Source organism: Eleutherodactylus coqui, chromosome 10, assembly GCF_035609145.1.
Source record: "Eleutherodactylus coqui strain aEleCoq1 chromosome 10, aEleCoq1.hap1, whole genome shotgun sequence".
NCBI classification, from domain to species: Eukaryota; Metazoa; Chordata; class Amphibia; order Anura; family Eleutherodactylidae; genus Eleutherodactylus; species Eleutherodactylus coqui.
This window is the reverse complement of record NC_089846.1, coordinates 132,701,669-132,845,847: the sequence shown is the minus strand read 5'-3', so window position 1 is coordinate 132,845,847 and position 144,179 is coordinate 132,701,669. Positions and strand designations below refer to the sequence as shown.

The 144,179-nt window shown below is 44.8% G+C and overlaps 1 protein-coding gene across 3 annotated transcripts; it reads right to left on the bottom strand.

The window, feature by feature from the left end:
* Nucleotides 1-24,199: 24,199 nt before the first annotated feature.
* On the bottom strand, nt 24,200-110,696 carry KLHL13 (kelch like family member 13). Of its 3 annotated transcripts, none has more exons than XM_066581867.1 (8): nt 110,484-110,696; nt 110,335-110,407; nt 65,851-65,992; nt 61,432-61,564; nt 59,123-59,319; nt 52,924-53,719; nt 35,324-35,437; nt 24,200-30,152 (listed from the first exon to the last, which is right to left on the bottom strand). In XM_066581867.1, exons 2-8 carry the CDS (start codon nt 110,385-110,387, stop codon nt 29,665-29,667), a joined length of 1,923 nt encoding a protein of 640 aa, XP_066437964.1. In that variant the 5' UTR covers nt 110,388-110,407; nt 110,484-110,696; the 3' UTR covers nt 24,200-29,664. The 3 variants fall into 3 exon arrangements, with proteins under 3 accessions (XP_066437964.1, XP_066437963.1, XP_066437965.1); XM_066581866.1 differs by lacking the exon at nt 110,484-110,696 and adding an exon at nt 80,070-80,182 and having other exon boundaries at nt 110,335-110,346; XM_066581868.1 differs by lacking the exons at nt 110,335-110,407; nt 110,484-110,696 and adding an exon at nt 69,638-69,711.
* Between the last annotated feature and the right edge of the window lie 33,483 nt (nt 110,697-144,179).

Genomic DNA, 144,179 nt, shown 5'->3' with positions numbered 1-144,179 from the left:
ATCTGCCAAGCACTCGCTGCATCCTCTGGTGAAAGTGGAGGACAAGTCCATCTACATCCGGACCTTGTCAAAGGCTGCATAAAATCCCATGGCATAGTGGATTTGGGTCATGGGCCTTGGATTTGACACGCGGCATTGGAATTTTCAACCTACGATCTGCACTCTGGATCATTCTCAAGTCCTGGAATTGTGCTGTGGTTGGATCAGGAAGGATCTGTGTATGCCGCATCAGGCAGGTATTTTCTTGGCCCCTGGAAGCTGGTTTCTTTCCCCTCTTAGTATTAACCCCAATAGAAACCATGATGGATGTGGCACTAGAGTTACACGGCTCAGCTTATCCTCTTTCCATCTACTCTTTTGAAATTCCGTTACACCCTTAATGCATTATTGGGTGTGGATTAATAGAATTTATCATCTAGCCTCATGCACGGTTAAACATTTCTGATCACCAGAAACACCCTTCTTTCCATCTTCTGACCGTCTCCACCATAGAGATGACTATTAGCTAGTATTAGGCATCCACTCAGTCTATGAAGGCTTCAGACTACCACTTCTTTAGTTATCGGCAGGATATTATAATTCCAGGTACACCAAGATGTTATGTCAAGCAGAAGAATATATTCTTCTATTTGCATAATAGCTACTTTGAAAGCGTATATGCAACGTTATCGCTAACAATTATCCAATCCTCTCCTTTAAGATGCAAATTAATCCTCTTCAACCTTAACGTTTTCTTGGTCTAGAAATTCAAGATAAAAAAAGCAGAAGGGGTAAAATAAGGAGTAACACGAAGCTGGATGACAGGGGTTGGAGGAGAAAGCAAGAGCTGCCAGGCATCATCCTTACAAAGCCCTATAAGAAATGAAGAGGTAGGTACTGTCTATGACAAAAACCGTAAGAGGTTGCCCATTCAGGGCACATTGAGCTAATTAACGGGTTTCCTGCTCTGACCCTTTCTCTATTTGTACAGCTAGCCAACAGTTCATGCATAACTTACGTACTGCCTGTGTCCAATAAAGTCAATGGATGCTAATACAGATGCAGCTATTTTTACCTTGATTGCAATACCATAGTGCAGAAAGTTATCTTAACACATTAACGGGGTTTTCCAGGAAAAATACTTGTTGTTGTATCTGCAGGATCAGTCATCAATAGTTGTTTGGTGGGGTCTGTTGCTCAGGACCCCGACCGATCAGCTCAGTCGGCGCATGCTGTCAGCGCCACAAATACACAGAGGTCAGAGCTGAAACACCAGAAGTCTCTGTACCGACCCCTGTAGTGGCCGGCGCTTGTAACTGCAGGCACAGCTCTCACTGAAATCAACGCAAGGCATGCCTGCAGTTACAAGCGCCGGCCACTACACAGATGTCTGCACGGAAACCTTCGCTGCTTCCTTTACAAGCTCTGTGTATTTGCAGAGCTGACAGCATGCGGCCACGGTTGGGGTCCCGATCGACAGATCCCAGCTGATCAACTATTGATGACCTATGCTAAGGATGATGCTCGCTCGAGTAATTGCCCTTAGCGAGTACGCTCGCTCATCTCTACTCTCTATGCCTCCTTTTGAAGTTGGTAGCATACTGCGTTCCTGTAGGGCTCTATAGACTCATGTGGGTGCTCTGCCATACAACTAGTGGGTGAAGTTACCGCCATCTCCCTGAGCAGGAGGCTTTAAACTGGTTTAAGTGGGGGAACAAAAACATAAGATGTAACCGTTCTCTCTCCGAGGGTTTATGTGAGGTGCCGGACTGTTTTTCCAGTGTTTTCTATATGGAGCTCTCGGTGTTCTCGCCAGTAATTAATTGCATTGAATTTCTTTCCAAATTACATGCTTTTTATCTAGCTTAAAATCAGTTTATTTTCAGCCCATGAGCCGGTTGCCATGGTAAAAAATTAGCACAGGTAGATGAATAATTGTTCCACTAACAACTTCATTTCTTCCGGATGCATCACAAGCGCAGAGAAATGTTTGTTTCGGTGTGGACGGAGCTTCGGCTGGCATTCTGCGTGCAAACCCAAAAGTTTTCTTTTTGGTAAGATCCTTTTTGTTTTTGGCTGTCTTTTCTTGGAGTTTTTGTTAATACAACTCGACTAGAACTGTACAATTTGTAAAGTTAGATTTTTGTCCTTTATTACAAAAGAAGATGACATTTAAGAAAAAAAATTGCATTCAAGAAAATTGTAAAAATTCACTACAAAGAGACAAAAACGAACAAAAGATGCTGAACTTAAAGTTTCAGATCGGCCTTCCCCTGATAGAAGTCGATGTAGGATCTATCATCGATCAGCTGTTGCAGTCAGTTCAGCCCCATACGTTTTTTTTTGTTTGTATTTTTGCTTCTCTTCATACTGACAGCTATTTTTTTTTCATTTTCCCATCAATGTAACTACATAAAATCAGCTTTTTTACAGGATGATCAGGCTGCAAAACATCTCGTGTGAAAGAACCCGTTGGAAACCCTGGGCTTCACATACATGCGTTTTGTAGCCCGTGTGGATGCAGCTTGAGTTGTAGCTTTTTTAGGCACCCTTTTGGGGTGCATTCTGTATTTTCCGGCGTATAAGACAACTTTTTAACCCCAGAAAATCTTCTCCAAAGTCGGGGGTCGTCTTATACGCTGGAAATACGCTGTAGAAAAAAAAATCAACACTCACCTCCCGCGGCGTCACTGCCGGCTGTCGCTCCCTCCTCCACACCGACGGAGCATTGCTTTCTGGATGTGGGGCTTGAATGCCCCGCCTCCAGAAAGCTAATGCTCTGATTGGCTAACTCAGCGTGGCGTCATTGAATGGCTGTGATTGGTTAACCCAGCACTGGCTCTCATTGGCCGATGCCGTGCTGATTTAGCCAATCAGAGCATTAGCTTTCTGGAGGCGGGAGCGACAACGCCGCGGTATGTGAGAGTTGATTTTTTTTCTACAGCGTATTCCCGGCGTATAAGTCAACAGTTGGGGATCGTCTTACACGCCGGAAAATACGGTATATGTTACCATTTATATATTTTTTTTATTCAGAAGAAATGCTAAGAAGGAGATTCAGTCGTTGTTTTGTTTTGCTTTTTCACTTTTGTTATGGATTTTTAATTTTAACTGCTTTCTGTAAATGGACATTTTAGCAGTTACCACCTTACCCCTCAGATAAAGGTACAGTTACAACAAGTGGATGAGCACAATCATCTGCAGTGGGTGCCAGCTCAGATTTCAGCTGTATAACCCCCTACGTGCCACGGCCAATACTGACCGTGACATCAAGTTGGTTAGATAGAGGAAGTAGGCTCCCTCTGCCACCTATTAACACTCCCAGCCACGATTGCAGGATGTCGATGGGTTATCATGGTAGCCAGGGGGCTGTAACAAACAAAAGGATTTAAGGTATTGCAACTTAATCTTATTCACTTCAATGGACTTGAGTTGTGATACTGAATAAAACCTGTGGACAGATGAGTGTTTTTTTCCCAGAAGAGATGTGTTTCTAATCCCCTACAACCCATTTAAGAAATACTTTGCTTCAGTATAGTCTTGCTAAACTCTACAATGGAGCTTCACAACAGATTGCACCATTTTTTAGTAGCCGGCACGTCTTGGCACCTGATTGTTCTGTTGACATAGTGCTAGTTTATTGCAGAACTGGTCCGAGTTAGTGTTCAGTGAACTTTTGAAAATATCGGTGGTTCAGTGAATTTTGGCAAAAAGTTTAAACTGAACCAAACCTTCACCAATATCCCTAAAACTAGGATATGAAGCGACGAGCCATGAAACAACTCTTTCTACCTTTTATTTTTGGAGACCAAATGTCACAGTAAAAACATTTTTTCAAACCTCTTATCAGTTCTGGTGAATACTGATGAGATCCTATTACAATGGCTGAAGGACCCGACTTGGGATTTTTTTTTATTTTTGGCCTTCACTATTACCTACTTAACTTCCGGATCACAAGGTCCAAGTGCCACTTTTACTGTACAAAATAATAAAACAAAAAGATTATCACAATTTCACAAAATCTACTATAGAAAGAGCTGATTTATTGTGATAGAAGATGGTCATCATACACAGACCAAACCATTGAACACATCTTCCCACAAGGCTTAGAAGACAAAGAGCCGGGATTGTCTGTCATACACAGATAGAGCTTCTTTCATATTCACAACAGATCCTCCGCCAGTCATCTCAGACATAAAATACATGCAATGTATCCCACAGCACTGGGAGAATGCAAATGATTCTGTATGTATTCCCTTCTCGGAGCTCGGTGCTGACTTGGGCGATGCCTCAGGAAATAACGTGAACAGCCGAGATGGAATATTGAGTAAAGGAAGAGGCAACTGATGAAATCTTACATTGTTACTCTGCGCTAATGGGTGCGCAGGAATATATTCGAATTTTGGACCATAATAAATTTTTATTCCCTTCGAGCTACAATTTACATGTTTTATATCATGGCTGCAAGTGTAAATGGTGACTAAAACAGAAGGTAAACCCTGCCTTGAAGGTATTTTTTCCCCTTAAGTCTGTACTAATACACATGGGACTTATATAAATAGCAATTTCTTAATTATAAAGAAGAAATTACCTCTTTACAGCTAGGAGCATTCCAGCAAAAACATATAGGGCAAGGTAAAGAGTTGCCTAAGGTTCGTCACAGCCAATCAGTGGTGGCATGGCTAAATTTTCTATAAGGCTGGATTCAGACGACCGTATATTGGCTCGGTTTTCACGCCCAGCCGATATACGTCGTCTCTCTCTTCAGGAGGGGGAACCTGGAAGAGCCAGGAGCAGGAACTGAGCTCCCGCCCCCTCTCTGCCTCCTCTCCGCCCCTCTGCAATATTTGTAATGGGGAGAGGCGAAACAGGGGCGGGGCTAATTCTCAGAACTTAGCCCTGCCCCCGTCTCGCCTCCTTTCATTGCAAATAGTGCAGACAGGCGGAGAGGGGGTGGAAAGGAGGCAGACAGGGGGCGGGAGCTCAGATCCTGCTCCTGGCTCTTCCATCCTCCCCCCCCCTGCAGATGAGGACGCCGTATATCGGCTCGGCGTGAAAACCGAACCGATATACGGCCATCTGAATCCAGCCTAAGTCTGTCTCACGAAGAGAATGCAGCCGATAGCAGCGGCACTGACTGTATCACTCCACAGTTTGTGGTGGGGAATTGGCCACCTATGACAAACAGCACTGGTGCTGATCATATGACTCTCTGTTGACCGAAGGAGAAGCGAGGAGTCAATAGGTGGCCAATCCTAACCATAAATGGTGGAGTGATACTCTCAATACCAATGCTATCGGTTGCATTCTCTTCGTGAGACAGACTATAGTATAAATATTTAGATGCAGACTCTGTGAGGATCTGAAAGTTACCCATGATTTCCAGATTTTCTTTTTTAACAATGGTGAATGCATTTCTTCTAGGCCAATAGTTCCTCCATATGGTAAATCTGGTCTACCATAGGAAGCCAATGAGCAACTGATGGTGGTAAGATTTGGATCAGGGTTTTGACAGCTGATGACTGCATAATGTATGAAATGATTTGGGGTATGATTTCACATGGGTTGGAGGCATATATTAACTCTTTCCAATCCACTGTCTGACGTCTAAAGACATTCTGATTGAAGGCCGTACAGCTCCGATGTCGGAAGACGTCCAACAGGCTAATCTTACTGTATATTACTGCCCACTCTGCTGTCAGGGGCCTCTCCAGCATGTCACATACTGCAGTACTGGCTCTAGCCAACAGATGGCATCATTGTATAATGACAAAAAGAGAAATCCCCCCTAGGAAACCCTGAATCCAAAATTCGATTGCAAAGGGTTAAGAAGTCTCATCAATATGCGAACTGCATTTATGGAACAAGTTTTCTCCTATTTCCAGATAAGATGCTGTCCCAGGACAAGAGGGGGAGGTGAGAATATTATGGGCAGTTGTTATTCTTTGCCATCCCTCTGATCTGCCGGCATCAGGTCCTGTTTTTTGGCCTTCCAAGATGATCACAGCAATTTTCTATCTATCTAAGACACAACGTGCATTGATGATTGGCCAACTCTGGCCAATCAAAAAAGCAGGGGTAATGCATTAATAGTCTAACATTACAAATGCATTGTGGAGATTAGGTAGTATAATGATTGTGTCAGTCATGTTGGATAGTTGAAAACAGGACCTGGAAGTGGCAGAATGGAGGGATAGTAAAGAAGAACAACTGCAGGTAAAATACCCCCTCAGTACTGGTAAAAGACCTGCTTGAAGTCTAGAGGAGTGACGTAACACCTTTTGTATGACATTTCAGTATGATATACTGTGAAGCGGAGTAAATTTGTAAAGTTTCTTTATCATTGAAAGTGGTATACAATTCAGATTCCCAAGAAGAGATAAAGCGTCTTAAAGGTAAGTTCAAAGATTGGAAGTGACCATAGACTGTGGATTAGAGGTATTTTGGTAGGATAGTCCTAGAAGCTCTGGTTGCCTACGGTGTGTAAGATAACTCTGGGAAGGAGACACTAGTGTCTAGGAACAAATGTATTAAAACAAAATGGTGCATGGGGTACAATATATTAAGAATAATTCACTATGTCGAAACACATTTCCTTATGATACCTAATGGCTGGTGTATATTTGCACCAAAAGTGGTGCATAATATTAACCCGGCTAGGACCAGGCACTGTAAATTTAGGGCGCCTGGTCACGGGCTTAAAGCTTAGCTATATGTAAAGTTACAGCGGTGCTTTAAACCTCCTGGCTCTGCAATCAGAGCAGGAACAGGTTATCAGCTGTTAGTGACAGCTGATAACCTGGAGGAGAAGGCAGAACGGGTATTCAACCCTTTCTGCCTTCTGCTTCCCCAAGTACACAGTGCTCAATGAGCACTGTGTACTAGAAAGTGAAAGTAAAGTGTAACTTTCACTCCGGGAGTCGGGGAGTCATGTGACCGCCGGGGTTCCCTGCTACAGCAGAGCTGGAGGGTCATACTAGATCCTCGCCAGCTCTGCCAGTGACTAATGTCACTACAAGGTTTGTTTTCCCCTGTAACTGGGGCTCCTATGGACACCCCAGCCACAGTGGGAAAGTGTTAAATAAATAAAAAAACTAAAATATGTGAATGTTCCCTAGAGGTCTTACATGATGTCATGGGGGACATAGATAGTAAAAAACACAATTACATACTTAAAGGGGTGGTCTCGCGAAACCAAGTGGGGTTATACACTTCCGTATGGCCATATTAATGCACTTTGTAATGTACATTGTGCATTAAATATGAGCCATACAGAAGTTATTCACTTACCTGCTCCGTTGCTAGCGTCCTCGTCTCCATGGTTCCGTCTAAATTCGCTGGCAGCTTGCTTTTTTAGACGCGCTTGCGCAGTCCGGTCTTCTCCATTCAGCACGAGCCGCTTCAGTGTGCTCCCCGCTACAGCTCTTCTGCGCATGCGCAGACGAGCTGTCACTGCTCAGGAGCGCGCTGCAGCGGCCATTCTGTACCTTCCTCTGTTAGAGGAAGGTGCAGAAACTGGAGCTGCCCAGCGGAGAAGCCCAGCCCAGCCCAGCAGCCCCGAGAAGCCTCCCAGGTAAGTGATTTGTGGGGGGGGGGCTGCCGCTGCGCCGGGGGGGGCTGTCGCTGCGCCGGGCTGCCGCTGCGCCGGGGGGGCTGTCGCTGCGCCGGGGGGGGGGGGCTGCCGCTGTGATGGGGGAACTAGCGCTAGGCCGGGGGGGCTGTCGCTGCGATGGGGGGGCTGTCGCTAGGCCGGGGGGGGGCTGCCGCTGCGATGGGGGGGCTGTCGCTAGGCCGGGGGGGGGGCTGCCGCTGCGATAGGGGGGCTGTCGCTAGGCCGGAGGGGGCTGCCGCTGCGATGGGGGGGCTGTCGCTAGGCCGGGGGGGGCTGCCGCTGCGATGGGGGGGCTGTCGCTAGGCCGGGGGGGGCTGTCGCTGCGATGGGGGGGCTGTCGCTAGGCCGGGGGGGGCTGCCGCTAGGCCGGGGGGGGGCTGCCGCTAGGCCGGGGGAACTAGCGCTGGGCTCCGGAACCTAGCGCTGGGCTCCGGGGCCTTCACCTGGGCTGAGGGTCTAGCGCTGGGGAGCCGGGGGCTAGCGCCTTACCTGCTGCCTGGCGGTGGGCGTCTGGTCGGCGGCTGCGGGGCGTCTGGTCGGCGGCTGCGATGCGTCCGGTTGCCATGGAGACACAGCTGGCGGCGTCTCGGGAGCGCGCACGTCGGGCTGCAGCGAGCGACGGGGAAAGAGCCGGCGGCCATCTTGAGGAAATTTTTATAAGTTGCTGAAACGCTGGAACGGTAAGTACGAACCAACTAGAAATGTCATTTACAGGGGTAATTAGTAATGTGTACTTAATGGGGGGGACTGGGCAAAAAAAAAATTTAACTGCTTCCTCGAGACATCTCCTTTAAGTAAAACAAAATTCCAGAATAAAACAACAATATATACATAAGAAAGAAAATAACCCAAAACCGTCGCTGCATGCGCCCTGTAAACCAAAACCATACATATTATATATCAAAACGTCCGAAACAACATGAGGAATCTATTCACATATTTTTTATTTAGTATATTTATGCTAAAATAAAGTAACTATAAATGTTTAAAAAAATCATTTTTTTTAGCTTTTTACCCCCAATAAAACTAAAAAACGAAAAAACGGGGGGGGGAAAAGCAGCAAAAATAATTTTGGTAGCTAAAAGGAAAGAAAAAAAAGGGCAGTAAAACCTCCACATGGGTAAAATCCCTAAAAAGTGTCTGGTCCTTAAGGTACAAAACAGCCTGGACCTTAAGGGGTTAATCAATGTGCCCCGTTTTCTGACTACTCTTAGCCACCCCCTTTCATTTTCAAAACTTTTGTGGAAGGAGGTGAACAATCTCAATCATCGTGATTCATTATGTGAGTTCTATTAGGTAAACCTATTCAGGGCTGCCATAGGGTGTGTATGACCTGTGCAGAGTCACAGGGTGCGTTACTTTTAAACAGTCAAGGGGTTATGCCTTCCTTACAGCTCCTGCCTATTTTCTTTCTTCCTTCACACAGGAAGTACCCAAACTTGCCACAAAGTCCCCCTGCTTAGAAAGCACTGCTGACAACTTCCTCTACTTTTCCTCCCCTGGCAGTGCAGAGGAAGTAGAGGATTCCTGGTGTACCTCCCCCCTGCCATCCAGCACCACGGGGAGCCATCAGCAGATAACTCCCAAAAACATCAAAGTTTTGACCAAGTGTGGGCATCCTCACCTAGTAGTTAGATGGTGTAGCTGTAGTATAAAGGCCCCTTCCATACAGCAGTATATTAGGCCTCCTGCACACGGGCGGATTTGCATTGCTAAATCCGGAGCGGGATTCTGCCTCCGGATTCCAAAGCAAAAAAAGTCCGTAGCATGCTATGGCAAAATGCTATTTCCTGCCTACGAGCTGAAGTCGATTGCGATTTTCCGCTTGCAGGTGAAAAATCACAGCATGCTGTGATTTTGTGCAAGCTACGCACGGCAGGCTTACATTGAAGTCAATAGAAGCTGTCTGTCCCGCGGCACTTCCTCAACGCGTTGTGTCATTCCAGAGCGCCAGCGCCTACTGCACATGTGCAACAGTGTGCCAGAGGGCACATCCGCAGCGATCACAGAAGCTGCCGTACAGGCACGCAGGGGTTACCGGCCAGACACTGGGTCGAACTCCACTCCAGGAATCCCCCACGTGGGGTCCGACCCGCCCGAGTGGAGGAGGCCTGAGTCAGTATTTTGCATCAGTACTTATGACCGAAAAGCAGGAGTGCTTCCAAAACACAGAAGAGGTGCAGATCTTTCCATTATTATTTCCCTTTGTTTATGACCCACTCCTTTGGCTTACAAATACTGAACTACATACTATTGTGTTAAAGATGCCAAACTGTGCTGTTATATTGTGCTTCTGTAAAGAAGCTATAAAGAAAAGAAATGCACAACTAGACAACATGTGAACACTCAGAGACAAGCGCTAACAAATACAAGATCCTGCTGCTCCCTCTCTCATATATTTGTGTTATTTATATGAACACACACACTATATATATATATATATATATATATATATATATATATATATATATATATATATACATACATACATACACACATTTACATACACACATTTACATACACACACTTTTATATATACATACACAAATTATATATATATATATATATATATATATATATATATATATATATATATATATATATATATATATATATATATATATCTATAGATATATAGGATAGATAGATATATAGGATAGATAGATGGATAGATGGATAGTAGTAGTGCAGTACACAGAAGGGCCTGTAGAGGGCCAGAGACAGGACTTCTGTTGCGAGGGTTAACCAAGGGGTGGAGCAGGAACCACATAAAAGCCAGTTCCTACCAAAGAGAGGGGAAGAACCAGCGCAGCAGAGTGAGGTGCTGCAGGCTGGTGGCCTGGAAAGGCAAAGAGTCCGACAGGGATGACGCTCCTGGACTCCCACCCAAGTTGGGGTGCTAATGGACATTAACGTGATTTACTGTGCTGTGACGTGTGCTGAAATAAACGCTGGCCGGAGCCAAATAAAGATAAACGCTGTTCCTGAGCCGTGTTTTCCCGTGGGGTGCGCGATTCCTGGTACTAGAGGTCAGCGATCCCAAGGCAAGAGAACCCCCCATGCTACAATAATATATATATACACACACACAATTTACATACACACACTTTTATATATACAAGTTCTGCTCGTCACATTTAATTACATTTTACATAACAGTATATTATAAACACCTTTTTGAATATATGTATTTTATGTTACTTTGTTGCTGTCTACAGCATCACTAATACAGCATTCCATATTATTTGGTTATGGTGTATTTTAGGCAATGCTACAATCATCATTGTAAATCACCCTTTATTACAGTGAACCTGTCATCAATCTGCAGGCATCGTGTTCTGGAGCAGGAGGAGCTGAGGGGGTTAATATATAGTTTTATAGAAATTCAGTATAACTTATATTTTATTCCTTTTAATTCCTTCTTGTTCGAGGCTTGGAGGTCCGGTGGGCGGTTCTATCTGTCACTAATGGCTATCTGTCAATGACTGTAAATTCAGAAATAGCTGCCAATCACTGATAGAGGTCCAGTGGGCGGTCCTAACACCAGAATGAGGAGGAATTAAAATGAATATAAGTTATACTGAATCTTTCCCCATAATCTATATATCAATCTGATCGGCTCCTCCTGTTCTATAACATGCTGCCTGCAGACTGGACACTATTCTTTTAATGGTGAGATGTTCCCTTTAATATATACAAATAACAAAAAAGCCCGGCGCTCCAAGGGTACAAAGCAGCACTAACCTTGTATAGAGCGCTCTATGGGAATCTTCATTGCAACACATTTCGGCACTATCAAAACGAGCCTTTTTCAAACATACATCATAAAATGTTACAAACATTGCATACATATATAGGAACTTACAATGTGGCGTCCGTCATCTGCCCAGGCGGGTGTATTGTGACGTCATTATTGGGGGAGGAGAAACAATCTCCATCTGTGCCGTCAAATCATCATGTGACCTGGCCATGGAACGTACGTTCCAAAATTTCATTCCTATATATGTATACGTTAAGGGGTTAAGAGAAGTTGGGGGGCCCCAAGATAAGCTTTAGCACACGGGCCCGTGAGCCTTAAGCTATGCCCCTGGTTCTATAGATATAAATGTATTGTTCACTAGTCCCTTTATCTAGAACTTCCATATGAGGCAGTTGTGTGGTGCATATAGATCCATCACATCAGCCGTATGGCCAACATCTAGGTTTGCACTAACCCCCTCATGTTGGTTAGGTATGACTGGTTTTTCATGAATCCATACTGGTTATTAGATTATTCACAGCTTTAAACTCTTACAGGTCATCTCTTGAGCCTTATTAACATGACCGTATATTCCATCCATGTGCCTTCCATGTATTTCACAGATAGCACATGGACACATTACAGCCTAAGGCCGCAGCGAAAAACTGCAAGATTTCCGCTGGAAGAGCCGCCGCTGCAAAACCCGCGGCGCCTTTGAAGCGGCCTGGCCGCTCGCTCTTCCGCTGCAGCCGTTGCTCCCATAGAGGAGAGCCCGGCCGCAGCGTAAAAAAAAAAAAGGGCATGCTGCGGTTGGCAAATCCGCGCCGCAGCAGCGGCTTCTGTCGGCTTAGCCGCAGCAGATTTGCCGTCCCGTATGGATGAGATTTCTGAGAAATCCGGGGGATTAGCGGCCGCATGCGGATTTGCCGCGGCGAAATTCGGCACGGAATTTCCGCGGCAAATCCGCCCGGTGCGAACCCAGCCTAAGAGGCTATTCACACTTCCTAGTTCTCATACCAATCGAGGATCTATGTGAAAAGAATCTCTGGGTGTCCTATTCTGGTCCGTATCATAGATGAGAGTAGAATGTGTAATAATATCTACTGTCCCTGCATATCAGACAGAAGACGGCTGAATGCGTCCATAGAATGGCCTCAAATATTTTACTGGAAGGTTTTGACCCCGTTCCACTTTTTTACCTTCCTTAAATTTTGGTACATCAGCCATGCTCCAGTCCGATGGCACTATTACAAGAGAATCTAAGAAGATGAGATACAATGGTCGATCAATTACTAAGCTCAACTCCCTTAATACCCGTGGATGAATACTATCTGGACTGGGTGCTTTAACAAATACTTTGTGTGCTCAGGCATATATGTACCTCTTCTTTCGTCACATTAGTGATATAGGGTGGAGAACCCCGATTACCGTCCCCGTGTATATCTGGCACTCACGTTTTGGTATCCAACAAATATCTGAAAAAGAAGCCGTTTTTCACAGCATTTATTTGGGTTACAGACAAAGCACCTCACCACATTTTTTCCAGGGGTGATGGTGTCACTAAAATTTGCAGACTGGTAACCATTTAGGCTCAGGTCGGCCTCATCCACGTTCCTGCTGTGAGGTGCCCCACTTTCTGGAACATCTGCTAATGCCGTACAAAGCAAACAGAATGGCTTTGATTTCACTTCTGGATACACCGCAGATGTAGATGGGTTAACGATTACGGGAAATCAAAACTCTTCAAGTTCCATTTTTCATGTTGACTCCAAAGGCTTTCCCTGATTGATATAATCAAAACGTGAAAGATCCGAGTCAAATTTGGCAGTAACTTAATAATCTCATTGAACGTTTGATACGGCTGTAGGAGGACAGATGGATTTTCTAAAGGAGTTGCTTATGCAAATGAGCCGATTTCTTTTTGTACGTTCATAAAGAGTAAACGAAATAAAATACAAAGAAGGCATCTCAATCCAGGTATAAACTTAGAAAAAAAAGTATGCACTTAATGCCTTGTTCTAAAAACTGAGGGTGTGTGGATATAGCAGAGCTGAGCTTAAAGGAACACTTCAGGCAACACTGACAAACTGCGTTGTGCCTATTTTAGGGCTTGAGGGGGCGGTACATGACTCAGAGATTCAAGGAACATGATATAAAGTCACGCACCGCCCCCGCACAGTGTACTAGTTTTGCCTGGAATGTTCACTTAACATTTAGCACGACTGTAGTAACATCACATGGTTGTTATTTGGGGTTTGGGATGTAGAAAGTCTTTCCAAAGATTTTCTGATCTAAAAGGATGCCATCCAACCCCATTATTCCCTTATGGCTTCTGCACAGTCGTAATATGGCCATATGCACAGGACACTAAGCTGATGGATATCTTAAAGAGGTAAATGGCTTCTTTATAATTAAAATATTAGATCTAATTCCCAGCACCACTACCCATTAACGGTTTAAAGGGGCCATGGCAGGAGAGCCGTGTTCATTATTAACTGGGCACAACTCTATAATGTTAGCAGCAGCAGCTGTGCAGCACAGGTATTGCGGCTCAATCTTATTTCCTCCAATTGGATGAAGCGTTAGTAAGCTGCAATACCGGGCACAGCTGCTACTAAAAGTAGCGAACTGCGTCTAGTAAACGATAACAAGGGCAGGGTGCTTGCCAGCAGCCCCTTCGAACAATTGATTGGTAGGGGGATGATGTAATATTGATGGCCTATCCAATGAGCAAGTCATCAATTTTAAAGAACCGCATAACCGCGTTAACTCAATGCACAAAAAAAAATTGTAAAAGTGTTATGCAAAACAAAGTTATCCCCTCTCACTGGAGGGGGGATAATTATCTGATCAATTTTCTGACAGTGAGGGTGATCAATGAGTGGAACAGGTTACCACGGGAGGTGGTGAGTTTTCTTTCAATGGAAGTCTTCAAACAAAGGCTGGGCAAATACCTGTCTGGGATGATTTAGTGAATCCTGCACTGAGCAGGGGGTTGGACCCGATGACCTTGGAGATCCCTTCCAACTCTAGCATTTTATGATTCTATGATCATGAGAACAGGGGTCATGAAAATCCTTGAATGCATGAAGCAGTGGTCATGCATATGCACCATCGCCCCATTGATTTCAATGGTAGTACCAGAGTTAGTAGAATTCAACTGCCCAGCTATCTGTAGCAATCACACTGGATTGAATGGAGCGGTAGTACAAATGCATGAGTAGCCAATTCATTCACTTGGGAACCTTTTGGACTCTTCTTTTCATAAGAGGTTGAACCCACAAGTCAGATAAAGTTATGCCATATTCTCAGGATAAGGAACAACTATTTTGTGGGATTTCCCTTCTAAACAACAGATTCAACTCTACTACATCTGTTCATCAATAAACAAGACAAAATGTCACCATGAATTAGTGATCTGTAATTGTTTGCACAAGCAGTTGAATGTTGCTCAAGACTAGTGTTGAGCTAACTGAGCCAGTAGAACCGTTCCAGGTTGGACTTTGCTAAGAGTTTGGTTCAGTATGATCCCAAACTGAGCTTTTAACAAAGTTCTACCTAGGACAGGGTTCTACTGTTTCAGTTTGCACAACACTATTTCTGAACACTTAAAATATAAGCCCTTCCCTGAAAATTCAGTAAAAGTACTATAAAAAGCAAAAAAAAAAAAAGATACTCACCTTGCTTCTGCTGCCGGAGCTCAGCCGCGTCATCTTCTGCTGTCCCCTGCTCTGTGGTGCTGATCTATAAAGGGACAGTAAAGCAAGATCCCCAGCACAGCACCCTTAGGGTGGCTTCAGCCAATCACAGGCAGCTCTCGCCAAATGAATGACAGGCAAGAGCTGCCTGTGATTGGCTGAAGCCACCCTAAGGGTGCTGTGCTGGGGATCTCGCTTTACTGTCCCATTCGGGAAGCAGAACAGAGGAATCTTCACGTCGAAACCAAACACTGCCTGGTGGACCTCATTGACTATGATAGGACACCCAGCTGCCTGGCTTTTGGATGGAAGAAAGTGCTGCATGCATCGCTTTTTCTTCCGGTATTTTCAGCTGTATCTGTGACAGAACCTCAGACTGGAGGTTCTCACTCAGCATTATACGGGGCTGTTATGGTTCTTAGACGGTCTTATACATCAGATTTAGGGGGTTTGTTAAACTTCTGGTTCGCTTTAAAGTAATTCGGACTGGACCAAACTTTTTGCAAAAGTTTATCAAATTAGCCAAACCAAACTTTTCCAAAGTCCGCTCATCACTACTCGAGACCACTACTTGGGGTTGAATGAGGAGCAAGTGAGAAAATACAGTTTCTCAATCACATTTCTACGATACAGGACCCATAATGGTTTAGTAACAGCAATAGGTTTCCTTTCCAGTATCCACTGCTACTGCTGATTTGCTTTGATGTTAAAAGAGCACAAGTCATTTAACTTAAAAGCAAAGTCTTGGCACAGCTAATCTAAACATGATATACTCTGGAGCACAGCTGCGGCGCCAATTCCAGGTAACGGTGGCTTATGATATACTTACATCTCAGTCGCAATTTAAGAAATAGGACATTTTATTTCATGTATCACAAGAGATGTGTTATTAACTGCAAATTAATAAACTATGAAGAAACTGAGACGTCTCATGCAGAGCCTAGCTTACTACCTCTAGGGGTAAGACCCCCAAGCATGAAACATTGAGGTTTCCTTGAGATCTTGTAGCATTTCAAAGCATAGCATAAAAGAGACTTTTTAAGTACGTACAGACCCATAAAAGCTGTATTATAAAGAATGGCTGGGATATTCAGAAAATTGCCACAAGTGAAAACACACTTGAAAGTAGATAGTTCATGACCCACTCCATGCATATTCATTATATGTTGTAAATCTATAAGTAGACTTGGCTACAATGAATACAATTACCTCCCATACTACAATATAAACTCATTTACTTATGCAGTGTGCTTAACAGATTCGCCACATTCTGCAAAACAGTTTAGAAAATGCCCCTCCATCAGTCCCTACTGGAGTTCAGAAGCCCAGCTCCCTCTGTCAGGTCACTGATGGATCTTATTATGGGTTTTTGTGTTATTCCAATTACACTGATCTGCATTGAAATCCTCCCCACAAAAATGTCCCTTCCTTATGAGGGTTGGGGTGCTGAATACAAATCTGGACTCCAAATTCCGCCAGCACCCATAGTTATAGAGAAAACATTTGCCAGTAGCAAAAATACATAAAACTTCTTCCACACAAGCTAAAAAATTTTTGAGGGCTTTCCCCTAAATTTCTTTGTAAATTTGAATGTGATATTAAGGGAGTTCTTAACTTATGCCTGTGGATTTGTATTGTATAATTATAATTTCAAAAGTTAATAAAAAAGGGTACTTCCATCTCAGAAATCCCTTTTCAAAGTGTTCTAAATAGAAAAACAATGCACTCACCCATAAGATATTTATTTCCAAAATGCTCCGTTCTCCATATTTTGCAGCTATTGATTCCTCTCTCCCTCTCTTGTTGTTTACAGCTTGCTGCCAGGGAAAGAAATAGCACAACACAATGGAGGCTGGTGGCTGGGCCGATAGCTAATATGTATGCGCTCCTGAGATCCTGGACATCAGATTGAGGGCTTATTCCCATGAGCATATATTGGCTGGCGTTTTCACGGCTGGCCAATATACGCTTTCATCTAAGCAACCCCCCTTCCCTCCCGCTCACTGACTCTCTGTCTCTCTCCTCCACTCCTGCGTTTGCAATGGGAGGGAGTGAGACAGGGGCAGAGCTAAGTTTCACTCTGACCCCCTCACTCCCATTGTTGGCTATAGACAAGGGGCGGGGAGGTGGTGGGAGCTTAGCTCCGCCCCCATTCCGCCCACTCCCATTGCAAGCTGATCAGAGGGGAGGAGAGAAGCAGAGAGCCGGTGAATGGGAGGGACAGCGTATATCGGCCGGGCGTGAAAACCCTGCCGATATACGCACGTCTGAATAAGCCCTGAGATGAAAGAAGTGCACAAGCCCTGGCCTCCTTCCTTAGCAGAGAAGAGGTGGTCTGTTTCTCCAGCAACAAGTAGTAAACAACCAGCAGAAAGAGGAATCAATATCTGCAATATCTGGAGAACGGAGCATTTTGGAAATTAACATCTTATGGGTGAGTGCATGGTTTGGCAATTTCAAAAACACATTGAAATAAGAATCCTGAGATGGGAATATCCCTTTAAATGTGATGTTCACACAATTAGGTGAGCAACAATCGGAATTAGAATACATCTTAATCTACAGGTTTCAATAACGTATAAGAAAAAAATAGGAATAGAGCGTCTTCTAAGCTTTATTTTCGTGTATTGAAAGTTAAGATTGTGCCAACCGAGGCAAAAAAAAACCAGTTACAAAAAGCACAACTTCATAATCTGTAGAAGTAGTGGAAGAGTTGCTATCTTCTAATCAGACATTCGGTTGAACAAGGGCTTTCAAAATCCAAAATCAAAATCAAGATCGCGTCCAAATAGAAAAAAGGTTACATTGGTGAACGGAATGATAATGTTTGTGCGGACGATTGTTGGACCCTTCAAGACGAGGCGATTGTTGAAGGATTTAATGACTAAAGGAGTTGCTGATTGGCCCAAACGTTGTGGAATACAAAAAATATTTGTGTTTAATTAATAATGCAAATAGCAAATTGATGTAAAATTGATTTTAGTTTAGTTTTTTTTCACAGAAGCCCAGTATCTCTCCAAAACGGTGAGTGAAGAGAGAGCAATTCCGCTGCAGATTCAGATTCAGAGTCCCCAAATCTGTAAAGTTAAGGCAGAATTTCACGAGGGCGCAACAGAAAGAACTTTTTTGCAGTGTGTTGTAGTTTGTGAGCGTCCAGGACAAAAAGTGAATCATTGAAGCCGCCTGCACGCGGGCATATTTGCATTGCGGAAACCGGGGCGGGCGTCCGCCCCCGGGTTCCACGGCAAATACCTTCCATAGCATACTATGGGAGAGCGCTTTTTTCCTGCCCACAAGCAAAAATCAATTGTGATTTTCAACTTGCGGCGGAAAAATCGCAGCATGCTCTATTTTAGTGCGTTGTCCGCACGAGCGGCTCCCATTGAAGTCAATGGAAGCCGTCCGCAATTCTGTGTCATCACCTAGCGACGGTGCGGGAAAATCTGTACTGCCCCTCTGTACTATTTGCAATGGGGAGAGGCGGGGTGGGGGCGGGGCTAATTCTCAGAACTTAGCCCCGCCCCACCTCCTTTCATTGCAAATAGTGCAGAGGGGTGGAGAGGAGGCAGAGAGGGGGCGGGAGCTCAGTTCCTGCTCCTAGCTCTTCCATCCCCCCCCCCCCTGCAGATGAGGGCGACGTATATCGGCTCGGCGTGAAAACCGAGCCGATATACCTTCGTGGGAATGCAGCCTAAGGTGTACCTCCAGCGAAAAATAAAAACTTCAGAGTGCCCTTATATGCAGTACCTTTTGTGAAGCCTTTTCATTCAAAGCTCAAACATTTGTACTGCAAACCTTTCCTTCCTAATTCATTAGCAGTTCATTGATTTCCGTCTGTCATGTCACAGATACAATGGAGCTACAGTCTGATCCTCGTCACAATTTCTGAAGCTACTAGCTTACATTAGATAAGATGCTCTTCCACCTCACACTGCAAAGAGAAACTGCCTGCTTGAACCACTGCTGATGCTGCTGTGATCACAGGGATTTATTATTTCAACAGACACATAGCTTGCAATTTTGTTTTGGTAATATATACAGTCTAGTCTACCTAAACAGACATTTCACAACAGGGAGGAAGCAAAGGCTGCGGTAACTAAAACAGTCACCAAAACCCCTCCACTACAGCTGATTCTGAAATGTCACCTGAAAAGTTGCACCTTAAGGCCCCCCTGTCCACGACTGAGGCAGAATATCGGTAGTAATAATCCACCGCGGGGTAGGAGGGGGGAGCGCTGACGGGTCTCCGAGGTTAGCCTATATGAGAGATAGGCTCACTGCGGCGAATCGCAGCTATCGCGTGCGGAGAATCACTAGGATTCTCAGCTTGTGGAGGCCGGCGCTGCGCTTTCCATAGCAACAGTGTGGAAAGCTTCGGAGAGCCCGCAAATCATCGCCCGTGGACAGCCAGCCAAAGTCTCCAACTATTCTGCCACATTTTACAATGCATGTGCCGTGCAGCCTGCAAGTAAGCAGGAATCATAATCAGCACAGAACACTCATTTTTTCGATCTTAGATTAGAAATGTTAATTTTCCCACTAAGGTGCAGATCTTAAAAGGTTTGAGGGGAACACTGGAGGTATGCTTTAGCATAGCAATATTCAATATGTGTTTTGGGTATTTATACGGTAATGAGCGGGACTGCAGGGCATATTAACGCATTAATTAGCCAATTAACAGCATTACAAGCAGTAGATAGATCACCTTCAGCTCAGTTTAAGTGGAAATGTGTTTAGAATAGAGTAAAAAAACTGAAATATACAGTAATGAAGATAATATTCTTTTCATTCATTCATTATATAGCTATCCCTCTTTATATATAAGTGAGGGCTCCTTCGTACGGGCGCTGTGATTTGTGGCCGCATTACGGCCTAAAATCGCATTTCTCTTTTTGTCGCCTGTTCAGACGGCCTGGGCTGCGGCGCATATACACCACAGCATGGGCGGGGGTGTATATCCCCCTCTCTGACGCTTGTCGGCTGCCGGCAAAAGGAGGAGCAGGAGCTAGTGTGCTAATCTCCCGCCCCGTCCCCTCGCTTTGCCGGCAGCGACGGGTGAGGGTGTTTAGTAGAGCCGCTGCTAAACTCCCTCCCACCTTCCTTTTCCGGCAGCTCCCATAGGAGTCTATAGGACCGGTCACCATATTCCAGCCAAAGATAGGTCCAGACCTTTTTTTTCCGGTTAGCGTAGACACGGCTGGCTGGAATGTGCACCATGTGCGCTATTTTTTCCAGCTGGCCGATTTTACGCTCCCCAAAAAATCACCGATCTTAACAAATACATTGGAATCCAATGCTTCACATGGTCACGATTTTCAGCCGGCAGTTCATCGCGCCCAAATCAGCGCCCTTGTGAATAAAGCCTGAGCTAGTGTTATCTTGGTTCATTATTGCTCTCGCTCTGAAGTTTCCAGCCCGTTTCTCCTCAGATGATCATGTGATCTCCGTTCTGATCAGCTCAGATCTATTTGGGGGTTATGGATTCATTTTGTAGTCACTTTCTCAGTCTGTGTGATGCTTATACAAAACGGACCTATCTGCAGAGGGGCACTGTCATTCCTGGCACAGTTACTGATGATCACATGGCTCTTGCCACACAGCTATGATAGAGGAGATTACAACTCATCCTCCTGACTATCTACTTAGGATCTTATTTAGAAGACGATAAATTGTCCCCTCCGACAAAAGCAATGGCATCGCTATGCTGATGCATCACGGGATAGATGTGAAAGGGAAACCAAAATCTTTCAGCAGCAAGATGGTGGCTAATAAGGTGGCTACACTGCCGGAAAGTGGCAGGAATACACAGATGAGACCTCCAGTGTGTGACAGGTAATCAAGTAAGGGGGCAGGGATGGAAAAATGTATTTTTGACAAAGCAGCCCTTTAAATTAGGGCATCTGCAATTCACGGGAACCAGGGGTATTCAGATTTGAAAATCCTATTTCAATGTGTTCTAAAACGCAAAATAATGCATTCCCCCATAGGATGTTTATTTTCAAAATGCTCCGTTCTCCAGATATTGCAGATCTAGATTCCGCTGTCCACTGGTTGTCAACTGCTTGTTGCCAGAGTAACAGACCACCTCTTCTGAAAGAAACTGCAGAGAAGGTTGGCGCTTGCACACTTCTTTCATCTAAATCTGATGGCCGGCATCTCAGGAACACATGCACACTTTCAGTCCGGCCACCAACTACCATTGTGCTCTGCCATTTTTTTTCCATAGACGAGATGGTCCGTTTCCCTGCCAACAAGCAGTAAACAAGCAGAGGGCAGATGAATCAATAACTTGAATTTCTCGAGAATGGAGCAATTTAGAAATAAACATCATATGGGTGAATGCAGTGTTTTGCAATATCAAAAACACACTGAAATAAGATTTTCAAGATGGGAGTACCCCCTTTAAGGAAATTACCTACTACCTCCAACCCTGATGGGCACTTCAAGAAAAGAAAACTGCAAGCTCCAGTGCTAAGTTGTCAGAAAATCCCTCTCATTTTAATAGGTTGTCCAGAATTTGCAGAAAAATCAACCTCTCCCCATCCCACTGAAATAGTTTCATACTTGTTCAGGACCTGCATCTGGTAATGCAATTCAGTTCCATTAAAGGGGTTGTCCCGCGAAACAAAGTGGGTCTATACACTTCTGTATGGCCATATTAATGCACTTTGTAATGTACATTGTGCATTAATTATGAGCCATACAGAAGTTATTCACTTACCTGTTGCGTTACTGGCGTCCTCGTCTCCATGGAGCCGTCTAATTTTCAGCGTCTAATCGCCCGATTAGACGCGCTTGCGCAGTCCGGTCTTCTCCGTGTTGAATGGGGCCGCTCGTGCCGGAGAGCTGCTCCTCGTAGCTCCGCCCCGTCACGTGTGCCGATTCCAGCCAATCAGGAGTCTGGAATCGGCAATGGACCGCACAGAAGATCTGCGGTTCACCGAGAGTGAAGATCCCGGCGGCCATCTTCGCAAGGTAAGAAAGAAGTCACCGGAGAGCGGGGATTCGGGTAAGTACTATCCGGGTTTTTTTTTTCAACACATGCATCGGGTTTGTCTCGCGCCGAACGGGGGGGCTATTGAAAAAAAAGAAAACCCGTTTCGGCGCAGGACAACCCCTTTAACTCGAATGAAGGTAAAAGTTTATAGACAGAGGCACGGTTTCTTGCAAAAATCCAAACTTTTCTATCTAATCCTGGCCAGCCCCTTTAATAGTAAAAGGAGGAGAGAAACTAGAATAGGTTTTCGTTTTAGGACCACTGATTTAACCTGTCTAGGACTTTTGGAAATTGAGCCAAGATCAGAAACAATCCCATTGATAACATTTAAGAATACATGGGGTTTATCAAAATAATGGAAACACCTAGATTTTTCATGAGATTTTTATTAAACATGTAGGACTGTCTTTGGTAGTTAACCGCCTAAATTCACTTTGGAATGGATTCCTACAAGTTCTGGTGTCTAACTGAATATTAAATCACTCATCAAGTAATAACTGTTCTGGTAGAAATGTTGGTGGGGAATAACGTTCTGAAAACCATTGAGACACTTTGGTCTGTTTTGGAAGTGACTGAGGTCTGATGACTGTGCTGGCCAGAGAAGATGCTGACCTCTTGCTACCATGCCTACGACATAGAAAGCTGCATGGATAGGGGCATCATCATCCTGGAAAATCACTTATCAGGGAAAAAAAGGTCTTTGGCGGGGACCCGATCGGCTAAAGGGTCAGTATAGTCCGTGGCAATCACTCTCACTTTTAAAGAGATGATGGGTCCTGCAGAAAACCCAGACAGATTCACCACCATGTTGGACTGTGGGAAGCAGACAGGGAGGATAATGGGCTTCCTTTGGCCTTCACCAGGCATAAAACATGTCCTGTGGTGGGAAATAACGGATTCATTGGACCAAACATTTTCAGTCAACAGATCAAGATTTGTGCTTGTGGCCCCATTATAGTCCTCTTCGCGCATTGGTTTGTGTAACCAGTGGGTTGAGAGTTACTACTCTACTGCGAAAATTAGTTTTCTGGCGTTCCCTTCTCACTGTCATCTTTGAGATAGAGGTTAGGAATTATATTTGAGCTTGGCAGTTACTTCGGCTGTAGTTGGCTTCCTATTAGGGGGTCACAATAGAATTTAACACTCTTCTGTGCAAGTTTACACTTTAGGCCACTCTTCCGTTTAGAAGACTGTTTTCCGTTGATGACTTTTGATACTCTACCTTTGGATACTCCGAGTAAATACACTGCTTTGCTGACAAATGCTCCAACTAGACGGCACTAACAATATGCTCCGATGGTCTGCAAGTCCTGACATCTCGCACAATCCAAAATACAAAAATGCTGTATGAGGAACTTCTGCTGTTTGACTGTTGAGTTTTATCATCAGGTTTGCTTTTTAAAAGGTGCTAAATAGGGTTCCATATTCGAGAACACACAAAAATGGCATATTTTCATATGATATACCCTCCAGTTGTTGGTGAGGAGCAACTGCTGAGAAACGTTTTGATAAGCAGTACAGTCCTTTACCCGGCTGTCACAATTTCTGATTTAACAATATAATTGACTATTTTTGTGCTTATTTGATTATAAATGGACATTTGCAATTCTGTCATGACCATGGGTAGTGGCTCAAGCATCACCATCTTTAGCCTGGCGAGGCCCGCACCTACCGCACCCCTCTACGGTATATACAATAGAAATCAAGTTGATGGATTGAAAATAACATCAAAAAGGAAAATAATTAGTTAAACAGAATCAATGTATCCCGAGTCTATCAGCCATATTCTCTTTGCAGTATTATATTTTTATGCCTCATCTTGATGGTTTAGATGTGAGGAGAACAAAGCCTTTGTGACTAATTTTTTTACTCGCTTCAGTTTTTTCCTAATGTTCCTTTTTTTTTATTACAAAGAATGCAGCATTATTTTTTTTTTGTATGACTTCTTAACAAAACGAAAGAGCCGGCTGCTGCTGTAACAATCTGCAGTGTTCTGCAAGCTCAACGCAGCGCGCACATAGAAAAAGGATCTGGAATGTAGGTCACTGTACCCATTTGGTTTCCTAGCAAATAGAGCTAGCTAACCCACAAACAGAGGGGAGAATGTATCCAGGCAACAGCGAAGCACAAGAATATATTAATTGTGTATTAATGAAGTAGCTCACGCTCAATGGTTGCAGTTAAAAGTTTTTTTTTTTTTTATTATTGAACAAATAAAGATAAAACATGAAAGTCAATTGGATAAGGAAACACAGCTGGTCTGAGCTGCATCTTGTGCTGAATAACCGTACAATGGAGTAATATGTAACGTATCCGTATGTGAGAGCAGAGGAGGTATCGACGAGGCAGAACCTCTTGGTCACATTAATTTGTACCGTATTGTATTAAGCCCTTAGCTCACTTTTTTCAGCACAGGCTTCCAAAACCTCCCAACCAACAGTAGGAATTTATTCTGGTTCCTGGTAATACAGTGAAAGGAACGGATAATGCATGCATTTCCGTCCAATCTTATATCAGTACCTGAAAAAAAACAAAAAAAAAAAAACGTGTCCAGTTCACTAAGAATCAAACCATTTTATGATGGAAGAGACGAATACGAGGGAGAATTGTTGTCAGTTTCCAATACTTCAAATTAGGACATAACATAATATTATATAATTCCTTATATAACATTTGATACCCATATAGCAATTCCTGATATAGTTTTTAAAGGGGGTCTAATGACAAAAAAAAAATTTTTTTTTTTCAGAAATAGCACCACGTTTGTCCACAGAATGTATCTAGTATTGCAACTTAGTCTCCTACATATGAATGAGGGGAAGAAAGCCACATTCCAATACCAAGACACATGCAATGGACAAGAGTGGAGCAGGTTTTGTTTTTTTTTCAATTCTGCTCAACCCAAAATTAACAGAAGGACTCTGAAACAAAACAGTTGGGGGATATTTTGCATTCGCTGGAGATCCATCAGCAGTCTGTTAGGCTGTTTTCCATCAGTCTACGATCAGCTTCCCAATTGCATATTGTAGACGGCCATAGATGGTGATCTGACCTCATGGCGACTGTGAGGTACAGGACATTGAAATGACCCGTCTCCATTGAATCGACGCCATCATCACACTATGATAGAAACGGCTTATTTAGGTTATTCTTTAGAATATTCTATAAAGCACATCCAAAAGTGGAAGTATCATTTAAAGAGCCAGTAGTAGTGCCAGGGAATGAAACAGGGCAGATTAATATTGGCTTACATAAACTTAGCCGAGACAGAGAGGAATTAACCTGAAGATGGATGGACCACATTTGTCACCGAGGTGCATACTGATAGATTTGGCACGTTAGACTCTTCACGTCTTTACGCTCTCCTGGGTGCTTTACTGAGCATGGCCTAGATAAATCTGGTGTATTATGACTCGAAAGAGTTACACCCCTTATCTAGACTTGAGAAGTGCCTAACAAAGCACAAAGTGCCTACAAGAGGCAGTAAATGTGGTGTACAGTATGGGCGCCAGGTTCTTCAGGAATTTTGAGCTAGAATTTTTGCACATTGGCCTTCGTAAAGCTGCCACAATGTTTCATTCGCTTTGGCAACAGACGAGGAAACCGCCATCACCCAAGTAACCTCTGGTTCATACTGCACGGTCCTTCAACAGGATGTAAGCAGATGACAAAGTGCTTGTCTGCTTTGGCGGCTTCATCGACAAGCAGATCAAAAGACCACTCCATAGCTGGAGTCCTAGCAATCCGCTTTATTTTGCGGGGGACCTTGCAGCAAGTGATCCTTTACACCACAGCACCACCAAGGGAGAAGCAAAGCATTACGAAGGGTCTATTGAAATCACTTTTTGAATCCACTTTGGCCAACCGATGGGAGGTGCAGATTGGAGGACCCAACTATTACTATACAATTCCTTAGTAGGGTATTTAAAAAATTAGTTTTCTAAACGGCAAACAAATTTAAAGTCAAATTCTAACACTTAAAGATTTTATATAATTAGAGCCAATGATGCTGATTGGTTAGAGTGTTTTTCCTGCCATAATTTGCCCAGTGTCCTGTATAAAAAGATACTGAGAAGTTATTTCTATAGAGGATAGACCATAAACATTTTTTGCACCACTCCAAGCAGAACGAGACAGGAAAAACTCCTGAGAACCCAGCAGCTCATTCCAAGTAATATTTGTAATGCAATTAGTCTCCGAAGCTGAATTTTCAGATTCTGCACTGAAGTGGACTTTGATCTTCCTTTTTTAGGTCATGCATGCCATCAAGAATCACAGATGTGCAGTTAAGGTTCAAGAGTGGAAACAAGTCCAAGTCAAAACTACCTATATCAGATCCATTAGAGTCTCTTGGTATTTTATTTGAGGTTTGGGAATTTGAGAAATGGGATCATAAAAATTACTAGTCAATATATATTCAATATAAGCCGCTGAGGTCACTTCCTTCAACATTGTTTTAAAAATTCGGTTAATTCTGTAAATTGTATTTGTTTTTCTCAAGTGGCAACAGAAAGTGGCAGGCATTACAGCTCTTATAGAAGGTCTCTCCTGATGCCGAGGAGGATACATCTGCTATGTTATGCATATATAGTTTGGCTCCATGTTGTTACTTAGCAGATTTTCCATTCAGGTGTGAAGAGAAAGAAGTGTCAAACCCTACACGAGTTGTGATGCCTGCATTATCCTGTTGCAATTTTTGGAAAACACAAGCAAAAACAACAGGGAAGGACTTCTATAGGACATTTTTGGCAATACTCTAGTAAGATTTGTAACTCTGCAATCTTAATGAATCCCAACATCGAAGGTTCCTAAGCACTATTGTAGCGGTGTCTCAACCCAAGCCTCCGCCCATTCTGCTTCAAGCATACCTGCCTTGTGCCTAATCAAGAGCTCCACTAAATTTAGCATAGCTGTCAATATGCTATTGGTGGCCGTACATATTAGATGAAGGTCTGCTGACCGTGTAATGTTTGTTGAGATGTCATGCATTCCGCCAATGATTATCCTCTTTAGTGTGTATAATTAGTTTTTTGTTCTCTAGTGCAGTGTTCCCCAACTCCAGTCCTCAGGGACCGCCAACAGGTCATGTTTTCAGGATTTCCTCAGTGTTGCACAGCTGATGTAATTATTGTCGGTGCCTCAGACATTGCCACAGGTGTTCTCAATATAGGAAATCCTGAAAACATGACCTGTTGGTGGTCCCTGAGGACTGGAGTTGGGGACTCCTGCTCTAGTGGATCATAAATTGTACCTATATAGAGGTCCGTAAGACGCACAACTTAAACGTACACTTGGGTACATGCCACTCCTCGTATACTAGAGCTACTGCATTACTTTAAGACGATCAGGATAGTCACATAGCAGGGCTCACACTTTTATTTTACTTAATTTGTTGTCCGACATCCAATATGGTGTCAAAAAAAGCAAGAGCCTATGACAGAGAAGGGGTGAAAGGTGAAAACAAGGGTGGTGGGAGCTATTTTTTTATTATTTACTTGTCACATGGAACAGGGGTGTAAGCATGCAGAGCGTCTTGCAAAAATATTCCGCTCGTCTGAAAACCCCCTTAGGCTGGATTCTCATATACAATCTTTGATGCATAAAGGAATGAACTGGATAAATACTACTTTTTTGGATGCCTATCTTTGGCTCAATAACAAAAAATAAATATATCAAAAACTACATGTATGGAGTCTGGTGATAGGTTCACACATGTCAGATGTGGCGGATCTCCTTAATTAGCAGCTAAACTGAATGGGATTTTGAGAAATCCAATTCAAGTTACTGAAAGAAAAAATCCATAAGGTAACCGGACCTGTAGGGCAGATTTGAAGTCTACAAAATGTAAGTTTTAGTTCTAATATCCCCTATTCAAACGAGAGGGTGAAATCCATGTCATAATCTGCGCATTACATCGTTGACACAAACTATCAGCTGCAAGAACCGCCATGTGTGAGCATACCCATAGCGTTGGGCGTATGCTTCAAGGATGAAGAGGGAGGTTCAGGGTTACCAATGTGCAGCATTAGTCGTTGCTTCTAAGTGGTACTGATGGAGGTAAGAGAATCTACAGCCCTCGAGAACCGCTAAAACGAACCTTTTAGTGTTGGATTTTAACAGAGTCTTATGGGAATAAAAGGAAGGATAATAGTAGTGGTTCCTAAGGAGTCCATTTTTACTTGTGCCTTTAAACACAAAGCTTTTCTAATAGCAGTTTCATATGTTTTGCATCCCCTCTTAAATCAGGTTCCGACACCGGATCACAAGGCATAGAGCCGACACAAAGAACGGGGCTGGCCTAGTCACTGAAATGGACAAGTTGTCCAGCCACTTGCAAGCACGTCACCGGAAGGGAACAAACAAGAGCTCTATACCACATGGCCTGGTGTTAGAAGCAGAGGTGCCAATAACACCGGAACACGATTGAATTTGGGTAAGTGTATTTACCTGGACGACCACTTTAAAACCAAGCTTATGGTTCCAACATCTACATATAACGAGTGAAGTCTTATGGCCCATTTACACGGGACGAGTTGTCGGGCAAACGATGCCCAACGCTTAGCATAGGAACCAGCATCACTGGGATGTCACATAGGAGCGAGTATCGTTGGCATCGCTCACAACACTGCCGGCATGGAGGTGGGGCGGGCCGGAGAGAGTTCTTCCCCCGCCTGCTCTATTCACAGTAAACAGACAGTCACTGAGAAGTGAACAACTGCTGTTTATAGACTAAAGGGCGCGTCGTTCAGTTCTTTGCATGGAGAAACTGAACAATCATCATTCAGTCACTGCGGTTACACGGGACGATGCCAGCAGGAGCGCGGGACTCTGAACCATTCTGAATAATATTGTCCCATGGAAAAGGACCAGTAGATGTGATATTATCTTGCTGGATATGGCCATTGAGATAAAATCCCAAACACCAGCTAACCCCAAGCCTGTATCTTCACTGAACTCCATGAAGTTTCCAATCTAGAGTGAAGATACATCACTTGCAGTTGGGTAGTATCTGGCATTTTTATAGTCCTTCATATTACATAGTCCACAAAATGAATATTTCACACCCTGTTGGTGATAAACCATTTTACAAAAACCAATCTTGATTGTTCAGCAAGCGCTAATGTAGAATAGACCGGGCTAGAGGTGGTGTCGGCAGAAACATTGCAGAATAACTAGAAACTGAAACACATTGGTCTCGTCCATTACAAGACACTACTGACTCTTTAAAAGGACACTTTAGAAGGTGCTTAAATAAATATTCCAAAAGTTACATTTAGAACAAAACCTTTTTATACTCATCTTTACATAGGGCCCCCCCCTATGTATCACTAAGGTAGATTCAAATGGACAGGGCTATTAAAGTCCACTTCCACCGCTTCTCAAGTTTATAAACCACAGAATCCCATAGCCGGCATCGCCTACGTACCTAATCAAACCTTCTGATTTTAAACATTTGGCCACTTTAAATAAAAGGTTTGATATTCTTATTATATAACCTATGCCAAATTAACAGTACAAAATTCTTTACAGAAGATCTGCCAAATCCGGTTGGCCAAACGTATTAGAAACGATCTCAAGGAAATGGAGAGAAAAAAAAAATCCATCTTGATGCAGTGCAAAGATATTACAATATCTGTCTTCAAGGTGCTGAGAGAGGAGATTCCCGAGATGGTGAACCACTGTTGTCGTCTGGTGGAAAAACTGTTAGTGTACAAGCTCGGATACCCCCGAGGGATTCTGGTAGATCAAAAACTTTGTGCCATTCGTCTTTTTCAGGGTCGTATTTCTGGACGATTTCTACCATACATCTATTGTTCCAAGAGTATCCACCAACCACGTAGATTTTATTTTCGAAAACAGCTACCCCAACGTCACTTTGTCCCCGTAGCATTGCGGCAATTGGAGTCCACTGGTCCAAAGATGGAGAGTAATATTCACAACTCAGGACATCATCATAGTCACTAGTTCCTCTGAAATGGTTCCCACCAATTACATAAAGTTTGTCTCCCACGGTGCACATGCAGTGAAGACCTCGGACTGTAGTCATGGGAGCTTTCTGAGTCCATTTGTCAGTATCTGGATCAAAACACATCAGTTCCTTTTGGAAGGTGTCATGGGTGATTCCACCTGTCGAAATGATTAATAGCATTAGTGGTCGTCAACACATTTGCTTTCTTACTATTCTTTTAAAAGGGAATTTCTGAATTCTGCCGGTTTCTTTCGAGCGGCAACCTCACATAATATTCAACATCCCCAAAGTAGCTCAGTTTATATTAAATATATGCATTGCCAATTTAGATTATGAGTATGTAAAGGGTTTTTCCAGGACTTTGATATTATTCATTCAATACCAGAACGGTGGACATCAGAATCAAGGCACCCCTACCAATCAACTGACTGAACGGGCTGCATCCCCTTTAGGGTTAACCAGCTCCGTAATTATATTAGCAACTGTGCCTGGTATTGCAGCGACGAACCATCAACCTGAATGGGATTGAGATGGCGTGAGCTGCAGAACAAGACAGATAAAATGGGCCACTGTTGCCCCTTCAGTCACGGATCAGTGGAAGGAGTAGATGCCCTATTGATCGGATGGACTATACTAAAGATCAATGTCAAAGTCCCAGAAAATCCCTTTAATCTAGGCACTGAACAGGATCAATTGGGTGACTTGCTAGATCTGCCAGGATGTAATGACGTCCAGTCCAGAGTACTGCAGTGTAGTATCTCCACTAATAGGTTGACTTTAAAAAGGGACTACTAATCCCAAAAATATAACTTTAATATCCTGTATGTCATTAGACTTCTACTAACACAACTGCAGACGATGGTTAGGATACTTTCAGCCGTTACGCAAATCTGCATATATTAACATGTCAGTAATGTTAAAGACTTCGCCTACTATATGCCAGTTGTCGTTTCCACAATATGACAACATCGCTGCTGACGTCTTTCTCTACACAATGTGAACAGAGCTGAGATGAGCACCATCATATTAGAACAGGTCATCTGAGGTGCAATCTATGCAAACTCAACATTCATGAAGCGCCAACCAAATGAACGTGAGGAGTTGTTAGGGGCCGTAGAGATTACATAGCCAGCAACCAGCGGCATATACTAGATTCACTCTTCTCATCAAACAAAATCCTTAATGAGTGGCTCTTAGAAATTAGTTAAGTACTAAAGTGCATCTCAACTTGTTGGGGTAGGTCCACATGACTGAATGCAGCGTGGGAGTTTCGTGCAGATTACACCTCTATAAGCCGTGCGTTTCTGCCATAGATTTGACCGCAGATTTAGACCAGTCAATGGGCAAAATCCACGCGCCGATTTAACAATGCGCTGCTATGCAATGGAGTTACATGACACTTTACGCAAATCAACGTGGAAACGTGTCAGAAATTCTGCATGCAGACCGTGCTAAATCTTGTGCGGATCGGTGGTAGATGTCTACCATGGTTTTAGATGGGAAAAAAAGTAGAAATACTTACCTCTCTGCTCTTCTTGGTAAGCAGTGCAACAGCTCCCACAGTCTGTGTTTACAATGGAAGTCAGGTGACCGCTGTAGCCAATCAGAGGCCACAGGTATACAGTCTGCTCTCCTGGCATCAGCGCTCACATACATGATGCCAGGAGTTCAGGAGGATGGCGCTGCAACCTCCGGTTGGCTGCAGGAGCCGTCCGGTCTTCCACTGTAAACACAACATTGGAGGGCGATGGGCTGAACTGGATGGAGAAGTGTTTTTTTTCGACCTTATATACTATGGTAGAGCCGCGGGAGCTATTGCTTGGCTTACCGGGGAAGAGAGGAGAGTATGGCTTTTCTGTTTTTAGTCATTGCTGGCTGTTTAAAATTCCTTTGAAGTGGGACAGCCCCTTAAATGATAAATGACAGCCCCTTAAATTAAATGCTTGCAGCCACCATACCGTGTTTCCCCGAAAATAGGTCCTACCCCGATAGTAGTACCCCGAAGTATCGGATTTTCGGGGGAGGCTTAAAATATAAGGCCTTCCCCCTGAAAATAGGACGTAGTTGAGGTGCCCCCAAAAAAAAAAAAAAAAGAAAAAAAATCAATACTCACCGGGTCCGATGGTCTCCAGCATCGCTGCAGCAAACGGCTGAGTCCTCCCCGTCTACCTGCTCAACTTCTGCTGGTGACAGGGCTTTGAATACCCCGCCTCCAGTAGAGCGAGTCCTGCGATTGGCTAATCTCAGCACCATCTGCCAATCACAGCCATGCAGTGAATGACATGATGTGATTGGCTGCTGGTGCTGTGATTAGCCAATCACCGCACTTGTTTTGCTGGAGTATTCTGCTTGGTATTCAAAGCCCCGTCGCCAGAAGTTGAGCAGGCAGACAGGAAGGACACTTGCCGCAGCACCGCCGGAGACCATTGGGACGCCGCGGACCACGTAAGTATAAGCCCCCGCCCCTAAATAAGACACTGTGCCCTGTTTGGGGCAAAAAATTATATAAGACAGTGTCTTATTTTCGGGGAAACAGTAGAATACGGTGCTATCAACATGCAAACAGTGTCCCGCTAGGTACTCCTTAGTGATGGTTGTAGGTAGGGAGGCAGAACAGCACGGCAAGTATAGAAATAGCATTTTACGGGAAAAAAAAACAACCCCAAACTGTTCTATATGTAAGGAAAAAAAAATCATCTTGTTATGTGAATGAATTGCCTTCTATATAATTATGTGTGCAGGTACTTAATGTGCACTTAGCTTTGCATTCTTTACATCCTCCAGTGAAGCTCAACCAAGTGTGTCACTTGAGCGTTGGAGTAACAATATCTCATTGTAAGCACTTGTTCCCGGTTCTATTCTACCGAGTCTACAGTTAAATATTTTACAGATAATTAAATGCTTTCATGTCGGTGATCTGCAACCAGTTTAGAATGGTCAGAACTGGAAGGGATTGGGAGGAAAGGGGGGTGCTTGGAGAAGAAGAAAAAAAAAATGGGGGAGGATGCGGGCACAATATTAATGAAATGCATGTGGCGAAAGAAGTGAGGCGCTGAAACTCCGACAAACAAAGGGAAAGTTATCCTGCTTTCAGCAAATGTATCGCTGCATAAAGGAAGTCATTCAGTGTGTCTGTTTTCCAGGGATGCAACAATTACCATGAGAATATGCGGCGTGCACTAAATGCAGAAGAGAAATCCTGTTCGCGCGCCTTCAGGAAGGGAACGCTGATCACAGGAAGGGCAGCCATCTCTCTGCAATGAGGCCAGTGTAACGAGGAGCGGTACAGCTGCAGCTGGGGTCTATTGACTTCTTCATTGTGAAATGAATATTCTTCCTGTGATAAGCCTCTCAGCGGGACATAAATAAGGACCACTTACACGGAGGCTTAGCAAAACGTATATTGGGAGACGCGAAAGCGACGCATCGGATTGTTTCAGGAAATGGATCGTCTACAGATTACTCGGCGTTGAAAGCTTTACCCAGAGGTTGTATGTGAAGAATAGACTTCTGTCAAAATAATAGGCATTGTTCCTCCCTGGATTTAGAGATAAATATCTGAATGCTGCGGCGGCAATATCAACATATTCTGATAAATGTTATACAATGCTGCAGTTTGTGAATGAGAAAAGGAAAAATGGGGCCATTAATACTCGGCTGGAGGGGCGTGGGCGGCGCCTGTTCTCCGTATCCTTAGGAGAGACATTATACAGGCAGTCGGGGCCAGATTAACTTTCCGAAGAGCAACTCCTCCAATATTTCTTTAATCTATTTCCTCTTATGTATTCATATTCCCTCGGCAGAAACCATTGCTTTTCGGAAAACAAACACTGATGCTTAGTGAGGAGAGCAATTTTGTTTGACAGGATAATTCGGTCTGATCTCAAGGAAATCAAAAAGCAAGCTGAATTATGATAGACAGAGTGGCTGTAATAAGACATCACACACTGGTCAAACCAAGGGGGCCGCAGGATACTAATAATCAGCTAGAAGGAACTATTGGGAGAATTACACAAGCTGCCGGCTCCTCTAACTAGACAGTCATTATGGCCCCCGGCAGAGGGGGTCCACTCACTATCCCGGCCCTCGGCTTATGAACGAGGGGGCATGCAGATGCTGGGTGGGATGTTACCGGCTGAGCGCCACGGCTCCATTCACTTGGACATTTTAATGTATAATTGCGAACATCAGGACAGCTTTGTGGCGCGTTCACATGGCAGAATTCACCGCGGATATTTCTGTGTACGATCCACCACAGAAAAAAAACAAAAAACACCTGTAAAATCTGTGGCTTCCTGCCACGTTTTTTGTTGCGGATCCACAAACAAAATTTCTTCCGTCAACGGAGAAAATTTGCATATAGAATTTCTGACGCATGAATAAAATAAATATTTAAAAAAAAACGCACTTCTGCATCAAGAGCGACATGACACGTCTCGATGTGGTGGGGCCCGTTTTCACGTTCTTGCCCGTTGACAGGGTCAACTCTGCATGTAGATCCGCGAAAGAAAACGTGGATTTTTGACGCGGTTCTACAGTGAATTCTGCCATGTGAACATATCCCACTTTCACTCCCCCCCCATTCTGCCACCAGAGGGAAGGTGGTGGCAAACTGCTGAAATGATCATAGTGAAGAAACAGGGTACATGAGGGGGGGTTTACAAGGGACAACTATCTCGTTATAGTCGCTACAGTGAGCTATTGGCATACCAAAGACTGTGTATGTGATTGTTCACGGCTCGGTCATTTTCCTGATCACTGAGGAGCATGCCTCCCTGCAGAGTTCTTGGTCAGTCCTCGAAAGACAATTACCCATTCTCACCAGATAAATCAATCAATGACTATTATTAGGGGAGCAGAAATGATTGGCAACAAGTGAATGAATTCTTGATAGCCATGTCTACACAGAACTGTTGCTTACATTCCAGCCTTATTCAGTGCTGGTATATATATATTAGAGCGCTAACCAATAGAAAAGGCACAGACTTTCACATTAAATCAAATGACAAAAAGGAGGACAGAGGTCCCTGCCTGGGCACACATCACATATAGACCAGCTGACTATCGTGTGTGTATGACGATCTTCCAACTCTCATCCAACAAATCATGTCAGCGAAGAGGTTGGGATTGGGCATGTTGAATGTTTACATGCCCGCTCTTGATGCTCACGAGAGTTTATCCACCAGAGCCGTTTGACAGCAGCTTTCTCTCATCTCCCCAATGACAACACATCCGTGGTCAGCTGAGTGTGCGTGTGTATGATGGAGTCGCGAAGAATAGCTGTCAGTGATTGAAGGTGTATGGGTAACCTTAAGAGTTGCTGAATTACCTGAAATGTACATGAGTCCTCCGAATACAGTCCCAGCATGACCATAGTGCGGCTCACTCATTTTTGCGACATAGCTCCATTCATTTGTTCTGGGATTATAACATTCTACGGTAGCTGAATGAAAAAGAGAAAAACACAAAAGCCCATTAATGCAGATTTACAAGACAAGGCCATTACTAATAAGTCACAGACTGCAGACTTCATCCAGCTCCTGAATGTCCAGTGTTGATCAAGAAATTAACCTGCCACCATTAATTACCATAGGCTCTAAATGTCCTTCCTATGTTGAGGCCCTTTTAGACACAACGATCGCTCAAGAGCCATCTTTTGAGCGATAATCCCTGCGTGTAAATGTGCGCCCATCATGCACTTACCACGCACTTTTCGTCGATCACAAAGTTCAGATCAGCTTAAAAACCAGTCATCCCTGATAAGACGGACCGCACGCCGAGTTATCTGTGGGCAGCGCTGATAACATTCTTTCAGCAACTGTCCCGCTGGAGAACAACAGTGATGTATTTAGAGAACAGACCACCCGCTGTTCTCTAAATACATGCAAATAAAGTTAGTTATCTTCTAATGGGCTGATTAGACCATTAGTAGCTAATGCAAAATGAACGCTCAAAACTGCCAGTTTGACGAATTTTGTGCGCTCATCTGTCTGTAAATGGGCAGGAGCGTAAACGTGCAATCTGAATTAGAAGAAGATCCATAGACACTACTTATTGGGCATTGTATGGTTGCTTTGTACCCGTTGCATTCAGTTGTCTCTCCACGTCAAATCGGGAATGAGAGTAAGGCCGCCCGCGCAAGACGTGTTTGGATTTTGGCCACGAAAGACCTGCAATTCACTGCGGAAATAAATATAAAAAGCTTGCGGACAATCCTGGATTCCAGAGTTTTTTGCGCAGATACATAGCGGATCCCCTGTGCGGGGAAAAAAAAAAAAATCACAAGCCCGATAGCGCCTTCCCCTACCTCCATGCCTGAGAATCCACAATTCAAATCTGCATGTGTGCACAGAGCAGCGGAAGCTCATGCTTTGCTATGGGGGACCTTAACAGTGGATGGTCTGTCAATTGCAGACTCCGCAATTCAAAATCGCCCATTTGCAGGGGACCTAACACTTGGTGGCACTTTAAAGACTGCTTTATCCAGTGCTTTTTTTTTTGTTCGAAGGGTTCCTGGAACGCCCCCCCCCCCCACCCCCAAAAAAAAAAAAAAACTGATCCAAGGAATTGCTAGCAATTAGCTCTAATCTGTGCATAATTTTCTTTCAGTGCCATCAACCATGGAACACTACATGGCGCCCATTCAAACCAATGATATGTTCTGCAAGGACATGTTGGGTCCTCTGGAGTGAGTGATATTCCTTTTTCCAGGTCTCGAATGTGCATTCTGAATTAATAGAGGAGGCAGCCCAATCTGAAAACCAGGCAACACTTCTAAGACTAAAGGGAACCCATCACCAGGTTCATGCTGCCTGAGCTCCAAATCACAGATGCGGCGGCGCCAACCTCTCCCCACTCACAACTTCTAGAGTGAGAGTCACTAGCATTACCAGGCGGGGAGAGGGCGGTGCAGCGCCACCTTCATGACTCCGTTTGGACTGCATCTTCAAAGTAGGTTTACTTGGAAATGCTGTGGCATTTCAGAATAAGACATATGGGCACACAGTACATACCTGTCCCGGGTTCATGCTGCCCGTGGTTTGTACAGCATGAAGCTGGTGGCAGGTTCCCTTTAATGGAAGGATGAAAAATGAATGCATACTTCAGAAGATCAAATTATTATTTTTTTTTTATACAACCAAGTAAGAAGCTTTACAGACATCCACAAAAGCGACCACTAATTAAAGCCGTATACTGGGACTTAGTTAACTTTTTCTATCGATAACCCCACCCACTACTAGAATCCCCGCTAATCAACTGATTACCAGCGTCACTATGACAATGTTTAGCGGAGGAAACAAATTCAATGACGGCTGCGCCTGCTACTCCAACACGGGCCGCTGCACTACGGTCAGCTCTTTCCGCTTACTCCGCTGACCATAACGAAGCAGCTGATTGGCAGAAATCTGTGCGGCAGGTCAACACCAATCCAACGATCACCTGCTGGTCATCAACAGAAAAAGTTACCAAGTGCCAGAATACCCCTTTAAGCACCAGCAGGAAACTGTTAACCATGTTGGCAACCTGGCCAGTGAGAATAGCCTAGCCTTCTAGAAGACATTGATAAGAAGAAGCGTTTAGGAATATTGGTTTCCATGGTAGTTTTACAAAAGAGAAAATTTGTATCAAATGTTTGCAAGAGGCGACGACTGAACAATATATTCTGCTGATCTGCATTTAACCTTTACAGACTCTTACTCAAGAATATAATTACTTTACATCTAATTTATCTATTCAGGATGAGATCAGCCCATAAAGACTTAGAGAAGCGTACAGTTAAAGGGGTTGTTCCAGGATATAGTTTAGTATAACGAATAACTCACTCAATTTTACTAAAAGGGATCCTATAACACGGTAGAGCAGGAGGGTCATAGTGCCAACACAAGACATATTCAGTCCATATTCAGACTGCAGACGGACCCACGGAATTAAATATGTGTATTTAGATGCGCATATTTTATGCGCAAAAAGACGACCGTGAAAGCCGTTTTTCATAGACCAAAATCGCACGCGCCCGTGTGAAGGCGGCCTTAGGAATACAGTCCAAGAGAAAAAAATGAAAAAAACGTAACCCTTTTCCTTGAGGGCGCACAAACCGATGCAATTATAAATCTGCCATCCCGAGTCCACGATTAGCTGTTCAGTAAGAGCTGAATGATTATTACGCCGCCTAATAGACGCGGTAAATATAAAGGACCATTTGCCAAACTACATACATTCATTCATCAGAGAACCAAAGCCAAATGATTATGACGACACTCTATTGACGCTCCGGCATGCAATCCGCTTCTTGCCATGCTGCATTGAAATGTGAACGCAATGACGCCACGAAAACGGTATTTTTATAGATCTCTACTGACAAGCGCACGTCTATAGTAATAGACATCTGCAGACTAAATTGTCACATTGTAGATGTTAAACGTAAGCAGAAGAAACAAAAAAACATAAATCTGTACATCTGAATTCACCGGCGTTGCAAAGAAAAAGATAATGATGTGTTACTGCAAAAAGATTGAGAAAATTCAGTAAAATGTTGGAAAAATGCTAATTTCTGATTTTTATGGCAAAATTACAAGATACACCACAGCCCACAATTCTATGACAAATAAGTTAAAATGAATACTTTTACACTGCTCTGTGCCACCCTCCCCCCCACTGTCACTGTTACTATGACATTAAGGAAAAAACTAAAAAAAATAATCCTGAAGTCTTGCAGTTTTCACTCCGGTCAATGAGCCCAATACTGACAATTCCTGTTCTGTAGAGTTCACTTCCCAGCAGTCATCACATTATCACATGCAGGATTACAATGCAAGATAACACACCATTCATAATTAGTGATGTGGACAACGATCCCTTCCCTGCACAGGTCACGGAGCGTGCCCACAACACTCACCTATAAGAGTGAATCGGTCACGACCGGACAGCGGTTTGGTCTGCGCATGTGCTCTCTGCAAAGCTAATCTCTGAACCCAAAAGCTTCCCTCCAGGCAGGGCATCCTTCACCCTGACGAAGGATGCCCTGCCTGCTGTGTAGTGTCAGCGTGAAGGCCGGATACATGGAGACCTGATGGAATGCATCTCAACAAGTGACACTGCAATAAAGGAGTCCCCAAGAAATAAAGTGACTGAAAGAGCTCACAAGCTATAAAGTAACTCCTCGTTTTATGAGCATGATTCAGAAGACGGCGAGCAAATCTGTCTGGCGTTTACTTTACGGACCTGTATGGCTTAGTTTTATTACCAGATTTGCAGGATCTCGGCAGCGACGGTCTAGAAGAGTCCGGTAGAGCGGATACCACTTGAAATAATAGTCAATAATAAGCCCAAACCCATTCTAAATTACATTAGGTTCAGTGTCCCTAATAAAAAAAATATATATATATATATATATATATATATATATATATATATATATATATATATATATATATATATATATATATATATATATATATATATATATATAGAAAACTAGGCACGCCATACGTTTAAAAAAAAAAAAAAGCACATAAAACGTTCCTTGATTATAGTCTCAACACCGATGACCATCTCAGGCCCTTTCTGATGTATGCGAATGCACTCCTCCTCCAGGCGCTCTATGGAAGTCTTCACAGACCTCTGTATTGTAAGGTGGCCATACCCATTAGACTAACACCGATATAAACAGGATTGTCGCTTAGTGAGCATTAAGCCCGTTTAAAAAGAATGATGCAGCGGCAGACCAACAACGACACTATGGTCTGCATGAAAGATCTGATTGCCGATTGGTCTTGGACGGCCTGCGTTCACACAGCACAATTATTGTGCAAACCACTAGATCTAATAAGCGGTTTGCATTGGTAATTGTCCTGTGTACACACCTATAAAAGTTCATGTTATTGGCCCGGATTCCTGCATGCGGCACCTACATGCATCACAGAGCTCAAAAGGAGAAAAGTTTACTGGTAGAGTATTAACCAGCTGAAAAAAAATAATATTATCAGAAACAAAATAGTCGTCTAAGGGTTAATTCACACAAACGTATAAAAACGCATTCATGTTGCATCTACAAAAATAGTTTTATTTTATCGATGTGCAGTTTTTTTATTTTTTTTTTTACTTCCATGTAATTATTTTTCGCATGGAGAAAAAAGAACCCTAAAACGGGCCCCAATTCTCTTTTCCCCACCCCAGGTCTCCTAACAATGGATCTGTAAAATACGGACGGCGCTTGGAAGGCATCCGGCTACGGTCCTTTTTTGTCTTGACTAGATGACCCTCATCTGTGAGGAGGAACCAGAATAGTGCAGTTTTTTTTCCCCAGAGGATTGTGTCTCCATGTGAAAAAACAGATGTGTGAATTAGCACATTGACTTCTATGGGTCCGTGTGCTGACAGGGGCCGAGTCTCTGGTGGACCGACCGCGCACGGCTGAAAATACACTTGTGTGAACTACCGCCAACGGAGAGCTGATGGAAATAAAAGAAATCCTGTTAAAGAGCACGCTTCTGCTAATACATAAGCCTCTTCATCAGGCAAGGCATAACCGCCAATATGCATAGTTTTTCCCATGGAGCATTACAGATAATTCTCCATACACCCAATGGGTTTCCTCATTGAGAACCAATATCCCACCTTGGGCTGTAGCTATGGCATCTCATCCAGCCAACCAGTACCAGGCTCGGTACTCATGAAGGGCAAGATCCCCCAAAACAGTGTCTAGAGATGCATTATGCTTCCTTTTGGAAAAGTCTGTGGTTTCGCCGATATGAGAGGATTAATTAGATGTTGAATCTTAAATCACCAATTTGTACATTATACTACCCTTGCTTCCTGCAGGCAGCATAAAGTAGTGGCAGACATGCCGATTCCAGTAGTGGTCACTAATAGGGCAGGATTTTTAAGAACTTACAAACCATCCTGCAGCTCCCAGCAAGAGAGGAGTCCCACTTATTCATAAGGCACTTATTCGGTACTGGTGTACCTTCACACCACCGCAAGCTAGGAATTTGACCGGGTTTGCATGAAAGAACGCCCCTAGCTCTCGATTGGCTGAAATCTTTATGGATTTTTGCCTGGGCAGGAGGGTTAGGGTTATCTTTCCTGTTAGGCTTACATTATATGCAAGCCTAACAGGAAAAGTAAGCCTAAGGCCTCATGTCCACGGGGAAAATCAGGCCCGCCGCGGATTCTTCATGCAGAATCCCGCAGCGGATCCCTCTTTTCCCACGGACATGAGACCTAAAAAGAAGAATTACTTACCTGTCCGGACGCTGCGGATCTGCCCTCAGTCACAGCTGGATCTTCTTTCTATGGCCCGGCGGATGTGCTCGGCACGCATGCGCCGTGCACTCCATTTTGTTTTTGAACTCCTGCTCTCCCGCGCCGGAGAGCAGAAATTCAGCTGCGGGTGTGCCATGGATACAGACGGCTTCCATAGGCTTCTATGGAAGTCTGCGAGAGACGCAGACTAAAATGGAACATGCTGCGGGTGTTTTACCGCACCTCAAGGGAAAATGACATCCGCAGGTATTTAATTACCTGCGGGTGTCCAAAGCATCCCTATGGGGCACGGATCACGCGTGTGGGTGATCCATTTGGGATTTTAAATGTTATTTTTGCCGTGGACATGAGGCCTAACCGTAACCCTCCAGCCCAGGCAAAAATCCACACCAACGCTGCTGCTACGATCTGGGGCTCTCGCTGTTGCCGGGTCTCCTGCTGCCGCCCTACCCGAAGGACAACGGCACTTGGGGGATGAAACACCCAAAAAGTGTGTGGACACACCTAGGTGAGGGAGGAGATTTAGGCCACTCTTCTCTTGCTTGGAGCTGCAGGAACAACCTATAAGTTCTTAAAAACAACCGCACGCTACCCCATAAGTGACCAACTGCTGGAGCACGTCTGTCACTACGCAACGTCGCCCACATTTAGAGCAGCATAACCGACATGACAGAACCCCCTTAAGTGTGTCAAACCCTTTTCTATTTGGGATTAGAGCTGCCATTTAATCTAACAATTAGTATATGGTTTTATGTTGTGCCATGGGATACAGATGTGTTTAGCCACAGGCAGAAGGCGTCTAATATTGTGACAATGTGGCCTCATGGTTGCTCTAGAACACAAGACCAAACTCATTCATTGGGTATTCCCGACTTGCCTAATGTTTATCACAGCCCCTGATTGGAGCACAATGGCTACCGGCTGATCTCTAAATGCCCAACATACAGTATGTTAAGACGTTTGACTGCATTTGACCAACATTCAGACATAATAGTGCATCATTTCGGAAATGGTTTAATACAAGCGTGGGCCAACAGCTGAGTGCTTCGCTGCGGCTAGCAATGTACAGCGTCAGTTATACCTTCAGGAAAGCGGATGACTGTATTAACCTGCGCTGCCAGTAGGTGGCAGTGGAGGGACCTGGAGCGTAGAAGCCTGGCAAGATGGGCTATCAGAAAATGCCAGATAAGAGCCTCAAATTAACTATATAATATATATAGCAATAAGGTAATTCAAATTTAATGTGTTCAATGCTGGCATACTTCTTGGCGCTTGTGGAGCGCGGTTACACCCTTTATGCAGGCTGACGTTTGCATTACAGCCAGAGTAATGAGCACCTACATACCTCCATTTCACTATGTGTGAGATGCGCTGCCCAAGGCCCAATGTGCACAGGCGGACTGTATTGCAGAATCCACTCCGGGCACCCACGCGGAAGATCCGCATTCAAGCTGCCCATAGGGAAGCACGGGCGTCCGCACCAGAATTAAAGCAGGCGGATTTGTTTTGTGGACCTTTTGGTCTGGAAAACAGATTGCACGGACAGCTTCTGTTGTAGTCAATGGAAGCCGTCTAATCCGCGGCCCGTCCACAATGCCGCGGGAAAGCAGTTTAAAAAAAAAACAAACCCCAAAACAAACTGAACTGCGCTTGTGCGCCGGCCGACACTTCCGCACACATCCGCAGTACAGAAAAAAGAAGACCTAGACAGGTACGCGTGGTCGTCGGCCGCGGGCTCCTGCATGCGGAATACGATCCACCCGTCGACATGAGGGGCTCTTTCGTGGAATGCAGTTCAAGCCGCCCATAGGGAAACATGGGAGTCTGCAGCTGAATTTTAAAGCATGTGGATTTGATTTGCGGAAATCAAAGTCGCTGCATGTTAACCCTTTCCAATCCACTGTCTGACGTCTGAAGACATTCTGATTGAAGGCTGTACAGCTCCGATGTCGGAAGACGTCCAACAGGGTATTCTTACTGTAGATTACTGGCCGCTCTGTTGTCGGGGGCCTCTCCAGTATGTCGCATACTGCAGTACTGGCTCTAGCCAGCAGATGGTGCCATTGTATAATGGCAGAAAGAGAAAGCCCCCTAGGAAACCCTGAATCCAAAATTGGATTGCAAAGGGTTACGTTTCAGTGCGGTTCCCTTCTATCACAAATAGGTTTCATACTATTAAAAAGAAGAAACTTCCCATTCCAAATGGGTAGTCTGTAGGCCCATAAATAATAGTTCACGGTGCATTCATGAAACTTTTTTTGCCATGATGACCTCCGTATGATATCACACAATCCATTCTCCAGCTAGCAGGCAGACTTTAGGGCCAGGTTCCATCAGAGTGCTAACAGATTCTTCCCTCTGGTAATCCACCTATTAGTGGTCAATGCCCGACCCTTTACAGATCAATAAAAAGTAACAGGTTTTCGGGTTTGGCCAATAACCCAATCTGTAGACCGCAGTTTCCGGGTTAATGCGATGCAGGGCTGTGACTGGGTGTGTGATATGCCATATTCACAGCCAGCCAGGAATATTCTCCATCCTTTATGTATATTAAAAAGTAAAGCCCATCTGTGACTACTCACTCCTTAAAAAGGCCCCCCCCCCCCGAAGAGGGCGCTGTGAGGATATAAAATGTTCCATTGTCCATGCTCCAGAGTAAGCCAAACTATTTCCCGATCCTGGCAAAATCCCCCCCCCCCACCCCCACCAAAAAAAAACCCACTGTATACAAAAAAATCTTTCATCAATGACCAAATTTGTAGGGAATTGTATGGAAGTCCTAAATGCCAAAAAAAAAAAAACAAATAAAACCATAAAAGCCAGAAAGTATTACATCAGATCTAAGAATCCTAGTGCTACACAAGGCCGGTATCAGTAGGATGTCCAGTCCTGGTTTATAGGCAGAGTGGACAATGGAAAAAGTAGCCGGACACACTGATCCCGGGACCAGAGTCTTAGGAAAGCTGCCTAGAGGAAAGTCTGTCTTTGCTGTCTATGGCAACCAATCACAGCGCAGGTTTCATTTCTTATACTAGTGAGGTAAAATGAAAACTGTGCTGTGATTGGTTGCTATGGGCAACAAAGACAGACTTTGTTCTAGACCGCTTTCATAAGACTCGGGTCCCGGGATCAGTGTGTCGGGATGCTTTTCAATGCACTAGAATGTGGTATTTTACTAAAACACCATTACATAATTATGCTAATGAGTCTTTAAGGGTGTTGTATAACATTACTAGCAGAACAATTTTCTACCATGTAGGAATGCTGAGAATTTCTTGTTCGTGTTGTTTTACAGGAATCCGAGTACACTAAACTAAAGGCACCATAATACACCAGGGGTGTAACTATAGGGGCTGCAGCTGCACCCGGGACCCAGAGCCTTAGAGGGCCCATAAAGTTTCTCTTCTCCATATAGGGAGCCCAGTACTATGAATAAAGCATTATAGTTGGGGGCCCTGTTACAGGTTTTGCATTGGGGCCCAGAAGCTTCACGTTACGCCTCTGATACAGAAACTTTAACCCCTTAAGGATGTGGCCCTTCCGCCCCCCGAACTTTCAAAAAGTCATAATTTTTATTTATCCATCAACAAAGCTGTAGGGGGGGGTTGTTTTTTGGGGGGAGGGAAGAGTTGTATTTTTCAATGCTACTCTTTAACCCTTTCCAATCCACTGTCTGACGTCTGAAGACATCATGATTGAAAGCTGCATAGCTCCGATGTCGGAAGACATCTGGCAGGGTATTCTTACCGTAGATTAGTGGCCACTCTGTTGTTGGGGGCCTCTCCAGCATGTCCCATACCGCAGTACTGGCTCTAGCCAGCAGATGGTACCATTGTATTATGGCAGAAAGAGAAAGCCCCCTAGGGAACCCTGAATTCAAAATTGGATTGCAAAGGGTTAATGTACTATATAATGTACTATAAAAGAGTTTTTAAAAATTCTAAGTGGAGAAAAATGGGAAAAAAATTAAATTCTGCCCTCTTGGGGTAAGGGAGGCGAATGTGTCTACAATGTACACACTGCAGCACAAACGACATACCTTTACTCTATGGGTCAGTACGATTACGACAACACAAAACTTGTATAGTTTTTTTTGCTGTGCAAATATCTTTGGAAAAAGTTATAGACTAACTTTCTGCCGCCGTGGCCCTTACTTTTCATTGACCTAGTTGTACGAGGACTCCGTTTTTGCAGGACATCATGTAGTTTCTGTTGGTACCATTCTGGAGCCCACGACATCCTGGTTGCTTTTTATTACGTTTTTTCTCAGAGAAAAGGTACCTTAACGAAATATCAGAATTGCACTTTTCTTCAGGCGACATTCACCGTGCAGGATAAATAAAGGGGGTCTTTGATGGAGCAGACTTCTATGGACGCAGTGATCCCAAATATAGATGTATTTTACATTTTGATTTTTTATTATAAAATACAGGAAGAGCGTTTTTTTTTTTCTTTAATGATTTTTTTTTTAAAGGTCAAAGGTGACTTGAACGTACGACTAATCACTCCGACAGTACAATACAACATACTATTACATTATACCATGATCTGACATGCAGTCTATTAAGCCACGCCACAGGCATGGCTATACAGGCAATCTGCAATGGCAGACCTGGTGGGACACTGTCACTTTAAAAATCAGCTAACTGGTGGGGTTCCCAAATTGCAGACCCCCACGATCAACTATTGATAATTTACCATGAGAATAGGTAATCAGTTTAAATAGTTTAGTCCCGGAAAACCCTGAATTTCTAATATTTAAGGACTATCTTAAGGATAGGCTATCAGTTTAACCCGTTTAGGACCAGCCACAGTAACATTACGGCGGTGCTCTAAGTCTCCTGGCTCTGCAATCAGTCAGAGGCAGGAACTGGGTTATCAGCTGTTAGTGACAGCTGATAACCCGGAGCAGAAGGCTGGGGAGGGGGTTTAACCCATCTTGCCTTCTGCTTCCCCGATATACACTGTATGGGGAAAGTGAAAGTAACATGTACTTCCACTACGGGAGCCTCGGGGAGTCATGTGACCTCCTGGGATTCCCTGCTATGCAGAGCTGGAGGGTCAGACTAGACCCTGGCAGCTCTGCCAGTGACTAATGTCACCACAGGGGTTGCTTTCCCCTGTAACTAGAGCTCCTATGGACGCCCCAGCTACAGTGGGAAAGTGTCAAAGTAAAAAAAAAAAAGTGAATGTCCCCCAGAGGTCTTATATGACGTCATGGAGGACACAGATAGTAAAAAACACAATTACATACATCAGTAAAACAAAACAGAATAAAACAATAAATACAAAAGAAAGAGAATAACACAAAGCAGACGCCAACAAAAACCGTCGCCGTATGCGCCCTGTAAACCAAAACCATACATACTATATATCAAAACGTCCGAAATAAATAGAGGAACCCATTTCCATACTTTGTGTAAATATAAAAATAACTTTTAAAAAAAAAAAAACGTTTAAAAAAAAAATCATTTTTTTTAGTATTTTAGCCCCAATAAAACTAAAAAAAAAAAAAGGAAAAAAAAAAAGATATTAAAAAAATAGTCCTATAGGTCACGGGAAAAAAAATGCAGCAAAAATAATTTTGGTAGCTAAAGGAAAGAAAAAAAAATGGAGCAGTAAAACCGCCACATGGGTAAAATCCCTAAAAAATGTCTGGTCCTTAAGGTACAAAACAACTTGGTCCTTAGGGGGTTAAATCCGAGGGGGTTGGGCTGTAAGCGTCACTGCTGATTAGGTGTGTGAAGGGGTTGTGGCGCTCTGGCAAGTGCAGCTTCCCCTTCAATGTTTACCAGACACGGCTCTGTACTTTTTGCATTTAAACAGGATGAAGGTGGAATACCAGGGACAGCGACAACTAAAAGTATGGAGCTGTGAGTGATAAGCAATGAAGGGGATGAGTTCTGTGGCCCTTTTAAACAGTTAATCAAGCAGGGGGCTCAGGGAGTCAAACCCCCAGCAATTAATATACCCAGAGAGGAATTTCACACCAAGAAATTTGCTTAAAGCAACCCACCGGTTTCAGGACAAAATATCGGAGAGGCAACATATTACTTGCAGCTGTTCTACTCTGAGGCCGCTCCGATTGACCGGTTCCTGGTCTCATTGATCCAAGACAGCCGACACAATTTTCTAACTAGCTAATACCCACTGCTCCACTGTCCGATTTGCTAGTGCTGATCCCATGAGCAATCCTGGCCAATCAGAGCGCAGTTATAGTGCATTACTACTCTAACACTACCAATGGACTCAGGATTACGGAGTCTAAAGATGCATCTTGGGTAGCCAGTAACAAGACCAAAAACTGCCAGATCAAAAAGGGAAAGCAGAGAAGAGCAACTGCAGACAATATACTCCTCCACCCCTCCGATCCCGGGACAGAATTTTGTTCCTAAACCAGAGGGTCACTTTAACCTCGACTCAACCAGAACCGCTCAGTCCCTTTCACTATGCAGGGTTATTCTCCACTTATTTTCTGTAATTACTGATAAATGCGGGAAATACATACAATAACGGTCACCATAGTAACTCCTGACTACACCAGCACCTTAAGGAAAGTTGGGACCCATCAAACGCTTCACCAATAGCGAATCCACATACCTTCAATGGCCAACTACATAGAATTTTTTTTGAGGAGAACTTCATGTACCCATGAATAATAAGAGAAACCCCGGGGTGTACAAAAAGCCACAAACTAGAATACATTATTGGCCAGGAGATTTTTCTTTAAATCAATTCAGAACAGGAAGCTGCTTTGCTAGAATAAAGAAAACGGCTTCAAAAGCATTGTTGTAGCTTGAGGGGATAATGAACAATGAAGCAATGTGCACATTCCCACACAAAGGCCCATAAATCAATAAGCAGGTGCGCACAAAGCATTACACCTCTCTTCCACATTCCGCTGACTGCTCCGGAGCTCGCCATATAAAGACCCCAATTCATAATACCTGAAATAAGTCGTCAAGAGGGAAGTTTTAGTTCTTGGTTATTTTCTACAAAATTTTTGAAGAATACAACGTTGGCAATAAATAATTGCCGACCCGAAAACCTAAATATTAAAGTATCCCTACGCTCATCTGATATCTGCAAAGGTTTGCTAATGCATTATCTGTTGTGGTGCTAGGCATGAGGTCAGACCAAGGGTCAAGATTCCTACAATACTGTTCATTTGAGATATTAGAGCCCATGTCGGGCCAGGACTCAAGAGGTACCAAGAGGGCGAAATGTGCCCGCACTGTGCCCGTCTGAAATCTGCCGTCGGCTAGTTGGTTAGTAAATAGAATGAGACTAAAAATTTTACAAAAATTTTTGTAGGGAATTTAGAGCTTGCATTTTTTTTCTGCTTAACACTTATTTAATGGCTTTATGCACACGGAGTAGCCCACACAGAAACCCCCATGGTGCCCTACCACGGTGCCACAGGAACTCTACATACTGCCACCTTACAGAGACATTTCATGGCATATTTTACAAATTGGTAGATGGAACATAATACCTCTCTGCAGCGCCACCTATTGGAAAGCAGCATTCCTGCAAGTCAATTAAGACTTTTTAAACAGGCCTTATAACAAGGATTGGGAATTGTGAGCCAAAGCCAGAATAACCATACACAGACAGCTGTTTCAGGGAGATTGTCCCTCATCAGTGTGCAATAAGTTTCTGACTTGGCTTGTGAAAGGATATGCTTAGAGTTGTTGACTTACAATGGCTGGAGCGTCACAGATTGTAGACTACTGATGTCTAGAACTGGAAGTTTAAGGAGATACAGATGAGCCCCCAAAACATCTTAAGCATTGTACTTTCCTCCCAATGATCTACTTCTACCAAAAAAAAACAAAAAACTTGGAAACGAAAAGTTTTAATAGACCTACACATATATATTACGTCCTATATGGAGACACACAAAATGAACCGCATGTACGCATTATAGGGATGTGACTATAATACAGGAATGTCACTTTACCAGTTATATCCTAGAAATGACTTAATCGCTGTCAGTTAATTATAAACCAATCCTTTTAACACACATCACAACGTAATACAAGGGTCGGACTGTTTCTTCTGGAAAGTGCCAAGTAGGTGAGACACTTCTAGGCAAGAAATTTGGTATGCAAAAGGGAGATTGTTCAGTGTCTCTGCAGCGCCACCTATTGGAAGTCAACTTCCCCATTAGTAAGGCCGCCTGCAGACGAGCGGGTCGGATCCGGCAGCGAGAATTCTCGCCGCGCGATCCGACCCGAGCGCCTGCAGGGACGAGCGCGTACTCACCTGCGCCTGGCGGCCCCGGCTCTTTCATGTGCCGGCTGCCGCGCAGCCGGCGCATGCGCAGACCGGAGCCGGCGGCCGGGTGAGTGCGTGCCCCACAGAAAATTAGGACATGCCACGGTTTGTTTGCCGCGCGAGATTTCGCGCGGCCAAACCGCGGCCATCTGCATAGGAGTGCGTATTGTAATGCACTCCTATGCAAACCTTCAGCGGCGGAAATCCCGCGGGAAATCCCGCGGCGGGATTTCCGCTCGTGTGCAGGCGGCCTAAATGTCCAGCCTAGTCATGTAATAAAACCTGTTTGAAGGTCTAACATTGACATAGGGGAAGCTGCCTTCCAAGAGGTGGCGCTGTAGAGTCATTGTACCATCTCATGGTCATACCAATGTAATATAAGCAACTCACTACGAATGACGGATTCCTATCCATCCTGTAATACATGTGACTGTGAACTCTGTGTACTGCAACCACAATGCCTTCTCAGGTCTACTAAATGGCCTTAATGTCGGGGATATCTGTAGAAGATGTTTATATTCAGTTCTACTTTGAAATTTGTCACGATTTGTTTAGCAATTGCCATTAAAACTAGATATTTTAAATGGGTTTTCTGAGACTCCTCAGGATAGATCGTCAATATCCAATTAGAGGGGGTCTGCCAGTTGGGTCCCCCAGCAATCAGCTGTATAAGGAGGCCACAGCACTTGGGTGGGCACAGAGTCCTCTTCACTGCAAACCAGGGATATATTACAGTATACTAGTAATTATTAGGAAATTATAGCACCAGTGTTTCTGATGGCGCAATGATCCCCCACACATCACACAGCTCCACTACATCCATCCTGATCCTACACATCACACACAGCTTGGCTCCTCCCACAGCAGTGACATCACTGCAGGTCCTTCAGCCCATCAGATCTCTGTGGTGGTAGGTCGGTGTCTTATCTCAGTCACAACTCAGAGGTCCTGACAGAACAGCTTAGTTGTACCTCATTTTGCCATTTTTTGTCCTCCCCTTCCAAGAGCCCTAAGGCCGCCTGCACACGGGCGGAAATCCCGCAGGATTTCCGCCGCTCAAAGCATTCATAGGATTGCGTTAACAAACGCAATCCTATGCAGACGGCCGCGATTTGGCCGCGTGGCAAACAAACCGTGGCGAGCCCCACACAGAAACGTTACTCACCCGGCCGGCGGCTCCGGTCTGCGCATGAGCCGGCTGCCTGGCACATGAAAGAGCCGGGCGCGGGTGAGTATGCGCTCGTCCCTGCAGGCGCTCGGGTCGGGTCCCGCAGCGAGAATCCTCGCCGCCGAATCCGACCCGCTCGTCTGCAGGCGGCCTGTGTTTTTCTTCTGTTAGTCAGGCTCTGTGTTTTATATATGTTGTAAGACCGTCGAGGACATCAACAGGGGTGGAGCAGGAGAACTCCCATACAGTACTTCCTACCAAACTGCAGAATGGCTCCTCCCACAGCAGTGAAGTCACTGCAGGTCCTTTAGCCTACCGGATCTCTGTGGTGATGGTAGGTCGGTGTCTTCTGTCAAGACTGCTGAGTTGTGTCTGAGATAATAACGGCTTAGTTGTATTCTCGTTTTGTTATTTTTGTCCTCCCCTTTTCAAGAGCCCTAACTGTGGTGTTCCTCCGTCTGTCAGGCTGTGCGTTTTATATATATTTTGTAGGACCTGTGATGATGTCACCAGGGGGTGGAGGATGAGTAGCACTCACATACATACTCACTGACAAGTTGTAGTAGTTTGATTAGACTTTTTCATCCATCTTGAGACACAAGCTGACTGCAAGTCTGGAATTTTTTAAACCGTGTTCACCATATGGTATCACTAACATGGCACCCTAATAGCTTGGCCATTTACAAGCACAAAACCTTCAATTATATAAAAAAAAATTTATGTTTATTTTTTGATAAAAGAAATGGAAGAGAGGGCTTTTTTTTTTTTTTTTAAAGTGATGTAATGTTTTGTAGTACGTTTGTCAGTGTTATTAATCTATTAAGCCCAGCCTTTGGGCAAGCCTGGAGATCACAGTTAGACTCCAGCTGCCATGACAGTGCTCTGAGCAGATCAGCTGACAGAGGGAGCCATCTCTCCTTTGTGTAGATAGTACTGTCAATAGCAACTATGGCTTGTAAAGTGTTAAACGGCCAGGACCGGAGTTATTACCTCGTATGGGGTGGCCTCGGCTGCTGATCAGGCATGATCTACCCCCCTACAACATGTGATGTACATCTATGTCTCAAGTCAGGATGGAGTTAAAATTTATTAAATGATAAAAAAAAAAAAAAAAAAAAAAAAATCTAATTGTTTAGGTCCACGGTTCAAAATAAAAAGTGCAGGTTTAAGCCTTTCCAATCCAATTTGCATCCTGGTTTTCCTAGGGCGCTTACTCTTTTTCTGCTGTTATACAACAGCGCTATCTGCTGGCTAAAGCCAGTACTGCATGAGGTGACACGTTGGATAGGCTCCGACAGCAGAGAGGCTGGCAATATACAGTAAGAGAACCCCGATGGACGTCTTCCAACATCGGAGCTGTACAGCCTTAAATCAGAATGTCTTCAGACGTCAGACAGTGGATTGGAAAGGGTTAATATGAGCAGCGGTACTTATCATTCATGGAGTATCAACCCGTTTATTATTGTTATAATAGTGAATCAAGTACATTCTACCTATCTGGGAGTTACGGTCATAAAGAAGAGCAAAAAGGGGGGTATAGGTGCCAGCAGGAAATGGATAACTTAAAATGTATAAAAGTACCCTAAAATTGTAGGAGCTTTTTTGTTTTTGTCAGGGTGTACCCAAAAGTCACAGTAATATGTTCTCAAATGCCGAACTAACAAAAAGGCTGAAAATAGACGGTGACCGTAAAGTTGTAATTGTAACATTTCTGAAACAATCTGACCACAATTAACCAGGATTTTCTGCTCCCATGTATCCAAAGTATGAACACAAAACGATAAAGAGCATGCAACAGGACCCCCATAACCGTGCCTGCCACAAGACTACCATGACAGCGAGAGAACCCTTCTATCCACAGGACCCTTAGACGCGTAGCACCTTGAGGGGCGCTGCCCCTAGCTATGTAACAGAATAACCTTTCTTAAAGAAAATCAAAACATCGTACAAGATTAATGAATTTCTTTGCTTTTAGGCTACTTTTCCATTTGCGCCTCCATCGAGGCTTCCATCAGGAATAGCGATGCATGCAGAATTATTTTTGCCATCCACATGACGGAGCCCTCAATAGACTCCATTTGAAGGTAATGGGGTCCATTGGGCGCAGTTTGGATGTGTCACATGACGAACGCAGACACACATTACAGACACACAGATGTGAACAGGGCCTTAGAGAACTGAGCAGAGCTGCGTAAAGAAATTAGAAGGCATCTCACCAAGTTCACCAGCTGCATTTCGACCACCAACTGCATACAGATGACCTTTGAGGGCACTTAGGTGGAAAAAGGTACGCTTTTCATTTAGAGATGCCACTTGCATCCATTTATTGTATCGAGGGTCAAATCTGAACACCGTGTCCACAGCGGTTTTTCCCTTTGTGTCATAATTGCTTTGGCCACCAACTACGTACAGAAAATTTCCAATGACTGCTATTCCGTGTTGGTATCGTGGAGCATCCATTGCAGCCAACGACTTCCACTCGTGGGCCTTTTCGTCATACATCCGCAGTTCTTTGCTGACCACAAGCTGTTGCCTTAAAACTCCCCCCAATGTCACCAAATGAGTGTTGTCAGAGCGAATGGCAGTTCTTTCCGACTGCATAACAGGCTGCATGTACGGCATCATTTGGTAATTGCTAGCTTCCAAAAGTAAGTTCACACACGTGTTGTCAGTTCTCATGAAGTCCACCGTCTGGACGTGATTTATAAGGTCTTGTGGTGTCATAAGAGGGAATCGAATGTTCTTCATTAGTTTTGCAGCATATTCCATACGGGAATCTTCGTAACGTAACCAGCGACACGCGGCCTTGAACAGTTCAAGCTCGGAACACTGCTTAAGGCTATTACTAGAAAGCACAAAGGCGAGACGATCGAAAGGGAGTTTCACAAACTCCCCCGTAGTTAATAAGGGTGGGAAATTTTTCAGGATAAAGTTATTGACATATTTATCGACTTCAGTGAGATTGTAAGTGTTTGCAATGCGTCCGATCTCAACACAGTTCTCCAGGGTAACCTGCAACACACAAAACACAAGTTTAGACAAAAATAAGGGAAAAAAATTATAGAAAAGTATTATCCAATATTTTTGTCACCCCCCCCCCCCCCCCCCCCCCCTCTCCTACAGCCTTTGCTCAAGGTCTACCAACTCTTACAAAGTACTTCCCCAGTTATCTTTTATATTAGCGGAGGGAGAAAAAAAAAAAAAAGTTGTACACCCACAAGGGAAACCAGAGCACTTTTAGCCTTCGTCCAAACAGGAGCTGGGCACATTTTAAGGACTTCCTCAGTTTTGCACAGATGATGGAATTATTGTCAGTGTATCGGGAATTGCCACTTCCTATAAGATAGCCTGAAGTCAGAACCTGTTGGAGGTACTGGGGAAGTGGCATTGTACAACTCTGATCTTGGGGACCTGTACACTCCACAATGTCTATTACTTGGCGACTGGTTCTCTAAAAGTCCTTGAACAAGAAGCCTGGTGCAAAGTCTCTGTAATTGGTGACCAATTTAATGGCGGCTAATAAAAAAAATAATGCAGAAATTACTGTCAGGTGCCAAACTATGCAGGGATGTTAAAGTGCAGATGATTACCGTATATACTCAAGTATAAGCAGTGGTTTTTAGCACTTTTTTTTGTGCTGAAAAAGACCCCCTCAGCTTGTACTCGAGTGAGGTAGAAAAAAAAAATCCAAATACTCACCTCCCAGCCGGCGTCTGTGTCCCCGGCACGTTGCTCTCCCCAGCAGTGCAAGCTGCTTCAGACTTCTCCCCGCTGTCATCTCCCTGACTCGATTTTGAATTCCCCTGCCATCAGCGCTGTGTGAGGAAGTGCTGTGATCGGATCGAGTGCCAGCCAATCACTGCCGGAGCTCGATCATTCACAGCCATTAAGTGAATGACATCACTGAATGGCTGTGATTGGTTTATTGAGCGTCGGCTGTGATTGGCTGGCACTCGATCCAATCACAGCACTTCTTCACAGAGCGTTGAGGGCGGGGGAATTCAAAGCCGAGCAGGCAGAAGTCTGAAGCAGCTTGCCGCACCGCCAGGGAGACCATCATGCCGGGGACACAGACACCGGCTGAGAGGGGAGTATTGCGTTTTGTTTTTTTTACCTAGTATATACTTGAGTATAGTTCGGCTTATACTCAAGGCAAAAGGTTTTACCAGTTTTTTGTGGTAAAACTTATTGACTCGGCTTATACTCGGGTCGGCTAATACTTGAGTATATATGGTAAGTGTGTTCCTGCTCAAAACAATAACCAAATGTGAACAGAGGAGCTACCGAGTTATCAACCGAGCACACCACAAATCGATCTCCCAAAAATAGAAGAAGGATTAACAAGATTAAAATCTTTGGGTAATTAATGAGGGAAAATATTATGCAGGTTTACTTCTCTCATACCCTGTTGCCAACTTGCATAACTATTAACATTTTGCCCCTCTGGAAGCGGTCACAGGCCTTTCTAAGCAATGTACTGAGAAATCCATCTCTAATGTAGAAAGCCATCATTCTAGAAGCGGGATGCACCGCACACCAGGAGAAGCGATATATACTACAGCGAATCCTGCAAATACATACAATATACTAGAAAATCTGCATCTCTATTCATTCTGTGATTCATAATTCAATGGGCTTTCCATGAATTTTCAATTGATGGCTTATCCTAAAAAGGTGGCCATAGATGTAGACGTAACCATCGTGAACCGCTATTTCAAATTCCCTATAAGCATCAATGTTCACATTGTCCGGGCATTCATGTTTTCCATGGGGAAAGTGGGGAAAGACAGTCAGATGGCTCTGGCAGCTTACCTCCAGCAAAAATTAAAGGGTCAAGTGTTGAAATTCAACATGCTTGATCCTCCTACCGTTGACATCCTCCTCGGGAAAAAGTTGTGAGACCCCATATTATAAATCCATCAGCTTAAAATCGTGAAACGTGTATTTAAAGTAGATTCATAGTTATTGAACCAATCTATATGGAAACAGCATGAAGAGTAATTCCCCTAAATGGGTAATGCTCAATGTGAAGGTTCCAGAAATATAAGTACGAAAGGCAACATTTGCCCCTGGCAACGCGAGTCCCCGTTTAGGAGAGACCCTTCTGGTCCGTGGATCTAAAGATGCAGAAAGTTGGATAATATCCCAGTGAGAAGAAGAATCTGTAGGGAATCCATCCCCCAAGTCCTGCGAAATCATTACTGGACTGCAACAGCTTATAAAGAAGCAATAAGCATTTATCAGAGAACATACAGTTACCCGACATACTGGTGGAAGTTCAACTACACTTCAGGGCATCGAGAAATTAATGTATAGAAAAATGTATCCGATATGACAAGTTCATATTAAAAATCTCGTCCGCACCATTACTGTGAAAGTGGAGAATAAAATGAGATCAAATTGTGCTTCCTCCAAAATGGGAAGCAGATGTAAAAATTGACCTGTCACCGAGAAAATTAATCCTTCTAACACAGTTGGTTCTTGCATCAAACTCGAACATGAGCTTAACTCCGGGCCGATGGCAGTAAGACGGCCTTTATGTTTAGTGCAATGACTTTCAGCCTTGGTGGACAATGTCAAGGAGGGACGGCGGCTTGGATCTTATACAAGGAACTCCAATTTGTTTTATATTCATTTCAATGCAGATTAATAAAAATATCTAAGGGTAATATATGAGAGCCAACACTTATTCCCCAAACTGGCCATCCAAGGGTCATCGGTGGGGGTCTCGCTCCACAGACTCCACCAATCAGCTGAGCAAAGTAACTAGGATGCACGCCGACACACCACGATCCTTGCACCGTGTTCATAGCACAGCGCCCTCCCATGCCTGTACGGAAAGGTCTAGTACTGCAGCTCCTGTAAATAGGGCTGCAGAGCTGGACACCGCCACATAGTGTGCAGTTGTGTTGGGTATTGAAGCGAGGAGGTTTGGACGGTCCGGGCAGCGTCACCCTTTCATTCTACTGAATGGATAAAGGCATACGGCTTATGTTAAGGGATTTCTTTTTAACGACTCCCCATAATTCCTTGCGTGGGAAAACACCATTTCAAATACTCTTCTACTCAGATGGGACCTACAGTTATGCTCCAAGGCCCAATGCACACGGTGTATGGACTTGTTCAGCAACGCACTGCAGAGGAACAATATGGGGCTATAGCTTTCTACAGGAGTCACAAATCCAGAATATGTCCATGTACTGTAAATGGATCCTCATATAGGCAAAAGCGGATAGAATATGAGCACGGAGGAATGGGCTTTAACCCCCCACCCCACAAAATTAGGAAAAACCCTCCAGAAAATGCAATTTTTTTTTTTTTAATTGTAGATGTTGAATTTAGGTCTTATGTAAATATATTTGATGCAAACTGAGTCGCCGTAAGTGTAATTTTAACCCCTTGGTGATAACTTAGAAGTAAGAAGTAAATCATTTCCGCTTTTGTGTTCCAGCAGTCATAATTTTTTTTTTTTGTCAATGTAGCTGTATTTTTGCAGGACAAATTTCAGGTATATATAAATGTATTGAATAACTTGTATTAATATTTTTGCTGAGGGCAACTCAGGTATAATTATCATGTTAACTTTACTCTGAGTCATTACAATTACGACAACAGCAAATCTATAAGTTTGATTAGGTTCTACTTCTTTTGAACATTTTTTATTACAAAAATACTTTTTTTGTGGCACCGCATTCCAACATTTTTAATTTTTCTATTGACTGAGCTGTATCAGGACGATTTTTTGGTCTTGTTTGTTTACACCTTGCTGAGGTATATACTCAATATTTTGATACTTATTGTTTTGGGAGAGTGAGATTAACAGAAAACAGCTATTTTTGGATTTTTTTTAATGGGATTTATGGTGCTGGAAAAAGAACATACCAATTTATGCTATAGGTTTAATGAAAATAGTCTGGCACTGTTAGCCAGTAGAGCGAAGTGTGATCATTCTCAGTAAGAGAAACCAGGTAATCTTGTAGATATGATACCTTTTAACCACTTACCTGACTCCGTTGTCAGGCATGCCTTTACACACTCAGAAAAAAAAGACCCCCTTATATGACAATTAGAGTGCAAATACAGAATGCTTCCTGATTTAGGAGTGTGTTTATAGGGTGCGAGGTTGGGTGGAATGATAAGTGCATGTCACCCCTTCCATGGGAGGAGATTTGCAAATCTTCCATGCGGTCTACTCTTCCCCTTTCCATACTGACTGAAGCGCGACAGCTGTAAATGCAGTATTGCCGACCCAATGTCAAGTGGCTGTAGCTCCGGTTCTGTAAGGGCTACCGACATGCTTGGCTTTAACATTACACCAAAAGTATATTGGTTGCCCCGATGGGACCGGAGCTACAGCCTTCTGAAACACAACAAGCTCTGATCGTCCAAAACAACAATATCCTTTTCCAAAGAACGAACCGAGCTCATCCTAAACTGTTGGAAGGTTCACCATGCATGAGGGGGTGCTCAAACGTCGCTGATCTACTGCAGATTTCCACCAAAATCTGCAGCAAATTTCACCCTTTCAACTGAATTCAATTTAAAGCAGTGAAATCTGCAGCAAATCAGCGACATGTGAAGCACCCCGAGAATGTAGACAAACATGGACTGTGGAAAGCTGGGCACCAGTGCCCATTGCAATAGCTGCTGTTGGCTGTTGCCATTCAACATCTCTTCACTGTTTAGGTCACCAAGGGCGACTTTACACAGCTTGATCAGAGCCAATCAATGAGCACCAGTCAACAAGATTGGGGCTCATTTAAATTGCCTTCACACAGCCCAATTCAGACTGTATAAGGGACAAACAAATCGTGCATACAGTTGAATTGTCCATCCCGTATACATTTTCGTCACTGTCAGCAGAACATTCCCAATTCACATGTGGAGACATGCTGCAGACAATAATGATTCTTATCGGCAGCAGTTAAGATCTGATCAGCCAGTAAACGCATATTTGTTGGCTGATCAGTGTTACATGAGGCAATGATCTGGTGAACGAATGCTCGGATGAACACGGCCCATACAAAGGACTCTTAAAGGGGTATACCCATCTTGGTTTTTATAGCCGAGATGAAAAACCACCGCCATGTCTACTGGCAAGCTGGAGCCTACAGAAAGCACCGAGCGCTTAGTCAAGCGCTGCTTCCTCATTGAAGTGAATGGGTTCTACAGAAACCGTGTAACAGGGCGCTATACTGTCTCTATACCTCCCATTCACATTACTGAGAGCTACTGAAACAGCTAGGCACTCCGCTCATTTTAACAGTGGGGTCGGAACAGAGTGGACAGGTTATCCCATCTCAGCCATGAAAAGCCAAGATGGGAATACCCCTTTAAGCTAACTGAGACAAATGAGTAAAATATTAAGATTTCCAGCAGATTTGAGGAAGGGAGGGTTCAGTTTTTTGGCCTTACCCCAGATATAAGAAATACTTTACAGAAGTCCAACACAGGCAGTATCTGTAAAAAACTTGCAGCTTCCAATGTGTCTTGCAGATTATCCATATTCAGAGAAAGTTTTGCAGTGTAAATGAAATCAATAATTTTCTTTAATCCGATTTTGTTCACGCCGTGTAATTTAATGCACATTAAGTCTTGTTCCTTCATTCCACCTAGACAAGAAATCAGACTGGGTTTTAATTATCCTTACGACGTGCAGGAGTTAAATATAATGTAGTACATTAAAAGCCTTTGTTCAGAGTAGACACTTGAATATGCATGGGGTGTTAACAAAATTCGGGTTTTAATTATTCATGGCTTAAACGTTACATGGAATGTTCTTCCACATTAATTGCATTCAGTTTGCAGGTGAAGAAAGTAAGAATTACGCATTTTGGTTTTAGTCAATGAATGTTATGAAAAAAACATCGACAAGAGACAACTTATGCGCATATTATATCGCCTCAATCAGATCCATTGTCCTCCAACGGGAAAATAGTTAAATATACATTATTGGCACTCAATTCGAATAAAGCAGACTTAAACTTCTTCCTCAATAAATTTTTATCCTTTGTATCCATGTACTTCTATATATGAAAGCAGGTGAGAGCTGCGTCTAACTTATGAAAAGCTACACAAAACTTAATAAATGCGGCTCATTAGGAAAATTATTCCCGACTGAAAATATATTTTTATGCTTGGTAGCAGCAGTTACAAATTTGCCTTAAGTTTTCAGCTTTATCTTCCCCACCCACCCCAATTTGATATATTTGGATCAAATCACAAAACCATGCTGACTTTAATCATAACTTTTCAAGTTTGCTCAGGTGGCGGTGGGGGGGGGGGGGGGGGAGAGGAGTTATAACCCCCCCCAAGAAAGAAAAAAAAAAAAAAATATATATATATATATATATATTATATTTTTGTATTTCTCATTTTAGAACCATATCATAATCATATTGGTCTTCTGGCCTGACTTTCATTACTTTTCGCCCATTCACAACAGGAAGTGTTCACCTCTATTGAACTTTACATTATCAGTAATATTCATGACAATAGAACAAGGCAGAACTTCAGTGTTACGTAAATAATTAATTGCAACTCAGGAAGAAGTAGTAAAGGCCCATTTAGACACAACGATTAATCGCCCAAAAGCCATCTTTTGAGAGATAATCATTGCGTTTACATGTGCCCATCTTTCACTTTTCTGCCGAACAATGATTTTCAGTTCATCATGAAATCCGTCATTCGGCAGAGCAGCTGATAAGCAGGACCGCATGCTGTGTTCTGCCCGAGGACCGTTGATAACATTGTCTCTGTCAGCCCCGTGGCAGAACAAAGGGAATTTATTCAGGGAAGAGCGGGTGGTCTGTTCTCCGAATACAGCTCCTCGCGGCTCACATGCTACTAATTGGTACTAATAGGCATTAGTACCAAGTAGTAGTTTATGCAAAATGATCGCTCAAAAGCCATCTTTTGAGCGATTATCTTTGTGTGTAAATGCACCTTTAGAAGAAGCTTAAACATGATGAAATACTGGAAACCGGTGCATGAAAAATACACAACTATGGGCACGTGGCTTCTACTATGTAAAGTCCAAAAAGTATTAAAAAAAAAAATTCCCATCCTTTCAAGACTGTGCCTAAGGCCATGCTCACACGTCAGCGTTTCTTGCCCACGAGCATGCAGTGAGTACGCAATGACAATGCATGCTTGTTGTGTGCCGCCGATCCCCATTAACTATCCTGGTATGCACACGGCTCATGTGGATGGCAAAAAGAGAAAAGGTGCATGGGAAATTTCTACTGTGTATTATGCTCGCAAAAATTGCATGGGTAATCCGCAATCAGCATACTGCCCGGCCTCCATACCAGACCGTTTGTATGGGTAACTATGCATAGCCTACTGATAAACCTACAACTCTGAATGGGACCATTTAGCTCCAAGAAAAAGGACCCAAGAAGAAAAAAAAGGTTCACTTCATTTAAAATTGTTGCGCACGTTACAAATGCCAATATTTCCTGTGTGCTTGCGCCATTCTGTGAAACAGGGTCAATTCATACAAATTTCAGTAAAAAGGGTCTACCGTAACTCTGTTCTTTTTTCTCATAAGACGACCATAACGAACTCAAGAATTGTAACCGCTCTATACATCTTTATCATCAGGGATGGGGGGGGGGGGGTTAATATTGTTTCTGAGCTTCTTTGTAATACGTGGTTTGTCTAATAAGTGAAACGATCGCTGAGATTTGTTATTGGGTTTAGTGCACTATAATATATTTTACCTGTAAACATGGCTTTGAAGTAATCGCTTGAGGACGCCATCATAGCTCGATGAACTGGAAAGATTTCATCCCCGTCACCTGGTACCAGCGTTACATCACACAGCAAGCCTTCTATTCGTAACTGGTCAAATCCCTGGAATCAAAGAATAGAGCGAGAAAGCTGAAATATCTATATACATCAATACAATTACACAATACTATACTATTACGAAGTGCTCTTCTCTCTGGTAGCAAGATATGTCATCAGCAGAGCAAATGAAGACAGGAAAAAAACTATAGAAAAAAGTAATAAATTATCCAATACTAAGGGGGGCTTTTATTTAGAATGGCGTATGAAATGCTGGCCTAAGGAGGCTAAAGGTAAAGTCCCCTGGTTCAAGCACCGATTCATGACCAGCTCCTAGGGGGACGTCTTCATGGCAGACCGTTTTTGCAAGTTGGTTCACCACTGCCTTCCCCAGTTATCTTTTATCCCCGGCAAGCTGGGTACTGATTTCACCAACTTTGGAAGGATGGAAGGCTGAGTCTACCCTGGAACGGTTCACTTGGGTCTGTCTTTAGTACTGTCTTTACTAGGAGGAGCATGCCAATAAACGTGGCCCACGTCTGGCCAGTCCATGCACCAGACTGAAAGCTATAACTATGAGCTCATGTAGATTGCAGCTATACAATTTACACCAGGAAGATTTGGGGCCAGGGATTGGTCGCACAGGTCGCATGCTGTCTAACCCGGAACTAGGAGAGCGCCAACGGAGAAAAGAGAGAGTCGAGCATAGGGTTTCGTTTTTTGATACGCCCCTGCTGCATTGGGCCTCAGGCGTAGAAATAAACAGAAAAGCGAATTGAAAACGTAAATGTACTTTCAGAGGCATCCATGACACCTGCACACGTGTTCTAGTGACCTCTGTTTGCGACCGTTCCTTTCCATCTTTGTCGGCAGTACATCTCTTACACAGGTAGATGTGCTGCTGGCAAACAATCAATCTTATGTGCACATTAGTGATACAATGAGCTGACAAGCGAACATTCTGCTGGAACGCTGGGCCGTCTACACAGGGCAGTGACTGGGAGCGAACGTACGTTTGTTCATCAGTGTGTAGAAGAGCCTAAAACGTTTTTTTTTTCAAGGGAGTAATTAAAACCTAAACAACGGATTTTCATTTTACCCTAAGGCTAACTTCACACTGGCGAGCGTGATATGGGGCCGTGAATCCCACCCCCTAGCTTGCGCCCCCCACCATGTGAATTCTCCGAGGATGCAAGCAGTTTTTATGCCAAAACAGCCTCGCATCACTTCAGGGGGGAAAACTGCTAAGAAATCCCAGCATGCCGCAATCTAAATAATTTAAATCGCAAGACTGACTCGGATAGAAAAAGTTTGAAGAGATTTTGAAGACACTCAGTGTATTCTTGTGGACAAAGGCTTCCCAGCAATACTTTGTAGGTAAACAATCTAGATGTAGCCCTAGCCTAACAGCGGAGCGTCACTTTAATACGCTGTATATCACATCCACTCCATCAATTCATCATCAGTTACTCAACTTTTTTCCACTTATTTAGTGCGCTTCTTAATATTGACAAAGAGCTGGTCAAGAAAATCTGCTAAAAGTTTTTCCTAATAAAAAGTTTAGGATATGTAAAAAAAATAATATCTACTTTGCTGATTTCACAATAGTGAGAACACATGACCCTTTCTGCCTTGGAATATGGCTTCTGCAGTCATATCTGTATCTCTGTAGTGAATATAGTGCCCCTTACATCTTACTGCTGTAGTTTACTTGGGTCACACGGGGTGGATCTACTGACATGGAAAACCCCCTTTAGCAATTCAACTATTCAGTCACTATGGAAAATGCTTCCAGATCTGGCAAACAGAACGAACAGCAAATAAAAAGGCACAAGGAGCCAACGTGACTCAACAGGACGCCTATGAGGCACAGCCAGAGAAATGTTCAGGGACTTAAAAGGCCACGTATCATGTATTTAATCATAGCTTTACCAATTAGATTTATGGATATAGAAGAACAACAATTTTTTATTTTTTTTTTTTAAATATTGCAATTTTTTAATTTAAAAAAAAAAAATTTGGGGGGTGGCCGTACGTGTAAAAGCACCCTAAAGGTGCGTCTCCAGCAACAAGAAATTAGTGGCCTGAGAATGAGCAAATTATGGCAATTTGCTCATTCGCTCAGGCGTTCAGTTTAAACATAAATTCTTCATTTATTCATTTTTTTTTCAAAAAGTATCGTTCAGTTTGCTGCAGCAGTGAATGAGCGCGCCTGGTGTATAAACCCAACAGGCCAACAATGACTTTTATGCTTGCATGAAATGAACGATCAGCGAATGAATCATCGTCCATTCGTTGGCCACTAACGATATCGGTCAAATTCAAATGAGCCAGCCATTTTTATGAACAATAAATGTTCCGTGTAGAAGGGCCTTCACCTGCAGGAGTCACAACAGAGGAAAAAAGGGAACTGACAGGATGATGAAAGGAAACAGGAGATACGGCACGTTTGCCTACACTATTCACTAGTCTGCAGCATGGTCCCTGAAACAAAAGTCTTGTAGATGACCCCGAAGAGCAGACCGGTGTCATGTTCCTGCTGACCTCTTCCATCTCCATCTGGAACACACTAAAGTGTTTTTATGCAAAAAGGGCAAAACTCCGCTTTTTTTGTACTGCTGCCAACAGAGCAGAGGGGAGAGGCTCCTGCTGCAGCCAGTCACCTTACAGCTGCACAGGGAGGGAGGAAGGAGACATAACTCCTGAACTCCTGGGATACATAGGAGACTTTTCTAATTTCTCAGGTTAAAAATTGTAATATGAGGTAAGACCGGATCAAAAAAAGGGAAAACTGTTGGGGTATTATTTTTTGTGCATATTGCATCTTTAGATCTCCGCTAACTAGGCCTCCAGGAGTAGAATAGAGTTGTCATTAACTCATATACCCTCTAAAGATGATAAGAGGACTCCAGTCTATGCAAAGCCGACAAGTGAGCTGCATTAAACAGGACGCTTCAGCCTATTGAGTGCGCTCCAGCGGGCAGCGCAAAAATCTAGTATTTCATCTTCTGACAATCTATTCTCTTTATAGCAGAAAAAGTGAAATGTAAAAGAGCACCATAATAACCTAATATGGTTAATTGCCTTTCGTGCTAGACTTCAAGTGATGAATAAAACGACAAGTCACAGGAACCGACATTAAAATAGCAGATACCCATTTATCACATTATAGAAGAAAAAATATGTAATATATTTCACTGGACCCTTAATACTACATGACTATATACTGTAAATCCCCTTTTAATACAACACTGCATAAACGTATCATAGTCAAAGATAAGGGAGAAGAGAAGAATTCTTGGCCAACATTGTATTTGGTCTTTTCTTCCTGAAGGTTCCCCACCCTCATACATGGGTTGTATATACTTTATGACACTCATCAGGTTCCATTGGTGACAGATTTAATATATTTTACTGCATTACTGCACCATAACTAACAATAAGCTGCTGAGATTCTAAATACATGACATAGGATTGTTAAAATAGGTGGGCGTCCCACAAAATCTTACATTGAAAGGAACACTAAAACACAAAATAGTAAGTATCTTCCTCCCTTAGGAGCCAAGAAAATGAGTTTTATCAACTTTTAGATTACAATTAACATTGAGAAATGTATAAAAGAGACACACCCCAGGAGGGCAGCCATGTACCCCTCCTCCTCCTCAGCCCCACACCCCTCCTCCTCAGCCCCGCACCCCTCCTCCTCACTGAGCGGTGTGTGACTGCAGCAGGAGCCTCCCCCATTTGTCATCTGAATGAGCGAACGATGTTAGAGCGCATTCGTGCAGCCCGTCTATACAGGCAGATACATTGTTGGCTTGTTCAAACAAGAATTCGTTCCATCTTTCACATTTCCTGCATACGTGACTGAAAATGACTGAACAATCCGTATTTAAACCGAATGATCGAACGATTAGTGAACGAGCCGACGAGGATTTTTTTTTATGCCTGAATAAAATGAATGAAAAGCAAAAGATTATTCGAAAATTAACAATAATCGTTCAGTGCAAACGCAGCCAGTGATCCATCACCTGCACCAATCAATCTGTGTAAAAGGACCCAAAGAAAGGATTGTTAAGCCCCGCCCCCTCAGGCAGTCACCAATTAAAGATTCAATAGATATGGAAGAGATTTAGCCCCAATGTCCACAGGAGGGTTTGATTTGCGGAACTCGCATGGGACACCTGCATGGGAGATCCGCAAGTCAAGCCGCCCATAGGGAAGCATGAGCAACCGCAAATCAATTTAAACATGTGGATTTGTAGATCATGCCGAAAATCCTATAAACTGGCAGACTGTGGGGGAAACTATATGTCTTAGTTAATGATCCTTCAACACTCTTCTTGCCGTACCTGTAACACCACTGAACTATGAGTATTGCTGGTGAAGAAGCGAGTGGTGCCCGTCTTTGAAGACTGGAGGTGAGCAGACACACCCATATCGGTGCTCCCGAGAGAGACTTTCAAGTGAGGGTCCTCCTCTTCCACCAGAGATCTGAAATAAAATTGTAACCAGACTAAATCGTTTAGCATAAATAACGTCACATGAAAATATACGTTACACAGGCACAAACGTCATTGGGAAGAACTAGGCTGGGTTCACACGGGGCGTAAATCCTGCGGAATGACCACACGGAAAAACCGCGAGATTTCCGTTGCAGAAAAGCAGCTTCACAACTCGCACCGTTTGGCGCGGGTTTTGAAGCGGCTTCGCCGCCTGCAATTCGCTGCATCAGCCTCTACCCATAAAGAGGACGCAGCGCAGACAGCGATAAAACTGACATGCTGCGGCCTTGAGTTCTGCGCGGCATGTCAGTTTCAGCACGGCTTGGCCGCAATGGCTTCTCCGCAGCGTGTAGACAAGATTTTTGCAAATCCCAGGATAGAAATTTCTGTCGGAATCACCGTGTGGAAAGTCTGCATGAAGATTCTGCCCCGTGTGAACCCAGCCTTAGAGGAAAGGAGTTAGTAGTTACAGTTAACCAACCACACTATGGATAAACATGAGGAGGGGGGGGGGGGCACAGCTGTCAATATATACTACTATATACAATTGAAGAAAACACAGTATTTGTGACAAAAAGCGAGGTAACGGCACGGAATCTTTTTCAGTTAGTAAACATGCATATATATCAATATTGGAACGTTATTCAAACAGTTTGTCTATCCCAAGTGACTTCATGGTAATTTATCAGACCAAACAATCGGTGAGCCGCCGTACCCTTCTGACAGCACCCCACCAGACGCTCCCGATATCACTTGTATAGCACGGCGGTGCAGAGGGTAGAGCCTGGAAAAGTTTTACTGCACCAGGGGATTAAAAAGGGGGCCATAGAACTTAGGTGGCCATCGGCAGAATGCCCGTTCAGCCAACAGCTACCCCTTCCGACCCCCCAAAGCACATACATGCTGAGCTGAACACGCATGCGTCCTTAAAGGATAGAAGGTCATTAGCTGCAGCAAGACCTCTCTGCTGGCTACTCGTCTTCCTTGTGAACAGATGAACACATTAAAGTCAAACATTCGCAATCCTTTTTTCTCTCCCAACATTGGTCGTTGGGAAAGGGTAGGGATGTCCCCTATAGATGCTAGATGGTCACCTGGTCTTACCAAAATCTGCATGTTCAGGCAATGTTCATATAATGGGTATGGCCACATGAAAGAACTGCCAAAAGTAAACCTAATATTGTGGCATCCGCATCCTATTCCCAGATGGAATTTTTTTCTATACGTGGATTTTAAATCCATGGGCGTAAACAAAAGTTGCTTCATAATGAGGTTTTTACATGCCGATTTGCCCATTGAAAAGGACTAAAGCCACATGTGAAGGTGCGCATACTGGTGCATCGCTACAGACATCCACGGCTCAACAGCGAATTGTGCCGCAACTTGTTAAGAAGTGGAATCTGTGCAGAGAAATCTGCATGGGTCCGTCATGAAAGCCCATCCTCGGGGCCCGTCACACGGGGCGATTATCGATAACGAGAATTGATGATCGTGCAAATTTAAATTATAATTGTTCGGAGTAAAACACGGCCGACGGCTGAACAAACGAGAATGTGTTGGCTTTTCGTTCCTCGTTCATTTTATGCAGGTTTGTTTTTTTCCAATTACATCAATTTCACAGACTTCTCACATTGAGATCAAATACCGGTATGACCAAGTTATATAAAAAAAAAGGGGGGCGGGGGATGGACAAATATCAGTCTGGGATGATTTAGTAAATCCTGCACTGAGCAGGGGGTTGGACCCGATGACCCTGGAGGTCCCTTCCAACTCTATGATATGGCTGTACATGCAAGCAAAAACTGAAGTAGGGAAAGGCGCAAGTTTATGAGCCGCTTGGCTGAACTTGCTAAATGGGGAGAATACTTATAAGACGTATGAAGTTTTGATACTGCAAGGGCCCAAACCCAGGAACATATAAAGAGGGGCATGAATACTACTAATGCCATTTTCTGCTTTGCCATCTCAGCTCATCCTTGTATTGTGCGGATTTAGTTTTCATGTGAAAAACTTACAAGTTTATAAAAAGAAGATAATGGAGAAATACATTATCAAATAAACAAAACAAAAAAAGAAAGCCACAACTGGGAGCAGACGGAAAACTTTCTATTTGCTTGCACTCAGCAGAGCTATTTGTTCAAAAAAAAAAAAAAAAAAAAAACACAAAACGGAAGCCTAATGGTTTGGAAGCGCACCGGGAGCTTCGGTTTTATTTTAAATACCCATTAAAATCAAGGGGGAAAACAGGAAAGGTTTTTTTTCAGGTTTTTATTCCATTTCTCTGCTCCCAAAACGTAAAAGAGACAGAATTATAACGGAAAACTAATGCAGATGCGAAGAAAAAAAACAAGCAAAAAACAACCACCACAAACTATAATAAACAGATTTAAGGCACCAATTATGTGAGGATGACGGAAAAAGTACCATTTTGCACGTCAAAGTTGGTGGAGGGGGAAAAAAAAGAAAAGTTTCACTAAATCTTGTCAAGGAGTTTGGTTTGCAGGACTCAAAACACACCAATTGTAGAACATCTACTAACTGCACTTTTTGTTAAAACATGTAACCCCCCCCCCCCCCCCAGGTTTATAAGACTTTAGAACCTCTTCTTTAGGGTGGATTCTCACAGGCAATTTTCTGATGAACGTTTTGTGTATTTTGAGACACGTAAATATCCAACCTATCATTTACAATGGGGCATTTACACGGGTCACTTCTCTCTGGCAGCTTGTCCTATTTTTGGGGTGATATTGCCGGTTATTTTCTATGGCAGAAAAAAATAAATTATAAAAAAAAAAAAATCGCCCTCGCATGCAGATACAATTTTGTATTTGCCTACTGAAACGCGATTTTGAAGAGCGTGAAAATTGCATGTGCGCGTTGCGATAAATGTTTCTCAATAAAGCTGTATCACAATCACAGCGGGAAAAAAAAGAAAAAAAAAAAGTTTACAAAAAATTGATCTCTCTGAATTTCTCCAATGGCTGTCGCACCCGCCTGTGCGATTACAGCCTTCGTTCACCAATCCTTTAAATACCCGTAAAGCTATAAAAACACTAAAATTAGTAATCTCACAACATAGATCTTTAGTAACTCCAACATGACTAACAATGTAGCTGGCCGAAGCTGAAACCCTACTGCCAAGTGAAGAACACAATCATGGCTGTGAGACAGGGCTGGAGACATTCCAGGCAGCCCGTGTGCCGCTAGCGCTCCGCTCTCTGAGCCGTTTCTATGGATGTCGATGGGTGATGTTATTGCTTGACAGTGAAAAGTAAAGTCCCAAAGTGTCCTCTTTTACACCTGCTCTGCGATGTTCTGTGTGTCACCCGGACAAGTCCTGGATAAAATGGTAATTACCATAGAAAAGGCCGAACATCTCAGCAGGAATACGAGGGAACATGGAGAATAGGTACATTGGCCCATCGTATTTATCATACAGTTTACACAGTGGGTTTGATGAAGGATTTCAATTACCAAGAGAATTGAGCGTTTCCAATCTTGCATACAGGAAATTTAAGTAAAAGCGTTCCACTCATCAATTTGGCCCAAACTGCAATAAAAATGGCTCTGCTGAAACTTTATTTACACCCTAGAAGGGCACACAATAGTGTTCTTAGCTTTCCTCATGTCTTACCTTGCATCAGAAGGCAGAAGGGGTAAGGTGCGAAGGCTCACGGGTCAATGACACGAAGCCGAACACACAGCAGCAGGACACCAAATGTCACACGGCAGCATCTAACCGACTTCAGTCTTGCGGAAACTTGTGCAATACCAAAAGAAGGTGTTCAGGAAGCCTTCACTTCCTTTACATGCCGAGATGTTCACGATAAAGAGGTTTACAGAAAACAACGTATAGCTGAAGGGCACAAACTGAGGTCACAAGGGGGAAACCGCTTCTATAGCGTATATAGACAAGTGCCAGACATATGCGCCAATGTGACTGGTATCAGGACCCGTAGGGGCCGCAGGTGCTAGAATAGCAAGTAGTTCTGATATAGCCGAGCCAGATTACACATAATGCAAGGAGTTGAAAAATAGTTTCATATCATGATAGTCAGTAGAGCAAAACGTGACTGTTCTCAGCAGGAGATACAAAAGTAATCTTGTAGATATGATAACCTAATGGCTAACAAAAGGACATGATGTTCTAGCGAGCTTTCAAACCTACCTGGGGTTCTTCCTCTCATTGAAGAAGTATACACCGTCATGGTGGGATTAATCTGCACCTAAAACTATTCCAGAACAGAATGAGTAGAGGAGTAAATACTTAATTAGTCCGCTGATCAGGGATGTGAACGTTTTGATCTCTGAATTGGTGTTAGGGGGTCACCAGGCCTGCGTGTTATCTCTGCTATGGATTTCTAATCATCTCCAATGATGTGTGAAGCCACTTGCATGTTTAATCCTGTGTTGAGTTTCAAAGATGGTTATAAACTTGCCCTCCCAAGTTTTATGACCTTGACAACTTCAAATCTCGAGGTCCCAGAAGACATCGTTAAGAGGTATAATATATACAAGATTACTTTTGTGTCTCTTACTGAGGACAGTCACATTTCAATGACCGTGGATCAGACAATGCCAGGTAGAAAGGAGAAATAACAAAAGGACATGTGGAAGTTGGCCCGCAGATTGCATCTTGCAACAGTTTGTATTAGGCCTCATGTCCACGGGGAAAATGGAGTTGCGGAATCTGGGTGGACGATCCGTAGCTCAAGCCGCCCACAGAGAAGCATGGGCCGGCCGCACTTCATTTAACACCTTCGGATTAGATTTTTTTTCTGATTTGCAGATGCCACGCGTGGAAAACAAATTGCAGCATGCTCCATTTTACCGCAGATGGGCTCAATAGAAGTCAATGGGCACAGATGAGCAAATACAATTGCGGATTTGAAGATTAAAATCAATTAGGGAGTTGGGGAAAAAGCTGAGAGGCGGCGTTGCAGATTTTTTTCCACAGTGCATTCATGTACATCCACACCGGAAAAAAAACAAAACACATCCTTGATCGGCTACAAGCATTTAAAAATCATTTCCGTACTGTCACGCAGGTCTTCTGCTGCGGAAATCCGCATGTGCCTTGGACCTGGGGCCTTAGCAAGGCAATGTCAAGGAATCTGCTAGGAGAAATCGGGCTGAGGTGGAGCACAACCATGCGCCTCTGCATCCTCACTGACAATATATAGACCTATATAATCTTTAGTAATTCTTCTCCCCAGCAGTAAAGCCCCACTATGTACAAGAAAAAAAAAATTAAGCTTGCCATTAATAATTATTGCATTTGTCTCTTGGAGAGAGCTGATCCCTGCATACAGAGCCGGGCATAGGCAAGTCAAGGCCGACTAGGCTGCTAAGATACATCAAGCTGCAGCCACAGTAGTGATTAATACAAAGGCTGCCTTGTCCATGGGCGTTGCGAAATCCCGCCGCCCGGGAGCCGGCAGACGGATCTCCGCGGTGAGCCTATCTGACAGACCGGAGAATCGCGGCTATTCGCAGCATGCTGCGACTTGCCAGCCGCGAGCGGAGAATCGCAATGATTCTCTGCTCATGGACAGGGGAGCTTCGCTTTCCATAGCAACGCCATGGAAAGCATTCACTGCGGCTGGACTAGCGCTGCGGGAAACAGTGAAAATTCGCCCGTGGACAGAAGCCCAACAAAGGTGTGCAAACATACTGCATTACATACTCCATTCGGCGTTTGGTACTGACAACTGTAAGACCCGGCTCACACAGGCGGATTTTAATTGTGGAATCCCACGATCGCCTTGCGCCCAGAAGACCCGCAGTAAAACGCGGGCATTGAAAGGCATTCATTTTCGATTTTTTCCTTCACACTTGAGGATATGGATTGCGTATTCCACGAGTATAAGAAAAATCACAGCACGCTCTATTTAAGTGCGGATTCCACGTGCCAGTCCCCAATGAAGTCAAGGGATGCGAGTGTTCCATCGCCCATATGCAATTAACACGGTGTAGGAGTGGTGGAAACGCTCGCAACTTAGATAGAAAAGCTGAACACTTTATCCATAAAAGAAACATTCAATTAATTTGTTAACAAAAACCCAACAAACATTAAGTTGCCAAGTAAAATGATGGCAGAGGACCAGTACCCCATCTTAGTAGAGCTTGGCCTAAGGCCTGCACCCCAATGATCTACATGAGCCACTACTTATGGCACATCGTAGAGCTGTAAGACGCCCTGCATTAGTCCTTGGAGGCAGAGAGAGCAGCAAGTGAAGTGGAAGAGCAGAGGAGGCGCGAGAAGGTACCCCAAATACACCACAAATGGCGATCATGAAGAACATCTGGTGATGCTAAAAATGTGGACAATTCACATAAAATGTGAAATGCATCTGTTTCTTAAGGAAAGTAAAGAATTCTTTAAGATTACATTTAAAAATGGTCAAATGTGCCCCAATTTACAAATACAGCTTGTGTTTTAGGAAAACTCCACCATCCCGGGGATTCCTTGTGAGCAATCTCCTTTAACCAACAGCGCTGCTGCCTTTGACGAGTGATCAGGATCTGACTGGTGCACCAAAGTAATAGAGGGGGTCCGGGCTTTGGGTATAAAGGCCAATCAGAAAAGAACCCAATTTGAAGCTCATTTTGGACCTAAATCACTTGCAGTTGGGGTCCATTTGTAATGGATTGATTCACAAAGAACGTCTTACCTTCTGTTTGTGTCCTACAGAGCGACGACAGTAAAGATTATGCTGCAATATTAAGCGGATGTTCTGTATAACTGAACGGCGGACCCTCGTTTCAAGGAGCCCCAGGCCAACACTGAGTTGGGTGTACAGACAGGAATACCACAGGTCTCTGCAAGGCAAATTACTAGCCCAGTGATGGCCAAGGTACTGCTGTCGCCTGCAAACTCACAACCACACATCTTAAAGAGGGGCCATCATGTCCTCAGGTCGATGGGGCGGGCTACGTAGCTCCACGGACTACAATGCAGCTTCCCTCTTCTCCCTCCCATACAGCGCCAAGCGGGTGGCTGTCTTTGTTCGCAGTCGGACATCACCCATTGACAGTGAGCAGTACGGACGTCACACCTGACACATTCACAGTGACGGGAACTGAAACGAAGAAAAGCCTTAACGGGGAGATGGGCAGAAGTAGAGGGAAAAAAAGAGAAGACAACATTGAAGTCTACATGGGCGACGGTTGGAAAGCTATGCAGCTGGCCCCGCTGGCATGGGGATGTGACATGTCGTCTTTACGTTGAGCATTCCTTCGTATGGTCTTCTTCCCTGCTAGCAGACCAGCATCACCTATACGTTTCCTGGAAGCCATATTGGCTGTTTTGTTATCGGAGACCAGAAAGCCCCACAGACTGCCCGCTATGCCTTCCCACCATAGACAGCCCTGTGCCAATATTAGAACTTTCTAAAAACATAAAATGAGGAATTTCTGTTTTTTTAAGAGCCAGTAGGGACAAATTTCAGCTTTTCAGTAGACGGGCAATAAAAATTCACATAGATATCAATAGAAAAAAAGCCAACATTTTAGGCCCCAGCAACTAATTTCTAGGCACAACTTTCACCTGGCTTCTGGGAATTACCGAGCCATGGTAAGGGCTCATTCACATGGGCGCAAGTCACACGCATAACATGTGGTGCTGAAAGCCCATTGCATTCTATTGAGCCAAAATACGCAGCATGGCCTACTTTGGCGTGTATTACGCGGGTAACATGCACCAATCTAAGTTATGGGAATTTAGCGTACCCAACAATTATGCATGTCACTTGAGTATTTGTGGTGTACTGCATATTGTAGGAACTTGAAAATCGCCCATAATACATGAGCGACATACGCCTGTGTGTGTGGGCCCAAAAAACATGCAGCAAGCGCGCTATCTAGAAAAAAGTGGTTTTCAGCTATTAAACAGCACTTCTGCCATCACAGGGAGCAAGAAAATTCTTACATTAGTCACAATGGCATTCTGGTCCTTAACAGGTAGAATGGATCCATTTTGGAAATGAATCCTCCACTGACCTTCAATGGATCCATCAAGTTTTCAAGAATTAGCTTGACCAACGCTTACAGGTAATGCCGAAAACAAAGTTAGTGAGGAGCCGTCGCACGCAGTCACAATCTTGGCTAAGATTGTCTAAGGCAGACTTGAGAATTAAAGCAGCAAAAGTGACTGAGTCTGGAATAAGACGTCCAGAGCACTCGGAGGCCTCATCTGCGATCCATTGTATCACCCGATCAGGTCGGAGTTGTTCAATTATACAGAATAGTAGAAGCTCTTTATAACACAATCAGGCCATCTACAAATCTTGCTAATCTGGCACTTTGCAAAAAGTTATAAAAAGTCACAGTTCTCCATTAGGTATGAAGGATACTTATTCTCTGATACATTTCATGTGCCTTAGGCCTCCCTCACACATGAACGCGGCAAAAACGCCCAAAAATAGAACAGAGACTGCTCAAAAATCGTGGCGGTCGAGCGGCTGTCTGAGAGGCTCCATGGAAAACAATGGGAGCCTCTGACCGCGTTTAGCGCTGCGCTGAAAGCTGTAAAAAAAACGTCTTTGTGAGGGAGGCCTAAAAGTTTATATTTCCAGATAAGGGCTCATATACACGGCCGTATGTGTCCCACGTATTACGAACGTGGATTCCACGAGTGTAAAATAGGTAGTACACAGCAGAACCGCATGTGCATGTTAAATCCCCATAGCCTATATTGGCACATAATATACACCAAAATAGGACATGCTACGTTTTTGGGGTTTTATTTCATGTGCATGTAAAAAAAAAAAAAAAAAAAAAAAAAACAACAAAAAAAAAACAGTTAAGTCGCCTAATAAAAATCAATGGGCTTTTAGTGTATGATGTACATGAAAAATAGGCACACGATATACGGTCATATACGCCCGTGGGAGTGAACCCTAAAAGCAGTGAGTTTTTCTTCCTCTAGGTCATAGTCTGAAAACATAGTACTTCTCCACTAATCGCAGTAGCCTATGGCAATAACAGTAAGGAATTAGTATGTTGACAATAAAAATACCCTAATACATTAATGTCTAAAACACATACTAGGATGTAGTAAATAAGAAAAAAGGAGGCGCATTAACAGTTTATGCTATGTGTTGGGCCGCCCTTTTCGGGGCGGTTACTCTGCTTTTCCATCACTAGATAACTGTTTGGGACAGCTTGGGGTGCAATTAGGCTTTAAGTTAATAAAAGTTATATATTCATATAAAAGACAGTAGACTTTTCTGGGAACCCTAGTACTTTTTGTGGCTGTGATTGATATTTTGCCTAAGGGGGCTTATATTACTGGGAATTCTGTGTACACTATCATACCTACATTTTTTTTAATGAAAGCACATAATACGCCACGTAAAGATAAAACAATTTGTACATGTAGCTACCTTCACACAACTTTGCATCAAACAGTGAATAATGGCAAAAAAACTCATGAAATTCAACTTGGGGCAAGCATTTCGTATAATCTTTGACGCAGCACTCTGGTAAACATTCAGGTCACGAAGTTGGTCATAAATTGCCTAATGAGGCTCAAAGGAACAATTAGAGTAGCTGCTCATCTTTCTATTCCTTTTCTATGAAAAAAATCCCCATATGACATTCAAATATCAAGTATGCTTTCTGATCGTTAAGAGAACTAAAGTTCATATTACTCCTGCTCCGGGGTCATGTAAGAAAGGATTACAGATCCTTCCAGTCTTGCACACAGGCTGAAGTAAGAGCTCTGATTCTTGGCTTTAAAACAAGACCAAGATCACAGATCTAGCCCATAATTAGTAGCAAACACGTATCATATATGTCATTAGCTGCTGAAGAATTTCTGAGCCCAGGCATACGAGGTATGTCCTTAGCAGGGAATGTTAAAATACCTGACAGTAGTTTGTTAATAGAAGACCAACACTTTTTGCCTGGACACAGACGTTTGTTAGCTTTCAAACCTCAAAAGGATCTACTAGTTGGGAAAAACAAAACAAAAAAAACCACTACTGTGAGGTGACAAGCATTAAGGCCGCCTGCAGACGGCCGGGTCAGTTCGGCTGCGAGACCCGACCCGCGCCCCTGCAGGGACCAGTGCAGGTCTCACCTGCTCCCGCGGCTCCAGGTCCCTGATGTGCCAGCTGCCGGCCAGCCGGCGCGCATGCGCAGAGCGGAGCCGGCAGCCCGGGAGTGACATTTCTGCGCGGGCCTCTGCGAGACCCGCACAGAAAAAGTATGCCACGATTTGTTTTCCGCATGAGATTTCACGCAGACAAATCGCGTCGGTCTGCCTAGGATTGCGTTTTTTAATGCAATCCTATGGCAGCTTCCACGGGTGGAGATTCTGCGGGAAATCCCGCCGCAGAATGTCCGCCTGTGTGCAGGAGGCCTAACTCGAGTGTATTCGGATGTTGCCGTTCTAACGGCAGTAGAAAGAAAAAAAAAAAAGCACACTTTAATGCAATTTGTCTGTTAACCTTTACAGCTTCTTAATAGCAAATCGCACAGAAAACTCCCGCGAATAATGGAAAATCTGCATATGGTTTTTACCATCTAAAATAGACTAAGGAAACTTTTACATGGGATGATCTTTCGGGCAGAGCAACGAGCATCGCTGGTGGAGGTGGAGCAAGTGGGGATCGTTACGCCCCCCCCCCCCCCCTGGTCTCCATTCACGGTAAGCAGGCAGTCGCTCAGTTCTGAATAATACGTCGCTCCACTATCTGCATACAGAAACTGAACAAGAAGTGAACGACTTCTCCTCCGTCTTTGTCGCCGCATGTATTTACGCTGAACGATAATCTTCAGATTCTCGCTGAATCCAAACGATAATCTCTTCACATAAAAGCAGCTTTAACTTTCGCTGTCATTTTTATTTTACGTTACTTATGGAGGCTCCGCTCCGACAACGACCAGATAACATCTGAAGGTACTCAAGACTCCTCGCCTACAGACTGCAGAGACAGCATTACTATAACGACTCCCTAGTATTAACAAAGGCATTACTAGAACTGATACTGTAAAAGGAGCCATGCTCACAATGAAGACCAGACGGAAAATGGGTCATAAGGACAAGAAATACTAATGTGCATGGCCCCAAGCTGAATCTCATCATAAAAATCAGGTCATGGGCAAACAAGGCACCCAGACGCACACAAGTGTTGTACCAGAGGGGGAAAAAAAAATAAAATAAAAAAAATCAATGAACTGTAAAATAAAAAGCCAAAAAGTTATAGTTTACAACAAAGTAAAGATGTTTCTCCAATACAAGGAGTGTAGGGAAAGTCTGCAGCCAATCAGACGCTCACAGGAAAAATAGACAACCATGAGTCAAGAAAGGAGTAGAAGGAAGAGTCGACACAAAACAGACGACATCCATAGGACGGATGGTTCAAGACTGCAACGCTAAGGCCGGTTACACATCTGTGCCGGAACCTCATGCCGGAGGATCCGTCACAGACCTGGCTGACAATGTATGCAAGCAGCGCTTCTCTTCCATCCAAAACCCGGGCAGACCCCATTATAGTCAATGGGGTCCGTCTGACACTGTTCGGTTCCAATCCGGAGAAGGAACCGTTCGGCCGCGGGGATTCTTCTTCCTGTTCTTCGAATAGAGCAGGAAAGTTGAATGCCAACGCAAATGTGAAGCCACCAGAGAACACTGTCCGGCTTTTAATGCATACAGTACATTTAGGACATTTAAACCAGATACTATGTTCGCGCTGTACCCTTTCATTGCAAAGAGACAGCCGAGAGCAGAGGTAGCTGGTGGCCAAGCACTACTGCGCATGCGCTCCGGAGATCCCGGCACACAAGTGCTGACCATCTCTGCTCCATAGCAACAAGCCGTAAACAACTACAATGAAGAGAACGAGGCATTTTTGACAAGCAGATGAAATTGGCGAGGGCTTTATTTTGGGATTTGCAAAACATTGAAATACTGATCCCACGATGGGAATACCCCTTATGTACCAGAATAAATGGCTTGCGTCCACCACAGTTGTTATTCACTTTGAGAAAATAAAGGGTTAAAGTTTCTTACTAACGATCTACAGTCTTGTGTAAGTTAATCTGATAGTAATCGAAACCATTTTTTCTCCTCGTGGAAAACGTTGTGAACAGCGAGGTAAATCTACCAACGCGACGGCTCGTAAAATACACCAAAATCTGGCGCACAACATCACATCGAGTGTCAGACCCGTTTATAAAGCAAAGGCACAGAAGAACGAATCCATTGCTTTTTGCTCGATAAGGGGGCATGACTTGGCATCAAGTGGTATGTTTGGAATGGGAAATGGTGCATAGTGTTACATTAAACCCATGCCCCAAGATTAGGGCACAAACTAAACCAGCCAAGAGGCGATATGAAGTTAAACAAAAGTGTCTATAGATGTGCCCAATGTATCGTCCAGCAGCTTAACCAGCCTGATCAACTTTAGACTGCCGGGTCCAAGTTTACACTGCATTAAAGCAGGATTAGTAAATGAGCATCAAAGTCTCTGAAAGAAGAAGTCCACTGAGGAGCAGCAACACATCAATATAGCAGGGTCAAGTCAAGTCAATGGATCAGCCATTACTTGAGGTTTGAGAAAGGGTTAAAAAAAAAAAAACACCCACACACCAAAAACAGATGCCAGGTGACAAACCTTTTATTATATATCATGTAGCAGTAAAGGGCTCCTTTGTCAGCGCCATCCATTTTAACCCCTGATAAACCACACACTGGCCTGTACCTGCATTATGCCTCTTCTGTTGCCATAACAATTTTGCAGACCTTGACGAAGGAGATATATATATATATATATATATATATATATATATTCTATCCATCTGTACAAAAAGGTCACGAACAAAGCCATAAAGAATAAGAGTATTGGCAGTATATCACTGTTCTTGAGGTATAGCTCCACTCTAAGAACAAATTAAAGAATTAAATCAGGTGTGACTGCAGCGAACCCTAAAACTTCATCAGAAGCTGAGATACAGGGAGCTGTTTGACAGTCCTGGCATTATAAAGCAGCTGATCATCGGTTTGACAGGGATTCTTTTGTCCTTTGCAAGGAGTCAAACCTATTTTGTTTTAGCCTGTAGAGCTAGTAACCCATCTCTCCGGAGTGAAACCCCCAAGTGTAATATTGGCTTTACCTGCAGTCCCTCGTTAAGACATCTCAAGCATATAGATGTGAAAAGGACAATAGAGGTGAAGCCCACACTTTCAGAGCCATGAACTACAGGATGTACGTAGTATAGCCATGATCATTGCATGTTATTGGAATAGTATCGTTCTTGACGTGCATCCAAACTTCGGAACAGGATTGTTACATAAACCGCCCCCCAATGAAATACAATGTAATTAGCCAGACTATTAGTAAAAAAAACAAAACAATAAAAGCATGTAATCATTTATGAAGGCATTAGGAGACTGGTCAGAAAAAGGTACAACAGGCAAAGACAAACTGGAAACACAATATGAAATTGCATTATCTATACAGACAGACGCATGCTCTGCTTTACATACAACTAAGAGAAGGCAGAGGAAGTAGCAAACCTGGTCACGTCTTATAAATCATGAGTGCACATGATTTATGAAGGTTTATTGGCACGGGACACAAACTGGACACATCATCGGTCAAACAACGGCAGTTTATGGTTTGCCCAAAGAAAAACCATAAGAAAAAAAAAGGTTCAGGATATCCGTCCACCTTACACAAACTGAAAACACCAATGGTCGTCGTCCAGGGAAACTTACAAAGACCACTAAGCTTAAGGATGGACCTTTTTTCAATGTAGAATACCCAATAGCGACCAATCGAGTAAAAAAAAAAAATAATTTATAAAATTTATTTTTGCAGAGGATGTTTAATTATGCTAATTAACTCCTAGCCATCTGAATAATAGATTACAGCCGGGAAGAACTTTTCTCTGCTATGAATCCCCTTTTGCAAGGTGTTTTTTTTTTATCTTTTTTTTTTTTTTAATAAACTTTGGGCAAAATGCAGCACTGGCATTTTTTTTTTTTTTTTGCATTTTTAGAGGGTATTCTCTTGAATGAAAGCCCACCTTAAGGTTTCCTGGTATCTCTCACTTACATGTATGCTGGAGAAAGCAGCGATGACCTGGATGTTTTAAGCACGGGAACGGGGAATTTCCAGATAGCAGGAGAGCTGGTTTTCCATTTCAATGGCATGTTGTCACCACGGTACTACAATAACAGTAAACAGCGTTTCCATAACAGACTACCGACTAGGACTTCCATCCCACACACTACTGACATGGCAGTGGATGCTGCTGCTGCCGCTGCTGCTGCTCTGCACACAAGCAAATGACTCTGCCAATGCCCTCAAACCGATGCTTCCAATCTGTAAAATAGGGTTGCCAGGCATTGCCTTTTAAATCCTGCTGTCCCCTAAAGCGATCTGATGAGTCTATCGTTCTACCTCAACAATAGTGCCACCTCGTTAGGGAAGCGTTGACTGCAGTGGATAGTAAAAGAGATGGGAGAAAGGAAGAGTGAGGAGAGAGAAAAAAAAAAAAAGTAAACCCCGCACTGCACACAGCAGTACAATGCAGCTTTATTATAAAAGCAGCTAAAATGATAGCAAAATGCAAATAAAATCTTGATTGTAATGGAATTCAGCTAAAAGGACACTGCAGTACTTTAATCAAGCACCCGCGGCTCTAAAAAAGCTTGATTTCTATCCAATACAGAGGGTGGGAAAGAGGGGGGGGATTTGCATAAAACAAAACATACCTACTCAGAATACACTTGTCATCCTCTGAACAGTCTTCCTTTGAGCTGCAACAATACAAATGGGATAGAAATCTCAGCATAGCCTTAGGCCAGGGCTAGTGAGTGATCAGTGGCTAAATTCAGCAGCCTGTCTTCCTCTGGAGCAAGCTCTGGTCAAACAATGCAAGATTGCCATAGTGAAAAGAGGGGGGAGAAGAAGAAGAAGAAGAAGGGAAAAAAAGGCACACAAAAAAATATAATCAAGTCCTTTCCCTTTTTTTTTTTTTGTTTTTAATCCTTCACTGGGACGGAAAATTGCAAAGATGAAGGGCTGGACATGTCTGCATAGCGCACGGCTGTGATGGCTCGCTCATTTCCCCTAGTCTTTAGCCACATCCTGGCCGGCTAACATGCTGTAGGTTCAGGGATAGCTCTGTCTTCTGCAGTAGAGAAGCGTGCTCTTAATAGCAGTCCTTGTAGGGACGTTATCAACAATCTGATTCAATGCTCACCCTCCTCCCCCTGTACAGATCACAAATTGCCTAAAGTAGTGACAGGGAAGCCAGGCATGCAGGTGTCCATCTGGGGGCCACGCTGCGGCTCCCGGCTCTGTCTGCTGACCTCCAGAGGCTGCTGACTGACGGCGAGCAGATAAACATGCAACTCCACAGAAAGGGATGGTGTGCACCAGCTAATGGGCAAACAAAAGAGCACCGGATTCATTACGAAAGCCCCCTACTGACTGTGTGCCCTGCAACACCGCTACCATGTGTTGTTTATCATACAATGGCTGTATAGCACATCCCGGATAGATATTATATATATATATATATATATATATATTTATTCATTCATTCTCAGTTCTGTGAAGGGGCTCTATGCTCCATTGTATTAAAGGAAAGGTATCCATTCTATACACACGTCTGCCCATCTCCACTATGAATGTACTATACCTGTCATTGCCGCTGACTATACTACACAGCTATGTGGCACATATTTCAACATCCCTATACAATATAGAAAATTATATATAAATATGAAATATAAATACTAGATAATGTAGGCGTCGTCTGACTTGTTAGACTTGTATCTGCAATAATGCAAATAAACACCAGTGATTCAGACACTAAAGCCTTAGTGGAAATGTTGCCATTCGATTCTGGCAGAACTGTCAACATGTAACAAAAGGTGTCGGAGCGGCTTTAAGAGGACCTACAGAAGAGCGGTAAATACTGTTTGGGGATTAATGGAAAAATAATGTGTGCCCCACACACAAAAGAGAAAAATTACAGTAAAATTATAGTAATACAGAAGCAGGTAATGAAAACATCCAGCGACCGCTGCAACTTAGATTAAAGAATAAAAAAAAATTACTACGGTCAGGCGGGCACGTGGATCAGACGGGCGCCTCGGCCCCGGTGGGTGAGCGCAGCAGTCAGGCACCATGCTCGTATGCACTGTGTTATACCCGCACTGGTCTGAGAGGGCGATGTGCAACACAAATGCAATCAGGTCCAAAGAGCTTTCTCCTGCACTAGGCTTAACCCTCATGAATTACATTATAGCAGGGGCGTAACTATAGGGGATGCAGGGGATGCGGCTGCACCCGGGCCCAGGAGCCTTAGGGGGCCCACAAGGCCTATCTTCCTCACATAGGGAGCGTAGTAGTATGAATAAAGCATTATAGTTGGGGGGCCCTATTAGAAATTTTGCATTGGGGCCCCGAATCTTCAAGATACGCCTCTGCATTATAGGATTGAAAAGGTCAGGAGAGTCTGGGGAGTGCCGTTTGGTCCTCACCGGTCGCCCCAACTAGTGTTGCCTCCCGTAAAGTTGCTGTGCAAACAAAGTGACTCTTTTCAGCCCGCTCCCCGAGATGAATGAAGAGCGCACAGGGCGGGCTCAAAAGAGTCACTGTGTGGGGCAACTTTGCAGGGACACAGCGCTAGAACGAGGCGACCGGCGAATATCAAACTCCACTCCCCCGGACTCTTTTCCCTGGCCTTCGAGCCTCATAATGTAGTTTATGGGGCTCAAAAGGTCACGACAGGTTCCCTTTAAAGCCGCTAGCATATTGTACCTCTGTATTTGATCTGTGTTTTGCGGACCGGTCGTACAGCTCTATATTAAATGTATGTATCTAGTCATATGTTTTTTGTTTTTTTCCCCCCACTTTTGCCTCCATATTGATATGCTTTTCTATTGGGCAAATACAGATCAGTATTTGTCTAGTAGAATATAAAACCAATGGCAGCAAACATGGCGGCAAATACTGGCGACATAAGGTTGTTGTGCCATGTGGAACACCTATTCTGGATCCGTTTTATGGGTGTGTACAATGGGTGTGAATACAGCCTAACGCTATTAATGTGGAATTATTCCTTTAGGAGCAGGAATACACGACCCGCCACCCCGGGCTGGCTAATACAGGAACACAACTGATGGCCCAAATGGGTTTCTGTATGAAAGTCACCAGGAACGGCCGCTGCAGGGCGCGAGTGATGAACAGCGCTCCTTGGTTCATACAGGCTCCTATAACACACTTATAGGCTATGTATGTACAAGAGCCCATATAACCAACCAGGAGAGTGTGGCTATAGAAGAGAAACATTGCTGCATTGGGAAGGAGGGGGAAGATATGTCGAAAGCAGTTGGTGTGGAAGATGCCACAAAGGCAGAAGATGATGGGAGGGGAATGATGGCATAAAGGAGGCAATGAACCAGAGATGTGACAATCCGTTGATGAGGAAGGGGCGCCATAGTTATTGAACATACAGAAGTCCTCATATTCTTGGCTTTCTCCGAGTGGTGAGGGACAGGCCAACAGCCAAACATGTGGATTACAGGACCAGATAGGAGCACAATTATAAAGAAATCATAAGCTCTAATAAAGAGATCAGTCAAGTGATTTCCTGTTGGTTGATAAAACTTCACACAAGTAACCTAAAGCTGCCCATACAAGCAAGATTATTTATGTGGAGGTGTCCCGAGGACCCTCAACAACTGATGGGGGGGTTTAGAGGTCTTGTTGAAGTTTTGGACCTTAATACATCTGATCCATTGTTCTGGCCGACAGGCCGATGTCAGAGGGGTTTGTCAGCAGATGTACACATCTGAATGGAAGACAGCAGTCGGCCGACGGTTCTTCTACCGTCATCTTTAGGCAACACTTACGGGTGGGCATAGGAAAATAGAGCAGCAACATTACACAAGCCCGACGCTAAAAAAATGGGTTGTTTTACAAGAAGGGGCGACTCCATACAGTTCCATTGTAATCAGTGTGTTAGCAAACAACCGCTGTCGCTGTTTGCACATACCGTCTAAAATATATAACCCTGTCAGAAAAGCAATTTTTTTTTTAGAAACGCAATACCAAATATGTATAGTTCTTCTGAAAAAAAAAAAGGAATGACAGTATTGCACATGCACTCCAGTAAATGGTGAACCACAAAATACATAGATAGCAAAAACAAATCTACTAAAGGCTTTTACATGGCTTGATTACTGGGCCTGGGCCAGACTGAACAGGGAGCAAACTGTACAGCAAGCTTCATTAGGGAGAAAATGATGAAATTAACCATCATTGAGCCCCACCAGCGGTTCTCGGACTAAATAAGCGCCACTCGTCCTTCTTTGTAAAAGATCCTTAGGCTTTGTTGGTATTAGTGTATCTTGACGCCACCAGGAAGTCCAGGTGGAGCCCAGATTGACAGGGGGTGACGCCCCCTTTAGTCAATCAGCTGCACATGTGGTTGGGTTGTAGGTCCTGGCAGCCCACTAAGGAAGTTTTCTTTAGACGAGCATACAGCGGCCCAGTTTAAGGGCTGTTCCCCGGCGGCGTGACACCAGAAAGGCCCCAGCCCCCCACACCCACCCCCGCAATGTAATTGTAAAATAGCGACCGTAAGCAGAGGCAAGGCGCCCCCCCATGTAATATTGTGCTCGCAGTACTGCAGGGATGGCAGACAGCCGTGGCACACCATCTGGAGCATCATCGGCGGCAGGACATGCGCAGCAAGTCTGTGCGGGGGACCGGCCGTGACAGAACTCACAGCTACGGGGCTGATGGGAGCAGCAACCCGGCGTCCGCGACAGAACACACTGCCGCCGGCTGGGACTGAGACCTTATCCTCCGCTGGGCCAGGAGGCTTCGCAGAGAAGTGGCGCCGGAACGATAGGCGAGTCACATGTGCAGAGTCTCCATTGCTTTTGGCCAGCCCTGCAGGTTTAGGGTGACAGTTGCTTTTCTTCTTAGGCTAATCCCAAGTGGAAAAGGAACCCTCAGCCTAAACTAGCAAGGCAAGCTAAAAGCAACGGAGACGCTGCTAGGACCTTCCTGCCTTCACCCTATCGGGAGCTAGGGGTGTGAGAGAGGGTGTTCCTCCTGTCAAACCCCTAGCTTCTGGTGGCGTCAAGATACACAAATACTGGCTTTGTTTATATACGCTGAGCCTTCCAACAGACATATACATCACGACTGGTGTACTCAGACAAAAGGTTGGGACTAGAGATGAGCGAACGTACTCGTTTCGAGTAATTACTCGGACGAGTACCGCCATTTTCGAGTACTTCAGTACTCGGATGAAAAGATTCGGGGGGCGCCGGGGGTAGCAGCGGGGAACAGGGGGGAGCCCTCTCTCTCTCCCTCTCCCCCCCCCCCCCCCACTCCTAACCCCCGTGCCGCCACGGCGCCCCCCCGAATTTTTTCGCCCGCGTACGGAAGTACTCGAAAATCGCGGTACTCATGCGAAAAAGGGGCGTGGCCGAGCACGTTCACTCATCTCTAGTTGGGACATATGCCACAGAACAGACATACAAGGGTGTATGTCACCCTTTAAATACGGTTATTAAAAGTGTAAACCACGCACTTTTTTTTGCAGGATGCTTTAGTCAACTATACTTTTTATACAGCAGGAGGGATGAATATAAGTATATTGACCTCGAGCAGTTGCATTACCATTGCACCATGCCAATTGTGTAGCGCGGCCACTGCCATTCACTGTGTAGACGCGCCGGATCACGACTCATCAATGCAGCAACCCGTTAATGTTAGATGTGTTAGCGGTGTTACATCGGTATACTAACTGTCTAGTACCAAAAGGACACTTACTGTTCATCAACTGAACAGATCCCTACAGAAATGTATTTTACTGGGAGTTCTAAGAAGAACTGGGTTCACACAGACTGCCCGCTACTTTGAGTCCTATAAACTAAGCTTATGGGCTCCGAGTTGCTGACATGCTGATTCCTGGGAGGTTTTATACTTACCTTCTCCGCTGTTCCCTCGCTGTCGGCTCTTAAACTCCCCACTGCAACACATTCTGAAGACTGAACAGGCCGCGCCATGTAACCCTCTCATTCTATGTGTGCGCCATGTAGTCCACTAGCAGCAATCAGGAGGGGGCTGACAGCCGACACCGGGGGAACACCGGGGAACACAAGTATAACACATGCCCAGACTCAGCAGGTCAACTGCTTTGAGCCCATAAGCTTATTCTAGGGCTCAAAGTAACGGACGGATTTCCTTTAATAAAGCTCACTCAAAGGGATAAAAAGTAATCTATATATTTTACAATTTTTTTTTTCCAGGACAGATAATGAAAAGAGATAAACATACAAGATATCAAGAGATATAATCAAAAAAGGCATCAAAGATCAAAAGATACAAACAGGATATCAACAAGACATGTAAAATATATCATGCTTGGCATCCATGATCTGCAGTTACAGTCTGGGGAGAGCCCTGTTGATTCATCTACCAACAGTGTGGACTCCACTTTGCTTACTCGAAGAGCAATTTTCTATACCAAGGATGATGCTACATAACATTTTTACAAGATCTCCAATGGAGGCACTATACAGCCCTCCTCTCCATACCTGGGAGGCCTCTCCTTATCACTTGAGAGGCTCTGCGCATGTCCAGATCTTTAGGTTGCCATCACACCAGCTATAGCAGTAGTAGCATAGCGCTCATATTTACCCGACAATTGCCGGGCTGAACCTACAAGCGCCGGTGTGGCCGGGCAATCAGCGCTTTTACATGAGCATTAACGACACTTATGTAATTGCAGCTTTATTTAAAAAAAATGTTTCAGCTAAACAAACACCAAAACCAATTAACTCTTACTGGAAGGCAAATGAAGACTTTTCTCCCATCTGGGCTAGAGCTCTGATACAGATCTGACAAACTAGCACAGCATGCTGCCCTGCTGTGTCTAGGAAACCTAACAGACCCAATACAGTCAGATTCTACCAGAAACAGTATTTTAGCTATTTTGTTGTTTGTCGCCTATGATGGGAGGCGAACACCAGAATTAATAGCACAGGAGGTGTGACCCAGCCTGAGATTAAAAAACAAAACAAAAACACAGGATGCCCCCCCCCCCCACATAAGAGAAATGAATGCAAAGCAATGCCTGAATATATGAATTATATGGGACCATTCTGATAACAGTACTTAATAACAAATTGCTATCTGTGCATTTCTCTAAGGTAAAAGTAAAGGGTAAGGCTGGCAGGTTCCATTCCCCCAGTGAATACAGCCACCCCTATATAAACTCTACAACCCCTCCAGTAAGCACAGCACCCCAACCCCATGTACAGTACAGCTCCCCCCACCCTAGCATAGCCCTTCCCATGCGCATTCCTCTTCCCAAACTCCATAATCTACCCCCCTCCTCCTCTGAGCTGGAAGACCTGGCAATATACAAGCATAGCACTGATTGGCTGAGGCTCAGGTAACCAATGCTACACTTGATCCAGCATCTTTTCCCAGCTGATGGGTGTGCTGCCCTGTCGCTGCTTCTCCTCCACAGCTTGTACCCCGTCTCGGTGCAGCTGCCCCGTGGGCGGTTATTAGCACTGCCCACAGCGGCAAACTAATATCGATTTTTATGATCTTGAAGAACTTTACTAACGTGTTTCGCTTAAACTGCGAATTCATTGCATTAATTTGATTTAAATCCCCAAGCCCAGTGTGACGTATACGCCAGCAGCCTTCACGGCAAATAGAAGAGATGCAAGGCTTAATAGTATGTGTCAGGTATAAAGAAAGTTGGCTAATAAAATGCTCACATTCCCTAAAGGCCACTCCACCGCATATAGAAAGAGAGAAGTTACTGTCATTGTGTGAAAGAAAGCGGTGCAGACGAAGACCGAGCATTTTACTGCAAAGCAACTGACGACCATAAACGCAGGTAACGCCGCCGGTAATCAGGCTCACGTGGCAGATAACACACTCAAACATCTCTTTCCAGAGACCCTTCAGATAAAATAGCTAATCCTAGCCAAGAAGATGTAATTGCAAAGAAACAGCATGATTTCATCCAGCTTAAAGCGCCACCTAGAGGAGACGGAGCTGCAAATACAATACTCAGAGCAGAACACAAGAAAATTGTTACAAAGTACACAAATCGGTCCGGACACTGTATCAATTATGTTGCATCTTACTTTATAGCCTTTACTAAAAACAGTAGAAGAAAGTTTTGACGGGCAGGAATCGCATACAGTAACTTGGCATTTCTCGGCCCTGACCGCAGAAAACATTCCGGAATCTAATAATTTCAGAAAATAATCCGGAATCTGTTAAATCCAATGTCAAGAATGGAAGCAAGCTCAAAAGCATCCCCCACAAATACAGATGCCAGGACACGTCGGTCTGCCCAGTGGTTCTCTATACGATCCCGGCCCATACACCAAGCACAGCTCAGGGTTCACATCCAGCACATTTCTTGCTACATTTTCTGCGACTGTCCAATTCTTTTGAATGGGGTGTGCAGAAATGACGATCCTCAGCCGCGTGTTCCATGCACGATAGAGAATCACAAGTCTTTCCCATTGATTTCAGTGGGAAACGTCACATCGCACAGCAATAGAGGGCCATGCAATGTCTTTAAGGCACCACTGAAAACCATGGGCGATGTGCTCTAAGTGAACATCAAAAGATAGAATATGCTGTGATTTTCATTCTTGCAACATTGCTGTGAGGGGAAAAAAAGAAGATAAATCACTCATGTGAATAAGTCCATTTAAAATAATGGAGCTCGTATTTGTGCATCTCGCAGCGCACAAGATTCTCATTCAAGTGCATGTAGGAGTAATGGCGTTCCCAACAGCAGGACTACTGCAGTTACTCAACAGCTGATGTAAGCCAGTGATTGGCTGAAGCGGTCACATGGTCTGGGTGTTGGCGACATCATTCCTGGCTCCCTGCACCCGGAAGAGAAGACCAGAGGGGTCTCTGGGCACTGGTGAAAGGGAAGCAGGGAAGGTATATAGTCTTTTTTGCTGGTACAGCAGCCCAAGCAGGGTCTCAAAAAAAAAAAAACAGGGAAAGGATAACCCTTAAAAGGAGAGGGATTTATGGCAACACCGACTACCGCAACCAGACCACAGTGTCTCTCTATGGGAAGAAAAGACACAAAAGAAGAATTCTGATATGGACGAAATTATTGCATTCATACTATGCCATTTCCCTCATAGGAAACCACTGAGCTGGAGAGTCGCTATATTGCAACCCGTGAAGTCCTAACCTAAAAGGCAATAATGTAGCCTCGTTCTTTACGGAACACCGTGGACTCCGCTCCCTTCTAGAGACACAATATTATGTCCAAGGTAAAAAGAAATAACACGACACCAGACAGACCTGTGAGGTGTAGGTTATCCTCCGTTATACATTATAACCATGGCATGAAGACCAGCAGAGCACTTTGGCCCTGTAGGTTGCCCTAATATAGGCCCCACTTGCAATGAGGTCACCTTCCATTACAGCACAGATAATCCTACATGCCGGCCTTCCTGTGTACTGAGCTCATCTCACCCGGTATACAGAGGCAACAGGTGGCGGCATTATCAGTCAGTAGTAGGACACGGTCAGGAATGTTTTTGTCCAAGCTTGCTAGTGGCTCAAATAAGGGAGATGAAACAATACCGCCACAGTGCAACATGTACGTAGTAGTCAGATATGTGCTTCAGTCAGAACAAACCCGATGATAAAACGTGCCAAGGAAGGAAGAATTCTCACATTTGGTACATATGATGCTATGCCCAGATAAAAGTGCAGTCTAAAGCAGGGGTACCAACCTTTTGGCAACTCTGGGCCCGTTGGAAGAAGAGTTGTCTTGGGCCACGTGTACATAAATAAAAGGTTTTTTGCGCTTACATGTTTCGAACAGAGTTCTTATTCATAGCGATCAATAGGAACTCTGTTCAAAACATGTAAGTGCAGAAAAACTTTTTTCGGAAGAGGTTTTCATTAGAGATGAGCGAACGTGTTCGTTTAGGGCAATTACTCGAACGAGCAGCGCTTTTTTTGAGTAACTGCCTACTCGGGCGAAAAAATTCGGGGGGCGGGAGGTAGCGGGGGGGGGGGGGGGGGGAGGGGGAGGGACTCCATCCCCCTCCCCAGCTGCTCACCCCCGTCGCACCCCGAATCTTTTCGCCCGATTAGGCAGTTACTCGAAAAAAACAATACTCGCTTGAGTAATTGCTCTAAACAAGCATGTTCGCTCATCTGTAGTTTTCATCCATGTCGTCAAAATAAAATACTGCTTTTATCCTGGTATCCTCGGAAGTGCCAGAGGAGATATAGATAGGTAGATAGATACACACCTCCTCCAGATTCAACCTGCGTGGGCCGCCCTCCCCTTTGGGCTGCATTCATAGCCATCCTGAGCGGCAGAATGGACACCCTTGGTCTAAAGGCTCATGCACAAGGGGAATGTATAATATGGCTATGGCCCGCTACACTGTACCCAGACTGCACCTCTGTATGCCATTAATTGAAAACAAAGATATTTTTCTCACTGTTTAATATGGAATTCACAGACACACCTCGTGCAAACAGCTCCACATATCATCGACTGTCATATAGGCTTCAAGCAAACAGCTTTTCGTCACGTATATACTCGCTGGGGTATATGTGGCCTGTGTATTTTTCACATGCATAATACGAGGTGCTAAAAGGCCAATAACAGCCATTTGGACCCACTTTCTTTTTTTTTCCATGCATGTGTAAAAAAAAAAAAAACAAAAAAAAAAAAAACTGCATGTTTTATTTTGGTGCGCATTGACCACCAATGACGGCTATGGGGATGTAACATATGAAGAAAATGTACATGTTGCATGCCTATTTGCTGTGTGCTACAGCTTACGCACGTACAACATATGTGCGCCACGTCCGCCTGTGTGATTGAGCAGCTCCAGACTTATGGCCATTTACACGCGAAGATCATTGCTCAAAAGTCATTCAAACAAACAAAATTGAGAGATAAACATTTAGTGTAAAAGCAAAAAAAAAAAAAGTGTCATTTACTATTAATTATCGCTGACTTTCAGTGGATCGCAGGTTTCTCGCTGGGTGTAAATGCTCCGCGATTCATATAGTCAGTGAAGCATCGAGTGAGAAGCCAGTCACTGTAAACGCTCAGCATATGGACATGAGCAATTGTTTTCACTGCATGTCGACGTGCCGTTTGGGGTATATATTTTTTGCATTCTTGGAGAGTTCGCACATTTTTTTTAGTTATTACTACATCCATATTCACTGCGTTTTTCACATGTACAAAAAAAAAAAAAGGCTCAATTGATGTAATATTTTTTCCCCTACTGTCACCTGACATGAGTAAAAAAAAAAAAAAACACACGCAGTTAATATGCCTTTGCCCTCCTATCCACGGGTGATTGTGCACGGACCAAAAAAAAAATCTGAATGCAACTCAAGCCTCGGATCTTTGCCCTTTGGCACTATGCTTATTCTGTTGCGGAAAAGCTGCCGATTTCACCTTTGCAATCCAAAGTCTACAGGATTTGCAGTGCAGATCTGCTATCTGGGCCCGGCTAATGATGGATTCACATGCGGCAGATCTGTAGCAGGAACATCTACGACCGGTCCTTTCATCTGGAGTGGGTTTGCATGTTCCTGCTGCAGATACAACCCTAATCATGTAACGAATGGATTGTTAGTCACAGACATTCCTGCAGCAAATCAAATCGGCTAGAACGACGCTCAAAGTTACTAGTAATGATCTTCCGTTAAATATCATCATCGTGTCATGTAGTCATCCACAATAACCATTAAGCATCACGCAGAGATCAACACATCAGATGGCAGCGCTGGGTAAGTAAGTAGTTCCCTAAATGACAGGTGCTTGTAGATCCTGGAGAACACAGGAGGGGCACCGAATTGGGACCTATGGTGCCGAGACCCCCACGAACAATGAAACAGATAGGCATGAGCGCTGAAATAAGATCCATACCCTAGCGACTGATCTTTTTGGCTCAACTGATCCTCACAAAGGACGTGGACAGCGGTGAACCGGCTCATAGAAAGTATAGGAGACCGTAGAGCGCTCTGGTCGCCGATGACAGCGAAGCAAAGCCGACCACAGCCAAGGCGGCACAATGGTCCAATGAGTGCTTCTGTCCCATCGTTTCAGTGATGGGTGGGGGGACTCTCCACCAGCCCCCCATTTATCAAATCCTCTGAAATGTCATGAATGTTCTTACACTACAGGTACTGGTTAAGTTTTCCTTCGCCATTCAGGCTCTATTCTTCCGGCTAAAAGCCAGGCAGCTGAGCGGGTAGTGAATGGACCCCATTATAGTCAATGAAGTTAGTTTGGTTCCATCCTAAGACGGAGCCGTTCAGCCATGAGGATTCCCCGGATGCAGGTGTGCTACCACCCCATTGGCTGGCTTCACACTGGGTGGATTCCGGGTGGAAGTCTCGCAGTTTGGCCGCAGCGAAAAAACACAAGATTTCTGGAAATCTGCCGCTTCAAAACCGCGGCACTTAGCCACGGGCTTTGAAATGGCCTGGCCGCACGCTCTTCCACTGCGGCCGGCGCTCCCATAGAGGAGAGTGTGGTCGCAGTGGGAGAAGGAAAAAAAATAAACATGCTGCAGCTGGCAAATCCGCGCAGCAGCGTCGGCTTTGCCGCGGCACGTTCGCCGTCCCATGTGGACAAGATTTCTGAGTAATCTCGTCCACATGGCCGGCTAACCACGGGATTAGAGGCCGCAGGCGGATTTGCTGCGGCGAAATTCCGGACGGAATTTCCGCGGCAAATCCGCCTTGTGTGTACCCATCCTTACAGTGCGAAACATGGCATAAATCTAATATAAATGAGCCACTAGCAAATCTATGCAGCAAACTAACAGTATATAAAGGCTCAGAAAGGCTAGCGCTGGAGAAACTTCAATCTATTGTTTTCATCTGACAGCCAAGAAAGGCACTAAGACTACAGCAAGTTTTCCTGTGCTTTTTCGGAGGAACCAAAAAAAAAAAAAGAAGCAGCACACGACAGGAGGAAGTTGGCTGAAGAGTAACAGAGGTTGGAGCCAGCTGTGGTGATGAAAGAGGATATGTGGGAACCGGCCGAGAGTTTATTAATGGTGTGAAGAACAGGAAGAGAAAGTAATGTGACAAGGACACACAGCAGCATGCTGACGAGTCTAATAGTTGTGCCCCACGGGACCGTGACAAACACTTCTCACACCACAATTAAAGGGAACCTGTCATCGCCTGCGAGGACTATAAACCGAGTTATGGTGCTGCTCATAGCTCCGGTCCGGGAATGTGCTCTACATACTTCCAGGCGTGACAGCGCGGGAACGAGGCGTCGGTGTAGTCAGCGCACGGCCAGGACACTGGACACATTACTGCAGCTTGCAGAGGCGAGTCCATAATACGAAATGAGTGTCCGAGCCTCGGTGAGGTCCGTTATTACAACCCAAGTTCAATTCATCATTTAGGTCCTGTATTTGTCAAGGGCCGCTGCAGAGAGTTTTTCTTCATTCATTATGCAAATCCCCCCCCCCATGTATAAATCAGCTAGTACTGCCTTGGTTAGTTATACCTTTTTTTCTGGAGTCCTTCTCAGGTGGTCATGTGATCTCAAGTCTGACCGGCTCAGATATATTTGGCTTTATGTATTCTCAAATCAGTCCGTTTTGCAGCCACTGTAACTCCTGTGTGGCGGTATTACAAGGACTCTACTACAGAATCTCTTTAGAGGGGGTCACAGGCGAAGCTATCATAGTTTCCGAGGATGATCACACAGCTTCTGTCGCACAGTTATAATAGAGGAGATCACAGTTCATCCTTCTGACTGTCTATCGCTTATTTAGGGGAGTACAGAATGCAATGGCAGGGTTTCCCCTGCAGCAGAGATGGTACAGTCTGTAGCTGTTCATGTAACGCTGTGCTGATACACAGAGAAGTGAAAGCAGAAATCTTAGCATTAAGATGGTGCCTGAAAAGTCTCATGCCGGCTCACACGGCCGTATGCGTAAAGCCCTGTGTGAGTCATAAGGGGTTTTACTGCTGTGGAGCCGGCCTATTGCCACATATGGCAGCAATATTGTACTGCATGTCAGCAACAGTGTATGGCAATGTATCTGACTGCCTGCGAATTACTGCATATCACACTCACAAACATCGCCCGTGTAATACGTGGTAATCTCACGCTATGTGAGCCCGGCCTCAGACAGGAGGCTGCACTGCATGGGCAGAGCGTGGCAGGCAATCAGGAGAGGGGTGCATGGATGGAAAAAAGGGTTTCTGCCAGAGTGACGCTTTAACTATGGTCATCACAGGTTGGATGAACTTATGCATGTGCCTGCTCCACGTCTCCAAGACACAACTTTAAGTGGCAAAATAAACTTAGTTAGGTTTTCAAATGAACAAATGCAAAAACTTCCACAGACCCCGAAACAAGCCAAAAAGTTCAGCACCAGTAACGACTATTCAGGAGCAGACTATCTGAGATTTGGTCCAACTGAGCAACAATAAAACTTGTATCATGCATGTTAAAATGCCAAGCGCCGGGCTGTAGATGCAACTAGCAATTTGGTGCTGGACCCTAATTTTTTTTTTTTTTTTTTAAAGGGAACCTGTCACCTTCCTAAAGTGCCATAAACTAAGATATGGTGTCGTTAGGGGAGGTGACAGAGCCGGGCGATGCATTTTCAGATGACTGTGGGCGCTCTCTTCCCCCGTAGACTTCTACGGGAGAGCGCACGCATGGCAATCTGGAAAGAGCCAGATGTCCGCGCGCCGCACCATCTTCGGAGGGGGCCACAGGAAGATCCAGGGAGCAGGCAAGTGCAAAAAAACGCATCACCCGGCTCCCTGTCACTTAGTTTATGGTGCTATAGGGAATCGACATGTTACAACTGGGAAGAACGAGCGTATATGTGAAAAGTTTAGGACTAGAACATCCATCATCAAGAGTGAAAAAACTAAACTGTCAGAGAGGTGAGAACCTGGTTGACAGTGAGGTACAGCATTATCTGGGTACACGACATGGCAGGTGTCACATGCAGAGCGATTCATTCACTGGGAAAGCCAAACTTTTCTCAGTGACTTTTTTCGTTTTGCCTGGTGCCTTATGAAAATTGATTGGCAATATACAAGGTACAAAACCTAACAAGGTCTGCCTAGAACATATGCAGAAAGTGGCCCTTCCAGCATCCAAACACCTAAGGCCTCATGTCCACGGGTAAAATAACATTTAGGCCTCATGTCCACTAGCTAAATGGAATTGCGGAATCCGCAGCGGATTTTGCCCATAGGGAATCATTGGCCATCCGCGGTCCATTAAATTGATTTTTGTACCCGCGGATGGCATTTTAAAAGAATTATGTTTTTCACGTGCGGGAGAAAAAACGCGGCATGCTCCATTCTGCTGCGGATTCCGCTCGGATCGGCAACAATGCTATCACATTGTTAGCAAAGTGTGTGGATATCTGCATGCAAAAAAAATTCCATTTAAAGCAAATCCGCCGCGGAAATACGCGGCAGATTCTGCGCGGATTGTATTTTTCAAGGGGACATGAGGCCTTAGAATACGGAGCGGATCACCCCGCATGTGTGATCCGTGCCCCATAGGAATGCATTGGACACCTGCAGGTAATTAAATACCTGCGGATGTTATTTTCCCGAGGCGCGGATTGCGTGTGCGGGAAACCACCCGCAGCATGCTCCATTTTACTGCAGGTCTCCCGCGTGGACGGCTCCTGCAGGCTTCTATTAAAGCCTATGGAAGCTATCTGGATCCACGGCACACCCGCAGCTGAATTCCTGCTCTCCGGCGCGGAAGCACAGGAGTTAAAAAAAATATATAAAAGTGCACGGCGCATGCGCGTGTGCCGAGCACATCCGCTGGGCCGAAGAAAGAAGATCCGGCCGCGACTGAGGGCAGATCCGCAGCGTCCGGACAGGTAAGTAATTCTTCTTTTTAGGCCTCATGTCCGCGGGAAAGGAGGGACCCGCTGCGGGACTCTGCATGAAGAATCCGCGGTGGGCCTGATTTTCCCCGTGGACATGAGGCCTAAGAGCTAACTCACACGGACACGCGTGTCCCGTATATTACGTGCATTTGTTTCCTTCCCATAATAGGGCATGCCAAGTTCTTGTTCACGTGTATAATATGCAGTGTTATCTCAGCATCAGAATCTGCAGCACCGTCTCGGATTTTGACGCTGATCTGCAGCAGATTTCACTCTTTTAAGTGAAATGGATCTGTAACAAACTCCACAGCACAATCGGCCCCCACAGCATGGATTGGGACACTGTTTGTGTTGTGGAATTCACACCGGAAATTCCTCACCAATTTCACTATGATCTCTGTTGCCTATAAGCAACCAATCACAGCTCAGCTTTCATTCTTATCACGCTCTTGAAAAATGAAAGCTGTGCTGTGATTGGTTGCTATAAGCCACGGAGCGTTCTTTTCAGGGCTGTGGGGTCAGTAAGCAAAACCTCAGACTCCTTCATATGGGACGCATGGTTTTAAGTGCTAACTTTAGTACCATCAGGTTTTTCATCACCACTATGATAAAATAATGCGGCTACAATCCTACATTCTAGTGACCAACATGTTTGATAAATAGAACATAGGGGCGTGGCCTGGATGGCGGCAGGAGCAGACGCCGAAAAGTGAGCTCCACTGATTGAGACCTCAGAAGCGATGGGAACAGCGATGATAAATCTAACATACTATAAGCCATCTCAAACGGTGAGGTCCGTTATTACAACCCATGTTCAATTCATCATTTAGGTCCTGTATTTGTCAAGGGGCCGCTGCAGAGAGTTTTTTCTTCATTCATTATGCAAATCCCCCCCCCCCCCCATGTATAAATCAGCTAGTACTGCCTTGGTTAGTTATACCTTTTTTTCTGGAGTCCTTCTCAGGTGGTCATGTGATCTCAAGTCTGACCGGCTCAGATATACTTGGCTTTATGTATTCTCAAATCAGTCGCATTGGAGCCAGTGTAACTCCTGTGTGGCGGTATTACAAGGACTCTACTACAGAATCTCTTTAGAGGGGGTCACAGGCGAACCTATCATAGTTACCAAGGATGATCACACAGCTTCTGTCGCACAGTTATAATAGAGGAGATCACAGCTCATCCTTCTGACTGTCTATCGCTTATTTAGATGAATACAGAATGCAATGGCAGGGTTTCCCCTGCAGCAGAGATGGTACAGTCTGTAGCTGCTCATGTAACGCTGTGCTGATACACAGAGAAGTGAAAGCAGAAATCTTAGCATTAAGATGGTGCCTGAAAAGTCTCAGGCCGGCTCACACGGCCGTATGCGTAAAGCCCTGTGTGAGTCATAAGGGGTTTTACTGCTGTGGAGCCGGCCTATTGCCATGTATGGCAGCAATATTGTACTGCATGTCAGCAACAGCGTATGGCAATGTATCTGACTGCCTGCGAATTACTGCATATCACACTCACAAACATCGCCCGTGTAATACGTGGTAATCTCACGCTATGTGAGCCCGGCCTCAGACAGAAGGCTGCACTGCATGGGCAGAGCGTGGCAGGAATCAGGAGAGGGGTGCATGGAAAAAAGGGTTTCCGCCGGAGCGACGCTTTAACTATGGTCATCACAGGTTGGATGAACTTATGCATGTGCCTGCTCCACGCCTCCAAGACACAACTTTAAGTGGCAAAATAAACTTAGTTAGGTTTTCAAATGAACAAATGCAAAAACTTCCACAGACCCCGAAACAAGCCAAAAAGTTCAGCACCAGTAACGACTATTCAGGAGCAGACTATCTGAGATTTGGTCCAACTGAGCAGCAATAAAACTTGTATCATGCATGTTAAAATGCCAAGCGCCGGGCTGCAGATGCAACTAGCAATTTGGTGCTGGACCCTAATTTTTATTTTTTTTTAAAGGGAACCTGTCACCTTCCTAAAGTGCCATAAACTAAGTTATGCTGTCGTTAGGGGAGGTGACAGAGCCGGGCGATGCATTTTCAGATGACTGTGGGCGCTCTCTTCCCCTGTAGACTTCTACGGGAGGGCGCACGCATGGCAATCTGGAAAGAGCCAGATGTCCGCGCGCCGCACCATCTTCGGAGAGGGGCAACGGGAGGATCCAGGGAGCAGGCAAGTGCAAAAAAACGCATCACCCGGCTCCCTGTCACTTAGTTCATGGTGCTATAGGGAATCGACATGTTACAACTGGGAAGAACGAGCGTATATGTGAAAAGTTTAGGACTAGAACATCCATCATCAAGAGTGAAAAAACTAAACTGTCAGAGAGGTGAGAACCTGGTTGACAGTGAGGTACAGCATTATCTGGGCATGCAACATGGCAGGTGTCACATGCAGAGCGATTCTCCCACTGGGAAAGCCAAACTTTTCTCAGTGACTTTTTTCGTTTTGCCTGGTGCCTTATGAAAATTGATTGGCAATATACAAGGTACAAAACCTAACAAGGTCTGCCTAGAACATATGCAGAAAGTGGCCCTTCCAGCATCCAAACACCTAAGGCCTCATGTCCACGGGTAAAATAACATTTAGGCCTCATGTCCACTAGCTAAATGGAATTGCAGATTCCGCAGCGGATTTTGCCCATAGGGAATCATTGGCCATCCGAGGTCCATTAAATTGATTTTTGTACCCGCGGATGGCATTTTAAAAGAATTATGTTTTTCACGTGCGGGAGAAAAAACGCGGCATGCTCCATTCTGCTGCGGATTCCGCTCGGATTGGCAACATTGCTATCACATTGTTAGCAAAGTGTGTGGATATCTGCATGCAAATAAAATTCCATTTAAAGCAAATCCGCCGCGGAAATACGCGGCCAATTCTGCGCGGATTGTATTTTTCAAGTGGACATGAGACCTTAGAATACGGAGCGGATCACCCGCATGCGTGATCCGTGCCCCATAGGAATGCATTGGACACCTGCAGGTAATTAAATTACCTGCGGATGTCATTTTCCCGAGGCGCGGATTGCGTGTGCGGGAAACCACCCGCAGCATGCTCCATTTTACTGCGGGTCTCCCGCGTAGACGGCTCCTGCAGGCTTCTATTAAAGCCTATGGAAGCTATCTGGATCCACGGCACACCCGCAGCTGAATTCCTGCTCTCCGGCGCGGAAGCACAGGAGTTAAAAAAATATATAAAGTGCACGGCGCATGCGCGCGGCACGCTGCCGGCTTGCCGAGCACATCCGCTGGGCCGAAGAAAGAAGATTCGGCCGCGACGGAGGGCAGATCCGCAGCATCCGGACAGGTAAGTAATTCTTCTTTTTAGGCCTCACGTCCGCGGGAAAGGAGGGACCGGCTGCGGGATTCTGCATGAAGAATCCGCGGTGGGCCTGATTTTCCCCGTGGACATGAGAACTAAGAGCTAACTCACACGGACACGCGTGTCCCGTATATTACGTGCATTTGTTTCCTTCCCATAATAGGACATGCCACTGTATATTATACACATTTTCACGTGTATAATATGCAGTGTTATCTCAGCATCAGAATCTGCAGCGCCGTCTCGGATTTTGACGCTGATCTGCAGCAGATTTCACTCTTTTAAGTGAAATGGATCTGTAACAAACTCAACAGCACAATCGGCCCCCACAGCATGGATTGTGACACTGTTTGTGTTGTGGAATTCACACCGGAAAATCCTCACCAATTTCACTATGATCTCTGTTGCCTATAAGCAACCAATCACAGCTCAGCTTTTATGCTTATTGCGCTCTTGAAAATTGAAAGCTGTGCTGTGATTGGTTGCTATAAGCCACAGAGCGTTCTTTTCAGGGCTGTGGGGTCAGTAAGCAAAACCTCAGACTCCTTCATATGGGACGCATGGTTTTAAGTGCTAACTTTAGTACCACCAGGTTTTTCATCACCACTATGATAAAATAATCCGGCTACAATCCTACATTCTAGTGACCAACATGTTTGATAAATAGAACATAGGGGCGTGGCCTGGATGGCGGCAGGAGCAGACGCCGAAAAGTGAGCTCCACTGATTGAGACCTCAGAAGCAACGGGAACAGCGATGATAAATATAACATACTATAAGCCATCTCAAAACTTTCCTGAATTCGTATGTAAGAAAATATGCAAATTCATCTAATTAATTATACCCCATGTATAAGCCCTGGCTTTTTTAGGCGGTTTTCATAAATCTGCTCCATACTCTTCGTCCAGTTCCGTTTTCATAGGCAACCAGACAAAAGTTAACACGTTATTAAGGAAAGTTTGGCTTTCCAAGAGAATCGTCCTGTATACTTTCTGATTACAACAAGACAAAGCAAACCTCTCACACGGAAGCCTCAGGCACACTTACATCAAAGGAAAAAAGGGTTTATAGTACAGCGAAATGGATGAGATTTTAACAAATCCCAACCGCGCACTTCTGGAAGAATCCACAACAGAATCGGCCTGCAACGGAAATTTTAAATTTGCAGATCTGCAGCAAACTCCGCGTGTATTGCCCCAGATTTGTTGCAGAATTTGCTGCTCTATCCTGGCCCTCCGTGCGGCCATACCCAGAGTGCTTCATTGGAAGGTGTTTCATTGGACTAAGCACAAAAGAAAAAAATGCACTCCTGCAGCCCAATGAAAGACTTTAGGTTCAAAATGTCACTACACTTATAATATGCTCCATTGGAAGCAACAAACAAACAAGATTGTATCTAAGTCTGTATTGCTGTTCCACCCAGAGTAATATACACCGCTATGCCAAAAGTGATGGGATAGCTGTTTGTAAATTGCTTAGGATTAGAGATGAGCGAGCGTACTCGGAAAAGCACTACTCGCTCGAGTAATTGGCTTTATCCGAGTATCGCTGTGCTCGGGTCTAAAGATTCGGGTGTCGGCACGGAGCGGGGAGCTGCAGGGGAGAGCGAGGAGGAACGGAGGGGAGATCTCTCTCTCCCTCTCTCCCGCCCGCTCTCCCCTGCGACTCACCTGTCAGCCGCAGCGGCACCCGAATCTTCAGGGACGAGCACAGCGATACTCGGATAAAGCAAATTACTCGAGCGAGTAGTGCTTTTCCGAGTATGCTCGCTCATCTCTACTTATGATGTGATGGCTTGGGGACAGCCCCACTTGTAAATTGCAAATTGTTACTTTAAAGCCCATTGACACGCAAAGACAATCTTTCAAATGTTTGAAAGATTGACAGTTTTAGCGCATACAGTTTTTTGCATAAAGTGATAATGGACATTAATGTTCATTAACGCTTTATCAGCTTCATTTGCATGTAAAAGGATTTCAGAGAGCTGTCTACAGAGCCCAGCATGTGTTCCAAGCTCTGCACACAGCTCCATTGTTAGTGCATAGGCTGTTGGCAGAATACAGTGTCATCTCCAGCACCCGCTTAGAACACAGCGTGCAGTCCCTATTTCTCTCCAGCTGAAGAATGGATTTTAATCTCACCATAAAATCATCTTCCAGCCGAAGAGTGAACGATAGTAGCGTTTACACGCAACGATTATCGCTCATATGCCATCATTTGAATGAATTTTGAGCAATAATTGTAACATGTAAATGGGCCTTTATGAGCGAGACTGAGCGATGTCCAGCATGCTCATGGCAAGCCGACGTGCAATATCGGAGTCCAAACAAGGGATGATAATGGGTGCCAGACAGATGGGACATTCCATTTGCAAAAGTTGTGTGGGCATTTAACTTTCCTCAATCCAGTGTGTCAGTTGTAGCAGGAATGTGTCACTGAAGCTATTATCACACCCCGTGAACCAAGCAGTGGCCACCCACAGTGCCTAACATTCACAACGGCCATGTCTGGCTAGAATAGTCTATGCAGACAGACACACAACTCTGGCAGAAATCACATTCAGTGCTGGAGGACCCCCATGTATATCCCACAGGTCAATAAAGTGTTCTGTAGTGTCTATGGGATATGTAAGCAGAGGACCCACCAGAGTGCCTCCGTTACCACCACACCGGACACAGTGCCTCATCTGGGCTTGGAAGTTTGCCAACTGGACCCTAAGAAGGCTGATAATATGTGGTATAGACCAATGAGTCAGTACCAATTGTTTCAGGCTGATGGCATGTGTAGCGCGGACTCCAGTTGTCGAAAAGACACTCTGCAGGCTGGCGGTGGTACCATGCTAATGTACGGTGTGTTCTCATGGCATGGGTTTGGTCACTGACCGGTTCTCACTACGTTTCACTGTTTGGTAACCATATGCACCCCTTCATGAACTTCCACAATGACGGGATATTCCAGCAGTATAATGCACGGTGACAATGCGCCCAAATAGTCAAGAACTGGTTTGAGGAACATTCAAGAGTTCCTACAAATGATGTGACCTGCACATCCACCTGATAGAAGCCCAGCTGAGTATTTATGGGATATGATGAGAAGTCCATTCGCACCAAAGATCCTGCACCTGAAACTACCACAGGGGTGTGAGTGGCTATCCAGATGGCGTGGTTCACCATCCCGCCACAAGTGGATTGAAGACGCCTGGAACGAATGGCACATTGCGTTGCTATACTTCACAGGGCTAGAGGGGTCATACACGATATTAGTTCCTGTCCCATGACTTGTGTCACATCTGTGTATGGCCGGCTGCACATGACCGGGTCGCATTTCGTATGCGGGAGCCCGCAGCGGAATCTGACCCTGTTCCCGTTCAGTGTCCAAGCGTACCAGACATTTCGTTTCTTTCGTACCGTGGATGGACCCGGCGGCTTGCCGTTGGAAATGCGCAGTACACATTTTTATTTTTTAAGCCCCTGCTTTTTCTGGGGCATCGTCTAGCAATTGCAGAAGGGCCGCGAGTCCGTTGGCTTCGATTGACTTCAATGGAAGCCGTCAGCGCGGAAACTGCCTAAAAATATAGCATGGTGTGACTTTTCCTCTGTAATGCAAATCCGGTCATGCGCGGCTGGCCTAATATATATCGGAAATGGCGCACACCATTCACATGTAGTCAATAGACAGGTTCAGCCACTGCTTAAGAGGGCCATTTACACAGGACGATTGTTGCTGAAAATACGTAAATAAGCGATAAACGCCCCGTGTAAACGCAAAAAAAAAAATTGTTTACCAATCGTTCACTTCTCGCTATCGCGGACATTGCTGGATCCTCATGGAGTGTAAATAGTTCCTGCTCAGCACGGAGTGAGTAGCCTACGACCCAGTGGCAAACTATGCCTATCTGCACTAGCACAAACAACCTTAGCGGTGACGTCAGCGCTCGTGCAGATCATACCGATCCGTCCAAAACCCGTCTTATTGCCCACCGCTCAATGAGTCCACCTGCGCAGGTGTCAAACCTCTGTTTCTACACAAAGCAACTCAGGTACAACGTGTAATGAAGAAGGTCTATGAATTGCAAAGAGTTGACACGTCTTCCAGAATGTATGGAAATCCCAAGTGAACAGAACTATAAAGAAAACCTGCAGAGCATCATGTGAAAGCGGTGATAATGTTTCAAAGGTCTAGTTGGAACACGACTAGTGGCATTTTCTGATGATGAAGTCATCCAGCAATCAGGCTATAATCACACAGCTCGGCGGCCCCGGACAGCACCGGCTTCTTTTTCGCATTTGCACGAGAAATTAAGTTTTCGGCTGAAGCATAAGAAGAACACAGAACCTATAAGATGAAAGAGTTCCTTTTTTCAGTCAACGTCTTAGGCCAAGCAAGAAGTGAAACACAGCCAACTTCTTAAGAGCCTGAACCGCAAGGTTAGTTTGGCTTACAAACAAGAAAAATAATGCGAGGGACAAGGGTTTAAAAAAACAGAAAAGCCTAAAGCAAAACGAAATGTCACTGAACAAACAGCTACGACTAAAGAAGAGCACAATACCAGCTCTGTCCTACCTGCCGGCCCCACCATCTAGTCCTAGAACCGGGAATTAAAGGGGGTCGTCACAGCAAAATATACTTCTGCCCAATCCAGGATTGATTGGTGGGGGAGTGACCACTGGGACCCCCAGCATTCAGGAGAACGGGAGAGCCCAGTGTCCCTGAATGGAGCGGTGGTCACACATGGGCATTGCAGCTCCATTCACCTCTATGGGACTGCTGTAGAAAGCCGAGTGCAAGCGTTCCGCTATCTTTGGCAGTTCCATTGGAAGGGATGGAGCAGTAATACACATGATTGGCGGGGGTACCAACTGTTGAAACCCTAGTGATCACATACTTATCAAAGGGGTTTTACCGGAATAGACTCATCACTAGAGATGAGCGAGCATACTCGCTAAGGGCAATTACTCGATCGAGCATTGCCCTTAGCGAGTACCTGCCCGCTCGGGAGCAAAGATTCAGATGCCGGCGGGGGACGGGGGAGAGCGGGGAGGAACGGAGGGGAGATCTCTCTCTCCCTCTCTCCCCCCTGCTCATGGCCGCAACTCACCTGTCACCCGCGCCGGCAGCCGAACCTTCTCTGCCGAGCGGGGAGATATTTGCTAAGGACAATACTCGATCGAGCAATTGTCCTTAGCAAGTATGCTCGCTCATCTCTTCTCATCACCAATCCATAGGATAGGTGACAAGTCTAATTGTTGGGGTGTTAAGACCACTACCGATCCCAAGAATGAGGGCCCCGTGCCCAACCCATCTTCACCAGTGCACCCATCTGTAGTGACGCGACTACCGAATGGAGCGTCATTCGCACCCATGCCGAGTACAAGCGCTCTGCTATCTCTGACAGTCCCGTTGAAGAAGAATGGAACAGCATAGCGATACATGATGGCTCTTCCATTCTCTCTCCTCCTCACCGAGTGTGGTCCCGCAGCGAGGAGGAGGGGGACACGGGACCAATATTGACTGCCCCCTATAAACTCCAAATTATACAGCGCCATTACATGGAACCAGAGGTCCTAATGTACCGGCCCATGCCTCCAATTTCTATTTCCGGCAGATTTTGTGCCATGTTCCTTCAGAAATATACAGTCTGAGACCGACTGTCTGCAATAGGGCGCCCTACAGAACCACCATACAGCGGTACATGGAGTGCGAATCAATAAGGACCCCGTAGGTCGCTGTCCGGGGAATACCATGTGCGTGAAGCGCCTGCAAAAAGGGTCAGTGCCGTGGATTAGATTCCCGCAATACCGAAGCAACGAGAGTCTTCCGATGGTTCTCAGAGCGTTAAATATTCTCCAACCGGGAAGGTAGAATCCCATAGCAGCCACATACAATACAATTGTCACCTCTGTGGGGAGAGAGGAACCAATTTTCACAAGCCTCTAGCAGTGCATAAATAAGGAGGAAGGATGTGGAGACGTGTCCTTCCAGTCCGAGGCCATGAGACATGTCAATGCGTTACCGAGGCCATACAGCTATGGGGCAGAGAACCGGACCTCGCAGGGGAGATCTGCAAGATCAAATGGCAGGATTTATTCATTTATGGCCTTCGACGGGCTCACAAGGCCGTGTGTGCCATGCAGGAATCTCTCACGTGCGGGTACGCAGCAAGTACACAATGACTTACGCTCTTCCTGCCAATCCCAATGCGTTATCTTGGCATGCATGTGCGCGTTATACACGCCAAGATAGAGCATGCTTGGATTTTTTTCGTGTGCAAAAAAAAAACAAAAAACGCAGGTGTGAGCGGCCCAATACAAATCAATGACAAGTAGCCTGCGCGACAGCGGCCTCAGGGCTCATTCCCACGGGTGTATGCATAAAACGCTGCGCATCACAGCATATCTTACACACGTTGTTATGCATTTTTTTTTTTTTAATCCCCAGCTCTAATAGCGCGTTGCGTATGTAACATCGCCCACAGGACTGCATTGTGCGCGTGCAGCATAGAGCACACTACCCATAGAGAACAATATTGCTGTACGAGCGTAATACAGCATGCTGCGATATGCTGGAGTTAGCTCAATAACGTATGGCTGTCCTTTAGGAAGACAAATAAGGTCCACAATTCCTCCTGGGAACTACGAGCAGCCGCAAAATAACGGTGTTCTGCAGCCAATCACTAATGTGCAGAGCGCAAGCCTTCAAGACGTCGGTCAGCAGAATCATCATCATCTGCGGAGTCCGTTACACGCTTTTAGGCTATGTTCACATTTTTGTCACCGAATTCCATTTTTCTAGTGAAATGTTGAAACTGGAAGGAACCCATTATAATAGTCGACGGATCCCATCAGACGCCGCCTAGTTCTGACAGATCCGGTGGCTCATTCACACGGGCGTATCATCACAGCGGATTTCCCATGCACAACACACTATGAATGGAGGCAGTGATAGTCTATGGACTTTCATTCTTCCATTCACACCTGCGTCGGAGCTGCGAGGGGAAACCCGTATAAAACGCAGCTGGAATTAATGGCAGCGTGCTCCATTTCTCCGCATTTCATACGGAGCCCTTGAAGGGTGCATATTGAAACGCTGCCCTTCCCAATGCCTGCGAATGGACATCATTTAATACGGGCGCCCGCTCTGCACAAAGGGGAAAAAAAAGTCACACTGTGCATGTTCGTGACATCAAAAACCGGGTGCGCACAATGGTAATCGCAGCCCGTACACGATCTATGGCGGCGCTCCACCGGGAGAGCCTAGGCGCTGCGATGAGTACAGCACTGCGAGACTCGCACCGTTGTACCCATACACCCGTGTGAATGAGCCCTTAGTCCCACTGCACTTCGAGCATCATGGAGCCTGGAGAAGCCGACTTTAACCCATTAGTGACCGTCTTATTTTGCACCTTTATTACTGGACAATCTTTTTTGTTTTTACATGATTATGTTCCATAACATTTTTATTTTTTTTGCCGACAGTCATATGAGGCCTTGTTTTTTTGCAGACTAATTGTATTTGCTAGCGGTACCAATTTGGGGTACATATGTGTTTAACTTCTAATAATTTTTTATTTATTTTATTTTTTTTACAGGGTTCACCATAAGGCCGCTTGCAGACGGCCGGGTCGGATCCAGCTGCGAGGATTCTCGCCGCGGGACCCCACCCGAGCGCCTGCAGGGACCAGTGCGTACTCACCCACACCCGCGGCTCCGGCTGTTTGATGTGCCGGCTTGCCGGGCAACCGGCGCATGCGCAGACCAGAGGCGGGTGAGTGACGTTTATGCTGCGGTTTGTTTGCCGCGCGAGATTTCGCCCAGCCGTCTGCATAGGATTTACGTTTGTTAACGCAATCCTATGCAGGCTTCCAGCGGCAGAAATTCTGCGGGAAATCCCGCCGTGGAATTTCCGCCCCCGTCTGCAGGCGGCCTAAGGCATAAATTAAATGTTCCTCTTCTTCTGCAGGTCGATACGATTCTAGCAATACCAAATGTATACAGTTATTATGTTACTATTTTTCTACAATAAAAATACTAAAATATTTAATTCTATTTCTAACGCCGCCTTCCATAACCTTTTCATTTATTTATTTTTTTCAGAGAGCTGTGAAGGGTTTTGCTTTTTGTGAGACGAACAGTATTTTCCATTTGTATCATTTTGGGGTATATGCAACTTTTTGAACACTTTTTATTGCTTTTTTGGAGACATGAATGAAAAATATCAATTTTTTTTTTCTTTTCTTTTACAACGCCATATGCCACGTGGGATAAAAGTACGTAACAGGTTTATTTTTTTTATATAGGAATAAAGGAGTTGTAAGAAAAGTGTGTTTATTTTTTTCTCTTTTTTTTTCTAAAGTTTAACATTATTTTGTCCCTGAAAGTGGACTTGAAGATGTGATCGTTCAATCGCTGGTACACTACACCGCATTACTTATGCAGTGCAGTGTAATGTACTTTTCACTACACACCAAACGGAACCTGCAGGAGGCAGGATCTGATAGTCTGGCAGATCCAGAGGCTTTAATCAGGCCTCCAGCTGCCATATGGAACCCATCGGCACCCCACCATCACACTGCCAAGTGCCAATGGATGCCATGAGCAGCTACCTCCCCATCACCCACTTATGTGCCTTTGATCCCAACATGTAAGGGGGTTAAACGGTCAGGAACGACGGCTTCTCCACTGCAGTCCATTAATACAGGATCCCCGCTGTCACATGACACCCGCTCTTCCCAGCACGGGACTCAGACTACCTCTTCTACGGAAAGAAGTGGCAGAGCACGGTAATTAGTGGCCGGGCCGGCAGCTGGTTTTCCCATCACTACTTCCCAGGTCCTCCGCTGGTCTCTTTACTTCATAGTCCATGAAATACGGACAAGGGCAGCCACGGATTGGCTGCAGCAGTCACATGTCCGTGATAACAGGGACTAGGAAGCATAAATTGGCGGGACACCCGGGAAGTGTCAGAGGAAGGGTGGCGGAAGTTTGGGAAGGTATTAATAATGTCATGAATTAGAGTGGAGTTTAGGCTGCAGTCACACGGACATGTGCAAGGTCAGGCCGAGAAAATCGGAGCAAGATCACACTTTGTAAACCGGCAATTATTCAGCGATTGCAATATGTTTAAACATGGATCGCTGTACGTGATTCTCAAGGAAATAAAAAAATAAATAAAGCTGCATGTTGTTCTAATAACAGCGCCCCCCCCCCCCGCAATAAGGAGATTAAACAGAGCGCTGGTCGCACAACGGCACCGCCGCGCACCTGAGCGCTGTACCTGCTCGCGTACTTCCGTCACCTCCGTTGAAGTGAATGGAGCGCTGACCACAAGCGCTCCGCCTGCACTCCATTCACAGCGGCCCCCACAGCGCCAGGAGAGTGAGACACGGTAGTCCCCCTCTCCAGATCAGCGGGAGTCTCAGAGGCGAGACCCCCACTGAGCGGCAAGTTACCCTCCATCCTGTGAATGGGAGAGAACGCGATATTCTGGTAGAACCCCTCTAAAAGGGAGGAAACAATAACACATGGCGCTCGCATGTAAGTTACACGATTTATTTTCACGCACCCATAGGAAATAATTGGTGATTTTTTAACATAAATCACCCAAAAATAGGAAGTCCGCCTTCTTAGATTCTCGGTCACAGAAAAAAAAATTGCCCACATGTATAAACGCACGGAGAAAAACCGTGTTCTTCACTGGTGTGACTTCTGCCCGCATCGCACAGAACACGCAGGGGGTTTCCGCCTATGTTATATACTAACTGAGGGTGAATACACACGGGCGGTGTGGAACAGCGGAATCCGGAGCGGGCGACCGCCTCTAGACTCCGCAGCACATACCGCCCGTAGCACGCAAGGGGAACGGGATTCTTCCTGCACACGAGCGGAAACCAATCGCGGGGGAAAAAAAGAAGTCGCAGCACGCTCTATTTTCCCGCGGACTTTGCTCAGACGGCTTCCTCTGAAGTCAATGGCAGCCGTCCGACCCGCGGGTCCCCGGCAAAAGCAAAAAAAAAAACCTGTAGTGCGTATATCTGACAGCGAGCCGTGCGGACCGTCCGCAGTACAGACGAAGAAAGCAGGCCCGCGCGGACGGCCGCATTCGACGTGGCCTTAAGCTAGTTTCACACGGGCGAGCGCGATATCTGCCCGTGAATCCCGCCACCATATCGCGCTCCCCACCATGTGAATCCCCCCAGCGGTTTTATGTGGTGTGGGGGATGCAGGGATCCCCGCTGCGGCTGTCAGAGGGGTTCTCCCAGTGCTCCAACGAGTAGCCAGATACAACACGCTGCGGTTTGTTTTCTGTATCGCAGTGCCATACGAGAAAACATCGCTCGTGTGTGTGACGTCACTCGCAAGAACGGGGTTCACATTTGCGCGGCTCGCAACGCACACTTTTCTCGTCCCGGGCTTATGCGGGCGTGTGATAGAGCGCTGCGTGGACCGGCGAATCGCCATGTAGGTCAGCGATTCTTGACTGCGTGCTAAAATCTTCCTGTCATAATTGCGTATGTGCGGCGTTTATTACGCGCCTATAGAATACGACAACGGAGCTCTATAGCCTATTATACGCAATGTGTGAGGGGGATCTGTGTGCGTCCCGCGGCCCCCGCTCACCGCCTTGCGTCCCGCGGCCCCCGCTCACCGCGTTGCGTCCCGCGGCCCCCGCTCACCGCGTTGCGTCCCGCGGCCCCCGCTCACCGCGTTGCGTCCTGCGGCCCCCGCTCGCCGTGTATTACGCGAACGTGTCACGCACCATTATATCCTGCTCCTATAGAAAAAAAGCAAACGTCCGGACGACCCTCAGCGGCGCGGCGACCGCCAGAGCGACTCTTGTGAGGTCAGCAGCAAACTTTTTGAAGTCCTGACTCGCAAAATAAAGTTCTGTGTTTCAGCGCCCCCGTGGCGCGGCGCCCCGTCCGGGGGGCACTGCCTAGAAGGGAGCGGGCGCATCCACAACTTCACACAGGAACTCCATTGACTCGTTAATTGACCCCCATAAAGTGCACAAGTCATACATCCCCAGCACAACCCCCACCACCCCGCTGGGAGCAGTAGTCCCCCTCTTACTTGTCCAGCAGCCCCGCCGGCAGCAGCTCCCCCCGGGGTACAGGGTACTCCATGGCTTCCCGTCAGCACTGGTCTGTCAAGAGAAACACAAGCAGTCAGAGCCCGCGGCCCACACGGCAGCCCGCAGCGCCCGCTCCACAACTTCCTACCGGACACCCGGCGGCCGCCTCCTCCCGGTCGCAGCTCGGTGGTGGTCGCCTCAGAAAAGTTATTCCGCCGCCACTGCAGAAACTGTCCGGCCGGGGCGGGACGCCTGAGCGCGCTCCCGCGGTGCCGTGTGCGCGCCGCCGAGCAGCGCAGGCCTGGTGACGTCACCACACCCCGCTCCGGCAATAACAACAATAACGAACAGGTTCAGTGTCCGGGGACAGCAGGAGGGGGCGGGGCCGGGGAATGAGCCGCAGCTCCAGCAGGGCCGGCGACGCGGCCGACGATTGGCTGGAAGCTTAAAGGGAGGCGGGCGCGTGGAGCACGCCGCGCCTGTGATTGGCTGACCCGCGTGAGCTGAAGCTGTAAGCAGCTGATGCTGCATAGGAAGTATGAAGGGAGCTAAAATTAGCTGCATGGGTATAGCCGGCGGCGGGAGGCTAGAGATCAGATGGGAGCGCAGAGGCCTCACTGCGAGATGTGCAGCCTGCATGCTGACTGCCCCCATAGAGGGGGGCATGTTATAGTGCTGGCTACCAGTAGACTGGATCACGTGTTATTAGCATGTAACATGTACTAAGCCGTGCTACATGTAGTATGTGATGGGAGATGCGCGCTAGTGGATATACGGGTTATGTCGCTGCAAACCAGTGCAATGCATCAGCCGTCTACAATGGCGCAAGGCGCAGCGGCGGGGGACAGTTGTGCAATGGAAGCGTAATGAATGGCGCTGCTGCATCTTCAGATCAGATGGACGTACCTGGGGGGGGGATGTCCGGGGAAAGCGTTTTGCTCACAGGGTAGATTCACACGAGCGATCGCGATATCGCCACGGCAAAAATCGCTATTTTGTTCGTGAGATATCTAAGCGTGAGCAACGCTTTTTCTTGCAAGAACCGCAGACGCATTTTTCTCGCACAAGAAGCACAATAGGAGATTCTGATGTTAAAAACGTATTGCACAAAAATCGCAAGTTCATGCGTTGTGATAAAACGAGGGCGCCGTAGGGAAACATGGGAGATAATAAAAAAAAGCGAAATGCAGAAAAATAGGATATGCCGCGGGAGTAAAAACATCGCAAATGTGAAGGAAACCATTGAAAAGCACGGGCGTCATAAATGTGCATTTTCACGCACTCTTGCTTTGCATGAAAATCGCACAATTTTACCGCCCGTGCCTTAGGGCATATATATAAGCTTTATATATAGCGCCAACATATTCCGCAGCGCTTATATTTGCATGTGCAATGTGTAGGAAGAGAACCCTCTATTTCAATGGGTTCGCTCACATTTCCGTACTTTGTGGGCGCATTTCGGTGGTGCTGTTTTTCTGCATATTTGCGCACAGAAGGTCCTCATAGACATCAATGGAGATGTACAAATGTACACGCAATACGCAAAGAGGGGTGAAATTCTGCAGAATTGCGCAAGAAAAAAAACACATCTGGAACCCATTAAGGCCTCATGTCCACGGGCAAAAGAACAATTAAAATCCGCAGCGGATCCGCACCCCATAGGGATGCATTGACCACCCGCGGGTAGATAAATACCCGCGGATCGTCAATAAAAGTGAATTAAAAAAATTTTGGAGCATGAAAAAATCTGGACATGCTCCATTTTCTATGGAAGCCGTCCGGATCCGCAGGAGACCGACTCCTGAATTAAACTCACCTGCTCCACCGGGTGATGCAGATCTTCCTTCCTTCGTGGCAGGATCTTCTTTCTTCGGGCACATCCGCCCGGCCGAAGAAAGAAGATCCGGCCGTGAAGAAGTTATCTTGCAATCTTGGTACAACCCCTTTAAATACATTCATCCACATAATAATACTCCTAATTTATTCTAGGATTAAGGCCCTTATACAGACAACGATTATCGATTAAAATTCGTTTTAAAAGCCAGCCTTTGAGAGATAATCGTTGTGTGTAAATGTGCGCCCATCGTGCACTTCCCGGGCACTTTTCGTCCATCGCTGACTTCAGGTCCGCATGAAATCCTCGTCCCTCAGGATGATAAGATGGACCGCACGCTGAGTTAACAGCTGTTAACAGACCCTGCCGGAGAACAATAGCGATGTATTTGGAGAACAGACCACCCGCTGTTCTCTAAATACATGCACAAGAAGTACTAAAGGGCAGATTAGTACCTAATGCAAAATGATCGCTCAAAACTGTCAGTTTCTGACGAATGTTGAGCGACCATCTGTGTGTGTAAGTGCACCTTTAGGTCCTTTTACATGGAATGGTTATCGTTCAAATAATTGTTGAATTGTGCGAAAATGCAAGATATTCGATCAGTGTAGATATAGCCAATGATGAATGATAACTTGTTCACTTATCTTCTGTTGTTCATTTCATGCAGGCTTAACCGTCGCTGTCTGTCGTTTGCTAGTTGTTGCTTGTAAAAGGCAATTCAATCATTCGCAGACCATTCCCAGGCATTTCCGTGCTCCCCTGACAGACCAACGATGGACTGAAAAACCTAGGACCAAAAAATGACAAACATTTTTTATGACTTTCTGTGCGTGTAAACGGACGTGATTTTGAATGTAAACAGCTCTGCTCTTCATTCGTTCCCACGATTCATTCCATGTAGCCATTATAACCTACTCTGCATAGTGCCTTAGTTCTAGGAGGTGATAGTGTCAGTGTTCCAATTCTGCCTCTTCCTCATTCCTGGGCATGGTAATAAACCGGATGCCAGGTCTCAGTATCTCTGTCATTCATATGCTGGGGTGAATTCTATGTTATTATCTATGATTAGCAGTGTTGGTATAAGCTTAGTGCTCTATTTAACATATATAAATTAGCCTAATTGACTATCAGGAAAGGAATGTATTAGAGTCCCATTGTTTCTTTAGCAGTTGTTTGTTTATTCCATATGACACAATTACAGATCACATAAGTATCACATACAGTCTGTATATTTGATACATAAGGCGCCCTCTTGCCAAATGTGAGTGAACTGTGTTTCCGACCCGTTCTATACAGAGGACAACTATTGTTGCTTTAATGTCTTTGTTTTCATTCAGGCTGTATCCATTCTAATATGGCACTCCGTGATTGGGGGGGGGCAGTGATAAGGTATTATTGTACCTTGACACCACCGGAAGCTAGGGGTTTGACAGGAGGAACACCCGCAGCTCCCGATGGGGTCAAGGATGGCAGGTCCTAGTAGCACAGTGTGCACAGATCTCTGAGTTCTCTGCAGCATAACGCTCAGGCAAAAATGTCTGCTTAGGTTTACATTATGAGCTGTAAATGCTGGCATGTTATCGCTGTAACATGGCAGCAGCGACATCTAATAATGTAAGCCTAAACATACGTGTTACCAGGGGCGTAACTATAGAGGGTGCAGGGATGCGGTTGCTCCCGGGCCCAGGAGCCTTAGGGGGCCCATAAGGCCTCTCTTCTCCATATAGGGAGCCCAGTACTATGAATAAAGCATTATAGTTGGGGGCCCTGTTACAGGTTTTGCATTGGGACCCGGGAGCTTCAAGTTACGCCTCTGCATGTTACCCTCAGCCTAAGGTCTGCCGCTCACAGGTGCCGTCCTCAGCGGTAATGGTCCACTGCCTTCACTGTCAGCTCGGTGTCAGCAGCTCCCCCACTCACTGCTGCCGCCCTCAGCGGTAGTGCTCCACCGGCGGGACTTTGAGATCCGTGATGCTCGCTCCATTGTTGCCAGCTGCGGCCCTCGGTGCTTCTGAAAGGCGCATCAGCTGGGGGTGGAAGGCGGCTGGTGTGGGCTCCTGCACTCAGCGGCCAACACATAACACTATCTTTTCCCCCCGGTCCTGTCACCTCCCTGCAGCCGGCGGTATATGAAAGTGAAATTGGTTGTGGGTGCCTCTTGTGAAGCGCCGACGGCGGCGCAGTACAAAGCGCTTGAACACAATTTTGCCTCTGTGCTATAACAGTAAGCCGGGTAGCCATGGACGTAACTATAGAGGATGCAGGGGATGCGGTTGCACCCGGGCCCAGGAGCCTTAGGGGGCCCATAAGGCCTCTCTTCTCCATATTGGGAGCCCAGTACTATGAATAAAGCATTATAGTTGGGGGCCCTGTTACAGGTTTTGCATCGGGGCCCAGGAGCGTCAAGTTACACCTCTGTGGGTAGCTCCTTGTGCCTCAGTAGTCAGGCTACCCGTTTGTACCACGGCTCGAGGAAGTATTTTACCCCTAATTGTAGTGGTCTTCCAGGACCTATTTGGCAGGCTGATGTGCTAGAAATCACCGCTGAATGAATAGTGCACGATGACTGCGCGGTTACACGTAACATTTATCGCTCAAAAGACGGCCCCATGTAGAATCCGCAGCGGGTCTCTCCTGCCCCGCGGACATGAGGCTAAAAAATAAGAATAAACTCACCTGCTCCGGACGATGCGGATCTTCCCTTCTTCGCGGCCGGATCTTCCTTCTTCGTGGCCGGATCTCCTTTTTTTTCGGCCTGGCGGATGTGCTCGGCACGCCGGCTGCGTGCCGCGCGCATGCATCGGGCACATCCGCTGGGCCGAAGAAAGAAGATCCGGCCACGAAGAAGGAAGATCAGGCCGCGAAGAAGGGAAGACCCGTACCATCCGGAGCAGGTGAGTTTAATTCTGGCACGGGTCTCCCGCGGATCCGGACGGCTTCCATAGGCTTCAATAGAAGCCTGCGGGAGCGGTCCCCGCGGGAGACCCGCACTAAAATAGAGCATGTCTGGATTTTTTCCTGCACGCGGGACCCGCGCCTGCAGGGAAAAATGACATCCGCAGGTATTTAACTACCTGCGAGTGTCTAATGCATCCCTATGGGGTGCGGATCCGCGTGCAGGAAAAACGCTCCGGATTTTAATTCTTAATTTCCCCATGGACATGAGGCCTTAAGCCACAAACCCTGGGTGGCACAATATGTGAGAACAGAAGGCCACATAGTACGCTTGTATATTTGTGCACTGTTCCCCAAACCCCAATTTTAGCTGTATAAGGTCTGCAAATTATTCGTAGTGGCCGGACTGGTGACTTTCAACAATGTCTGAGGACACAAACAGAGAACTAAAATATTCCCTACTCCAAAGCTTAGTTTGTCTGTCTGCTTTACTGCTGTATATGTTGACAGAAGCAGAAATATACCCTCTCCTAACGTACAGATATATAAACGTGATGCATCTTCTATCTCTGCTGCCTCCAATATAACCCCTGTTTACAACCTTTCACACCAACAGCAGTATATGCCTATGTTGTATTTGGCTAGGTCATGTGATGCAGGCGTCCAATAAAATTGTTGCCCATACGCAACATGGAACACACACTTGGTGACATCATTAAAGGAGATGTCCCGCGCCGAAACGGGTTTTTTTTTTTTTAAACCCCCCCCCCCGTTCGGCGCGAGACAACCCCGATGCAGGGGTTAAAAAAACCACCCGCACAGCGCTTACCTGAATCCCGGCGGTCCGGCGTCTTCATACTCACCTGCTGAAGATGGCCGCCGGGATCCTCTGTCTTCATGGACCGCAGGGCTTCTGTGCGGTCCATTGCCGATTCCAGCCTCCTGATTGGCTGGAATCGGCACGTGACGGGGCGGAGCTACACGGAGCTACACGGAGCCCCATAGAGAAGAGGAGAAGACCCGGACTGCGCAAGCGCGGCTAATTTGGCCATCGGAGGGCGAAAATTAGTCGGCACCATGGAGACGAGGACGCCAGCAACGGAGCAGGTAAGTATAAAACTTTTTATAACTTCTGTATGGCTCATAATTAATGCACAATGTACATTACAAAGTGCATTATTATGGCCATGCAGAAGTGTATAGACCCACTTGCTGCCTCGGGACATCTCCTTTAAGGCACTCTGGCTGCTGATTGGCTGCATGCTGACCTCTGCAGCAGGCGTTATGGGAAATTCAGTTTTCCCACGTTTTTCTCCAAAAATCGGTACAGACTTTTCAAATTCAATTTTGCTAAAATTGGGGGTATTTTATTTTGCCCCGACGATCAAGATGAGTAACGCTAGTTGGAAACAACACAGTAGCTGGCGCCAAATCATGGGAATGCGTTAGGCGTAGGGCCGCAGCATTTCTCACATAAGCTGAGTGGTTAATGTTTAGAAGAGGCTACCCTTCCCACCAATGACCCTTCAAGAGGGCACATGCCCTGCGAGTGGGCATAGCAAGATGATAGCGGGAGCATATATCGTTCGTAGGGGTCATCTCCATGCCAATTCATTCTCAAGTTGTGCATTCTCATTTTGACCGTTACTGAGTTGCATAAAGAACTGTCTGCAACATTATTTTGTGATTCTGTCCACACCTACAGGGTTGGTTCACCACAGTGGCACGGGCCGCCATGATATATTCTCTTTATTGTCTACTCCCAGGCCGAATGCACACGTCTGGGTCGGATTCTGCATGCAGGATCCCACAGTGGAATATGACCTGGTGTCCATCCAGTGACCCCTGTAGACCCCCTGTGTACCTGTCCACAGTGTCTTCATCTGTATATGCAGATGTGCTGGCCTGGCTGCCCGACACATGCGCGGTACAGATAACGCCGTGCTGTCGCTAGGCGATAATGCGGACTCCATCCCATCCGCGGTTCAGGCAGCTTCCATTGACTTTAATGGAAGCCATCTACGCAGAATCTGGACCAGAATAAAGCATGCTGCGATTTTTTTTCCCCCCGCGAGCGCAAAATTGCTATTGATTTCCACTCATGGGCATGGAAACCTGCGTTTACATAGCATGTCTATGACCGGTATTTGCTGTGGAATCCGGAGGCGGATGCCCATTACTAATTCCGCAATGCAAATCCGGCCATGTGCATTGGGCCTTAGAGATGTTTTTCATTAGTGCAAAAATATTAATTTCCTTGTATACCATAAGAAAACTCCATACAGAGCAGTATGTAAAAATGGTAAATATATGCTAATTATGACAAACGAGATGTATGCACAGAAGAATGAGGTCTTAATTACTTGTATTCTTTGCCAACAGCAATACCCAGTAAGATAATTATGACCCCCCCCCCCCCCCCCCTGTAGATGGCTATCATTACTGCGGGCTAGGTATCCCGATCAGTTATAAATCACCATTTCCCACCATGCAATGCAGCACACAATGTAACACTAAGATACAATGCTTTTATGTAGTCATTGTAATAGTATATATCATAGTATTGACTAATAGTAGGCACTATTGGAACTAAAGTGCAGCTTAAGCTTGGAGGTGCACAAGCCCATATAGTAGGGGATCACATAGCATATCTCCAAGCTCCTGAAAGAGAAGAGGACAGCAGTGTACTTGGTGACCCAACATGGTTTGTTTGTCCTCCATAGGCACTTACATGCCTTGATGGATCTCACCCAAACTTTGTACACATGGGCATCTTCATCATTACATTCGGAGCATGCTCAAAGCATGGAAAACAAAGAAACCAGGATTGGAGAGAGTCAAAATACAGCCAGCCAGAGTGGGAGCGATAGAGCTGCTAGCAGTCATTGCCCAGTACTGCAGTCCTGGTTTTCCAAACTCCGAGCTCGAAATGTAATAATGAATATGCCTATATTCTTCATAACCCAACTTAAAATTTCAGGTGAGGGGGTGAGGGTGTCAACTGCTTGTTGCACATACCCTGTTTCCCTGAAAATAAGACATAGCAGGATTTTCCAGAATTTGTGAGGATGCAAAATGATTTTTTCAGGCTTTTTGAGGATGCTTGAAATGTAAGCCCTACTCCAAATATAAGCCCTACTAACAGTTAATTAAAAAAGTAAATTTAAATAGTATCCAGGCAGCTATACATGTAAAAAAGTTAAACCTTTTTGAACAAAAATTAATATAAGACTGCAGAATAAGTTGGCGCTATACAAATAAAGATGATGATTATTATTATTATTATTATTATTATAAGACACTCACTAATAACAACCAATCACAGCACAGCTTTTATTTTACTAGAGCAGCTTAAAGAATGATCATTGGTTACTATGTGCAACAAACTCGTTCTTTGGGGGGGGGGGGGTTGCACAGTTTCAATAAATGAGGATTATAGTATGATCTATGTTAAGTAAGATGCTTTGTGATTCCATGTGATTAATAATTTAGACCTGTGGAGGATCCGGAAGGCCTCTGAAAAACCAGAAACCCATCAAACAAGTTGAGCCAAAAAGCAAAGAAAGTAAAATTACTGTAAGCGAATGAGACAAGCGAACAATGTGACTAATGACTTAAGAATGAGCAGGAAAGAGCCAGGACATCAAGGGCTACAGAGACCCTGGAGCAGCCTGAGACTCAAATTCAAAAAGAGAAAGATAGAGCCAGTGCATCAAGGGCGTCAGAAACTATGGAAGAGCGTGAAGCCCGACATCAAGTATCGTGGGAAAGAGCCAGGACATCAAGGGCTGCAGAGACCTGGAACAGCATGAGGCCAGAATTCTAAAAGAGAAAGACAAAGCCAGTGCATCACGTTCAGCAAGATATTCCAATTTGTTACTGGAAAGTTTTGAATATGATCCTCACAAGGACTACGATCAACATCTGAAGGTTTTTATGGGATGAATGGACCAAATATGTAGCTACTGTCACACTAAGAAATTTAAAATGGAACTTCCGTTAATGTGCTATAGGAGGCGAAACCCGGGCAATGCCGGGTATATAAGCTAGTTTGTAGATAAAGCCAAAGGGGAACACAGAGTGCATCCTTGGGCATTGGTTGCACCCATAAATAGTGCCTAAAATGACCCAAAGCATGTCATACTATGTCTACATGTATTCATATAGTGCACACGTAGTATCAAACAGTGGACATTAAGTGCCATACCATACCCAGATAAATAGTACATTATTGTGCATAGTATTGCAATACACCTACCGTGTTTCCCCGAAAATAAGACAGTGTCTTATATTTATTTTTGTTCAAAAAGGTTTAACTTTTTTACATGTATAGCTGCCTGGACACTATTTAAATTGACTTTTTTAATTAACTATTAGCAGGGCTTAATTTTGGAGTAGGGCTTATATTTCAAGCATCTTCAAAAAGCCTGAAAAATCATTTTGCATCCTCAAAAATTCTGGAAAATCATGCTATGTCTTATTTTCAGGGAAACAGGGTATCTCAGAACAGTCATCACTCTACATTGAGAATGAACTCACTGCAGAAAGCGATACTTCTTTCTGCTGGCAGCAGTGAGTAAAGCTTCAAGAACCAGAAGAGCGCCCCCAGTATTCTTTCAAGCTGCTTCCACATACGCAGAGAAAATACAGCTGTAAGTATGGATCAGGCTGCGGCTGTGCTCACATAGCGTTGAAGCTCTCCAGTGAGCTTTCCAGCAGAGGATTCTGTTTGCATACCGTTTGGAGTATTTAGATAGAACCCCTGCCGGGAAGCTTTAATGCTATCGGAATATAGCCTAAGAAGCTGCATATATTTCCAGGCTCCATCGACTTCTACTGGGAAACACAAGCTGAAAGTAGAACATGCAGTATGGATGTAAAAATTGTCCTTTGTTTATAGCTGCACTGACTAACCCCGACATCATATTCAGGACTGCTGCAAATATGCATGTTAAGGGTGGTCATGTGACCACGGCCGTACTGGTGTAATAACATTATTCCTGTGTCATATGCTATAGTTGTATCTATTGAGTTACATACTGTAGATGCTTTCAGAATGTTGCTGGTTGCCCTTGGAAACAGTAGTTTATTGCCACATTACTGTCAGACCTTTGACTTAATAGCTTAGTAAGAGTCATCCGAGCTGCGGTCGGACCATAACCACTCGAAACATTTATCACCCATACGGATGGATCAAAGATACAACACAGCCAGCTTACCTCCCCACTAGGATGCACAGATGTGCCCAGCAAGCACTGGAGACATAGGAAGAGAAAAGACATCAGTCATCCACATGATCTACGGGTTCATGTTTATGTAGTTGTTGCTATGGGTAGGGCTATTCCGTAAGCAGCAACCTTCTGATGGATTTCTTGAAAGCATCAAAATAAAGTTGGGTTTGGTTATCTTGTTGATGCCGAACGTCTTTTCTCTTCATACAGTTGGATGGGTGATGAATGTTATTAGTTGGAAATCCCATTTAACCCCTCAGGTTGACTTCACACGAGCGTATGCTCAATTGCACATGCCATAGCAGAACTTTTTTTGCTCTACAAACTTTTTTGCACGCGTGTAGGCGCATTTGACTGTACTTTTCCTGTTTTTTGCGCGTGGGATACACACTGATTGAAATGGCTACTTCGTCTAATGAGTTCCTGAGTTCCAGATGTGTTCTTTTTCCAGCAGAATTATGCAGTATTAGGCTGGATTCAGACTAACGTATATCGGCTCGGTTTTCACGCCAAGCCGATATACGTCGTCCTCATCTGCAGGGGGTGGAGGATGGAAGAGCCAGGAGCAGGAACTGAGCTCCCGCCCCCTCACTGCCTCCTCTCCACTCCCTCTCCACCCCTCTGCACTGTTTGTAATGAAAGGAGGCGGGATGGGGCTAAATTACGAGAATTAGCCCCGCCCCCGTCCCGCCTTTCCTCATTGCAAATAGTGCAGAGGGGCGGAGAGGAGGCAGAGAGGGGGCGAGAGCTCAGAGCACTGCTCCCGGCTCTTCCAGGCTCCAACCCCCCTGCAGAGAGAGACGCCGTATATCGGCTCGGCGTGAAAACCCAGCCGATATACGTTCGTCTGAATCCACCCTTACACACATGTTCCTGCGTATTGGGCTCCCCCATGGACTTCAATGGGGACCTTTGGTGCACAAATACGCAGAAAGATAGAGCATGTTCCATCTTTTTTTGCGCGACCGAAATGCACACACAAGATACAGTACTGTGAACGAACCCATTGATATCAATGGGTTCTATTTTCTGCGTATGCGAATATGTCTGTGTGAAGCCAGCCACAGTGATACAACCTATTATGGACCGAAGGACGATTTTTTTGAGGGATTTTCATCACTACTTTTCCAAAGCCATAACTTTTTCACTTTTCTGTCAACATTGCCATGTGAGGACATGTTTTTTGTATGGCGTGCTGTAGTGTTTTATGGTCCCATTTTTATGGCACAAATAATGTATTGTATAACTTTTATAATTTTTTTGTAGGGTGTGGAAAAAAAACCACAAGTTCTACGATTGTTTTTTACTTTTTTTTTTACAATATTAACCTCTTAGTGACGAAGCCTGTTTGCGCCTTAATGACCAGGCCAAATTTTGGAAATCTGACATGTGTCACCAACATAGAACAACTCTGTAAAGCCTGAAAATCAGGCCCGCCGCGGATTCTCCTCCATACTAGGGGGATTGGCTGGCTGGGGAAATCCACAACCAACCAGCTCAATTAACCCACACCTGTGGAGGTGTGCTGCTGGAAACCCATAGAGAACAACAGATCCCAGTAGCACAACCTGACACTACCTGTCTCGGCTTGCTTACTATGTCTTGTTTGAGCACCACTTTTTTTGACCTCCTACTAGAGATGAGCGAGCGTACTCGGCCACGCCCCTTTTTCGCCCGAGTACCGCGATTTTCGAGTACTTCTGTACTCGGGCGAAAAGATTCGGGGGGTGCCGTGGGTGAGTGGGGGGTTGCAGCGGGGAGTGGGGGGGGAGAGGGAGAGAGGGCTCCCCCCTTATCCCCGCTGCTACCCCCCGTGCCGCCACGCCTCCCCCCGCCCCCCAGCACCCCCCGAATCTTTTCACCCGAGTACTGAAGTACTCGAAAATCGCGGTGCTCGATTGAGTAATTACTCGAAACTAGTACGTTCGCTCATCTCTACCTCCTACCTGTTTTTCATATTGCACAAACTCTGCCTGTCTTGACCTCAACCTGCTATCTGATTCCATCCTAGCTTGATCCCTTGGTACCATGCTCCATTACATGTTTGATCTGTCCAGGTACATTGTCATTATACTGAGACTACACCTGAGATAAAGTCCAAGAGTTTCCCTACAGTATAGTACAATTGGCTATGCAAAACAGAGCATCCCATGACTTTTAGTTTTTATTCAGTGGGACTCTTTATACTGCTCTGTAAAAAGGAACACCCCATACATATGCTTGTCCACGTCTGCCATTGACTTCCATGCAAAAAAAATTATACCATACCTTATACCTCTTTTTTGCATACAGTTGTATTCAAAAATATAATCAAATAATCACAAAGGTTCACCAATGTTTACTGGCCAAATATATATTCATTTATACATATGAACAATTGTTTTGTATACTATATATTATATAGGTTCTCTATGGCATGGTTTAGTCTCAGACAACATATTGCGACTCTGTTACATATTAGGTGGTGGGACCAGATATAGCTTTCCCCCCAGTTCCATGAGCTTCATGCTGTCTCTTAATCATATTTTTTTTTCTTTCTTCACAAAATCTCATATTAGTTGTACTGGCGGAAATGCTGCTATGTAAGAAATGTTATATCTCACAACTATATTTGTTCCAAACTATCATTTACCACTGATTAAAAAACTTGACCTTTACATTGTGAGAGTATCTATTCCCTTGCTCTGAAGATGTTCACATTGTGGAAAAACAAACGAAAAGATCATAGTGCTGTTATAACATAAAAGGATTACTGAAAATAAAGAGATTAAAGTAAAAGCTTCCAACTTCAAAGAAGACCATGCATGGTTTATTCTAGTGACGGGAATGTTGCTTTCAGTAGGGGTTCTCTAAAGATAAAAATGTCAGCATTTTATTTGGGCTTTGGTCTGACCTAATCATTGAGTCTCTATACTCAGTGTGACAAAAACTGACCCCTATCAAGGTCTTACAAGAAGTAGTGCGCAACTGGAATTGGACAGTTTCGAGGCACAGAGTATTCGTCTGTCACAGCCGCAAGGTGGCATGCTGTTTGGTGGATACTGCCCTTCTGCCACCAATTCAGGTTATTACAGTGCTATTGTGCAAGCCGAAGAGTTCTTTCCATAGTTCTCTTTTGTTAACGGGATTAGCCCATGAAAAATATTGTTTAGAGTTAAATCCAGACCATATATAAAAAATTTGTTAAAACTTGTTAAAAAAATGTTTCTATCCCCAGATATTCCAGGACTAATGTTAGAATAGCGCCACCTGCTGTTTCTGTTCTGTGTCCACTTCAGTAATTGCTCCAGGGTGGTCACACATGCTCAGTAATAGTCCCAAGGTGGTTACACATTCTCAGTGTTGCTTGCCTCTCTGCTCCACTGGGTATATGGAGGGATCCCTGGTATGGTGAACGTCTGCTTCTGAAGTTGCATCTTCTCTGATGTCAAAGAAATGTTGATCAAGTGATAAGAGCGTGAGACAGCGTTACTAAGTAGATGTGACCACCTTGGAACCAAGGCTGCTGGGCCCCAATGCAAAATCTGTAACAGAGCCCTCAACTCTAGTGCTTCATTCATAGTACTGGTCTCTGTATGTGGAGAAGAAAGACCTTATGGGCCCCCTATGGCTGCAGGGCTTATTTGTGACCACATCTTCTGCACCAATTATAGTCCTGACCCTGCTTGGAACATTTAGGGTATGTGCCCATGGAACGGAAATGCTACGAAATTTCCGCAGAGGAAAATTACACAGCAAATTACGTAGCATTTCAGCATCCAGAATCCAGAGTCAAAATCCGATTTCAGAAGATATTGTCATTAACTCTTGGAGTCCCGGATGAGGCACTGGCATCACGTGACAAACACCGTTGGTGTTCATAGACTGTGAAACCCTTTTTGCCACTGTGCAGTGACCGAGTCAGACACCTTTTCCGCCATTGCCGGCAGAGATCGCAGAGCCACCCGTAACCTCCATTTTGCTTCCACATAGTCTCCCCCATATTGGCACTCCCTGCATGGACGCTGCAACTGCAGGGAAGAAGCCCCCTATATCTAGAGGAAAGAAGGTTTTTACACCAACATAGAAGGGGGTTCTTTACTGTAAGAGCAGTGTGACTATGGAACTCTCTGCCTTAGGACTTGGTGATAGTGAACTCACTACAAAAGTTCAAGAGGGGCCTGGACGACTTTCTTGAGTGTAACAATACTACAACTTATAGTCACTAATTACTTCAGAAGGGTTGTTGATACGTGAATTATTCAGATTGGAGTCAGGAAGGAATTTTTTTCTCTTAAATGGGGAAAGTTGGCTCCTACCTCATTGGAGTTTTTTTTGCCTTTCTCTGGATCAACATTGGGGGTTAATAGGCTGAACTGGATGGACATGTGTCTTTTTTCGGCCTATGTTAGTGCATGGGAGATAACTCATGATCCTGGTACAACCCCTCTAACTCATTTTCACATGCAGTGTATCAGGCTGTGTGTGAATGTTTCTCGGTAAAGCTCGTCTATATTTTTGCAGGCCGTGTTGTGTGGTCCCCATTCCTCTATGGGCTTGTCAATTTCTAACAGTAATTTTGTCACTTTCCACTGTAAAAAAGTATTTGTTATTTACTTGTGCAGCGCAGGCTTTAAAACACTTGATTAATGGCACACATCTGTACAGGGCTCTGCTTGAAATATGTAATGCAGCCTCTCACAGTAAGCCGTGTCTTAGGGATTTATCTGACGTAGAAGACATTTCCAGTAAACTCAGAACACAGTTTGCCCCAAGCATATGCCATAGTCTACAAAACAGACACAGTTTATGGATGCATCACAGTTTTAAATTGGAAAGGGTCCTGTATCGTCTGCATATTAAATGCCACAGAATACATCATCTTCAAGGTGCGGCATGCTATGTCTTTCAAGTATGTAGCTATCTGAAAAATAGCCATGCATGATTAAGATGGTAGGGCTCATTATAGTTCATTTTGGTTAAGTACCCTTTGCTCAAAATGGAGATGCTGGCACCGTACCAAGTGCATTTCATAATCATTTCTGGAGAGGCTGGTGGAGGTCAACTGCATCTTCCGCATCTAAATTCAGATGTTAAAGGCTTTAGACAACTCACTTGCAGACGCCTACTGGAGATTTCTTAATAAGAGGGGTATTTTGAGACCCTCATTTTTTTATCCAGGCCGGAGAGCAGTAACAAAGTGCTTCTCTCTGAAGACCCAGTGTGTCCATGCACTACACAAACAGCCCACTGATTTCAATGGGCACCATATAATGCCTTCTTTCTCTTAAGGTAGCATAACAGGGTTAGAAAATGATTGTACCTTTTTGGCAATAGGAGAACCGTTCATGGGCTTTACATGATACTGCAGCTTATCTCCGAGGTGTAATGCTAGAAACGTCACAGTGGGGACAAAATAATGGCCATTTTTCTATTCAACGTTCCTCAAGTCCTTGAAGGATATCTGTTCTAGCAAAATGATATTCAAGAGCCATTGTCCAATTGATAAAAAACATTTTTATATATCCTATTAGGAAATTCTCAAGGATGATCTTCTCTTTGGGATCCTTATTTCTTGCCTAGAGCGGAGAGCAGTTACAAAGGGCATTTCTTGCTCTGGAAGGCGTGTTCTTCAAGACAACCAATGATTGGAACAATGTAATACTTAATTTCTGCTGTGGTGGCGCTGTAGGGAAATTGAACACTTACTATTAGGTTTCTCCACAGATTACAGCTGATTGCTGGGGTCCCTGCAGATACACTTTGTGATCAGCTAATTCTTAAGGGCCCCTTCTAACAAGTAGGCATTGCCAAAGCGGAGATCCTCCTAAAAGGTGTTGCCTGACTTTGCAAGAAAAATGTAAACAGCTGCACTAAAATAACAAAAGAGACAATACTCACGTCTCTCTTTCCTCGGTAAACAGTGCATAGGTTCCCACGACAATCCCGGTCTGTGCTGAAAGCGGACGTCAGTCAGTCAGAGGCTGCAATGGCAGCGTGCCGAATTCCTGGCATCATGGCGCCCAAGATATGAGCACTGATGCCAGGAAAATGGGCCATGATTGGTTGCAGTGGTCAGCTGACTTCCGCTGTCAGCACAGATCGGGATCGCTGCGGGAGCCTCTACACCATTTACCAGGGGAAGAATTGAGGTGAGTATTACTTCTTCTGTTATTTTAATGCATGGCCAGCTGTTGAAAAAATATTTTTAAAAGTCAATAGCTCCTTCATCCAAGCTACTCGGGGACACTTAAGAAGCTCCAAGGTTATGTAGCACTCAGGCTGAACACCAATGCAAATGTCTCTAAATTTCAATAAAAGTGCCATCCAAAATGCATGTTATTTCTATGGTGGCAGGAAGGGTGCATAATAGAAGATCAGTCAAAAGAATGAACCATGGTATTGTTGTATGATTGCCCTCCAAGAATACATGCCGACTTGTGCCGCTCACGCCTGTATGCACTATAGTACTTGTCTGAATATATAGGAGACCTAGAAAAAAAAAACTAGATAGATTGCACTGTTAGGCAGTCTGCTTGTATTCTACTTGTGCAGAAAGTAGCAAGATAGTAGCATGCCCACACCAGAACAGCTCAGTGAATAAATAGTGTACCAGAACCAAGCCAATAACATAAAAAGCCAACTGCATAACAAAAATAGAGCACCAGAACCAAGCTCAGTCCATGAATACAGCTCTAGAAACAAGCTCATAATCTAAATACAGTACCAGAACCAAATGCATAACATAAATACAGCACAAACCAACCTCAGTCCATAAACACAGCACCAGAACCAAGCTCCAAACCTAAATACAGTACCAGAACCAAACTCAGTACATAAATTCACCAGCATAACTAAACAATTATGTTGTGGGAGTGATGACGCACTGCCAGCAACACATCAGAACATCAGAGGGCAGGAGACAGAGCCAGGAGGAGGAGGAGGATTCATGTTACTTCACAAGACGCTGGAGGAAGAGAATCATGTGGCCAGGCAGAACTAAAGGGGACAATCACCCCCAGCCTACATTTGCTTGGTGCCCACCTACAAGTTTGTGGCCATTGCCCTGTGTAACCAAACAGATCGCACATAGCTAAGGGCAGCCATGCAATGTATAGGGGAACACAGCAGCAAGTGTTCTATTCCCCTGTAGCACCACTACAATAGAAAAAAAGCATTACATACCCGGTTTTCCTGAAAATAAGACATACCCTGAAAATAAGACATAGCATGAAGACATAGCATGATTTTCCTAAATTTTTGAGGATGCAAAATGATTTTTCAGGCTTTTTGAAGATGCTTGAAATATAAGCCCTACTCCAAAATTAAGCCCTGCTAACAGTTAATTAAAAAAGTCAATTTAAATAGTGTCCAGGCAGCTGCATACATGTAAACAAATTAAACCTTTTTGAACAAAAATTAATATAAGACACTGTCTTATTTTCGGGAAAACACGGTATTATTGGACTGACTATGTAATACAGGGACGCCAGGTCTTTCAGACTGTTTAAATATGAAACAATGCACCATTTTTTCAAGATCGGAACAATAACTCAGTCCACCATAGAATATAACTAAGCTCTAGACATTGATCACTATTGATTTCAGTAGCAGGATTCAGCAACTCGAAATCTCACTCGCCGCTTAGGACTAAAAGATGTGATGAACTTTCCTTTCCATCTGTTTTCTATGAAATACAAAAACTGCTTCTTAGAAATGGTGGGTGTGCAGTACATTCTGATTTATAGACCTACTGCTGTACTGGTCTGCTGGGAAACAAGTTTTGTAAAGTGTAAGATACTAATATAAATGTTTCTTCTAGGAATCTATAATATAATGTGCAGAAAGAAAATAATGCTGTGAATTCAGCAGACCTGTTGAACAAGGTGTAAGCAAATATTGATACACAAAGCTTTAGGCTTCAGTTGTAAAAATAGCCCATTGCTAATTGCTAATTACTAATTAAATATCCAGCAGTGGGGGACGGAGAGTTAAAACTTATTAACTTGAAGCTCCTATTCCTGGGGCCCCTTTGCAGTCTTCCAAGATGACTTCCCTGCTTCTTAGACTACCCATAGAATGGTAGAGTTAGAAGTGACTCCGGGGTCATCGGGTCCAACCCCCCGCTCAGTGCAGGATTCCTAATGCACACTGAGTACTGGTGGTGCGTCAACATTGTACGATGCTTTCATTGGCCAGCCAATCCAAAAGCAGCATGCAGCATCTGACTACTGATACAGTGTGCACTGAGTAGTGACAGGAGCATGCCACGTTTTCTTTCACGCTGCATGATTCCACAGCGTGAACATTGAGCTATTAGGTTCAATAGAACCAAATAGCTGCTGGTCAACGCTGCAGATTTCCGCGGCAGAAATCCGGCCGTGGGCATTAGCCCTTACTAGGAGAAAAAACGGCACCAGATAATATAAATCTCCACCCCCCCATGCCTGGTCAAATCTTGTCCTCAGGACCAGAGAGCCACTTTAATGTTCCAGAAAGCCATGTATTTAAAAATTGTTTTTAGTATTGAGCCAACTGAGCCAGTAGAACTCTGTTTTGCATCAAACTTTGTTAAAGTTCTGCACAAACCCAAACCAAGCTTTTAGCAAAGTTCTACCAGAAACAGGGTTCTTAGATCTGCCTCAACAGTAGTCCTGAGCGCTGGTGTGTATCGCGATCCAAGAGCCCTAGACAGTGTTATACACCAGTTTTATGGGTTTTGGTGAAGTTCCAATTCAGTTTGAACTAACTTAGGATAAGCCGAACTTTTTGCAACAGTTTAGCGAGCAAGCTGAGCTGAATTTTTCAAAAGTATGCTCATCGCTAGTTGTCTTGTTTGATGAGTAAGGCCACCGGCTTCACATGACCGGATTCCTATTGTGGAATCTGTATCTCACATCAGTGCTGCTACATTGCTCAGTGCTGCTGTATAATGTCCTCCATGCTGCTGCTTCAGAGGATCTACTCTACGCTATATGTGCAGTGTATGGGAGACAGCTGTTCTTCATCGACTCTAGAGCTGAGTTCAGGTAAAACTGAGAATTAGAAATGGGACCTACAGAAAGGAAAACAGTTGAAAAATGTCATATAATGGTTAGAAATAGCGCTGCTCCTCATGTACACACATAGCATCGATTGGTGTAAATCACCTGAAAAGTGTAGGTACGCTTAAATTGTTCTTGCTTGCTTTATCTTGACTGACATATGCTGCTAAAAGAGACAAATAGAAATATTTTGTTCTCTGCAGATGATAAGGAATCTCAAGATAGAGCAGATGAGCTCCTGTAAGATAATGGAACGCCATTGCAACATGCTGCTGAATGAACGGTCCATGATTTAATACTTTGTGCCCTTTTCTTTACTGAAATAAAATCAATTGCTGTCAGCATTTTTAAAAGAGGTTTTAAAAGAAATTTTATGGAAAAGTCAGAAAATAAAATGGTTAGATTGTGTTACAAAGTACAGAACTTTCTGTCAGATATCACCACGATGCATATATTGTTTCTTGTTACAATATTACTATTGGAGATGAGCGAGTATACTCGCTAAGGCACATTACTCGAGCGAGTAGTACCTTACCTGAGTATCTCCCCGCTCATCTCTAAAGATTCGGGGGCCGGCGCGGGTGACAGGTGAGTTGCGGCGGGGAGCGGGGGGGAGAGAGAGATCTCCCCTCCGTTCCTCCCCACTCTCTCCCGCCGCTCCCCGGCCCCCCCCGGCCCTCGAATCTTTAGAGACGAGTGGGGAGATACTCAGCTAAGGCACTACAAGCTTGAGTAATATGCCTTAGCGAGTATACTCGCTCATCTCTAATAACTAACCTTCATGATGCATATTATGATGTATAGATTCATGCACACTGCTGAGCACCATTTGCATAGACATTGTCTATAGAAAAAGTTAAAGTGGCCATACACATTAGATTTCTGTGTGATCGCGCAGCCATCTAATGTATATAGGGCAGCACATGGGGTAAAGAGTAGAGATGAGCGAGTATACTCGCTAAGGCACATTACTCGAGCTAGTAGTGCCTTAGCCGAGTATCTTCCCGCTCGTCTCTAAAGATTCGGGAGCGGCGGGGGAGAGCGGGGAGGAACGGAGGGGAGATCTCTCTCTCCCTCTCTCCCCGCCGCAACTCACCTGTAACCAGCGCCGGCCCCCGAATCTTTAGAGACGAGCGGGGAGATACTCGGCTAAGGCACTACTCGCTCATCTCTAGTAAAGAGGATCGGACAGTTGTATGTCAACATGCTTCATCCTTTTGTTCTCAGGGGAGATAAGCTGTACCACAGGTGGTTGGCAGTGGCTTACTTCTTTCTTACCAGTCGGAATACATGCATATTCAGTCAAGCTGCTCATACATGTGTATGGGGTTCAGAAGGAATTGCTATCACCAAATGACCATTTGGCCAACCAACTTTAAAGGCGTTTTCCAACAGTCACTGAATGTTGGAGATAAGACAAAATAACGAACTAAGCGCCAGTCAGATGTTCCCCAGGTCCAGTGCAGCTGATCCGTTCCCATCTGTCTTGGTCAAGGACGTTGCTGCTGTAGTTTTGTGCCTTTCATCATTCACATGACTGCTGCAGCGTGAACAATGGAAGGCACATAAACCACTCCATCAACTTCCTGAACTGGGGTGGCAGAGATTGGAACAGCCATACTGGAGCTTGGGATCATTTGACAAGTGGTGATTAGTTTTTTATTTTCTGCTATCCCCACCCTTAAAGGGGTGGTCTCGCGAAACCAAGTGGGGGTATACACTTCTGTATGGCCATATTAATGCACTTTGTAATGTACATTGTGCATTAATTATGAGCCATACAGAAGTTATCAAAAGTTTTATACTTACCTGCTCCGTTGCTGGCGTCCTCGTCTCCATGGTGCCGACTAATTTTCGGCCTCTAATGGCCAAATTAGCCGCGCTTGCGCAGTCCGGGTCTTCTGCTGTCTTCAATGGGGCCGCTCGTGCAGAATGCCGGCTCCGTGTAGCTCCGCCCCGTCACGTGCCGATTCCAGCCAATCAGGAGGCTGGAATCGGCAATGGACCGCACAGAAGCCCTGCGGTCCACAGAGAGAGAGGATCCCGGCGGCCATCTTCAGCAGGTGAGTATGAAGACGCCGGACCGCCGGGATTCGGGTAAGTACTACCCGGTTTGTTTTTTTAACCCCTGCATCGGGGTTGTCTCGCGCCGAACGGGGGGGGGGGGGGGGTTAAAAAAAACAAAAAAAAAATACATTTCGGCGCGGGACAACCCCTTTAACTAGTTTTTTTGACTGTTGGAAAACCCCTTTAAGTACATTATAAATACACTGTATTACTCAACTTGTACTCTTCTTAGATTGCAGAATATAATACAGTAGTTCAGAGCAACACTTCACAGGCTTGTCATCAGACACACCTCTAACAGCTTAGCTGAGCTCCTATAATGTATTTGCACAGTTAGTTTTCCTTATATTAAATCAATGTACGGGGCCGGCTATGAAGACTAGACTTCGGATAATTGCCAAAGCAAGCTCTGTGCAGAAACTGATCCAATTAGATTTCAGCTCTGAAGCCTGCACAATTGTAGTTGCATCTCTGAACTAGAAAACAGCTCATGGTTGGTGCAAGATAAGTAGGGCGATGTATTTACAAAGCTACCCAACTTTGTAGGTAGATCACTCTATGTAAAATATACATTAAAGGGTTGTCCTATCTCAGCAAGCTATCCCTAACTTGCTGATCAGTGGGAGTCCAACAGCTGGAATCCCAACTGATCTTAGGATTTACATCCTGAAGTTTAGACAGTAATGGCTACCACTACAATCACCTCAATGAGACTTCTGGAGATTACTGAGCTCTTGAACTCAGCCATTACATCATTCACACACACAAACTTGCAAAACTCCGGCGGAACGCAGAAACAGCGGACATAACTCATGGACAGACATAACACACTGTCTGACAAACGCCTAAAACATAAGAAAATAGATATGATGCGATGTATTGGTTCGTATTTTGGCCAAGATATTAAGCCCGCGAGACCACTTCAAGAGTCCTTGTTGTCCCGCAGGTCCCTACTCTAGCGAGACAACTTCCACATGAAACCTGCCTGCATGCGGGGCAATCGTTCCAACAAGGACGGCCCTGCGCTGGAACCTAGGGACCTGCCTAGACCTAGATGACAAACAAAACACAGCAGGACTGAACATAGCTCACGCCAATATGCCATGGATTTGCATGCAACACAAAACACCATGCACCCTGAACAGGATTGTTCACACCGCACGTCTGGCAAATGCACCGACACGTAGGAACCTGACACTGTTCACACTGGACAAACAGAGGAAAGCCCTGCAGCCTTTTCCAGAGAAGTTGGAATAGATGAGCAGCAGACCGGTGGAGATTGGTTGGCTAGAGAAATCCACACCCAGCCAGCTCGGTCAACCCCCACCTGTGAGGCTGTGCTGCTAGAAACCCATGTAGAACAACAGATCCCAGCAGCACACCCTGACATCAGCTATCTAGGGCAGTTCCATTAGGGTAAATGGAGTGGTGGCCACTGCTGCCTAAACTTCGGGATGCTCCATGGACAAAATCTCGAGATTGGTGGAGGTCCCTGCAGTCAGATCCCCACTGATCAGCAAATTATCCCCTATACTATGGACTTGCTGAAATGGGAATACCCCTTTAATGAAGATTTTTCTCTTTTTAAGTGGAATACATAGCTAATACCGCTCTCACCTGGGAGGTGGATAAACTACATGCAGTTGATACAATGTTCTGTGAGCTAAATGCTTCAGTAGCAACTGTACAAATTTTTCAGTTTCACATTTTTTTACAATGGGTCAGTATGGAGTCCAGGCTGTTTAGCTCACAGAGCATTATACTGGCTCAAATTGTATTCACTTCTCAGCTGGGAGCAGGCAGGGCTGGGTTGAGGGGTAGGCACCCGCCTATGGCAACACCTTTCTGCAGGTGAGAGGAGGGCACAATTTTGATAATTTTTTTGTGACAGTTAGGATTCTATACAATGAGTATTTCCATCGTCGATGAGATGTATGGTGCCGAGCATGGTCTGTATTGCTCCGCACTCCTCGCTCCCAGCTGCTCCTCCTCTGCTTTGGGCACCAGCACTGCATTGAGTTGCCTATGTCAGGATGTACTGTGCCTCAATATCTTGACATGCTGCAGAGGAGAACCCAGAGGACTGGAGCAGTGTCGGTGGCGGCATGTAATGCACGCACAGAGCGATGATGTCCAGACAAAAAGAGTGAGCAAAGGTCAGTAATTATTTTATGGTCTGATCTGAGGTCTGAAATGGGACTGGGGCTATATTCATTATGGCATATGATCTGGGGTCTCTTTTAATCAAGTCAACTGATCTGATGTCTCTTAACTATGGGGTCTGATCTGGCCTGGGGTGTTTATTAATTATGGGGGCTCACCTGAGGTCTATTTTAATTACGAGGTTAGGTCTGGAATCTGTTTCAATTATGAAGTCTGATTTGGAGGACAGTGCAAAATCTGCTCCAGGGTCCGTTTGGGTGAGACTGCTACTTCTGTACTCACCATAACTATGCTATGCACTAAGGATGCCTCGGCAGCAAACTCTTCAGGAGAAATTGCCAGGACGATCTGGGCCAAATTCAGTTAGTGGCCATTTTAGTAAGTGGGTTCCATTGTGTGCTGTCTATGTCAGTTTAGTTCAGGATGCATCATTTTCATTCTTTAGCTCTAATGACGGAGCCAAACAATAAAAAAGAAAGGTATACATATAAACAGAGCCTTAAGGCCCTTTTAGACACATCAATTATCGTTCAAAAGATGCTTTTGAGCGACTTTTGAGCAATAATCGTTGTGTCATCTACAGCGCAAGATGATCGCTCAAACGTTGAGCGATCACCTTGTGCTCCGAGCGGAGGATGCAGAAGACAAGTGGGGCTGCTTGTCTTCTGCATCCAGCTGTTCTCTGCTCGGAGTGCCCGGCTGTTATACAGCCGAGCGCTGCGAGCGGAGGATGCAGAAGACAAGCGGGGTGTCCCCACTTGTCTTCTTCATCCAGCTGTTCTCTGCTCAGAGCGCCCGGCTGTTATACAGCCGAGCGCTCCAAGCAGGGTATGGGGAACAGAGCTGGGCTGCTGCGTTCTTCATACCCAGCCTGTCATTAGCAAGCGGGATACAGCGGAAACAATAGTATTAGTTGTATCCCGCTGTGAATCCCTGATAAGGCTCATTGTCAGCACGCTGAAAGACAACGATGAGCGACGGCTTAACGAAAACTACACGATATCAGTGCAGTAACACAACGATAACCGCTCAAAAGACGGCTTTTGAGCGAATTTTGAGCCGTAGGCCGCCTGCAGACCCACGGAAATTCCGCGGCGGGATTTCCACCGCTGGAAGCCTGCATAGGATTGCGTAACAAACGCAATCGTACGCAGACGGCCACGGTTTGGCCGCGCGAAATCTCGCGCGGCAAACAAAGTGCGACATGTTCTATTTCTGTGCGGGGCTTGCAGAGCCCCGCACAGAAACGTCACTCACCCGCCGCCGGCTCCGGTCTGTGCATGCGCCGGCACATGAAAGATCCGAAGCTGTAGGGGGCGGGTGAGTGCGCGCTGCTCTCTGCAGGCGCTCGGGTCGGGTCCCGCAGCGAGAATTCTCGCTGTCGGATCCGACCCGGCCATCTGCAGGCAGCCATAATCACTGCGTCTAAATGGGCCTTTAGAAACCACCTTAATCCCACTGAATCATGCCACAGACAGCTTCCCCCCAGACTGGAATATAAATGAAATTATAACAGATAATTGAAATACACAACAAATGCTAATACAACACAAACGCTCCTACACAGCCGCACTGATATACCAGCAGACACGATGAGACTTACACTTTAATAATGGTTCTGGAGCATTACGTTGCTCCCTTTCATTTCAAAGCTTCTTAATAAAGTTAATTATGTTCCCCAGTTCTGCTGGGTCTTGAGACATAACAAATTGATCCTCCTTAGAAATACATGGCTGAGCTTACTGAAGAAAGTCCAAATATAGTGTCATCAAAGGAGCATACTTCCAAATCCTTATCTTCCTTTAAGCTGCTTGGACAGCACAGGGGAGAATGTTAAAAAGCTGGCATCAAGAACAGTTCATATCAAATTGTGCCAATTGGTGGGCCAAAGATAAAAATAACTGGTATGTGTGAGATACTTGTATATCCTCCTTGCAAGGTACAGGATTCACATTCTTGTCAAGAAAATATCTACACGTCACCAAATTATCTATAAGACTGTTCTAACTTCTGACCCGTTATAAACTATTACAGAGGGCACCTCACGAGCCGGGCGATAAACAGGCAAACAAACATCTCACTTCCAACTTCCTCTTTCTTACAGAACAAAATAGCCGACACAGGAAATGTCACTTTTATCATTCAAGTAGGAATCTCACCGTTTCCTGTGTAAATGTATGATATATAGACAATATCTTCCAAAGGGCAAATGGGCCTTTGAGAGTAAAGGACAATGCTTTTTACAGACCTGATATTCTTTCTGCTACAATGAAAATGTAAAACTTTATAACTTGTACATACATTTAACATTTGGTTATATTCCCCAAAGATCAATACATGCTGTACAGCCCTAATAGCTATAGTGACCCGCACAGTTGTCTCAGCAGTAATAGTGACCTCCCACAACAGCCTCAACAATAATAGTGACCCCACAGCAGCCTCAGTAGTAATGATGACCCTAACAAAAGCCCCAGTAGTAATAATGACCACAACAATAGCCCCAGTAGTAATAGTGGCCCCCACAGTAGCCCCAGTAGTAATAGTGACCCTTACAGTAGCCCCAGTAGTAATAGTGACCACCACAGCGGTAAGGGGAGGAGATGATAGAGCCCCATGACAAGGCCTTATCTACCCCACTATCTCCTCAGCTGTGGGCCCGCTCCTTGGATGATGCACTGTCGCTGATCCCAGGTACACACTGTGACATCAGTGTGTACGTCTGGACGCCTCCTCCCTTCTGCTCTCACGGAACCAAGGAGGAGGCATCAGGGGAGGAGGATCCTGGGTGCACACTGACGTCACAGTATGCACCTGGGATCAGCAGTGCTAGCAGCGTCGCTGAATAAGTACCGGCAGGGGAGCTGCGGCATCTCAGGCAGTATTCACTACCCTGGTGAGCGGCCGCCGGCGCACGTGCCAGCAGGAAGGGCTCTGCATGCCGCAGGTTCGCCACCAGTGGTCTAGGTTAAACCCAGGCTCTGGATGCAGGGCTGCCCTCTTCAGAGATAGAGATTTCCTTAACTTTTCCCAGTTTTAGTTTCATTACAAATACTTTAGTTATTTGCTTATTATGTGTACATCCATCCTTTTAGGACAACTATTATGTCCGATCCGACTCAGACTTATCATGGAGCTTACCTGTTTGGGGATTAGATATGTGACCCAGGAGTGCAGGATAAAATCCCCTGAGAAAGTTTTCTGTGTATCAGTTTCAGTGTGAATCCACATTAGAATGGGAAAATCAAGCCTTTCTAACCCAGGGGATCCACGAGGCCACCCTTTTCTAGGCGATCGCTGTGCATTTTGTGAATAAGGCGTAATAGCTGACAGGGCTTAACAGGAATGGTTTTACATCGGTCCACCTGGTCTTTTGTCCACAGTAGTCTGGTGCCACAGTTGTTGCATTTCTTTCTACTATTTTGGAAGTTTCCTTGGACAACACTCCTAAATGCAATATAATCCTGGAACATCAATCTAAGGGCTCCTGCACACTTGCGTTTTTCTTGCACGTTTTTTTCACACGATATCTCTACTTTTTTTCACGCGATTGTCAATGGGACTTTCTAATATTAAAAACGCATCACACAAAAATTGCAAAGCACAAACTTGTGGTGCATTTTTAACATTAGAAAGTCCCATTGACAATCGCGTGAAAAAAACATAGCGATATTGCGTGAAAAAAACACACAAGTAAAACATTTACCTCGTATCTTGCAGTCCCTACACTAGCAAGACACATCTACTAGAGGGCCCTAGGGGCCAACCTAGCACAGACATAGCAAACAAATTCAGCCGACCCAACTGACACAAAATAAATGTACAAAGAGACATGAACCGCAAGGCACAGATCACACAGCAAGCTGCAACAAAACACAGATAGCAGATCACACAGCAAACTTCAACAGACAAGGATTCATGACTGCTCCCCCCTGAACACCAGACAGAGACTGACCAGGAGCTGGGTTTATAGGTCAGCACAGACCCAGGAGATTGGCTAGCAGGAAGTACCACACCCAGACAGCTCAATCAATTAACCCTGTGAGGGCTGTGCTGCTAGGAAGCTTAGAACTACAGATCTCAGCAGCACACGTAACATGTACACTACTAAATCTTGCTGTGCACACCTACATGATGAGGTTATGTCTGTGTGCATATCAGACAGTTAGAGACCAGAATCTCTTCAGTTCTTTGTGTACATTCTATAGAACACAACACACATACCACAAAAGAGGCTCTTCCACAGCAAAATAGAGCATGCTGCGATTTTTCTTCTGCTCGCAGAATATGCAATTCGTTTCTGTGAGTGTGAAGGAAAAAGCGATTTTTACATAGCTTTCAATGCATGCCATTTGCTGCGGACGCCGAATGTGGATTCTGCGAAAGAAGTCTGCCCATGTGACACCGGTCATACAGAGATACACAGCCTGCAGAGGGGAAAATAGGGAAATACAGGCTAGAATTCATATAATGGCCAGAAATAGTGTTATTCCTCATGTACACACATGGCAGCTTCTTCTGAAAAGCCAAGTATACTTTAATGATGTTACTCCATTACAAACGAGTAAGCCGGGTTTCTCAGTGCAAAAGATTTTTCTTCCTTTATTATTTTCTTTTGTCACATGTGGGACACACAGATAAAACCGCTAGACGCGTTTTGGCCAAGGCACTGCCTTTCTCACGGCAAAACTCTATTTCCTTTCAATAGATGCCATATACTTATAATGCTGTTGGTGAAATGTGCAGACATATATATATATTGAGACCAGAGGCGTAACTTGAAGCTTCTGGGCCCCGATGCAAAATTTGGAACAGGGCCCCCAACTATAATGCTTTATTCATAGTACTTCCTATATGGAGAGGAGAGGCCTTATGGGCCCCCTAAGGTTCCTGGGCGCGGGTGCAACTGCATCCCCTGCATCCTCTATAGTTACGCCCCTGATTGAGACCTATTAACTAATAAACTACCTACAGATTATTGTGGTTTCAGCCAAGGTAACATCTCTAGAACATTTTATACATAACTCTGACACTATAAATCTTCTCTTATGTCATATGAAGCTATTTTACTTGTTTACCGTATGTCATTTTGTGGCATGTCAAGTACTTTCCATTTGGCAAGTGTCCACAAGTGGTTTCCAACTCCTAGCAGAATTCCTCTGTAAATATAACTATCTGAGGGTGTAGTGCAATAATACTTATAGTCTGATAAGACCACTCTGAGGGTGGGCATACCAAGGGTGTAAATCTTTCATAAGTGTAGTGTGTTTCACACATTTCAATCTCTGAACAACCAAGAAGAATCTAAGAGCTAAGCAAATTGTGCAGTCAACTGCTGAACACTGTCTTTCACAGGTCGTTGAGTCAACCAACAGATTTGCTTGTGTCTTGAAGCCTCAGGTGGTTCTTCATAAGTCCCAATGCTGAAGAAATTCACTTTATTAGTACAAATCCCCATTTCTCCACCATTAACCCTTTCCAATCCAATTTGTATCCTGGTTTTCCTAGGGGGCTTACTCTTTTTCTGCTGTTATACAATGGCGCTATATACTGGCTAAAGCCAGTACTGCATGAGCTGACACGTTGGATAGGCTCCGACAGCAGAGAGGCTGGCAATATACAGTAAGAGAGCCCCAATGGATGTCTTCCAACATCGGAGCTGTACAGCCTTAAATCATAATGTCTTCAGAGGTCAGACAGTGGATTGGAAAGGGTTAAAATCTGGGCACGTGTTTCAGATTAGCAATGTATAAAAACAGTACAACAAGGGAATCTGTCGGGAGAATTAAGGCTCACAAGTTGACCTAACTAGGGTCACCTAACCCTAGTTTGGCGCTAAGTCGAAGAGTGTAAGCACAAGAGTGTATCATTCTGTAGACATTGACATCTCTCTGCTGCTTCCTTGGACTGGTTATGGCTCTTTCCCCTCATTACTTCCAAAACCTATCCCTTGCTTATTGATTGACGTCTCCAGACAATAAGCAAGAGTGGGGTTTGAGAGGAATAAGAGAAGGACCATACCGAGCCAGTGGCCCATCCAATGCAATTTCTGCAACAAAAAGGAAAGAAATAAGTAGATCAGGGTAGGCCATTGCTCTGACAATAAATACAGACAAGCAGAAAATAGAAAAGGGCTTCATCTGATATGATGGAAATGCCCAATCGGAGCACACCGCCATATCCCCAATCTCGAAAAGCCTTACAACAATCCAAGAACCTGTTTTTGGTTTAGTATCAAATCTACCAAGAAATAATCACAATAAGAAGAGCGCTTGTGGTCCAATCCCAAGGTCACAGTGGGTCTTGGTCATAACTTAAGGGGATAAAAACACCAGCACTCAGGGGTGAAGGGTATAATATATCAGTTTATAGCAAAAAATATTAAAGAAGGCAGAACTTACTTTACAGGGGGATAGTGAAACGCACTAACCCTCCGCACCCACAAGCGCATTGTAATCACTTACGGGTCATAGAATGCCAGGCCAAAGCATGAAGACAATCAGAAAGGTGCCATGACTTTATTGTGGTGAACCAGAGAAATGACACAAACTGCGATGCTTTTTGGGGGAGTACAGACCATTTGTCCCCCTTCTCAAGCAAAAGCACAAAAATGTAAACCTCAAGAATGCAAATAATTTCTAGCAGCTCACATTATTGATGCCATAGGCATAGGTGGCACTTTTGTAGAGCGTCAATCAGCACACATTCCAGTAACCCGGGAGTGTATGTAACTAAAGATGGCTGTGCATTCCAAACTAGTGTTAATATGTGTATGACGGTACATGCGTGCAGACATTTATTCCATCCGATTTTCAGACCGAAAATCGAATGGAAATAGCGCCCCCTTCATATGAATGGGCGTATTTATGTTTTTGTTTTTTTTTACTCCGACAAAAGAGTCCAAGTAAAAAAATTGTAGCATGTCCTATTTCTGTCCGAGTATCAGATGAAAATAGTACGTGTGAACGTGCGATGTCCCGCACATCAGACGGCGCACAGATGAGATGTCCTTCTGCAGTCTGATCCGCATTGCGCCCAAGAGTCTTGGGCGCAGCCTTGACACGTCCTTGTGCATGCACCCCAAGACCATTTACGTTCCAGCAAGACCTAATTCAGAAATTGTGCTCATGAGTACAAAGGAATAGTGTTCGTAATACATAAGGCACCGCATGCGTTCCAATGTGACCATACTCATAGCAGTGTGCGGATGTATGTGCACTTCCGCTTGATAGAATGTATGCTTTCTGAATTAGGCCTTGCTGGAACACATATAGCCTTATACATGTTTTAACGCTACTTCCTCTCTTTGGAGCACATAGCCATCTTTAGGGCTCATGCTCACGCTCCCTGCAGCATTTTACACCTTTCCAGCCATACGCACTGCCGGCAGAGAGCCGGAAGAGACCGCGCATGGCACTGCACAGGCCCACGAATCATACACTCACGGACATCCGCAGTGTGATTTTTATTTTTTCTTAATCGTTCCGCTCTGTACAGAGCAGGGATACTTATGGAAACACTGTCCATACGCAATCTGTAACCTATGGACAGCATATCATACGCAGCCCATACTAGGGTATAGGGCTCACACTGCATATGTACACAGAGAAATAGAGAATGCCGCGAGTTATTTCTCTAGCGTATCGATACGCAGTATCCACATGCCAGTTTACATGGAACAATGAAAGTCCACTGGCTTTCATTGACTCCATTTACCACGTATCATGCGGCCGTGCAACGCATACGTGATACGCGGTGAAAATACGGTCATGGATATGAGCTCTTAGTTACATATGCTTCTGGTCCTTGAGTGAATTAAAAGAGAGATCGCAAAGGTGCTCTGCTGCTCCATTCATTGCAGTGGCAGCACCGGAGATCGCCAAAGTACTTGAACTCGGTAACCTTTGGCTTTGTCATTGAAGTGAATGGAGCGGCAATGTGCCTGTATGACCTCCTTTTTCATTCAATCAGAGACCAACTGGACATTTTCAGGATTGGCGGGGGTCCTAGTGGTTTAAGGCCCACCAATCATAAAGTTATGCCCTATGGATAGGGGTTAACTTTATAACTTGGCTCACCGAGAGCATATGGGGACGTTGGGAGTAATAGTTGTTGCCCCAATGAATGTTTGTCCGACAGTTACAATATTTAATGTTTACAGCCACCTTTAGTTATACTTCTTTCACAGGTAGATGGCTGACCAGCAATATGGCCACTCTTACTATATTAATGAGTCTTCTAGACTCCTGAACAGCAAATTTGGATATTTACATGGCAAAACAGGAACAGTGAGTAAAGCAGGGAGATTTCCCTTACAGGACTCCAACTTCTATGGCAGCCATAATGTTGTCCATATTGAATGCTACCCAGTTTGACTTGAAACAGATGTAGCTGAATAAACAACTTGACAGAAAACAAGAACTCGAGGACTTATGTTTTCTGATGATCTTATTATTTTGAAGGAAACACTTTAAATTTACATAGACAGTGCATTACTAATGAATATGTATAAAGTATTGTAACAAACAGCTCTGCTGACTCTGCTACATTTAATAAACTCCAGTCTGCTTCAATGTGAACACACAATGACATTACAATATAACTAAGCATTAATACGACATTTTAGATTTGGTTGATTATAACAATGTTGTAACTATAGAGGGTGCTGAACGCAAGCCCTGATACCTAAGTGGGTGCTAAGGACACTCTGAGGAAGGGTCCCACTGAGCAGGTGGATTAAGAGATGGAACACTCTTTGCCGTGAACAGTAACCATCCTTACTTGACAGCTTACTTCACTTTGGAACACAGTTTCAATCCTTTGCAATGCTGGCTTACTACTTGGCAACGCTGACTCAGCTTGGCTCTTGCGAAATCAAGTATAATTCTCTATAAATTCTCAGACTCCTTGGTTATTCACAGTTTTTATAGCCATTTAGTAGTCTTGCCTTGACTCCACGGACACTCAATACGTGTTGTGTTCCAGTGCAGCGCAGCCCCCCACAGGTGAGGGTTGATTGAGCTAGCTGGGTGTGGATTTCTCCAGCCAGCCAATCGCCCAGGTCTGCTGCTCATATATACCAGCTCCTCTGCTAGAGGCTTCTGAGCTTTCCTCTGTTTGTTCAGTGTTATGTTCCTACGTGTCAGTGCATGTGCCGGACATGTTGTATGACGAGTCCTGTTCAGGGTGCGTGGTGTGCTATGTTGTATGCAAATCCCTGGCGTGTTGGTGTGAGCTGCATTCAGTCCTGCTGTGTTTCCTTTGTCATCTAGGTCTAGGTAGGTCCCAAGGTTCCAGCGCAGGGGCGTCCCTATCGGGACGATCGCCCCGCATGCAGGTAGATTTCATGTAAAAGTTGTCTCATTAGAGTAAGGACCTGCGAGACAATGAGGACCCTTGAAGTGGTCTCACAGGCTTTAGTATCTTGGCCAAAATACGAACCAATACCTTCCGTTGTATCTATTTACATCTGTTTATGCCTGCGGGTATGCTTGGTCATGTTTTGGGCATTTGTCAGTCAGTGTGTTATGTCAAGCCTTGAGAAAGACTACCTTTAGTCGAAACGTTGCCTGTACTTTTTTACAATATGGAGCAATAAAAATTGGCTTTTCTCTAAACTCACCATTGAATGCTGCCACTACTTCTCTTTTGGCTACTATACAGGGACTGGAGGTCCATGGTCCCATGGGTGGCTTGGCATACACTTTAAGACCTCTGCATTATCAAGCATAACTCGGAGTGCTGCGGGTTTCTCACTTTGGACACATCAGGACTGTCTGTGAATTATGTCGCCTGTTTCCAGTTCTACAAAAGTTTCACCAGTTCGTGAACGGGAATGACGTAACAATATGGTTCTCACTGTCCTCAAGTGGAGCAGGAGAGCGGAATCCCCAATGCAGATGTAAAACCTCCCTTAGCAATGCACAATAAACTTCAATACTTATGCCATAATAGTCAATATTATATTACATTTCTCGTAATAAATGTTAGCATTTACATAATAAGCATTAGCCACTATAGCATTCCCACCATAAGACATCCACATTTATAACACTTCCCCAATAAACATTACCATCCTATGTCTCTAAATAACTTCTAGCATCTGCAGTATTTACCGAGTAACTTCTTCATCCTCTTAACGCCTCTGCCACTAAGAGTTCTATAAATGGCACATGATGGGTGGTGAAGATCTGAATTTTGCATAGAGCCCAGTAGCATGCAGCATTTTTTGATAGTGACCCCTAGTTAAGGGAAAATATACTAGAACACCCAGACAGGTTAAGCATCTACAGTTTATATTTGAACTAGGATCTTATTTAGAAACAACCCACAATGCCTCTTGACCCATTTGAAGTGTTCACACCTTGTCAAAGGATGACCTCAAATACAGAACTCACTATTCATCATCTCTAAATTTAGTGCTGTTACAAATCAGACACCATCAAATAGTTACCAATGTATCAAAATGCTCCCCAAGGTCTCTGTTGCTGAGGAGTTTCATTTAGTATAAAAAGCCTTATTTCTTGATCCCGATACGTGAACCTCATGATTAAATGGGTTCTCCAAAAGATGGTATCTCGGGTTAAAGAGACCCTGTCAGCTACTTTGAGCCCTATAAACTAAGCTTCTGG

Excerpts from the sequence above, each read along its gene's own strand:
- KLHL13 (XM_066581866.1), bottom strand. The coding sequence starts at position 80,167 with ATGCCATTGAAATGGAAAACCAGCTCTCCTGCTATCTGGAAATTCCCC. Across the intron at positions 65,993-80,069 it reads CTGCTTTCTCCAGCATACAT|ATCTCTGGTGGAAGAGGAGG; the intron begins GTAAGTGAGAGA and ends ATTTTATTTCAG. Across the intron at positions 30,153-35,323 it reads AGGACTCATGTACATTTCAG|GTGGAATCACCCATGACACC; the intron begins GTAATTCAGCAA and ends TCATTTCGACAG.